At 50.8% G+C, this 134,355-nt stretch overlaps 1 protein-coding gene across 4 annotated transcripts; it reads left to right on the forward strand.

The window, feature by feature from the left end:
- The first annotated feature begins 6,672 nt into the window (after positions 1-6,672).
- Positions 6,673-104,751, forward strand: Dnmt3a (DNA methyltransferase 3 alpha). Of its 4 annotated transcripts, XM_090337343.1 has the most exons (23): positions 6,673-6,863; positions 34,364-34,613; positions 46,494-46,595; positions 61,240-61,510; positions 67,597-67,640; positions 68,090-68,236; positions 91,260-91,475; positions 91,703-91,861; positions 92,403-92,510; positions 92,723-92,879; positions 93,245-93,394; positions 93,475-93,519; positions 94,342-94,421; positions 94,796-94,908; positions 95,040-95,223; positions 95,315-95,399; positions 97,527-97,672; positions 98,317-98,407; positions 98,594-98,742; positions 99,567-99,652; positions 102,343-102,412; positions 102,989-103,107; positions 104,332-104,751. In XM_090337343.1, the coding sequence occupies exons 2-23, from the start codon at positions 34,551-34,553 to the stop codon at positions 104,471-104,473; spliced, it is 2,727 nt and encodes a 908-aa protein (XP_090193469.1). In that variant the 5' UTR covers positions 6,673-6,863; positions 34,364-34,550; the 3' UTR covers positions 104,474-104,751. The 4 variants fall into 4 exon arrangements, with proteins under 4 accessions (XP_090193469.1, XP_090193470.1, XP_090193471.1 ...); XM_090337344.1 differs by lacking the exon at positions 91,703-91,861; XM_090337345.1 differs by lacking the exons at positions 6,673-6,863; positions 34,364-34,613; positions 46,494-46,595; ... (1 more) ...; positions 67,597-67,640; positions 68,090-68,236 and adding an exon at positions 86,528-86,589.
- Positions 104,752-134,355: the final 29,604 nt, after the last annotated feature.

The following is a 134,355-nucleotide window of genomic DNA, read 5'->3' on the forward strand; positions in this document are numbered from 1 at the left end:
TAGTAAATACAATGGCAAACAGACACACAAAGAAATGCTCATCATCTTTAGTCATAAAGGAAATGCAAACCAAAAACTTCAGAAAGCTTCTATCTCACCTCGGTCAGAAGGGCAGCCATTAAGAAAGCCAACAACAAAAATGCTGGTGAGAATGGTGGAAGGGACCCCTCATACACTGTTGGTGGGAATATAAACTAGTGCAACCACTATGGAAAATCAGTATGAGGTTCCTTAAAAAAAATGTAACACAGCCTCAAACTTATGGGAACAAAAAGTTACAAATATCATTCAAAGTCTTACCTGATTCGGAAGCATTTGTGACTAAGTTATCAACATTATAGTTGCCTTCTGTTTCTGACAAACAGGGAATTGGGGGTATTTCTCCCATGTCTGATGATTAGTTGGCTAAGGTAACTGCTTCCTTTAATGTACAGAAGCTTCTTAATGTGATGCAATTCTACTTGTCAATTCTTGCACTTATATCCTGAGCCACTGGAGTCCATTTCAGAAAGTTATTGCCTGTGCTTATGCTTTCCTGTGTCTTCCTCTAAGTTCTCCTGTAGTAGCTTCAAAACGTAAGGTCTTATATTAAGGCCTTTGATCCATTTTGCAATGATTTTTTTACAAGGGAAGAGATAGAGATCTAGCTTCATAATGTGGGTTTTATAAAAAGCAAAAACAAAAAAGGTAAGTCCAAATCTCTCTCTCTCTCCCTCTCTCTCTCTCTCTCTCTCTCTCTCTCTCTCTCTCTCTCTCTCTCTCTCTCTCTCTCTCTCTCTCCCTCCCTCCCTCCCTCCCTCCCTCCCTCTTTCTCCCTCTCTCCCTCCTCCTCCCCTTTCTAGGAATGGAATCCAGGGCCTCAGGCATGTAGGCAAGCATTCTACCACTGAGCTATGCTCCCAGTCACCTCAGTTTTTCTTTGACTTTCATGACCTTGACACTTTTGAAAGGTGTGAGCCAGTTCATCTGTAGACTCTTCCTTACTTGGACTTTGTCAGTTGCCTCCTCAAAATCAGATTCAGAAGCTGAGTGTAGTGGAACATGTACGTAATCTCAACACACAGGAGGCTGAGGCAGGAGGATTTTAAGATTGAGGCTAGTCTGGGTTACAAAATGAGACCTGTCTCAAAAAACAAAAAAAAACCTACCAGAACATTATAGACAAGCTGGGAACTGGTAGCTTATGTGCCTGCAGTCCTACCTCTCAGGAGGCTGAGGTCTCAGGAATGCAATTCAAAGCCTGGGCAGGAGAGTCCATGAGATTCTTACCTCTGATTAACCAGCAAAAGGCTGGAAATGAAAAAAAAATTGAAAGTAAGAGCTGTGGCCTTGAGCACTTCACAGCCAGGAAGTGAGCCAGGTCCTGCCATGGTCCCGCTGCAGGACAGTGTTCACTCTGGGCAACCCACTTCTGTCCTCCAGGGTGGACTTGATGCTAATGTGGCTGTTTAGCATTTAACTACTACGGGTGAGAAGAAGGCACATGGGAACCTCATAGACAGGAATGGCGCCTCTCAGAGCTCCTGATCTTCGAGCTGGCTGGGAGCTGGGTCCATCTAGAGAAAGCAGACCATGGGTGCAGATGTGCTGGGGAGGACATCACAGGATTTTAGCACTATCATTTTTTTTTTTTTTTTGCAGTCATGGAGATTGAACTTGGCCTGGGAGCTGTCCCTGAGCTCTTCAGCTTAAGCCTACCACCCTGCCCTTGAGCCAAGTCCCACGTCCCATTTTCTAGAGGCTAATTGGAGATCAGAGTCTTAGGTCTTTTTGTGCCTGGGCTGGCTTTGAGCCTTGATCCTCAGATCTCAGCCTCCTGAGTAGCTAGGGTTACGGGCGTGAGCCACAGCACCCGGCAGCACTCTCCTTCTTATGGAGATGAAATCCCCAGAACACTGGCTTTTTTCACGGGGACAAGTCAGTCCCCGTGAACACTGTTGTACACTCACGTCAGGTAGGAGGACACTGGAAAGTGCGTGGTGTGAGGGGAGGTGTGTAGGGATGGGTAGGTGGCCATCTGCTGATTGTAACACATCAAGCATTCCTTGCTTTGGGGGGATCCTGCTCCTACCTCAGAAGGTGCTGGCCTGGTCCCCCTTCCCAGTGCCACCACTTTGAGGAATGGCATGTGACCCATGCCACAATCCTGGCTGAGTCTGAGATTTACCCCCCTCCAAAAAAAATGCCAGAGCAACTGAAGTAATCCTTCAGAGTGTTCTGCTAACAGTGGCCTTGACAACGAGAGGGAGTGCTGAAAAAGTCAGGGCACTTGTGGGTCTTAATTAAACCTGGAGGTCCAAGGCTGGGTGGGGATGGGGCCTTTAAGGGACTGGGAGCCTAATGGCTTCACGACTCCCTTCAGAAGTTCCCCAAGTCTCAGGGAAAGGAAGATGGTAATCTCCCACAGGACTCCCAGCTGGGAGGATTTGAACACCCAAAGCCTGCTGGTCATTATCTGTGTGGAGTTTGTTGAAAGGAGGAGGGAAGATGGCAACGGGAGCAGGAAGCAGATGGAGGGCGAGTGAGTCCATCCTCTGGAGCTGGCGCACAAATGCATCCTTAGGTTTGTGTATTCCCCATCCCCAGTCGTGACTTGTCAATTATGTAACCTCTAGAACAACCCCATTTTTGCGTGTCCTCTGGTGTTGTCTGAGATACTGTCATTTGCAGTGGAGAGACTGGGCAAATCGAATCTCACAGCTCTCCCTGCAAGCAAAATGGCCTGGGCACCATTCATTACCCGGGCGACCCTGCTATGACAGTGACCCAAGACATAGCTCTCTTGGTAGGTTTCCAAAGAAAGGACGACAAGATGAAGTGGGCCTCTTCTGGTGGGTTCACGCAGAAGGGACAGTAAGAAGACAGAGGCCGTGAGTCATTCTGGTGGTGACATCACCAAGCAAGGTGGTAGGTGAGCGAGGCCTGTAGGCCAGGGAGGAAGGGGAAGGCAAAGGTAACTGGGCTGGCTTGAGAACACAGGCCCTTCGCCACTGAGCAGTGGACAGGGACTGTGTTCTGCTGGCAGAGGAGGCCAGCGGGACGGGTGGGCAGGGTGGAAGGGCTCTCTGTGCTTTGAGATGCACGGAGAATTTCCTTCCGGGATTCCTGTCGTTGAATGGAGTGGTGTGCCTGGAGCTGGCCACTGACTGGCCGAGGTGACACCCACGGCCAAAGTGACACCCTCTGGCCCTCTTCTTCAGAGGCCAGTTCCCGGGTCAGCCAGGGTTGTTGATTATCTAATGGGCACAGTCCTCCACTGTCACTCCTCTGCAGATCTCTGAGACTCCTGATCTGACAAGGAAAGAAGCAGCATGGGTGGTTGAAATCCATTTAGCATATTTAATGTCCACTTGCACTGTATTGGTTTGCTTTTTTTTTTTTTTTTGCCAGTCCTGGGCTTGAGCTCAGAGCCTGAGCACTGTCCTTGGACTTTCTCAAGGCTAGAGCTCTACCACTTGAGCCTCAGCACCACTTCCGGCTTTTTTCTACGTATGTGGTACCGAGGAATCGAACCGGGTCTTTGTGCATGCTAGGCAAGCACGCTACCACGAGGCCAAACTCCCGGCCTCTGTTTTGCTTTATTGTGGTGAATTATACATACCAAATTTACTATTTTAACCATACAATTTAGTGTCATTAGTGCATTCACATCCATCCACCGTCTCCATCACCTATAAAACTTAAAAAAAATCTTTCCATACTTAAACTCTTAAGCCCAGTGTGTGTTCACTGCCCTGTCCTCCTCCCCCTTCCGTGCCTAAAAAGTTCATTCTATTTTGTCTCTGTGGCAATTAATTATTCTAGGTCAGTCCTCATGTAAGTAAAATCATGAAGTATTTGTCCCTTGTGACTGACTGGCTTATTTCACTTAGCATAATGACTTCAAGATCCATTCATATAGTAGCATGTGTCAAAATTTCCTTCCTTTTCAAGGTTGAGTAGTATTTCATTATAAATACTATATTTTGTTTATCCACCGGTGAACATTCAAGTTGTTTCTACCTTTGGGCTATCGTGGATAGTTCTGCTGTGAACTTTAGTATACAAATATCCACTGGAGTCTGCTTTCAAGCTTTTTGGATGCATTCATACTACGCAGCAAAATTGCTGGTCATGTAATTCTGTTTTAAGTTTTTGTTGCTCTTTTTTTGCCCATGGCAGGGCTTGAACTCAGGGTCTAGGCTCCATCCCTGAGCTTTTCTGCTCAAGGCTAGCATTCTTGCACTTTGAGCCACAGCACCACTTCTGGTTTTTCTGGTAATTAACTGGAGATAAGAGTCTCATGGACTTTCCTGCCCAGGATAGCTTTGAACTGTGATCTTCAGATCTCAGCCTCCTGAGGAGCTTCAGGATTATAGGTGTGAGCTTACAGTGCCTGACCTCTGTTAAGTTTTTGGAGGACCCATTATACAGTTTCCCAAGAAACTTGGTGGCTCTAATTCATTGAGATTTGAGGTTAATACTACAAGATAACCTAATCTATTAAGACTGAAACTGTCCCTCAGCTTAGCTCAGCCAGGAGTCCAGTGAGCCCTATTGGCATACAGCTGAGCCTGAAGGCTAAAAGGATCCCTGTGGGGAAGACTAGCCAGCAAGCACTGGTGCCCTTCCTTCTGAGACCAAAGACAGCAGAGCCTGGATCTGACCTAGTGCTATGCCTATATGATTGCTTCTTCCTGGACATAACTCCTGACACGGGCCTTCTGACCCTGACAACACGGCCCCCACTGATGTCAATCTAATAGAAGCTTACATTTGCCCTTCTCGGCCCTGCTCATTTCATGTTAAGGGCACCTGAAAGTCTAGCATCCTGACTTAAGAGTCAGCTGAACCTGACTTTGAAACCCTGTCTCTGCCACCTCCCACCTGTGTGGTTTAGTTAGTGGGACTTTTGCTTAATTAGTTTATGGTGCCTGGAACTGAACAGAAGGCTTCTCAAATATTAGGTAAGGGCTCTACTATCCCATAAATGCCCAGCCCAGGTCTCAGGTCTCAAAGGAGAACGGCCACATTCCAACCTACCACGTAGGGTGGTGAAGAAGAACAGGATGCTGCTCTCTCTCTGGCAGCTGGCACGTCGTAGAGAGTCAGTGGCTGCTCGTCTTCGAAGACGGTGTCCTACAAGCCACTGACAAAGGCAGAGGTGTCATGTCTAAACCAAGCTGGGAGCACCATTTAGAGGGGTTGTAGACGTCCATTTAGATGAAGACAGCAATGATATGGGAGGCCTGCGGTTCACATGCCATTCTACTAGAGTCCACTGAAGGCCTACGTCCTCCCAGAGACTTCAGTCTCTGGAAGTGGCCAGAAGCTGGCATCGGCAGCCACTTGAATAAGGGTGATAATGAAAGGGTCCTGGACAATTGCACAGGGAGTACCTTGGGGTCAGACGACATAGGAGTGGGATTGTGACAGGCTTCCTGAAGGTAATCGAGTTTTACACAAAAGAGCAGCTCTGCCACGCAGGAATTTGGGGTTCCTGGAACCCTCGAATGGATGAAGATGGTGGGGTGGTATGGGGAAAAGGAACAATTAGGATGAGCTTCAGCTCTGAGGGCTTTGGTGTCCCTCTCCAGGGCCCCCCTCAGGTGGGGTAGTGGGGTGGGGCTCCACTGCTCTGCAACAGCACTGAAGGGCCACCGATGCCGTGGCCTCGGGAAGGAGCCCAGCAAGGAGGCTGAGCGGCCTAGAGGAACAGAGATGGGCAGACGGTGGTCGTGCTGGTGGCATTGGCCAGAGATGCCCCTCGCTGAGAAGCTTGGAGCCCTGAAGGCCGTCTATGGAGGAGGGCAATGAGGCCCCCCGCTGCGAAGGCGTAAGGCTGAGCAGGTACGCCCTGCTGGAAGAGACCCTCAATGTCATTTGCTCAATCTCCTGCCCCGGGAGATCTGGCCGTTGGACCCCCTCCAGGTATGGGGAGCTCAGCCCACACAGGAGCTCGAGCCTCCGGGGCGGCCTAGAGGGCCCTGGCGCTCCGACCTTGGCCCTGTTGCGCGCGGCGACGCCACGGGGCGACGGCACCTGGCTGGGGGCTGCGGCGGGGCTGGCGCTGCTGTCCCCGGCCCCAGTGCTGAGGAGGCAGAGTGCAGTGGGCTCTGGTGGAGGCCGGGAGAACTGCAGGGCGAAGGCCGCCGGGGGCTCCGCGGGCTGCGGGGGGGAGGCACTTGACACCGGCCCGAGGAAAGGAGGGGCCGCTGTCCCTGCGGCCAGTGCTGGATGCGGGGACCCAGCGCAGAAGCAGCGCCAGGTAGCGGGGCGCCCCACGGGGAGGGGTGGGGAGGCTGTAGCGAGGCCCCGGGCTGGGCTTGGAACCCAGGGGCCCCAAGTGGTCGGGGAGTGTGCCCACCGTGGGGTGCCCAAGCCCCGCGGCACGGCCGGGGCGCTGCGGGGTCCGGCCCTCCGTCTGGCAGCCTGCGGGGACCTCCGCAGAGGCCGGGAAGTCGGAGCGAGGGCGCTAGGACCGGCCGCGCGCCCAGGCCGCTCCCGCCGCGTCGCCCCGGGGGCCCCCAGGCCGGAGCTGCCTCCCGGGCCGGCTCCGCAGCGCCGGGGCCCGGGCCAGCGCGGCCGCGGGGGGCGAGCGGCAGGCGGAGGCCTGCGCCCGCGGGCGGCCGGAGGGAGGGAAGGAGGAAGGCGGAGAGAAGGGGTGGGAGGGGGGGGGGACCCGGCGGAGGAGGCGGAGAGAGGGAGCGCGACAGCGAGCGGAGGGAGGGAGCGAGCGAGCGAGCGAGGCAGCAGGCGGGCCGGGAGGGAGGAGGGCGCGCGGGCGGCGGCGGCGGCGGCGGCGAGAGCAGAGGACGAGCCGGGACGCGGCGCCGCGACACCGGGACGCGAAGCCGGGCCGGCCCGACCCGACCGGCCACACGGTAATGAGCGCCAGTGCTGGCGGCCCCGGAGGCCCGGCAGGAGGCCGGCGGGCGGGAAGGAGGGAGGCCGGGCGAGGGGCACCGCGGCGGGCCATGCCCGGCTCGGGGACACGCTCCCGCACCCCTGCAACTCGGCGCCCGGCGCCCTCGGGGGGCCGAGGCTGCGGGCGAGGACGGCGGGTCGGGCTGGCTGGGGCGGCGCGGGGGACTGGAGGGTTTGTTTATGTCCCCGCGGGCTCGGCAGGCGCCCCCTCCCGTCCTGCCCGCTCCGGGCCCGGACCCCTCTCCCCGCCCCCGCCCGTCTCCGGGCTCAAGTTCAAGTCTATACAATGCCACGGGGGGCCCCCCTCCACCGCCGGCCTCCGCCGCGGTGCCCGGCTCGGCGGGGCCGCAGGGGCCCCGGCCCGGCCGCCTCCGCCTTCCGGGCTCTGCCCCCGCCTCGGGGCCCGGTCTAGGGCCTGCAGCCGGGGTGCTGGAGGGCGCGGACCCCGACCCGGAATCATCGGCCCCCGCCGTGGCCCTCGGGGCGCGGGGGAGGGGGCGGGGGCCGGGCCCCGCGCAGGCTCCGCCGCGGCGGCAGAAAATGGCAGCCTGGCACGACCCGGCCCCCCGCCCCTCCCCCGGCTCCTGGCCCTCCTTGGCCCAGTGGGGCGGGGGACCCAGGAGGCCCCCCCAGGGGCGGGCCGAGGGGGCGATCCGGGGGCCAGGCTGGGGAACGCTGCGCCGCGATCCTCCTCTGGCCACCTGTGGCTGGGGGTGCTGGATCCGCCAGCGGATCTGGGAGGGGCGGCCGGGCTGGGGAGGGTGCCCACTCGGGGAGCACCCCTTCCTCCCCGGGCTGGGCGGCGCGGGGGGGGGGGGCGCCGGGGTGGCTCCTCCCTGCCCCCGCTGCGGGCCGTGGGAGCGGGGCGGCGGTGGCGGCGGCGCCGCAGTGTGGGGGCGGGGCGGGGGCGAGCGCGGCTCCCGGGCTCGGGCCGCTGGGGGGCCGGGGAGCGCGGGGGCGGGGAGCCCCGAGACGGGGAGCACGGGGTGGGGACGCGGGGGTCGCCCCCTGCGGCAGCCCCCCCACGCACACTCACGCACGCGGACACACTCACGCACACGCACCCCCGCCGGGCCGGTGCAGACGTGTCCTTGAGAGCTTCGCATCTGCACGGTGAAGGACGAGGCCTCGTCGAAGCTGCGCACCGGGGTCTTGCGCCCCCCGGCCCCGCGCCCCCGGAGGACCCCGAGCTTCACCGCCACCGGCAGCCACGAGCCGCGTCCCGCCCTCGCCCGGACTCCCCTCCCCGTGCCGCCCTGACCTCCCTCCCCATCGGCGCGGCCCAGCCGCCTGGCGCGGGGCCCGGGCCCGCCCCTCGCCTCCCCCAGCCCCTCTTCGCCGGGGCCCGCTGCCAAAGTGCATTTCGCTTTCCTGGAGCCTGCCTTCTTGGGGGCATCCCTCTCCCTTCCTCCCCCGCCGCTGTTTTCTCCTTCCCTCCATCTCCTCAGTTCCTCTTCCCCCCCTCTCTGGTGCCAGACCAGTCAGAGGAGGTGTCCGCACCTAGGGTGGGAGTGGGGTGCCACTGCCTATCTTCCGGGCCTCCCAAGGGGAGCCCCTTGTGGCTGCACCTTGACCCAAGATGGCGTCCTGCACCCAGCTGGGCAGCTCTGGCCTGCATCCACGGGAGCTGTGGCCACAGCTGCCGCCTCTGAACCGCGCAGGGACAGGGGCCTTCTGGAGGAGCTCCCTCTACCCCGTGACCCAGCTTGCCCCTCGTTGCCCTGTCCAGAGCCTGCCATCAGCATCCCCGGGGACAGTTCAGTCTTCATGTTTCACTCTGGGCTGCCAGCAGCGGCAGAAGCTCCTGAGCCAGGGCGCAGGCCCCGCCGTGCGGGGATCCTGGGATCAGGTGCTGCTCGCCTGCGTCTCTTCCCTCCTGGGCAGATGTGACAGCTGCAGCCTGGGGAGTGATTCCCCAGCATGGAAGGGTGTTAGGACTGACCTGTGGGATTTTGGAAGCCCGGCTGGCCGGCCAGCCCTCCTTGGGCTATCCCGTCTACTGGCAGGGGCCATTTCCTGGTAGTTTGCTGAGCTACTTGCCTTTGGAGAGTGGGGTCTTGGGGATTTCTGCAGCAAGATGGCTGGCACCCTCTGTCTCTAGGTTTCATTGAGGCCCTGGTGAAACTGTTGACAGGCAAAGTGTGTGTGTGTGTGTGTGTGTGTGTGTGTGTGTGTGTGTGTGTGTGTTTATATGCTGTGGCCATGCATGGGCTCTAGGCCAACCTGTGTGGGGATTTGGGGACCTGCCGGCCCCCTTCCTGAGGCTTGCTTATCTGGCCTTGATACTCTGTCCATGATGCCATGATCAGAGTTCTGACCCTCTGTCCTAGCTCTTTGGTGATTGCTTGGCTTCAGGGCCTTATGTAATCCACCCATCCAGGCTTTCCTTGTTTCCCGCCCCCGTGCCTAGGGGGAGCCTGCCCTTAGGAAAGGTGAATCCTCTAGACTCAAGGAATAAGCATCCGTGGTTAGAGGGCTGCCCTCCAGCACTGGAGAAGCCAAGGAGACCGCCTGGTGGCCAGTGGCCATCTGTCAGGGTGTCTGCAGACAGGATTCCTCTGTGGGGTGGGGGTTGGACAGAGCTTAGAGGCCTATTCCAACTTTGAAATTCTATGGCTCTGATTCTTGGGATGGAATTTTAGACCCAGAATAAGGGTGAAGGGGTGATGTCCTATTTTTCTTCACTGGTGATGATGGGACAGGCTTGGTAGGAGAGAGGGCTGAGCCTTGGACAGCAGGGGAGCTGTGAGGGAGGGGACAAGTAGAAGAGGGTTGTCATGTCTGACTTTGCAGAGGGTCTCAAAGTACAGCTTCCAGTATTAAGCCTTCCTATGTGTGTCCTGTGAGTTTATGTGGAAATCTGTGTGTGTGTGTGTGTGTGTGTGTGTGTGTGTGTGTGTGTGTAATTTCTGATGTTTCCTTCCTGAATCCAATTTGCTGTAAGCCCCTCGATCCCTGGTGGAGATTATTTCACTATCACATTCACATCCCTGTCTGCCATTGGTCTTCTCTGAGAGCCAGCCAGGAAGGCAGGAGGAGCCCAAGATCCTCATCACCAGGGCCTGAGGGCAGGAGGAAGTGGAGTAGGCCTGCTCTCTATGCTGTTCTGGGCTGCTGCATGGGTCTGCTCCTTATCACTTTGAAAAGCCATCTTGCTTGCCTTGACCACCTCGGAATGCCCTCCCGGGCATTTAGAGGGGACTCCTTGACTATAAACTGGATGGCAGGCAAGCCTGCTTGGTGTCCCTGCTCTCCCATTAGCCCAGGAAGCAGGTTTACGGTCAATCTCCTAATGCCTGCTGCTGCTGTCCTGTATCCAGTGGCCATTGCCCACTTGTAGCCATTCCTTGGCTCACATTTCCCTGAGAGTGCACGTTCTTTCCCAGATCACCTTAAGCCTCCTGTTTGGGGGGGCCCAGGTAGAAAATAGAGTGTCAGCTGCGTGCTGGTAGCTCATGCCTGTCCTCCCAGTACTTGGGATCTGACGATCAGGGTTTGAAGCCACTCCAGGTAGGAAAGTCCATGAGACTCTTACCTCCAGTAAACTACTACAAGAACTGCAAGAGGCGCTGCTGCTGCTCAGGGGTAGAGCACCCAGCCTTGAACAAAAAAAGCTAAGGGACAGTACCCAGGCCCTGAGTCCAATCTTCAAGACACACACACACACACACACACACACACACACACACACACACACACACACACACACACACACACACACATATATATGCACGCAGTCTCAGCTGCCTTGCTGTGAAATGGGTAGTTTCAAAACAGACCATATCTCTATTCTTGGGCCTAAGATACCATCAGACTCCAGGCCTTAGATTTCAGGGTGGAAGAGACCTGTCAGACCTGAGAGCACCCGGTCTGTGTGGGCTCTGTAGGAGAGGCCAGGCCCAGTTTCCCTATGGTGACAGTGCCTCACGGAGACTGAGGCAGAAGGACCACTTGTATGCCATCACATGCTTTTGCCCCACAGCGCTTCCTGCTGCCTCCAGCTTCGCCTCTCTTCCCCCTACCCCACACATACCACTGATAACGAACTGGTCTCTGGCTTCTGGCAGTTGAGGCCAGCGAGGAATCTCTTCCACTTCCAGTTTGGTGTGTAGTACAGTTGGAGGCCTAGACTTAACCTCTTGAGGCTGGGTTTCTGCAGGGACTTTGCTGCCTCTCGATAGGGCTTTAATAATAAACCTGAGGTGCTAGATTCTTTTTCCCTTGAGACAGGATCTTGTTATGTAGCCCAGGCTGGATTTGAACTTGATCCTTCTACTTCAGCCTCACAAATGCTCAAATGACAGGCCTATACCACCATGCCCAGCTTTTATATCAATTTTGAGAGCTTTTTTTCCTGCTGAGGTTTGAACTCGGCTTCCCCTGCCCCCCTCAAGGCTAGCGCTTTACCACTTGAGCAACAGCTTCACTTCTAGTTTTTCTTTTTTGATTTTTTTTTTTTTTAGTTAATTGGACATAATGGTTTCATGGACTTTACTACCTGGGCTGGCTTCAAACAGTAGCCAGGATTAGAGGCATGCGTTATCAGGCCCAACTTTTTGAGAATTTATTATCAGTCATTTGCCTTCTTAATTGTGTGTGTGTGTGTGTGTGCGCACACGCGTGCGTAAGTGAACATATGCATGCACATGTACACATTCACTTTGGAGCTTGAACTCTGTGCCTGAGAGCTGTCCCTGAGCTTTTTTGCTCAAGGCTAGTGCCACAGCTCTACTTCTGGCTCTTTTTTTTTGGTGTTTAATTACAGACGGGAGTCTCATAGACTTTCCTGTCTGGCTGGCTTCAAACTGTGATCCTTAGATCCCAGCCTCCTGATTACAGGCAGCAGTAACTGAGCCTGACAATTTTTTTTTTTTTTAAGACAAGGTTTCACTGTGTAAAATAGTGACCAACCCTGAGGTCAAATCATCCATCTCAGCCTCCCAAATAGCTGGGACTGTGGGCACACACTACTGTACCTCTCTTCATTTCTTCATTTGTCTTTTTTTAACTATTGTGTTCCCCCCCAAATCCCCCACAAACAACAACAACAAAAACATGAGCAAATTTGAAATCCATGAAGTGCCAGCCCAAGAGTTGTGTTTGTGTCTGAGCTGCCTGCACTTGTCTAAATGTGTGGGGCAGGCTGGGTTCCGTGCCCTGTCTATATCTGTGTCTATTCGTATGTGCGTGATGTGTAGCGGAGTGTGAGTGACGGGGCTTGCTTCCATGACAGCGGGTTTCCGGCATCCAAGCTGCTACATTCTGACTGGCCAGCTGCGAGATACAGGCCACCGCTGCAAGCCTGAACCTCCTCTGTAACATGGGGATGAGTGCAGGCTCCCCTGTGTGCTGCGGAGACAGGAGGGTTCTGTGTTAGCACAGGGTCTGCTTCTGGGGGCTCTAGAATGCCTGGAGCCTTCTGCATCCTCTGCGGTGTCCTGTTTCCCAGTCACACACATGCTTGTCAACAGGTTGTGTGTCCACCTTAAATCCTTCACCCTTTGGCTCGCGCTTCCTACTCTGTCATGAGTTTTGTAATGTTTCCCACCACATTTGCCTTTGTTCGTCACAGATTCATTTGTTGAGCATTTTCTGTGAGTAAAGCCCTGTGCCGGCTATGCAGGACACTGAGTTTAGGAGACCCTAGTTCATTAACTACAAAGTAAGGGGCTCACCAGTGGAGAAGTGCTCAGAGAGTGGGATCAGAGCATACTGGGGGGATCCAGGAATGATTCTTGAAAGAGTACCTCAGCTGGGCCTTGGAGCTCAGCAGAGGGCTGAGGGAAGGGTGTCTGGTGTAGGGGAAGCACTCTGGGGCAGGCTAGGGGCCTGGCTGAGGCCCTGTAGCTGTGTGGAGATAGGGTCCCTAAACTTGGAAACTCCTGTGTGGTTCGTGGAAAAGCACTCCAAACAGCCCTGTGTGTGATGGCTGGGGGTGGAGTGGAGGAGGAGAAGAAGGGAAAGTGGATTTACAAAGGCTGGGCAGGGAGGGAGCAGGACAGAAGAAGGGGACAGAAGGGGCCAACTGAGCTCATTTGGTATAGGACCTGAGATCTTTATATTCCATAGACGAATGTTCAAATGGCACAACTCTGGGAGTTGTGGCAAAGAAGGGGTGATGGGGGCTAGGGGCAGGAGCAGAGGAAGTTCTGTTATTTATTCCAATGAGGCCTGTCACAGTGCGGTTGGGGCATATCCTCTGATGCCCACTCTCCAGGCTCACATCCCAGCATCCAGAACATTCCTGCAAGGGGCTAGGAAGGAAAATGGGGTGAAGTCAGGTTTCTGCCTCTACCTCCTGACTCCGCCCTGCCCTCCTTTCCCTTTCCTATACAGAGCTGACCAGCTGCCAACACCCTGTAGAGCTGCTGGCGGTGCCCCAGGTGTGGGCACAGTGCCTGGTGGCCCTCAGCAAGGACAGCTGGGAGAAAGGGCCTGCAAAGTCAAATCTCCCTTACTGGTCACATCACCAGCTACCAGCCTGTCTGGAATTGGGGTGAAATGCAGACGTCTGGGCTTTCCTGGCCTCATCCCAGGATTAGGTGAACTATTGTTTAGCAGCAGCAGAGGCTCTACATAGCCATCCTCTCTTAGGGGTCCTCTCTGATCCTTAAGGGCCTTATTTAGACTTCAACCAGGTTCCTGTTTTCTTGTTTCCATAGTCATCCCTATTGATCCTCCCTCTCTCTTCCTGTTTCAGATATCAAGGTCATTTTAAATTCAGAGCCATTTGTTAGCTTCCCTAATCTGAGTTCACAGGGGACTGACAGAGGACATCTTTCCCAGCCAGTGACTGGGGACCTGGGACTTAGGTCTTGAGACTTAGTCCAGTGTTCTTCTTGGTCTAGATGACAGGAGGTTAGTAGAGATGTTCCAGACCTAATTGATTATCTAGCTGCCAGGGTTCCAGCCACCCTTACCTGAAAATGGTAAAGGATGCTTGGAGTGTGGATATGGACTCGAAGGGTCGGATTAGTAGTGGTCAAGCTGTTGGTTGGATGTGGACTGTGTCATGGAGAATGTGGCCCTGGAGCATGCCTCCTCTCAACTCCCCAGAGGACCCTGGGAACTGCAGACGAGTGTGTCCTGCTCTTGTCAGGCAAGGGATGCCTTCCAGAACCCCAGAAGGCCTGTTGGAGAGGATGCTTGGTACAGGAATGGCCCTATGTGATTAATTTCACATTCCAAAGGGATAAATTAATTTGAATAAAGGGAAAGCTAAATAGATTCCCCAAAGCATTTGAAATGAAGGAATAAGGGGTCCTGTTGTGACTTGTTACGTATCTGTGGGTTGATGCTTGCTTACTCCAGCTAGTGTACATAGTGGAATCTCATTTTTGTAAAAATTCACTTAAAATATATGCAAATATTCATATTCACAGGCTAGTACATACATAGAAAAAATTGTCCTAAAATCATATCACCATCCTGTCAGCAGAGATTTTTTTTCCCTCTCATGTTCTATATTTTTATATTCTTTGAAAAAATGTAAATGAACATATTAGTTTCTTAATGAAAGCAGCAAAAAATAATGCCACAGGTATATATATACATACACACATATATATATACATATACATATATGCTTTTTGTAAAAAGCAGTAAAACCAGATCTTTTTTTTTTTTTCAGTTTTTATTATCAGATGACATAAAACCACCTGGGCACTGGTGGCTCATGCTTGTAATCCTAGCTTCTCAGGAGGCTGAGACCTGAGAATCGCAGTTCAAAGCCAGGTTGGCATGAAAGTCCAAGAAATTCTTATCTCTAACCACCAGAAGACCAGAAGTGGTGCTGGCGGCTCAATGTGGAAGAGCTCAGGGACAGCGCCCAGGCCCAGAGTTCAAGTCCCATAACCGACAAAAACAAAACAAAAACCAGATTTCATTCAGAAACTTTTATGATGAAATCTTCAGTGTAGACCTGAGCCCTGTTCTGAGCAGCCTGAGCCAGTGAGCAGCCTCAGTCTTGGCGCAGCCAGTCAGCAGACAGAAAGAAAGCTGCTAAGAGTACTTGGAGGCCAGTGGCTCACAACACGGATCTCAGCTACTTAGGAGGCTTCCACTGGAAGAACTGAAGTTCCACGGGCCGGCAGTTTGGCCTAGTGGTAGAGTGCTTGCCTCGCATCCACAAAGACCCGGGTTCGATTCCTCAGTATCACATATACATAGAAAAAGCTGGAAGTGCTGGGTGCTGTGGCTCACGCCTGTAATCCTAGCTACTCAGGAGGCTGAGATCTGAGGATCAAGGTTCAAAGCCAGCCCAGGCACAAAAGGACCTGAGAATTATCTCTGATTAACCTCTAGAAAACAGGAAGTGGGGCTTGGCTCAAGGGTTGGGTGGTAGCCTTGAGCTGAAGAGCTCAGGGACAGTGCCCAGGCCCAGGGGTAGGGTGGTGGCCTTGAGCTGAAGAGCTCAGGGACAGCACCCAGGCTGAGTTTGTGACCCACAAAAACAAAAAACAAATAAACAAACAAAAAAAGGCTGGAAGTGGTGCTGTGGCTCAAGTGTTAAGCTCTAGCCTTGAGAAAGCCCGAAGACACTGCTCAGGCCTGAGTACAAGCCCCATGACTGGCAGAAAAAAAGGGGGGTAGGGGGAAGAATTGCAGTTTCAGCCAGCCACCCCCGCAGAAGAGATTCCAAAATAACCAGCAAAAATTAACGCTGGAGGAAACGCACAGGTGGTAGAGCACCAGCCAAGCCAGCAGGTCAAGCAAGAACTTGTAGACCAAAAAAAAGTGAAGAGGAAAGTTCAGGGGCAGGAGCTTTTGGCAAAGTAGACTGATAGGATTTTTGCTGAAGGCAAGCCAGGTGACTAGACAGACACAGAATTCGATGAGCTATTGCTGGGAATCCCATTTCAAGGAAAAACCACATTTTTAGAAAGTTTGTGGATAAGAATGACATCATTCTAGGGCTGGAGGATAGATCACTGTTTTTTGTCAGTGGTCAAGCTTGGACTCAGTGCCTGGGTGCTGTCTCTGAGCTCTTTTTGCTCAAGTTGTGCTTTACCACTTTGAGACACAGCTCTGCTTCTGGTTTTTGAGGGTTTAATTGGAGATAAAAGTCTCACAAGGATTTTCCTGCCTAGGCTGGCTTTGAACTGTGATCCTCATCTCTCAGCCTCTGGCACCCAATTGTCTTTTCCTTCTTTCTTTTTCTTTTTTTTAAATAATAGATAAACAACTGCCTTAGAGACTGAGGACAAGGTTACTGGGGTAATTTTAAACATTTGCAGGGAGGTTCTTTTCTAGAAAGTTCATGGAGCAAAGACCTGGGCTAGCAGGGACTGGCTAAGAGCATGCTTGTTGCTAAGTCCCCTGGGGATGGAAAACTCAGTTCTTACCCAGGATGGGGAAGAGATCTATGAAATACTTCCAGCTGGTAGACTGTTGTGGCCCAGATGGTTCCAGCCCTGGGGTGGAGGGGGGAACCAGCCCAGCTCTACAGCGAGCACTTGCAGAGGCCACACTCAGGACAAAATGAGAATTCAGAAGGTCCACTCCAGGATGGAAGAGGAGTGTCTGGGGAATTGTTTGCTTTATTAGTTCGAGTCATGCCATCTCTGGGCTCCTGAGAAGGGAGCAGCAAATCTGATGACTTCCAGTGGTGAGGGGGAAAATGGGGAGAAATGGATTCCTCTGCAGTGGCAGCCTTGTCCTCCTTCCCAGGACCCCCCCCCCACTGGTTGCTTGGCAACAGCACCCACTTCCACCTTTCTCAATCCCTCCCTTACCTAAGCAAACATCGCCTCTTGGAGCTTGCTTCTCCTCTGAAGCTGCCTCTGTTAATAAACATAGGCCAGAAAGGGTCTTTGCTGCCGACCCCAGAATAAGGCAGGAAGAGAACCAGATAGAGCCCAGCTTGGAGACAAGTACAGAGTTGGTCCCTGGGCAGACCAACCCCTTAGCTCCAGGCTGGTGGGATGCAGGAAAGGGATTTGCCCTTCTGAGACTTAGTTGCTACCAAGCCCTCAATGGCTCTGAGCTGCAGATTTTCATCTGTAAGTCAGGCATGAGAATTGTGTCTTCATCCATGTTCCTGGAAACATCTGTCCTCACCTCAGGTGCCAGGAGGGTGCCTTTAAGTGGGGAGTCATTCCAGGACAGCCTAAGAGAGACCCCTAGGAAGGCCCTGATGTGCTGGAGGACCCTACGAAAAGGAGTTGCCCTTCTTGTTATCTTTAGGGCTAAGGGAGGAGAGAGTCACCTTGAGAATGACCTGTAAGCCCACAGTAGACTCTGAGTGTGTGGAGGGGAGCTGTCTTAGTTCTCTAGCCTTTCCATGTGATTCAGGTCCCTTTCTCTGGTACCAATAGGGAGTTTGGCTTTTCTGGACTAAAAACAAAACAGAAAGGCCATCCCCTCCCCCCCCCCCTTGGCAAAGCCAGGATTTGGCTTCTGTTCACTCAGGGTCCTCCAAGCCCTGCCCCCTCCCCCTCTAGCTGCCTGCTCATCTCCCTGGAGCTAAATATGCAGCAGCTTCTCTTCTGAGTTTTAGGCTTGCTGGCAGGGCCAGCTCTGCCTGCAGCCCAGAGCAAGGGAGGGTCTAGACCACACAGACCTGGCAGCTGGAACTGCAATGATTCCTAATGGTGTTATTATCAGCAACAGTGTGCTGCTTGATGCACATTCTTGTAGACCCTACCCTCACCAGCCGGTGGTGACCTGAGGGCCCTGTCTAGCAGTGACAGCTCAGCCGCAAAAGCCCTAGGCAGTTGCTTAGGTCCCCTGTTAACCCCCTCTTAGCCGCCTGGCATCAAAGATAGCCCCAAGGTTGGGCCTGGCAGTACTCTGGTTTTCTCTCTAGAAGTTGTGGCTCCACACCCAGAAATAATACCCATCCATTCCATAAAGCTCTCTTGGGTACCAGGCACTGGTACACAGATAGGTAGGGCATGTGGCATCTGTGAGGGCTGATCACAGCCAGGGCAGTGCCAAGGAGGATGGCGGCATGCCCAGGCATTATTGGACTCAAAGAAGGAAGCCCAACTTGGAGGAAAAAAAGTCAGAATAACTTTCAGATGGATGTGATGCTTGTCCTGAGTGACAGGGTAGGGGATGTAGGTAAGTCAACGGCACACTCTGGCCAGACGTGCCTGCACTATGGGGATGAGGGCCAGGAAGCTGGAGGCCCAGGCTGGGGAAGGCAGGGATGTCATTCACAGAGGAGAGGCTGAGCCCAGGCCCATACTTGTTTGTGAGAAAGATGATCTGAGACACGAGTGGGGAGACAGCACAGGTGAGGCCAGCAGCAGAGTGTGTAGGTAGAAGGCCAGGCAGCACCTGTCTGGGAACAAGTCTGTACACACACACACACACACACACACACACACACACACACACACGGGCTGTAGACTGATGGAATGAGGGTAATATGTGGCCACCCTCTGGTTTTTGGCTAAGCCAGCTGTCTGGGTAGGGAGAGCAGATTGGAGTTGGGGCTAGAGGAGGAGTAGGACTTCCTCAGGGGAGGTTTCCAAGGAGTCTGAGTCAGAGGCTGAGGGGGTGTCCTGTGGGTTGGATGGGGGGGGCAGCTAATGGTCCAATCGGTGGCTTGAGAGAGGCAGTGACTTGGGCATTGGTGCCATGCGCACTGCGTGTGCTGTTGTGTGGGGACCTGAGCGGGGACTTGACTCCTTCCTTGGGAAGGAGCTGCAAGGCGTAGGCCGTGTTCCTCCACACCCAGGCTGCATGTCTGTGGATCGTGACGTGTCTCCACCACCTTAAGTCAGAGAGGCAAGTTTACCGAGATGAGGTGGCAAGCTGGGGCAGCATTTTGGGTAAACAAACAGAAAAGACATAAACAGCGTTTCTCTCAAATAGAAGAGTTCTGCGTGTGTCTCTGAAGTATAAGATGAAGGCTGTTTCCAAAGAATTTCTAGAAAAATGGCATGAGCCGTGTCAACACGGCTGGACTTGGGCAGGAGTAGTGTGGCAGCGGTGCCAGGGCCACCGCAGCACTGGACAGATGGTGATTTGACCCTGGCTCCACGCGTGGTGGTGTTAGGGAGCCCACCCACCTCAGCCTCGCTCCATCTAGGAAGTAGGCATTCCCTCACAGGCTTGTGTTGCTGGGTTGTTTTTTTGTTTGTTTGTTTCAAATGTTACTTCTTGCACTTCCAGGCCAGGATGCTTTATTGCACTCATCTATTTCCAAGAATCCTTATCCAGTCGGCCTTACGGGTGCTTGAGGATTTAAATCCAACCATGTGTACTCCCAGCTTAGCCCAGAGAGGGTCTGTAGCAAACACTGCCCCCCCCTTCCCTTCCCTCCTTACATGGCCCGGGACGCCTCTGGCACTTGGCCTCCAGAGGCCCTGCTGGTCCTCAGGCAATGTTGAGTGCCACCTTCCTGCAGAGGCCTTTCTGTCAGGTTCCAGTTCTTTGCCCCAACCTGGGTCACCCTAGTATAGTCTAAGAACATCCGCTGAGGATGGAAACAACTTCCTCTTCTCCTCCACCTCTTCCTCTTCTTTCTTCTTCTGTGCTAGTACTTGGCTTTAACTCAAGGCCTGGCTGCCATATCCCATAGCTTTTGTGCTCCAGGCTAGGGCTCTACTACTCAAACCACAGCTCTACTTCTGGCTTTTTTGTTGTTGGTGGTGGTAGTTCTCTGGATGTAAGCATCTCATGGACTTTCCTGCTCAGGCTGGCTTCAAACTAGGATCCTCGGATCTCAGCCTCCTGAGCTGCAACTTACAGGCATGAGCCAGTGGCACCCAGTGAGCTTAGTCTTCTCAATAACAAGGAAGGAGAGGCTGTGGTGAGCACAGGACAAGGTCTGGAGAGGACCGTGTGCTGCTGGAAGAGAGGTGCAGACATTTGGTGAACCGAGGGAGGTGGACTTGGAGGTGACGTAGGCCTGGATGCGGGTTGGGAGAACTGGCTTACAGCCAGATCTCAGGACATGGTGGGGTCAGTGTCTTCTGTGAGGCTATTGGGCTGTGTTGTGGCCTTGCAAGCTGTGACCTTGCCCACGAGGTAAGTGTTCCTGCATTCTGGGCAGCACTGGGGGTGGGGAAGAGCTGGTTGACCCTGGCCAGAAGGCCTGGACAAGCATCACACTGTCCCTGGCCGGGAACGGAAGTGGGGACTGCCATCAATCTTAAGTACGGAGCCGTGTTTCCGGTTTATACAAACCTGGGTTAGGACCAGACCACAGCGTGGCCCTCAGGAAGCTGGACCTGTGTGAACTCAGGGCGTGGTGGTGTAATCAAACAAAATGTGCAGCATAATTAATCCACCATACCCTTAATGATATGCATAATTGTGTGGCATGGTAATTAGGTATAAATGGTAAGCAGTTCACACAAACGTTTTTGTAATTGGTATTAATTTTACAGAGGCAACCAAAGTTTATGTGGTTTTTCTTTTCTTGCTCTGTTAGTTTTCTGGTACAGGCAATTCCCAGCTTTTGGAGGAATTCTATTGCAAATGTTTGTTTACAGGGTGGTGTTTTGTATTTTCTCTCGGAACAATGTTGTGAATGGTTCTGAGGTTCCCAAGCTGGTTTCCAAATGCCACTTTGGCCCATGCAGTAGGTGGAACATGTGAGTGTGTGCATGTGTGGGGGTGGTCTACAGGCTCCCTGCTCCAGGTGCCACACACACCCCCTCACACGCCTGTGTGTCTCACTAGACTCATGTGTACCGCGTCCTCGTGCCTGTCTGTGCCTGGGCTCATGCTCACATACTTGTTTCTATGTATCTCTGTACATGTATCTCTGTGTGTTGGTTTGTGAGTACCCATGGCTGTATGTGGATTGGTGCTCATCTCTCTTTCTGTGTACATTTGTGTTTGTGCATCCATGTTGGTTGTGTCTATGTGTGCATCTGTACACGTCTCTGTCCCTGTGTGCATCTGTCCTTGTGTATATCTGACTCTGTGCACCTGTGTGTGTGTATCTGCGCTCCACAGCTGCGTGTGTAGCTGGCAGAGACTTCTGAGGCCACAGGGCAGGTGGAAAGTCGCAACCCTGGGCCAGCCAGTGTCTAGGATTGAACACCAGGTGCTCCTGGGTGGAGTCTTTTGAGTGTGTCTGGTACTGGGGGTTAAACCCAGAGCTTTGTGCATGTTAGGTAAGTGCGATACCATTTGACCCATACTCCTAGCCCATGGATAGGGTCTTAAGTCAGAGTCTGTTTCCCAAGACCCATTACTGGGCTTTTATCCTAAATCATATAATGTTTCTTTTCTTCTTCTTTCTTTTCTTTTTGTCAGTCATGGTGTTTGAACGCAGGGCTGGGGCACTGAGCTATTTTGCTCACAGCTAACGCTCTATCACTAAGCCACAGTTCCACTTCTGTTTTTCTGGTGGTTAATTGGAGATAAAAGTCTCACAGCCTTTTCTGCCAGGGCTGGCTTTGAACCACTATCATCAGATCTCAGCCTCTTGAGTGCTAGGATTACAGGCATTAGCTATCAGCACCCAGTCACATAGTATTTCCTAAGTAATATTTATTGAGTGCCTACCACATGCCAAGCTGTGTGCTAAACACTCAGTGCAGATTTCTTAAATTGTAAAACGGACTCACGAGATAGGGATTTTCATTTTCTCTAAGAATACAGATTGAGGAACTGAGGCCCCAGTCTATGCACTAGAGCCAGGGTCTGGGCAGTAGACTTGAAAAACTTGCTTGAGGGGTAAAGGGAGGATGAGCTGTAACAGGGCTGTTGGAGGAGAGGGACCAGTGGTCCTAGGACAAGCTGCCTGAATCTTCCTCCTCCTTATCATCAGGCATCAGATTTTGTTGAGGAAGCCACGCATGGACAATCTGCTAGGATGGCTCTTAAGGCCAGAGCTGGAACATGGGCTATGGGATAACCTGAAGTCAGAGTGCAACTTCCAGGAAGCAACCCCAAGCAGCAGGAGGAACAACTCCAAGTCAGGCCTGGGCCCACAGCTGCTGAGTGCAAGGGTGAGAAAACCAGAAGCCCAGAGTGTCAGAGTCCACTGGCTGTTGAGCATCCAGAAGCCCCCCTGTCTACCCCAGCCCCCCTGCTCAGCAGTGGCCTCCATACCTGGTGGTTGAGAGAGCACTTGAAGCAGTGGTGATTAGTTAGCAAGGCTCAGGATTGATCTCAAGGACCCCTGGAAAAGGCCCTTTGAGGCCAAGAGCAACTGTATTAGTCAGGGCTGTTCAGGAGAAGAAATCACATGGTGAGGTTTTTTGTGTGTGTTGGAGTTTGTTGTTTTGTTTTGTGGTGCTGTGTATTGAATCCAGGATCTGCACACTCTAGCATGCACCCTGTCATTAGATCCTCAGCCCTCATGTGGTTTTTTGAACAAGGAGGTTTAATATAAAGACTTATTAACTATAATATGATTGGAATAATGATGATTGGTTAGTAAAAAAAAAAGACCTCCAAAGATTACAGAAATAGCCGACGGGAGAACAGCTACTACCCCTGTGACTGCCACAGGATGCCCAAGGAAGAGGCCTCAGGGCTCTGAGTCAGACCTTCATGGAGAAAGGGTACAGCCCTATGCGCTCTAGGTGACAGAAATCATTGGTGAATGACTGGAAATCTACACTCTGGAACCTGCTAGAAATCCATCCTTTGGGGTCCCAACGAAAACTCATGCCAGGGAGATGTCTTGCTGGAGGCATGCTGTTCCTAAACCCCTGCAGGGGAGCACTGAGTGAGGTTCTGAACTTCGATACTGGGGACTGTCACGCATGCTCCAGCCACAGGAGCTGTCTGCACGGCAGGAGCCAGGCACTGCTGCAGCAGTTGGGCGCTGGGCACTGCATGCTTTAGGAGCTGGATGCTGGAACTGCCTCGTTCTCCCACTGTGTCTCCAGCGCACTCCACTGACAAAGTTAATCGTTGTGACAGCGAGCCAAAGGGAAGTATTTAAGAGGCCTATTTATATTTTTACAGAGCAGGCAGTGAAGGGTGAATAGATTTCTAAGAGTCCACTCCTTTGCTTAGACAGCTTCCATCCACACTCATTTGAATATCTTGATGACAACAACAAAGTAACTATATGTCTGTCCACCTTGTGCCCCAGTGAGAAGCCCCATTAATCAATGTATCAGTCTCTGGCTATATTAATAACATTTCCAATTTAGTCACAGGCCCATTGAATAATCTATTACCTAAAATTCTATTACCAAAATTTAGCTGGGAGCTGGTGGCTTACGCCTGTAATCCTAACTATTCAGGAGGCTGAGATCTGAGGATCACAGTTTGAAGCCAGCTTGGGCAGGAAAGCTCGTGAGATTTTTTTTTTTTGTCATGGGACTTGAACTTAGCACCTAGATACTGATTTTTGTTTGTTTTTGTTTTTGTTTTTTTCCACTCAAGGCTAGCACTCTACTACTTTGAGATACAGCACTACTTCCAGTTTTCTGATGGTTAATTGAAAAATAGAATCTCATGGATTTTCCTTCCTGGGCTGGTTTTGAACCATGATCCTTGGTTCTCAGCCTCCTGAGTAGCTAGGATTATAGGTATGAGCCACTGGCATCTGGCTTCTTGTTGACTACCAAAAAATGCTGGAAGTGGAGCAATGGCTCACATTATAAAGTACTAGCCTTGAGCAAGAAATCTCAGGTACAGAGTTTAGTCCCTGAGTTCAAGCCCCAGGACTGGCATTTAAAAAAAAAAGGGGGGGCCAGGGCCAGGAGTTTGGCCGAGTGGTAGAGTGCTTGCCTAGCATGCACCAAGACCCAGGTTCGATTCCTCGGTACCACATATATAGAAAAAAAGCTGGAAGTGGTGCTGAGGCTCAAGTGGTAGAGCTCTAGCCTTGAGAAAGTCCAAGGACAGTGCTCAGGCCCTGAGCTCAAGTCCAGGACTGGCAAAAAAAAAAAAAGGGCCAGGAGTTTGGCTTAGTGGTAGAGTGCTTGCCTAGCATGCACAAAGACCCAGGTTCAATTCCCCAGTACCACATACATAGAAAAGCAGGGAGTGGCACTGTGACTCAAGTGGTCAAGTGCTAGACTTGAGCATAGAGAAGCTCAGGGATAGTGCCCAGGCCTGGAGTTCAAGCCCCAGGTCCATCCAAACAAAGAAAAGAGCTAAAATTTGAAATTAACCACTTGTACAGAAAACAAGAAGAAGAAGAAGAAAAGAGATGGTAGAGATTATATATGCAAATAAGCTCATATATCAAGTGAGTAGAAAATGTGTAACTGTATTACAGTGCTTGTGCCCCTATTTGTTGTTGTTATTGTAGCTCCCCATTCACCCTAGCTTTGGCATGAAAGATCTTAAAGTCTCCTGGGTTCCACATCTAGCCTTCCTGGGCCCCGCTGTGTACCAACAATCCAATTTCTCCTGAGGAAATAGCACCATTTACTTCTCTACCAGGCACTGTGTTCAAGGTCATTCTACTTTTCTGATGATTGATTCGGAGGTCAGGGCATTCAAGGACTCCAAGCAGATAAATGTCTTACCTTCCAGTGGAACCATTTTGGAGTCGTGTGGTGGAAGCGTTCTTCCTTAGGAGGGGGGGTCACACTGCTGGTGTCCTCCGAGGGTTTCGGAGGTCAAGAGGAGACAAAGAGGTCTGGAGTTGGCATGTGTGCAGCATTGTGGAGAGCACATCGCTGTGGCGTGGACCGCCTCCTGGGGTGGGTAGGTTTAGACTTCGCTGGTGGCTGCCACAGAAGCCCACCAGGCACCACGAGGCTGGGTACCCAGGCCCCTGACTCCCAGGCCAGAGAAAGCCCCTCTGACCACCCAGGCAGGCCTCTCCTGGGTCCACCACTCGGCCATCAGTGCTCCTTCCCCGACCTCTGTGAGGCTCAGTTTGGCTGAGAACAATTTCAGCTCCAGTGACTATTTTGAGTACAAACCTTTTCTTTTTTTCTTCTCCCTTTACTTTTGAGGGTGCGTCATGGTAACTGTTAGTGTGAGCAGAGGAGTCTATGACTCAGTCTCCCCTGCCCCTGTGGCCACCATTGTGGCAGCGGGTGTGCAGTGATCACGATGCTCCCGCTTGGGGGTGTCTGGCTTGACACTGCCATGGCTGCTGGGGGTGTGTGAGAGCCACAGGTCATCACACGGTGAGTCCTGAGCTAGACAGATGGGCTCTGAAGTGGGGACAGGATGACAGGGCAGCCTGCGGCCGGTAGCTCTTGGTGTTTGTGGGCAGCTGGTGGGCTGAGTGTAAGCACTTCATCCGAAAGAACAGCAGGATGATGATAGCATCTCCCCCGGAGTGGCACTGAGACCTCGCCCACCCTCCTTCCCCAGTCTCAGTCCCGTGACCCAGGGAGATGGTGGGGAGCAGGAGAGAAGATGTCCCCTTCGGCCTTCTGCCCGCCCCAGCCTGCACCTGCAGGTGACACAGCCGGAGAAGGGCGCCAGGTGCTCGCCGCACGTGCACTTCTTCTCCAGCTCAAACAGGAAACTTGGCTGCTGGGCTGGGATCCCTCTCGTGTGCCTTCCTGTTTGCAAAGCTCTGGAGGTAGATGGCCCTCGAACTCATAATCCTGCCTGGGACTTTCTAGCTGTGCTGTCTTAAGATGTAGTCAACCTGTTCCGCTTTGGTTTTCTTCTTCTGTGAAATGGATAACAATAGACCTACTGTAAGCAGATGAATGAACAAACCCTGCACTGGGCAGAGCATTAAATACTGTGATTAGAAAGTTGCAGTGCCAGCTGGGTGCCAGCGGTTCATGCCTGTAATCCTAACAGTGCAAAGGCAGAGCAGGGTCATGGTTTGAAGCCAGCCTTAGCAGAAAAGCCTTTGAAAGTTTATTTCCCAGTTAACCAGCAAAATGCCAGTGTGGAGGTGTGGCTCAAGTGGTTAGTGCTCTATGAGCAAACAAAGCCAAGTAAGAATGAGAGGCTCTGAAAAAAAAAACAAACAAAAAAACTGATGCTTTAGTGTCCACCACCTCTTCCCCTGCCCCACTGCAGAGAGGCAAATAAGCTCATATATCAAGTGAGTAGAAAGGAAGGGTTTTGTGGCCAGTCTGTGAAGTAAGTCTGAAGCGGTCACATGCTAATTACAAGACAGACAGGATGGAGTGGAAAACCTGGCCTCTGTGTGGGACACCTTTACCAGCTGTCACCTCAGGCAGCTGTGTAACCCTCCTGCACCTCCATTTTGTCATCTGGGAAATAGGGACAAAAATAGTACCTGCATCAAAGTGTGGGTTGACTTGTGAGGATTCATGAGATGGCGACACGGTGAGGCTCGGCGCACAGGCTGGCACGTTTAGACTCTTAGCAAGTCCAAGGCCCGGGGTGAGTAACGTCCACTTGCGGCACTCCAGGGAGCCGAAGAAAGCAGAGAATCTGTGGGTGGATGAGTCACAGACTAATAATCGTTAAACTTTACTGAGTGTGTTCTCTGAGACAGGCACTCTTGTAAGCATTTTTAATAATTCTATTTTAATTCTCACCTAAGGCTAGTAGTAGCATTCCCCCATTTTACAGCTGAGAAAACTGAGGCACACTTGTGCCTCCCAGGACTTTTGACACTCAGATCAATGGCACAGGCTTTCCCAGGATGTAGTGAGGAGCATAGGGGAAGCCCTGTTGCAACCACTGCCATGTTTAATCCTCTTCTTCATGTCTCTGCTTTCAGCCGAGTACTGACCTCTGACTCTGGTCACACCTTTTCATATTATCTATTAAAATAAATTCCGGGAGGGGCTGAGAGTTTGGCCTAGTGGTAGATGCTTGCCTAGCATGCATGAAGACCTGGGTTCCATTCCTCGGTACCACATTCATAGAAAAGCCGGAAGTGGTGCTGTGGCCAGTGCTCTTGAGGAAAGTCCAGGCATGGGGCTCAGGCCCTGAGTTCAGTCCCCCCCCCCAAAAAAAAAATCAGGGGCTGGGCTGTGGTGGCTCACACCTGCAAATCTAGCTACGTAGAAGGCTGAGCTCTAAAGACTGGAGGGGTGATGTTGCCATTGTTTGGGTGACAGGGGGATTTCTTGTGGACAAGGATGGGAGGTGGGGCTGTGACAGGATAACCTAGATGACTATAGTTGGAGCAAAGGAGGAGCTGAGACTTGGGTGGTCTCCCCAGGGCCCAGAAAGCAAGGTGGGGGTGGCATTGGGGACAGTGGTGGAGAGCCAGGTCTAGGCAGGAATTTCTTAAGGCCGCAGAAGGAGTTTGGACTTGGGGGAGACTTGGCCTGAGGTAGGGCTGAGGGATCCACTGCGGCGGGGGGACTGACTGGGCTTGGAGGAAGGGTGCACTTGGAGAACTAAATGTTTCCCGAGGGGCATGGTGGCACCTTTGGAACTCAGGGTGTGAGGAGCAGATGGTGATGCTGTAGGCCTGACAGTTTCACAGAACACGGGGAATGGCTCTGGCCAAACATGGCTGCAGAGGGGTGGAAGCCTTTTTTCCCACCCCCTTCCCTCTAAGAAGTCAAAATAGCCCTAAAATTTAACAAAATGCAGTAATTGCCCCTTGTTTCTTCCTCTGCTCAGAGGCAGCCACTCTCCGTCCTCATAGCTGTTTTCTGTTTAGTAGCTTCTTACACTGCCTACCTTTTGATTGCCTGGCCATCCTCCTAAATGGTTTTGATGGTCAGCTTACGACTAAGAGCCCCCTCCAGTACTCTTTCAAGATGGTAAGGACTTAGGTAGTTGTAGCCCTCTGTACTCACCTTTAGAGTAACAGTGATTTTTATAGTTACAAAAAATTTTATTAAAGAATTTATTAACATTGGTTTTTACATCATATTTCTTTTTTTTTTTTTTTTTTTTGCCGGTCCTGGGCTTGAGCTCAGGGCCTGAGCACTGTCCTTGGACTTTCTCAAGGCTAGAGCTCTACCACTTGAGCCTCAGCACCACTTCCGACTTTTTTCTATGTATGTGGTACCGAGGAATCGAACCTGGGTCTTCATGCATGCTAGGCAAGCACTTTAACCACTAGGCCAAACTCCCGGTCCCTTTACATCATATTTCAAATGACATATTTAACAAACAAGCATTCAAGAAGGGAATCTACATTTTTCTTTTTTAATGTGGATGTAAGGTGCCCGTGGCTCAGACCTGTAATTGTAGCAACTCAGGAAGCTGAGATCTGAGGACTGTGACTTCAGGAACTCTACTCGCTAATTAGCCATCAAAAAGCTGAAGTAGAGATGTGGCTCAAGTGAAATAGTATAGCATTGAGCACAAAAGCTAAGGGATGGCGCCCAGGCCGTGGCTCATGTATTAGTGTTTGTATATGAATAAATAATAGGCAGGATAATGGCTCCTCCTTAATGGCTACATCCTAATCCCCGAAGCTGTGAATGTATTGCTTTATATGGCCAAAGGGACTTCGTAGATATGATTAGATTAAAAACTGGAGATGAGATTATCCTGGATTATCTGAGAGGACAGTGGAACCATCAGGGTCCTTAGCAGTGGAAGAGGAGAAGTAATAGAAGCTGAGAGAGAGACAGTTGATGGCTATCACTGGAGGAGGAAGAGTCCACGAGCCAAGGACAGGCAGCTTCTAGAAGCCAGAAAAGGCAAGAAATTGGAAGAATGCCACGCTAACATTCCCTTGATGTAAGCCTCGTGAGGCAAACCGCTGTGACCTCCAACTTGCCCAATTGCAAGATTACAGATCTAGGTTGCAAGTCACTGACTTCGTAGTACATGAAAAATTTTCATGTGTGTATATACACATACTTGCTTGCATACATGTATGTATATATATGAACACATATGTACACATTTACGTTCGTTATGTCACTGGCGTGTTTACACTGTCATAGCTGAATCTTCTAGTAAACTGTGGTAGTTTCTTTTCACTTTTTTTCTGAAGTTAATGATTACTTTTAGTATTCCTCTGCCTGTTTTCTCTGAATCAATTGCTAATTCCTTCTATGCCCCCCTGCCCCCCACCTTATTGCCATTTGGGACAGTCTCAGCAGGTGACAATGTTTCAGTTCCACTTTTTGAGTCATATGTTTTCCTTCACTGGGGGCCCTGCTTTCTAGGAGTGTGGCCACTTGTAAATGATGTTCTGTGAATTTGTTCTTTGTCTTTTGGTTGGATACTCTACTGTCTGGCTACTGTGTCTCTTCCTCTTAGGGGCTAAGTTCATCTCCTACTTGGAGCACATCCTGAAGACAGATGTCTGTCTGTCTTTCTTTCCTTTTTTTTTGGCTGGTCCTGGGTTTTGAACTCAGGGCCTGGCATTGTCCTTGAGCTTTACCCAAGGCTAGCATTCTACCACTTGACAATGCATGGCAATTGCTTGAGAGTTTTGAGGGTGCTGTCTTTTGTCTCTTGTCTTCTAGACTGGTGTCAAGCTGTCTGAAGCCGTCCTGATTCCCAATATTCCTGCGTCATTTTTTTTCCTCCTCTTTCAAAGCTAGAACCTTTTGTTTAAGTATTCTGAAATTTCACAGCGCTGCTCCTGGTGTGAGGTGCTGTCATTGATGGACTGAACAGTTTTTCAGTAAGGCAACTTGTATCTGTCAATTTTGGAGAGTTTTCTAGAATTGTTTTGTTGCTAATTTTTTTCCTGTCTGTTGTTTCTTTCTCTAGCTCCTATTCAGATGAGTAAGCCTATTCTTGTTATCCATCTTGTCTCCACCCATTGTCTCACCACTCTTCCAATCCCCAGATAACCACTAGTCTACTCTTTACTTCTAAGAGATTGACATTTTATATGTGAGAACATGTGCTAGTTATTTCTGTGTCTAACTTAATGTCCCCTAGGCTCTTCCATGTTACTACAAATGGCATTTCATTTAAAAAAAAATTTTTTTTTGCCAGTCCTGGGATTGAGCTCAGGGCCCGAGCACTGTCCTTGGACTTTCTCAAGGCTAGAGCTCTAACATGAGCCTCAGCACCACTTCCAGCTTTTTTTTTTTTTTTTTTTTTTTTTTTTTGCCAGTCCTGGGCTTGAGCTCAGGGCCTGAGCACTGTCCTTGGACTTTCTCAAGGCCAGCACTCTACCACTTGAGCCTCAGCACCACTTCCAGCTTTTTGCTATGTATGTGGGGTACCGAGGAATCGAACCGGGGTCTTCGTGCATGCTAGGCAAGCACTCTATCACTAGGCCAAACTCCTGGCCCCGGCATTTATTTTTATGCCTGAATAATACTCCATTGTGTGTATATATACATACATATATATATATATATAAATAAATTCATCCTTGATAGATACCCAGGTTGATTCCTTACCTTAGCTATTAAGATTAGTGCTTTAGTTAATCAACACTAATAATCTGGGAATGCAGATGTCTCTTGATAGCAAAATGTCCTTTGATAGTGAAATTTCTGAATCATAGCATAGTTCTGTTTTCAGTAGTCTACTAAGTTTGATATTTCTACTAGCGTGATTGTTATTTCTAAAAATGAGCTCGTTTTATTCTCTGACTGCTCTTGTTTAATAGCATCATATTCCTGTTTCATAGACATACTATCACCTCTGTGCATAAAGTCTGCTACCTCCTGTTCTTTTTGTTATGATTTGTTTGGGTTTGGTGTGTTTGTTCTGGTCTGTATTTTCCAAGTTAAAGGCTTTCCTTGAATGTGTGGTTGTCCCTACTTGTTCTTTTTGGGTTAAGAACATGGAACCAGGGCTGGTAGGGTTCTATGGTAGAACTCTTGCCTGGTAAGTTGAGGCCCTGAATTCAAACCTTGGTATGGGCAGGGGAAAGCCAACCAACCAACAATGAAACATCCAAAAAAACAAACAGATTAGGGGACTATCTAGGTGTGGTGGCTAAATACATGTCTGTAATCTCAGCAGCTGAGAGGTGGAAAAAGATGGGTTGAGAGATTGAGGCCAGCCTGGGCCACATAGTGAGACCCTGCCTCAAAATAACAGAAGAACGTGGAGGAAAAGCTCAGCACAAGGCGAGGCTTGTAACTTTCAGACCCATATTGGTGGACCAATCATTTTCACCCCATTTGGGTATCAGTGTAAGCGTTGGCCTTTTTAGGCCTTTTCTCTTGGACTGCTAAGATTCTCCAGGAAGGTGGCAGGTCTGGCTGTCATTGTCTTCCAGTCCAGTGGGCGGTTCTCCTCTGCTCCCAGAGGTGCCAGGACATTGCCACCTCCTTATTTTCTGCCCTCCAGGGAATAGGAACCATGGGGGAGGTAGATTTGGGGATCACTTTTTTCATCAGCATCTTGTTTTAGCACAGGCATCCTCTCCCCTAGTCTCGGAGTACCTGGTGCTATGTCAGGTGATGTCCAACCTTATGATTTACATCTTCTGAAATAATTGCTGCTGGGTTAGGAGCATAGTAAAATGTAGTGCATGGTCAATCCCAGCTCATTTCCACTACAGGTTTTGTTGTGGGGTGCTGAGGATGAAGTTGGGGCCACTGAGCGACACCCCAGCCCTCCACAGCACCTCCATAATCAATGATGGTGACCATATCGCTGATGACACGAGACATTTGTACATTGTTCTAAACGCCATGAAAAAGTATCAGGCTGGAAATAGAAGCTTACTGGTGAAGCGATTGTATAGAGAGATTCCCTTCTTGAATACTTGTTTGTTAAACATGACATTTGAAATATGATGTAAAAAAATCAATGTTAATAAAATCTTTAAAACAAAAAAAAAAACTTGGTAAGAACAATAGGGCACTTGGTGAAGATTTTTTTTTTTTTTGCCAGTCCTGGGATTGTACCAGGGTACCGAGGAATCGAACCCGGGTCTTTGTGCATGTAAGGCAAGCACTCTACCACTAGGCCAAACTCCCGGCCCCAGGTGAAGATCTTTTGTGGTGGTTTTGTGTCCTTGTCCTCGGCCTGAGTAAGAAGGGTTCTCTTTGTGTTAGGGCCAGCAGGGCCATAAGACATGGTGGCACCTGCTGCTGGGTTGAGGCAATGGTCCAGATCAGGCTTCTTCCCATGGCCTGCTCCCTGGGAGAACAATGGAACTGTCAAGGCAGGTAGGGCTGATTTGTGTCCAGGCCTGGCACCTTGGCCACAGGTGTAGACTTGAGTGGCCTCCCCTGGCTGGTTTTAGTGAATGCTGAATGATTTTGAGGGTCACTTACATGGCTAGACCATCGGGCAACACAGAGGGACTAGGATTGACCCAGGTCAGCTGTGTTCCGTAGGGACAGTGCATGCAGTGCGGATGCCCGGGGTCTGGGAGGAGGAAGAAGCATTTCCCCTTTCCCTTCCGGGGCGTTTGCCTTCGAGGTCAATGCCCTATGATGTTCTGCTACCCGTGCTAGCTTCCTGCCTCTCCCCACTGAAGACAGAGGCTCCAACAGGGCTCCCCTCACAGAACCTCAGCAGAGGAGGCGCCCCTTGGGTGTCTTTAGGCCTCCAATTCCTATTGCTTACTTTTGTGCCTGGTGTCTTCTGCCTCATTTGGGGGCCTCTGATGGAACCCGGCTTTGTCAGCTTGACATCCCCCACTGTCTGTCTGGTACCCCCGCCCCCATGCCTGTGGGCTCTCAGCAGCGTGGCAGGTCAGAGGTAGAAGATCAGAGCTAGGATATGGTGCCCAACAACTAGCTCAGCTCTCCTCATGTTCTGATGAGGAACCCGAAGGCCAGAGAAGCCCATCAGGGTCCCAGCTCGCAACTGCTGGCTTCGTGTTGAATGTTGTTTCCAACTAGTGTGCTTCTGCCTGTCAGCTTCTACCTCCAAAAGGCTTGCATTTGGGATGATTGGAGATGATTGTCTGTCTCACAAGTAGGAGCTGGGCTCTGAGGAGAAATGGCTGACCAGGGGCTGGGAGTTTGGCCTAGTGGTAGAGTGCTTATCAAGCATGCACGAAGACCCAGGTTCGATTCCTTGGTACCACATACTTAGAAAAAGCCGGAAGTGGTGCTGAGACTCAAGTGGTAGAGCTCTAGCCTTGAGAAAGTCCAAGGACAGTGCTCAGGCCCTGAGCTCAAGCCCAGGACTGGCAAAAAAAAAAAGAAAAAGAAATGGCTGACCTATAGTAGATGGAAGCCATGTAGAGTTCTGGGTGGATGGGGTCTCTGGTGGGCTCAGGAGGGTTGTTTCTGTGGGATGGTGTTAGTGGGGGGCTTAGCTTTGCAGTGAACTGAGCCCTAAAAGCTTCAGAATCAAGAGTCAAGTTCATTCCTTGGCCTTGCCCTTACCATTTGAGCTTTAGGTTCTAGCTGTAAACGAGGAAAGTAGGAGAAGCTGCCCCAGTGAGGACAGAGTGTCACATGCTCACATGGTATCTACCACAGAGCTTCTCTCACGGGTGTCCACCCTCTCAGGTACTGGGTGACCTGCCTTCATTAAGCCCAGCCTGAGGCCACGGAGAGGGGTGTGGAAAATAACACAGCATATCAGGGGCCTACAGACTCCAAGTCATCCTAGCAGAACTGGGCTTTTAACTTCTGGGGCCCTTCCCATCTTGCACCTCAGAAATGTTCCTCCCAGCAAAAGCTTCCTCTGGCTGCATCCAGTGCAGAACCAGTGCGGGCACCTGCCCCCAGGTCGGGGTGGGGGGGGGACCCTGGTTGGCTCTGGGGAGGGCCTGGCCTGTGCCGTCTCCAGGCTCCTGGTTTTCCAGGGAGCCCTGGCTGGAGGGGGAGGGGAGCAGGGAAGCAGAAAGGGGGAACTGGAAGGGGAAGGGTGTGGGTGGCCCTGATCCAGCCGCCTCCTACTTTCCTGCCTCTGCCAATCTCCTCCCAGGCAGGCTCACACTTGGGCTGGGGCTTGGCTGGGGCTTGGCGCTCTCCCTGGGGGTGGGATCTAAGGAACTGCTGGCTCCAGTGAAGGGGTTGATACAGCAAGCACCCCCCCACCCCCAGTTGTGGCTGGAGGCACAGGCTTTGTGATTTCACTGGCTTGGTCTCCACCTGGAGCAGAGAAGAAGAAAAGCCCCTAAAATTCAGCCAGGCGGTTTGGGGGGACTACTCAAGCCCAGCAGTTCTGAAGGGGAATGAAGTCATTTCTGGGGTCGGGTGAGAGAGCCAAGCTGGCCTCCTTCCTCAACATCCCTGCCCCCTTCTGCCAAGGCCCTGGAGCACAGCAAAGGGGGCTGATGCCCATAGTCACACGGGTTCCGGCCTCTGCAGGGCCCAGGCTCTAGTCCTAAACGCAAGGTGACATTCATTTCACTACATCCTGTGACTGCGTCTCACTTCCTCCACGTGGCAAGAGTGGTGGGGGTGGGGGTCGGGTGAGGACAGATTAGAAGGAAAATGTAGTCGGGCTGGGGGCCTCTGGGGGAGGCTGGGGTTTCCCAGGGGCGGGCTGGGGCGGGAGGGAGAGTGTGGGAAGTGTTCAAAGGGTAGAACAGCCGTGAATGAAGAGAAGGGAGGAGCAGGAGGAGGCTGGAAGGCCCAGAAGTGGCCCCCACTGCGCCGCCGGCCTCCACCGCAGTGCTTGGAGGCTCTGGGATGGTCATCGCCTCCAGCTGGGCTTGCCTCAGTTTCCCACTCCCTGATGGGGCTGGGAGGAGGAGAGAGGTCAGAGACAGGGTCCTCCCTGGCCAGTCTGGTCCTGGGCTGGGGACCCGGAGGGGCCTGGGTCAGGTAGGCCCTGGGTCCTGAGCGCCACTCTGCTGACCAGCTTCTCTTCCTCACAGGCGGAGCCACTGGGGAGCCCAAACCCCCACACCGACAAGGCAGCAGCGCACCCGAGGACTTCACTGGGAATCTATGTTTCAGTTTTAACTCTTACTTACCAAGACCACAATAACTCCTTCCCCGAAGCCTAGCAGCCTCTCAACCCCTCAAAGCCCCAGCCTGCCTCCCACCGCCCAGCTGCCCGCCATGCCCTCCAGCGGCCCCAGCGACACCAGCAGCTCCGCTGCCGAGCGGGAGGAGGATCGTAAGGTGAGTGGCCACCATTCTTCTCTCTGGGGACCCTCTGGTGAGTGTCTGGGGGGGGGGGTCCCACTCTTTTAGTGAGGGGAAGGCTGGCACATTACTCAGCCCGCACACCAAGTGGTAGGACACCTCTGGGCCTACCAATTGGGGGAAATAGAGATGGGACATTTGGGTGGTGAAATAGGGATCTGGACCAAGGGGTCCAGCTCCAGGACCCCGACTTTCAAACCACCTTGGTGTTTGTTGGCACAGGCTGGAACCTGGGTTTGTGTAGCTGAGAGGGGTTGGCCTTCATCCTGCTGTCCCTTAGCTTCCTGGGGTGCTGTGGGCATGTAGTGAACCGCCCACCACACACACATGCAGGCACGCAGCTACCTGCTGTGTTGGGTGCTTAGGCCAGGCCACGGGCATTGGTGGCCCTTGGAGAGGGTGACACTCCACCCTCACTCCGGGCTCCCAGGGACCTCATTGTGTCATCTTGGATGCACCCGTGTGAGGGATGAGCTCTTCACCCTTCAGCCAAACCACTGATTGGCTTAAGTCCCTGAAAGGGGATTTTTATCAGATGGTGGGAAGCCCTTCGGGTCCCTAAATGCTGTCTGGGGACCTTCCAAGCCAGGGCCTCCCATGGGGAGAGCTGCCACCAACTGCAGCACTTGGGCTCTGTGTCACTGTGAAGGAGGAGTCAGTGGTCACCTCTCAGGGAAGCTGTGACAGGCAGGGTGGGCTTTGCAGTCCCAGTCTCCTCAACCTAGCCTCTGGAGGGGTGAGATTCTGCCCCATCTAGGAGAGCAGGGCCTGTTCAGGAGACCAGGGTGTTCAGCAGACACCAGGGGCGGGGCCCTGAGTGCTCTGCTATCCCCCACTCTACAGGAGTCTGCTCTGCCACTGGCCTTCTGACCTGGTCCTTAGGTCCCCTCCCACACGCTCCGCTTCTTCCCCAGCCCACTCCTTCTTGAAGCAGCCTCTGTGTTCTAGGTACCTTCCACCCATGGTTCCATTTGTCCTTGGGAACATCCTGGGACAAATGGAGTAAGACAGATGGCCCTGGATTTCCGCAGGGGATTCGAACACAGCCACACAGTGGTAGGTCCAGACGAGAGTCTAGCCCCTCTCCTCCTGGGTCTGAGCCCTTCCCCAGGCCCTGTGTGGAGTCCTGCTCTGAACATCCACCTGGCACAGAGCTGCCTGGGCCCCTCCACAGTGCCACAGCGGGAGGTGAGGAGCGGACATAGTCAGGCAGAACGTGTTGGGAACCCTGTGGCCAGGCCCTGGCCAGGATGCCTAGGGCTCAAAGTCTGCCCCCTTCTTTCTGTCCAGATTAGCCCACAGGCTCTCTGGGCTACACTTGGCTCAGAACTTGAGCAGGCCCCAAACCTAGGGCCACCATGTCCAGGACACCTGCAGCTTCTTGTGCACCTGGTGATAGCAGTGGCCGTAGTGATTTCCCTTTACCCCTCGAATCTGGCTTTGTTTCTCTGTATGACTGGGTTTCTCTGGGTCTTCCCTACCTAGAGTCCCACATAGCCCTGGTAGACCAGGGCTATCCACCATCACCTTGTCACGCTAGCAGTTACTAGTTGGCTACTCCCACAGCTGGGACAAACTCCCCTCTCCCATGCCTGGACTATGTCACCCCCCCTCCCCCCCCTAGAGAAGGAATATTGTTCAAGCTAGGCAGAAGACCCAGGCCCCACGCCCAAGGAAACTTCTTCCTGGAGATGTAACTTCAGGCTATCTGGGCTTGTGTTTGTTCAGCTGGAAAATGGGAAGAGTAACTCGAGCCTTGCCTGTGGTACAGGGTGGCAGTGCAAGTCAGATGAGGTCACAGGCCTGGACTCATGGGCATAGAAGTGCCCTGCAGACAACAAAGTCTGGTCCAATTATGAGGGATTACGATTGCTATTATTATCTACCCATAGTAACTGCTCTGGCTCAAGTGGCAACAAACATACACCCAGCCCAGATCCCAGAACTGATAGGGAGTGCATACTCATGTTGGCAGAGGTGATGATGCCAAAAGACGGAGCGATCTGGACCAGGGCCGGGGCCAGCCAGGCCTCCTCCTCAGCCACCTACACCCACAGTGTGCATGTTGGCTTACCTATTACACCTCTAGCACCCTGGTCTGTCTCCAGCAGAGCCAGGAGCTGCCTGAGAAAGGTGAACACGGACACCAACAAAGCTAGGCCTAGGGCAGGGACACCGCCTAGCTACTGACAGGACAGAGCGCTTTAGTGCAGCCCAGGAAGCTACAGAGGGGCCTGGCACAAAGGAGCTGTCTGATGCGCCCCAGGGAAGGGCCGTAGCTACCTGCTAGCTACACTGGCTAGCCTTATCTGCTCTTCCAGCCTTGCCCTGTAGCCTCTAGGCCTCAGTTGAGGCCTTCCTGGGTTTCCAGGCTTTTGTTTATGCCTGTGGTGGCCCTTGCCCTGACTTCTCTGGGAAGGATCTTGGGATTACAGCTTGCAGTAGATCAGTGGTGGTTAAGCATGAGCCTCAGCCCAGCCATGCCAGCATGTGACATCACGCCCTGCTAGAGTCATACCTTAAGCAGCTTCCAGAGGATTCTGTCACCCATTAATATTCGAGAACTCACTGGTATCCCCAGATATAGCTGGCAGGCAGACTTATCCCCTTTCCTTGGTGTAGACCCCCAGAGCTCAGGAAGTATTATGTATAGAGAGGAAAATAGCTCTGGCCCTGCACAGAGCCAGGGTCAGAAAGGCGGGGTGCAGAGATCAGAGCGGTAGGTGGAGGTGATCTATGGGTGAGAGTGCCCTAGCAACAGCCCCTCCATTCTGCCATCCACGGAGCAGCCAGGATGGCGCTGCTTGGAGGAGGCTGAGTCGCAGGGCTGTGGTTGGACCAGGCAGTTGGTACATATGGCCATGGCAGAGGAAGGGTATGCATGGGGGAGGTAAACACTTACAGAGACCATGAGCATCTGGGGTCTCAGATCTCTCCTCCGTGACCCCTCTCCTCTGACCTTGGAAACAATGATCAAGATGCATTCATTGAGCAATATCTGTTGGATTATGTACATATTATTTTATGATCTGTTCAAATTGCCCATTTAGGTCCTGGTGTTTTTCATTGTTCTTTCTTAGTAAGGACTAAAGCGAGCTCAGAGAAATTAAGGTACTTGCCTGAAGTCACACAGCTAGTAAGTGTTGAGCCCTAAGCAGCCTGTACTGTTGGCTTCCGTGTTCTTCAGGCTGCCTCCCTGAGGGAGAGGGATGGAGTAGAGAGCTCTTCCCGTACAATGCTCTGTGGACCGGCTCGTGTTTCCCTGGCTGCAGGTTTACAGGTGTTTATTTAGACTAAAGCTGAGGCGGTCAGAGAGAGTCTCCTCTTCTGTAACAGTGTTCTTGCTCTAGGGTGAATGGTGAGGACACTTCACCCAGCATGACCCCGTGCAGGTGCACACACACACACACACACACACACACACTCCAGACAAATCTCTTCAGTAAAGACACTGCTGTGGACATGGCTTCTTGCCCTTCTTTCCTCTTTTTTGGACACACTGCTTGTTTATTCTTCTCTTCCTCCCTCCATTCCTCTCTCCTTTTTTTCAGATTTAAATGCCTTTCCATGCACACGACACATGGTAGAGCTCCACACGTCTGCTGGGGGAGCTGAGTGATGTTCCTGGGACATCTAGTAGAGGATAGTGATGAGATACAGAACTGGCCATGGCCACCAGGGCTCTGGAGCAGGGGAAGGGGAGGGGCTTTCACACAGTCCTGTGCTTCCGCAGAGAAACTTGTGCTGGCCATGTGTATATGTGCAAGTGTGTGTCTGTACTTGTATATACTGTGCCTCTGGCCAGGCTTGGACCCCTTTCTTTCCTTCCTTTCCCTACCCTTCTCCCTCCAAGCCCAGCCCAGGGCCTGGCACGTGCTGATTTCCCTTGGGCTCTGAGCACTTCCTCTGCACTGGCCCATCAGCTCAAGAGCATCCTTGTGTGTGTGTGGTGGGGGGGGGGGAGGTGTCCTCACAGACCATTCCAGGGAGCACTCTGCCTACTGCACTTAGATGTCTCGCATAGTCACAGCACTGGCTATCACTGTAGAGTCATTTAAAGAGAATCCTTTAAAGGACATTTGAGAAGCTCCAGCAGAAGGGCTTCCCCTGGGAGCACAGTGCAGCGCAGTGCCAGGGGAGCTGGTGGGCGCTCAGACACGCTCAGCCCACCCAAGCGGACCCAGACAGTTGGCATTGGGCTTCAGATTGTTGGAAATTCTCTTCTGTTAATCACCATTAGATGTCAAGTGCAGTTAGCCATGCAGTCAGTATGGTCTTGGGTGCGGTCAGCTGGGCTCTGGAGACAGACCTGCCTTTGAGCCTGCACTCCAGTGACTCAGCAGCATGAGTGCCCAGCACAGAATGGCCCCCGATGGGCCTGAGATGTTTAAAAGAGATGGTGCTTGTTAGAACTCACGGACCTGGTATGTAAGAAGTTAACTATGTGCTTTATTTCAATAACTGTCAATCACTTACATATCTATCTGCTGCCCACCTCTCTGCCCAAGTGGGGGTATGGGGCCACTGTAGTCCTTCATATTTCAGGACTTAGTGAAGCCTAGAGAGGATGGCCTGGTGTGTTTAGAAGAAGCTTCTCTCTTCAAGTCCTCAGACCCAAGAGGTCTGAGGTCCCTGTGCCTGTTGAACAGGGGCCTACCTTCTTCTCCAGGCAGGCGTCATGGGTACTTCCAAAGGTCTGCATGAGAGACTAGGGCTGAGACCATGAATCTTGCTCTGAATGGCTGGGAGAGATTTGAGCCTGGCCCAATGGAGAAGACTGGGTCTCCTGGAACCAAGATGTCGGGTAATGTGGTATGGGAAGCTGGACTCAGCTGTGCAGAAAGGAGCTGGAGCTGGAGTAGTGTCCTAGACAGTTAGCAACCAGGCCTTTCCTCTCTGGCGAACCTTAGCTGGGCCCAGGAAGCCAGGTCCTGCCCCGTAGCTACCTCTGCAAAGAGCTAGAAGGCAATGAGCAGTATTGCCTGTCACCATCCACCTTCACATGTGCAGAGCAGAAGGGCTTGCATAGCAAAATGCTCAACAAAGGAAGCGACTGCTAACATTATTCCCACTTTACAGATGAAAAACAGGGGATAAGAGAAGTTATGATCCTGACTAGAGTTACATGGCTACAAAGAATGTTACCTGGACTCTTCTTCTCTGTTAAGCCATCAGTGTAGTCAGGGCGGGCTGCTGGAGCAGACAAGACTGGGCTTGGTGCCCAGGTAGCCTGCTTCCAGCAGGGCAGTGGGCATATTCCATGCTGGCTTTGCGCATGGCATCAGCTATAGCCTTGTCTGCATGTCTCTCCCTCTAGACTGAATTTTGTTTGCTTACCTCCATGTCCACTACACAGTAGGCACTCAGATGGTTTTTTATGCATGCCCCTGAGCTTGACTGGCAGTGGGGATGAGAATCGGCCCGCTGTGCCCTAGTCTTCCTTTTAGCAATGGGTAAGGGCTTATAAAAAGGTAGACGGTTCAGCTGGTGAAGGCAGGACTGATTTTTTGCAGGAGGACCCAACCATTTTCAGTCACTTAGCACTTGTGAAGCATCTGCTGTATGCAAGTATCCAATGTTGTGAGGAACTCAGAGGGACCACTAAGAAATAGCATTCCCCCTCCCAAAGGGAAGTGTCTACCACGGATGGTGTGAAATCAGCGAGTGTTTGTTGAATATTGAATTATTGAAATGAGCAGTTCATAAGCTTGGATGGGTGAGGCCAGAAAAGTAGGGGGCTTTCTCAGTGAGTCCTAGAACTCCCACTCTTCAGCCTCTGGCCCTGCCTCTCCAGAGCCCCCTCTATGGGAAGGGCCTGGATATGCACGTGACTATGTCTGCATGTGCCATGCGTGCTTTGTGTGGGTCTGCAGTCTGGTGCTCAGGCTGCCCAGGTCAGGGCTCTGCTTGCTACAGAAGCCAATTCAGTTCACAGAATTCCACAACCACAGACAGTCCATGGGAGGCCAGCCAGCCAGCTGGCAAAAGCTGTACATGCTTCCGGTCCCTGGGGGCCCAGGCAAGTGGCTGGCTAGATCCGGCAAGTTCATCCCCTCAACTCACACACCAACTTGAGACATCTGCTCAGCGGATGCCAGGTCAGTAGCATCCGGTTTAAGAACTGAAAGGAGCACGTATGCGTTTCTGGATATCTCTGGGTGAGAGCTTTCCAGGAGGAGGGGCAAGGTTGTATCTAGGCAAAGCAAGGCAGGGGTGTGCATCTGTGTGCGTGTGAATGTTAGTGGGTGCCCTTACCAGGCATGGCCTGCCTGTGGTCATGTGTGTGTGTGCTCTGGTGTAGAGCGTGGCATAGGCTATTATGGTGACCTATGGCAGGTTGCAATGGAAAGACTCATGGGCTTAAAAGATTGAAATTTTGGCTCTGTAGCTTTTCTTCCTGACTGTGACTCTGTGAGTCAGATAACCTCTCTGAATACCAGATTTCCCACCTGTGTAATGGAAAAATAAAATTATAGCAGCTCTGCTTTCTGTAAAGTATAAGAATAAAATGGAATAACATATGTAGAAAGGCTTTGTTAATTACCCTGCACTCTACAAATGTGAGAGATTATTATCATCATAGGCAGCTCATCCGAATGAGAAACTGTGTGTAGCTTAAAATTACCCATCCAATGAGCTACACCACAATGTAGGTCAAATCCTCAGTAGTTTAGAGGGAGGCCGATGGGAACCACTTAATCCTATTGGCCAAAGTGAAGGTTCTTTGAAAGCCACAAAGACTTACATAAACATAATTGACAATTATGTTTAAGCTTAAAAAGTTACATTGTAGGTTTGGCATGGTGATTCATAACCTGTAATCTCAGCATTCAAGAGACTGAGGAAGGATTATCTCAAAGTGTAGGTCAGGGAGACCATGACAAAAATGAATGAATGGATGAATGAATAGTAGTATGTCTTAGTTTTCCTGTTAACAGAGACCTAAAGATACAAATAGAAGCCTGGTGGCTTCTGGTGACTTACGCCTGTAATCCTCAGGAGGCTGAGTCCTGGAGGATATCAGTTCAAAGCCAACCTGAGCCTAGTGATAGAGTGCTTGCCTAGCATGCATAAAGACCCAGGTTCTATTCCTCAGTCCCACATACTCAGAAAAAGCCAGAAATGGCACTGTGGCTCAAGTGGCAGAGCGCTAGCCTTGAGCAGAAAGTGTCCAAGGACAGTGCCCAAGCCTGGAGTTAAAGTCCTAGGACTGGCAAAAAAGGAAGGAAGGAAGGAAGGAAGGAAGGAAGGAAGGAAGGAAGGAAGGAAGGAAGAAAGAAAGAAAGAAAAAAAAGAAAGAAAGAAAGAAAGAAAGGAAGGAAGGAAGGAAGGAAGGAAGGAAATAAGGAAAAAAAAAAGCCAACCTGAGCAGAAAAGTCTGTGAAACTCTATCTCCAGTTAGCCTGCAAACAAAGCTGGACTAGAAAATGTGGCTCAGTGGTAGAGCAGCAACTATGGTTGAAAATTCTGAGGCTCTTGAGTTTAAGTCCTAGTACCAGCACACGCATGTGCATGTACACACACACACACACACACACATACATACACACACACACATACATACACACACACACACACACTGACGTGTCCAATTGACCCAGAAGCCTAAATGTTCCTAGCTTGTGGATTTGTATGTGTATGGATTCAGCTGTGGACTCAGGATATGAAAGTCACTTTTCCAAGTGTTGTTTAGCTGACTCTATCAGCCTAGACATTGTAAATGCCATCGAAAAAGTCTCTGCTCACTGGGCATGATGGTGTATGCCTGCAATTTCAGTACCTAGGTAGAGATAGGAAGGTCGTATGTTTGAGACCAGCCTGAGCTATGTAGACAGACCGTAAAAGCCTGTCATTTCCCTCTCAGAGTCCATGGTCTGACCAGCACAATGCTAAAATTGGAATGCTGGGTAGTGGGTGTTATGGAAGGAGTCTGTCAGGTCAGTCTAGACAGGGGATGGGAGAAGAGCCCAGTAAAGGGGGCCCTAGGAATCAAGGCTGGAAAAGGGAGTCTGCTGAAAGGCTGATGGGAAGGTGGGCCAACTGTCTATGCAGCTGCTTTTACACCTGCTGCATGCAGTGCTGGCCCCCCGTGCAGAGAGGAGACACAGGCAATCCAGCCAGACCCTGGGAGTGTCTTGCACCAGGGTTAAGGAGCTGATTTCTATCTTCTTGCAGGTCCCCACAATCCCTTTGGGGAAGGGTTTAGCTCCACAGAGTGACATCATCAACCTTGCATTTTGGAGAGATTAGGGAGTCCCAGGGTCCCACATACCGTACCACCGAGGCACCAGCCAGATGGTGGGATCTGTCTGCGCCCTGAGTGATAGCTGCACATGTAGGAAGCAAGCTGGGATTTATACAAGGCAAAGAGAGGTCCTGGGAGGAGGGGTGGGCTTGCCAAGCTTCTGTGAAATGCTCTAGTCAGGATGTATGGAGCCAGGAGGAAGTGAGCAATCCACCAGTGACTGTCACATGTCACCTTTCAACCTATTACTTCACCTAATTCTTACACCACTGCTGTGGAGTAGATGTTATTGTCCCCATTTTATAGATGAGGAAAAGCAAGACTCGGATAGGTAATAGGTTGAAGTGAGTAGCAAGTCTAGATAAGAGCAGAAATCCCAATCAAACTTCCCCTTGCCAAACCCCTATATCTAAGTTCTGCCTCTCTGAAGGTCTGGATCATTCAGTTCCTTCCTTGACAGATGAGGAAACCATTCTGGACTCAAATCTGTTCCAGCTGCTCAGGTTACTGTGGATCCGATTCTTCTATTTCAGAGTATTAGGGATGCCTCCTTGCAGATTTGATCAGCATATTTTACATTCTTCCCCTCAGCCCATCAGCAAAGATACTGAGTAAAACAGGCCTCATGACAGATGCAAGAATGAAACACTTGACATGCCTCTTAGAGCAGCTGAGGGCACAGCCTGGGCCATCTGCTCACCCTGGTGGGCTGATAAGCCCCACACGAGCAGCAGAAACTGCAGGCTGGTCCATAGCAGAGCATCACCACCCACTTTGCCCTACACTTGTGCACCATCTTGGAAGAGCAAAACATTGGCAGAAGATAACCTGCTTCTGGGACATGTGGAAAGGGCAGGGGCCAATCCTGGGTGTGGATCTGATCTGGTCTTTCATAGAGACTAGGAGGCCTAGACTTACTTTACCTTGTGCTGGGAACAAGACCAAGGCCTGACACCTAGCCGTGAGGTGCCCCCCACATGCTTGGAAACTGGCATCAGGAGGTCTGTCTGGGTGATCCAGAATTGAACCCTATGAGGAAGAAAGTAAGTGCCTAGAGCACCCCTGGACGGCATGTACAAGGGCAGGAAAGGAGCTAATGGCTACCTTTGTGAAATGGAGCCGCCTGTCAGAGACCCCGGAGGCCTTTTCAACAAGCCTATGGGAGCCTGGCTTTGTCTGTCCTGAAATGTCAAGTGCCTTTGTTTTCAGGTCATTGCCTTATAGTGGGTCTGGGTTTTGTTGTTGTTTGTGCTGCTAGTCCTGAGACTTGAACTGAAGGCCTGGAAACTGCCCCTTTTTTATTCAAGGCTAGTGCTCTACCATTTGAGCCACAGCTTTACTTCTAGATTTTTGCTGGTTTAATGGAAATAAGAATCTTACAGACTTTGCTGCCCAGGCTGGTTTCGAATTATAATCCTCAGATCTCAGATCTCAGCCACTAGTCGCCTGGCTGTGACTTGTCGTTTCTTTTTGCTGACTAGAGGACCTGAGTGTTCTTCCCATGTCTGGTGAATAAAAGCTAGGAAATCAAATAAACCATTTATTATAGATGTCTTTAGAATAAATGAAGTTTGTCAAGTAATTCAAATCCCAGAATTGTGGAGCAGATAGATTCTTCCAGAATCTACCTGAAGCTCTGGTGAATCATCTGTAAACAAAACAGCTGAAGGGACCAACCATTTGTCACCTGAGAGATCTGAGAAGCAGGCAGAATGGACAACTCTCTAATGCACTATGACCCTTTTAGAAGCCCACCTGGTCCCTACAGTACCCAGTTAGCAGTGGCAGAATCTGGCCTAAAGCACCCCCCCCCCCCATCCTAAGATTCACTCGTCTTTACTGGTCCTATTGCAACTTTCCCACGCTGAACTGCCCTGGCACTGTTTCTCCTCCATGTGATGCAAATGAGCTCCCCCCCACCCCGTGGGGTGTCTGTGGGATCTCTGATCTCTGGAGAGCTCAAGCCAGTAGTCTGGCCTCCCGGTCACCCAAAGCTGGGTCTTCTAGTCCCCAGGGTGCTCTTCTGACTTGCCTGCTGTCCTGAGGCCTTTCGGTCCTCACTGAGCTTCTGCTGTGCTTTCCTGGTTGAAATGAGTCTCCAGGATCTCTGGCCCCAGGGCCAGCCTCCACCACAGACAGCACAGAGCTCCCCGACCCCTGGCTTCCTTTTTGGCGGGCCTCCTAAAGGGGTCCTCTCCAGACCTCCTCTAGCCCTTCCCAAAGGCACTCATGATGACACTTGGCCAGATCTCTGTCCTGGACCTCATTGTATCCAGATGACTTTGGACTGTTGGGTAGAAGCTCTCTCCTTCTGCCTCTCACAGTAACCTCTTCCATGCTTCTGACTGGTCTTGTATCCTTTGTCAGCATTGTCTTCTTCAGCATGGCCACCACTGCCACTGGGTGCCAAGACTCTGCCCCTCTGTTATCTTCACCTTACCTCTCTTGAGGCATCTAGTGCTTGAGTTGCCATTGCCTCCTCACAGACACACCTTAAATGGGTGGAAGCATGAGTAGACAGTGATGCTCTTCTTGCTCTGACATCTTCTATTGGTCACATTCACTTTCATTTGTGTGTCCCCCCCATCACCTGACAATTAGTGTGGCAAACCACAAGCTATTTTGAAATCACAGAAAATGAAAGTTGAGTGGGCTGTGGAGGGCCATCTCAGCTGAATCTCCAGGAAGCCTGATCGCTCTCCCCTTCTCCAGCCATGGTGCCAGCATCTCTTGGTCCCTCTCTCTGGGAGAGCCATGAAGCCATGTTCTGCTCCTGACATCATAGAGAACATGACACGTGACGCAGCTTGCTGTCCTTCTGTTGGTTCAAGGCTCCTCTCTCCTTCCCCAGCTTGGTTTCTGCCAGTAATTAGTCATGCTGAAGCCTGCTGAGTCAGAAGGGCCTTGTGAGTGGTTTGTGGCCAGATTGGAGTGGTGAGGCAGGACTTTCTAGGCATATATCTCTGGGCCCCAGGAGACAAGCCCAGAGGACCAGACCCTGCACATGTTCTGGTCCAGAGCTCAGTGAGTGAGAAGGACCAGAAGGGAACAGGGTGTGGTCCCTGAGCTGCTCCTGTGGGGCATTGGCGTGTGCAGTGCCACACAGCCCAGGCTGCAGCCCAGGGATGTTTACAGGAGAGTCCTGCATTTTGTACAATAGTCTCCATTTCAAATATTGCATGTGTTTTAAGCAGGCATCATGAAATCCAACATTTCTTTTCATGTGATCTTATTATGTTCAATAAAAAAATTATTAAATAGCTTGCTCATTGGATGTACTCGGGTATGATGTTTTTATGTAAATGAACTCAGAAACAAATCCTTCATCAGAGCCAGTGTTATGCTCTCGAAGTTGAAAACAAACATAATCACCAGGGGGGCTTGACACCTTCTGCTGGGGCAGTAGGGGCTCCCCAAAGCCCTCCAGGCTGTATTTAGATGGGGCTCTGGGAGGTGGCTCCAGCTGTGCCAACCAGGAAGGGAGTGACAATCCTCCTGGGGGAGGGGACAGTGCTGGAAGTAAGGCTGTCATGGAGGTAGACCGGGAGGAGGCCTGGAACCAGGTGCCTCTTGGGTCAGCTCTGGCTCACAGGCTGTGTCTGTGCCCACAGGAAGAAGAGCAGGAGGAACCGCGCGGCAAAGAGGAACGCCAGGAGCCCAGCGCCACGGCCCGGAAGGTGGGGAGGCCTGGCCGGAAGCGCAAGCACCCACCGGTGAGTGTCCTGCCTCTCACGTACCCCACAAATCCGCGTGACTTCACATGACAAAAGTGATATCACAGGATCCGGGGAGACAATAACACGAGCTGCCAAGCTCACTCCAGCTCCTCTGTCTGAACTACACACTTTTCCCCTGTTTTCCACATTAAGAACTCTGGCCCTCTGGGCCAGGAGACTTGGCAGATGGGTACTGTAGCTGAGATTTCAACCAGGCCTCTGACTCTCAGCCTCCTTTTAGAGGGGTCAGCAAGAGTGCCTGCCAGACTGCCCAGACTGGGCTAAGAGCACACTCTTCCCTCCCACAAACATACCACCTCTTGTAGAACCACACACCTGCCCTGGGCCTCAGCTCCCTGAGGCTGGGACACCTGCTCACAGAGGTGTCCCACTTGTAGAGGGCCAGGTGTTGGTGAAGTCCTGCAGGGGTGGCCAGCCCACAAGCTGGGGACTCCTGGGTCGACGCTGCTGAGCTCTAGGGTGAGCTCAGGGACAAGGCCGTAGGCCTCCTTGCTCCTGAACCTTGGAGACAGCTGGATCCTTTCTTTTAGCCCCTTCCAGCTGAGAATGGTAAACTTGGAATTAGAAGGTGAGGGGGAGCCAGTTGTAATTCAGTCCTCCAAGGAAATGTTCTCAGCGGGGCAGGGAGGCAAGGCTTTCTGCAGCAGAGGTAGGGCGGTGGGCTACAGGGGGGCTGGTATGCGCAGCTGCCCCTTCTGCCTGAAACCGTGGAGTCAGGAGTCCAAGTTAGACAACTTAACTGGTAAGAAATGTGAAACATTTTCAGATTAAAGCGAGCACAGATATTTCATGGCCTGGAATGAAAAATTCACAAGACAATGAACGGGACTTCAAAAGAATCTCTGGTCTGCAGCAGGCTACTCTGGCAGGAGATGGTAGGCAAGGGAGCCAAACTGGAGAGGAGAGGGACCCACATCGGACTCCATGTGCGCCCTCACCCTCCTAAGGCTGTGTAGCCCGGGCTCTGCAGAGCCAGCTCCCTTTCCCCTGATTTTGTTGCTGGGGACCAGAGCCACCACCTGTAGCAAATAAAGACTCGCTGACCCTTTGACACCAATTTGTAAGTCTCTTGAGTCAGAGGGAAGGCACTGCACTATGGGGGTGGGGAGAGAAGGTCTGTAGTCAGAGGAAAAGGGAAATGGCCAGCAGATGGCCAGTGAGAGAGAAGGAGGGCAAACACACCAAGAAGGGTGTGTTGGGGAGTGCAGCAGACCTGGGTGAGAATTTCAGCTCTGCAACTCACGGCTAACATGTGCTTGAGAAAAGCACAGCCTGAGCCTTTGGCTCCCTTTCTGCATCCTTAGAGGTAAGATGGATGCTGTATGGTTACAGTGAGATGGGTTCAGTCTCCACCACTGGGCCTACACCCGGTTACATTTTTCTTCTTAAGGAAGCATGGCAAACACAGTTTGGCAGAAGAAACACTGCCTGCCAGCTATGTGTCCTTGAGCCAGTTACTTAACATCTTGGATTCACTTCTTCATTGGTGAAAGAGGCCTGCTAGTATTACCTGCCTGCCTACCTCCTAGGGTGCTTTGCAAACTGGAAAATGCAGGACTGGCTAGCTAACGAACCCCGGCCTTTGTAGGGGTCCGGGCCACAGTCTGGGATTCAGGTGTTAGGGGTGAAGCCCAGCAGCAGCCTCTGGAAGCTCTGACAGGAGACACTGTATTCTGTGCAAGTTACACTCTGCGTGTGGTCTAAGGCCTTGTCCTCAGTGATGCCTACGGTTGCCTGGACTCTCAGGAGCACCCTGGGTAAAGAGTGCCTGGTATTAGGGAGGAAAGGGCCTGACAAAGATGGTGTCAGGGACACCCTACATGCTGCAAGGATGGAGAGGTGGCTCAGAGGAAGACAGCCAGCACAGCCCTTGATGGAACTCCTGCTGCATCTAAGGGCGGTCCATGGCCCCAGCCTGGGGTATCAATGGTGTCTGGCTGGACCCCGGCACTTGTAGGGCCAGCACTGGCCCTGCCCTCCCCTGTAAGAGCTCAGCTTGCTGGCAGGCACCCTCGGGGCTTGCTACAGCTGTGGCCCTGGGAACAGATGTACTGGGCAGCATTAACACAGCTGAATGCCATCCGGCAAAGATGGAGAGGGCAGAGAGCTTTGCCTCCATTCTAACAGGTATATCAGGAGGAGCACAGGGGAAGTGACACTGGCAGGAGGCAGTACTTCCCTTGTGCAAATGACATGGTTGACATTGGACAGAAGGGCCAAGGTACACCACCTGTTCCTACTGGCTCCAAAGCCACGAAATCTTTGGTTCCCTCCTCCCCTTTCCCAAGCCTGTCCTTGCCTTCCTCAGGTGTTTGCCCAGGGGTACTGCCCCACTGCCTCTGGTGCACCCTCCCTGAAACCAGGCTCCACCAGCTACCACCCAGAGGTCCAAGCATATGTGCTCACTAGAAGTCCCCATCTCTTTCTTTCCTTCCCTGAGGGGCAGCAGAAACTTCCAGTCTGGCGTGCCAGAGAGAAGAGGCCACTCGGTCTCACTAATTACCTGGCGTACCTCTGTCTATCTAAGAACTCCCTTTCTTAGGAGACAGTATCCAGAACATTCTATCTGGCATTACCATCTGATCTCTCCATTCTCCATACCAATTCCCAGTATCACCTCTGAGTTATAAAACTCTATCTCTTCATGGTCCTGAACATGCCAAGCTCCTCTCATCTGCTGCCTTCCCTGCCCTCTACTTGCCCCAGAGCCATGACACTTCAAAGCATCTTGAAAATAAAGACCTGTTCAGGATCACCCATTTGGCCTCTCCCTAATCTGTTTGTAGAATCAATATAATTGAATTACTGAAGAATCAAAGACAAGTAACAAGCCTAGACCACAAGCATTAAAAAAATAGTGACGGTAACTAACTAGTCTGCATAGAACTTGAGAATTCATGTATTTCTTTGGTGTTGGGGATGAAACCTTGAGCTTAGGTCATGCTCAGCAAGCACTCCACCTTCAGTCTTAGGAGTTTATCAATTGGATATTTTCCCACATCCATAATGGTTTTGATTTTCATCTCACTGTATAGAGAAATGTATTTTATTGTGTGTGTGTGTGTGTGTGTGTGTGTGTGTGTGTGTGTGTGTGTGCGCACTCACCAGCCCAGTACTGGGGTTTAAACTTGGCCTGGGCAAGACACACTCTTCACATTTTTTTTTCTTTTAACCACTGAGCCATGCCTCCACTTCTTGCTTTATGCTGGATAACTTTGAAGAAAACAAAACAAAACAAAACAAAAACATCTTAAGGACTTTCCTACCCAGGCCAGATTCAAACCTTGATCCTCAGATCTCACCCTCCTGAGTAGGGTTACAAGTGTGAGCCACTGGCATCTGGCTGGAGAGAGAATTTTAAAATCCAGGGGTTGGGAACGTGGCTTAGTAGTATAGTGCATGCCTAGCAAAGCTGAAAGTGGCACTGTGGCTCAAGTGGTAGAGCTTAGGAACAGTGCCCAGGCCCCGAATTTAAGCCCCAGGACTGGTGCACACACACACACACACACACACACACACACACACACTCCAAAATCAAAACCTGGCCTTGCATCCCAGTTTGCAAAGCAGGCGTAAGAAGCATCCTGTCTGTTCACTCCTTTTGACTCTTGATACCATTCTTTTTGCATAACCACTGCAGGGAGTCACTTGCCCACCCCCCCCCACACACACACTGAGACCTGAATAGAGGTTATTTGTGTGGTGTTATTGCTCTTGGAGATCTGTTACAAACAGACATGAAGCTGGTAGATAGATCTTCAGTCTGACCATTTCCACAATCAGAGGAAGAAGAAACTCCAAGGCTCAGAGTGAATTCAACTTTGAAGCCATGGTGCTCTCTCCTCCTTACCAGGCAGCCACCTGCTCTGGCTGACCTGGTACTCAAAGACTCTTAGAAGGCAGGACGGTTTGAAAAAGTGTATAAACCATTCCAAAAAACATTCAAAGAAATAGAACTGAGGGAGGCTGTTGACCCCACACAGCAGAGAGCCCAAGTGGGAAGGGCTGTGTAGCCTGAGGACCGGGGGGAGAGGGGGGTGGGCCTGCTTAATACCAGGCAATGACCTGTTTTTACTGCACCACTGGCTAGAACCAGGATGCGGCCAGCAACAGGAAACAGGAAGCCAGCTGCAGAGCTGGGCGGGACTTCGAAGGGTGGCCAGTGCCTGTGGAGAGAGCAGGGGACCAGCGCGGGAGGCTGAGCCTGTCTGTGTGTTAGAGGGGAAAACAGGTCATCTTCCTGTTCCCCAGGTCCTGAGGATGGTGCAGGGTGACAAATGAGGCTGTCTGAGACTGGTTCCTGCTGGTCACAAGCCCAGACAGCTTGGCAAAGGCTTTTGTCCTTTGTGGGTGGGTCCAGCTGGGACATTTAGGAGAGGGAGTCTGCCTTTGCCCACCAGGACAGGGGGACTGGGTGGGTGGGGGAGTCGTGACCTGTCTTGTAGGATCCCTTATCATGTTTACTAACCATTCACATTTATTCATTGAGGGTTTATACCCACCAACTTCCTCCAGGGTTATTTTTGCTTAGTGGGAGCATTCTGAGGTCACCTCTTGCTAAGAATAACCCAGAAAGGGCGGGAGGAGGAGGAAGGGGCTGGAGCTGGCACTGAGCTCAGTTCATCCACGCCGGGGCTCCCTGCTGCACAGCTGTGCTCTTGCACTGCCAGAGAATGGGACAGGGCACAACTGCTTCACTTAGGGCAAAGGGTATACACTGAGGGACCCAGGCACCCCATAGGAGGCCACTGAGCCCCAATAATCAGCGGGTATACTTTATCTCCACCACTAGGTTTTTGTATTGTGGATTTTCTGGCCTAAAGAATCACTTGATGCATCTCCAAGTTCGGGGTGCTTAGAGCCCTTGTCTCCAGATCAGAACGCTCCTGCACCAGCCTGCCGAACCATAACTGAGTGCACTCTTGACTTCCAGTGCAGAACTTTCTGAGACAAGTTCTCCCATTCCAGTGCTTCAGCCCCTGGTCCCCTGTGGTGGCTTGCCTTCCTGTGAGCCTGTGCTGGAACCCCGGTGGTGCTCTGCTGTGGGAAGGTGTGAGGAAAAATAGGATGCTGTTTTGTGATGCTACTCTTGTGGTTCTGGTCTCTGGGCTCTCTTAGCTTTTGCCTGTAGTTCCCCAGCTGGAGCCATCAAGTCAGTACCAGGGGTGTCCACTGTGGAAGGCCCTGCTCAGTGGTATGGACTTGAAGAGCTGTGGATTTCCTAGAGAAGACATGTGGGTGGATGTGGAGCTTGACTCTGAAGAAGGAGTAGCCCTGGGGAAAGTGAGCAGCAGGAGGAGAAGGATGCAGCTGGGGCAAGAATGTTTGGAGGGGGTAGGGAAGGCAGGGCCTGTGAGCAGAGGCCTGGCTGCCATGTGGAGTAAGTACACTTTCATTTTTAAATGGGGCCCAATCTGGATTAGAGAGGTAGCTTGCAGATAGCCGGAGGAATCTTCCTATTTATTTATTTTAAGACAGTCTTGCTGTGTAGTCCAGGCTGGCCTTGAACTCACAATCCTTCTGCTTTGGCTTCCCAAATTGCTTGGATTACAGGTGTGTACAGGATGCCTGGCAGCTTTGGTGCTTTATCTTTTGGAGTTGTGTGTTTATCTAGAAGATGTGATAGTGTGGAGGGGTGGTAGTGCCCCGTGGGGAACTTACAGACTTTCACCCTGGGGTGTGAGCCAGTGCCTGGAGATGGGCTGGAAGGAAGGAAAGTAGATAGGTCCAGAAACCAGCCCCAAGGCCTTGAGGGAGTCATTGTGAGACGAGAGAAATGGCAGGGCTGGCTGCTGTCCCCTGGTGATTAGGAAAGGAAGGGATAAAAGGATATGCCACAGGCCCCAGTGTGAAAACAGGGATGTGACACAACGGGGATGCATCAGTACAATTTTCAGAGGCTGAGGCTTCTGAAGAGAGCAGACAGAGGTCACTGTGGATGGCTGACTTTAGGGCTGGGTCAGAGGTGGCTCCATGGTAGAGTGCTGCCAAGTGTGGAACTTGAGTTCCATCTCCACGGCTGCCAAACTGCAAATTATATCACTGGTTTCTTTTTCCTTCCTTCCCTCCTTCCTTCTCTCCCTCCTTCCTTCCCTCCCCCCTTCCTTCTCCTTTCTTTCTTTCTTTCTTTCTTTCTTTCTTTCTTTCTTTCTTTCTTTCCTTCCTTCCTTCCTTCCTTCTTTCCTTTCCTTTTTTTCTTTTTTTTTTTTTGCCAGTCCTGGGCTTGGGCTCAGGGCCTGAGCACTGTCCTTGGACTTTCTCAAGGCTAGAACTCTACCACCTGAGCCTCAGCACCACTTCCAGCTTTTTTCTATGTATGTGGTACCGAGGAATCGAACCCGGGTCTTCATGCATGCTAGGCAAGCATTCTACCACTAGGCCAAACTCCCGGCCCTCCTTTTTTTCTTTTTTAGCAGAGTCTTACTATGAAGCCTAAACTGTTCTGAAACTTTCTTCCTGCCTCAACTTCTGGAGTGCTGGCATTACAGGTGTGTGACACCAGCTCTAGCTAGCTAGTCATACCGGGCAGCATTCAAGTGAAATCTCAGAGTCACCATTTTGTTTTTCAGAAAACAAAATGCCTATCTGTGCCCCTCTCTGACTTTCACCTGCGTCACATACCCACAAGTCCCTGCCACCTTGACCTCCCATAGGCTCAGTGGCACCTGCCTCTCCTGCTGAGCAGGCTCTGGCCAGCCCACACGTTCAGCGAGCATCATTGACCCTTGGTTTCCTTTCCTCAGCCAACCTGGAGAGTCGTGTGCATTTCAGCTCTCCTGCCCCAGGAAAGACATCAGTGAGCTGGAAAAGCTCCAGAGAAGGGCAGCTAACCTGATCAAGGGGAAGGCCAGGCTGCCAAATGAGGGCAGACTAAAGAGATTATGTCTCTCCCGTCTGCAGGGACAGAGCTGAATGAGCTCAGCCAGGATGTGATGGAGGCCTTGAAATCCCACTGGGTGGGGCAGGATAAGAAACTACTGAGGGATGGAAGGACAGCCCTTAGACACAGAGAAGAAAGCGCCGTTTTCCATGGGGCAGTTCCCTTCTTCCCAAACCTGTCACCCTCCCATGGTGGAGATGGGAAATTGAAATGGCTTCAAAAGCCAAGCACCGATGTCTCACACCTGTAATCCTAGCTACAAAAAAGGCTGAGATATGAACATCTCATTTTGAACCAGCCTAGGCAGAAAAGTCCATGTGACTCTTTATCACCAATAAACTGCTCAGGAAAAGCTAGAAGTGGCTGGGAATGTGGCTTAGTGGTGGTACTTACCTAGCATGCATGAAGCCCTGGGTTTGATTCCTCAGTACCACATAAACAGAAAAAGCTGGAAGTGACCTTGTGGTTCAGGTGGTAGAGTGCTAGCCTTGAGCAGAAGAAGCTCAAGGACAGAGCCCAGGCCCTGAGTTCAAGCCTCAGGCCCAACACCATTCCCCCCCCCCAAAAAAAAAAAAAGCTTCAAAAGAGACTTAGAGACTTGGATCTCCTGTGTAAGTGGCTTTCAAATAGAGCCTCTGGCTTGCCTTGGAACCCTTTGAGGTTGACTTCAAAGAGCACAGCCAGGCCTTCTTCCAGGTGGACAGGTGTCCCCACGGGAGATGATCAGCAGTGGGTCGGCCACTCACTGGGCATGTTTGTTCTTGCCTCCTTTGCCTGGCTGGGACTTGGCTGAGCCTGAAGGATTTCCCTCCCTCCCCCATGGTAGAGAAAGAATTCTCTAGAGAAGAGGAGGAAGGTAGCTCCATAATGAAGACAGTAGGGAGTGTGGAGGGAGAGGGGATCAGGGGTACCCAGGGTTCTGGAGTGGCCTTTGGTCGCTGGTCCCACTGTCCTTGACCCAACTGCTGGCCCTTTTAGCTCTCCCTCTGGGGAAAAGGAAACAGGAAGATCCTTGTCAGCGTCTTAGTTGCAAAGCCTTGGAAGGTTGACTCCATTTGCTCCAGGAAGGCTAGGCGGAGGACCTTGGGGGACCTGTCTTAGGGGCGGGCATGGAGCCGGCTGCTCTGGCTCTCCCTGCTGCCACAAGCTACTTCCTGCTCTCTGGCAGAGAGTTGCCAGGGGAAGGGGGCTGCAGGAAGGGCTGGGGACCGGCAGTCATGGCCCAGTGCCAGGACTTTGGGGGCAGGGCTGCCCTGCTAGTGCTCGGACATTTTGGCTGTTTCCTGAAACTAGAGGCAACCTGGAAAAATCCAGACTGGGTGGGGGGTGAGGGGCCTGCAGGATGAGAGACCTGAGAGAGTGAGGAGCGGCAGGGGGAGCAGAGGGCAACTTGGTATATTTTTATTTCCGTTGCTCCTGGCATCCATGCGAACCTTTGCCCCCACTGAGGCAGTTGGTGTGTGTTTGCCAGGCTGGGGTGAACCCCTTGTGTGTCTGTGCATGTGTGACTGTGTCAAGGGCCCATGCTGGCTAGATGCCAGGGTTCCCGGATGGCTGAACCCTGCCAAGGCCTTAAAGGCACAATAACAGGCCTAGAGAAGGCAGGAGGAGCTCCTGTGGCCCCAGGCAGCGGAGGAGGGGGAGAGGCACTGTGGGCCTCCCCTCCCCCTTGGGCCCTGCCTGAGTGAGCACTGAGCCCCAGGCACCTGGGCCCCACCTCCCTTACCACAGAGCCTCACATCTTGTGTGCCTGGTTTTGGGCTTTTGTGTGTAAACATAACAGCAATAGAGGAACTCAAAATCACACACACACACACACACACACACACACACACACACACGCACACACACACACACGCTGCTCCCACTGCCAGGGTGAACCCTTTGTCCTGCCTTGGAGGGTGGGCTCCTGAGTTTTGCTGGGAGACTGAGATGTGGAGCCGGGGGCTGGCTTGGCAGAAGGCTCCTTCTGTGGCTTTTTCTTGGGTGGGAAGCTGCCCTCTTGTGCACACAGTGCCTGCTTTCCTTCTGGGAAGGATGGGGTTTGCTAGGGCTCTCCTACCTCACCCTAGAAAGAGGGTTGGGTGTCACATGCCCTCCAGTGCCCTGGTCAGCTCGAAGCTTGGCTGAGGAGGACATGAGCTAAGACTAGCCTTCGGGCCTGTGTCCTCAGAAGAGTGAGAACAACACGCCGCCTCAGGTTGTTGGGATAATTCAGTTTATTTATTTTATAAGCATATGGATGCCAGGTCTTGTGCCTGGTTCTAGAGAGCCATACATGGACAAAAAGAAAGAGATAAATAAGGCAGAGCTTGCAGTCTAGGAGGGAGAGAGCCAATAAGCGCAAATAATTAGGTTCAGTGTGGTGAGCTGAGGTAATAAGACAGGGTGAGAAGTGCTGTAAACAAGTGTGGTGTGCTGTGGCTTCTATGGAAGACTAGCCCATCCTTCAGGGCCAGGCCAGGCCAGCCAGCAGCTGTCCACACCTGCTAGTTCCATGCTAGGGGCTGAGGGAGGGAAGGCCCTGGTAGGTGTGTGTGTGTGAACGCACACACGCACCAATAACTGGAGCTTAAATTCAAGGTTTTGACAATACCCCTGAGTTTTTCTGCTCAAGGCTGGAGTGCCACTTTTTAATGGGTTAATTAGAGATAAGAGTCTCACAGAGGCTTGGGCTGGGAGTTTGGCCTAGTGGTGGAGTGCTTGCCTAGCATGCATGAAGACCTGGGTTCGATTCTTCAGTACCACATACATAGAAAAAGCCAGAAGTGGTGCTGTGGCTCAATTGATAGAGCCCTAGCCTTGAGAAAGCCCAAGGACAGTGCTCAGGCCCTGAGTTAAACCCTAGAACTGGCAAAAAAAAAAAAAGCAGTCCCTGGCCATATCCTAGTCTCGGCTCAGGGTTGTGTGCAGGTTTCCTGTAACTCTAGGGTGTATGGTAGGCTGTACAACAGTGTTCTTGGCCTCAAGCCACTAGATACCAGTGGCATTGCCTGATTAACAAACAAAAATGTCTCCAGACATATAGCCAAATGTCCTGGGGGGGGGATGACAAGGTGTCCCCACCCAGGACCCCCTAGTGTGCTGTGCTCAGGATGTGCTGCTCACAGGAGATGCTGAGGAGGAAGAGGAATGGTGGGCAGGGCGGGAGCAGCGGGCAGCTGTCCTGGAGCAGAAATGAGGAAGGCAGAAGGCAGTGACCTGTGAGGAAGCCTGAAGCTGGTAGGTGGAATTCAAAGACCTGGAATGAGGCTTGCAGGTGGCAGCAGGGCCTGGCTTCATGACCTCCTGTGGCCCCACACAGCCCAGCGGAAGGAGAAGAGATGGCACTGGCTGCTGCTGTTCTCTTTCTCAAGCTTCTATCTCCAGCTGTTGCCAGCACCTTCTGAGGTGGCCAGAGGTGAAAGGAGGAATGTGTGTGTCTCAGGAGTGTGTGTTTACTTCCATGGCACTGTCAAAATAAAAGAAAACAAAAACAGCTGGTCCAACACACTCATCCCACATGGCAGCATGGCGGAAGCTTGCTCTGAGCTGTGAGCAGAGCGTTCACACATTTAACCTCGTCCTTCCCGAGAATGAACTCCCTGGGAACATCTATTTTTCTGCAGTGCCATGGATGGAATCCAGGACCTCGTGTATACTGTTCAAAGTACCACTGAGCCATCGCCCCCATTCTGGATCGAGAATATTTATTGAATACTGCCATATGCCCTGTTTCAGTGCTGAATTACATGGGATCAAGCAAGTCTCTGTGCTCTAGGAGTGACAAACTATCAGAATGATATAGAGCGGGGAGCTGCAGGGCAGCCAGGACAGCCACTAGGCCGGTGCAGAAGACTAAGTGTGAAACCCAGGATCTTCCCTCAGCTCCTCCCCAGAGATGGGACTATTGCTTTACCCCGTTGCCCTTCGACCTTGCTCCCCTCCCTCCTTCCTTCCCCCCCCTTCCTTCTCTGTTTTTTCTTGTAGGTAGATTTGTCCTGCTCAGTTACCTGGTGATCCTGGTGAACCCCAGGGAGGGAGGACCACTTACTAGAGGGGGTCTTTTTTTTGCCAGTCCTGGGGCTTGAACTCAGAGCCTGAGCACTGCCCTTGGGCTTTCCTCAAGGCTAGCACTCTGTCACTTGAGCCACAGCGCCACTTTGGCTTTTCTATGTTTGTGGTACCCAGGAATGGAACCTGGGTCTTCATGTATGCTAGGCAAGCACTCTACCACTAGGCCAAACCTCCTACCTCCTTTTTAATTTTTGGCAGTGCTAGGATTTGAATCCAGTTGTGCACTTGCTGAGTGGATGTTCTGCTTTACCTATGTTTTTGCTCTTTTTTTTTTTATTGTTGTTTTGTTTCCTCCAGTCCTGGGGCTTGAACTCAGGGCCTGGGCACTGTCCTTGAACATATTTTGCACAAGGCTAATGCTCTGCCACTTGAGCCACAGCACCACTTCCGGCCTTTTCTATGTATGTGGTACCTAGGAATCAAACCCAGGGCTTCGTGCATCTAATCAAGCACTCTACCACTAGGCCGCACACCGGGCCCCTGCTCTGGTTGTTTTTGAGATAGGGTCTCACTTTTTTGTTTCAGGCTCGCTTCCCCATCCTCATGTCTATGCTTCCCACTGCCCTGGTGTGACAAGCTGGAGCCACCACATCTAGCTTTGGGGGACGACCGTGGCAGGAATCATCATCTCCTCCTAATCCCTGAACTGTGGCTGATAGGGCTTGGCAGAGCCAGAGGTGGGCAGTGGAGGATGGAGATGGTTGGAGAGAGAGCTCGGTGTGGACCAGGGGGCATTCATCTGCAGAATGAACACGTGGGGCTTTCCCCATCCACCTCTCATCCACCCAGCATTCTGGCCTCCTCCTCTGAGAATGGTGTGTCCGAGATGAGACCTGAGTTCTAGTATGGCTTGGGTAGGAGCTTACTCAGTGGATAAAAGTGGTGGGGCCAGCTTCTGTCATGGCTGAGTCTCAGCACTGGAAAGCTGGCATTACCGAATCTCTATTCTTTGGAGCAGGCAATGAACAGGAAGCTGAGTCTAGGGTAAAAGGAAATGAGGGGGTCCCCAGATAGGAAGTGTCAGGGGACCCCAGCAGTTCTACAGGGAAGCAGGTGGCTAAAGGAAGACACAGTCACAGGGAGAGATTTCTTCTGACCATTCCCACCTCCCTGTAGTGTCATCTGCAGGACCTTGTGCCAGCTCAGGTGGCTACTGAGCAGCAGTGCACACCTCTCTCTCCCACAGAAGCAAGCCTTGTGGGGTGATGGATTCACACCAGTGAGGTACATTCTAGATCCCCAGATGGGCCATAGGGCTGAGGCTGAGGCAACAGCTGGTGAGCTTTGTGTCCCATTTTCATTTTCTATATCTGGTTGCTTTGGCCCACTGGTCTCCTTCCACCAGGCACTCCCTTTCTTGCCACTGCCCTTGAGCCCCACCTCTGAGGAGCGCAGGGGTGCGGCTTCCCTGGGAAAGCTGCTCTGCAAGGCTGCTCAGGTGGGAAGCCCTGCTAGGAGAGAAGAGGATCTGGAAGGATTTTCCAAGGTCCTTTGTCCTGTTCGCCATCCCTGATCTTCCTCACCAGATAGCAGTGGGCTCAGACTTCCAGTCCTGGACCTGCAGCGCACATGCAGCCTTGACAGTGTGGCTGTGCAAGGGGTTGGGGTGCCTCAGGCTGTGCTTGCAGTGCTGTCCAGTTCTCCCCATGCTCCCACCAGCAGGCCCTCAACCCCACCAGTGCATCCCAGGACTCTTGCCTTCTAGAGACCCACTGGTGTCAGGATCCGCACACGCCACAGTACTCGCTGCAGCAGCAAGAAAGTTGGCCCACATTCCCCATTGTCCAAATGAATCATGGGCATCACTTGGCAGGAGGCAGAGCCAGATGCAATAGTGTGAGGGATGCCCGCTCTGCTTGTTAGGGGAGAAGAAAAGAAAGTTGCAGAAGCTATGAGTAGCCTGCGATCCTTTTATAAAACACAATGTAGATATGGTGTGTGTGTGTGTGTGTGTGTGTGTGTGTGTGTGTGTGTATCTGTGTGGATGAACATGCCATATATGACTACAAAAAAGAAAGTCCAAAACAAACACTTGACAAACAGATATTAGTGATTTTTGGAGTAGTGTGTGATTTTGGAGTCAAGGGGTTGAAATAGCATTTTAATATTTGGTTGTGCAGTTTGAATTTTTAGAATATACCTAACTTTTTTCCCCATGGGGCTTTGAACTCTGAGACTGGGCACTGTCTTTGAGCTCTTTAGCTCAAGGCTAATGCTCTACCACTTTGAACCACAGCACCATTTTTGGTTTTTGGATAGTTAATTGGAGATAAGGATCTCCTGGACTTTTGTGCCTTGCTGGCTTTGAACTGTGATTCTCAGATCTCAGCCTCCTGAACAGCTAGGATTATAGCCATGAGCCACTGGTACCTGGCTCAAGTCTGACTTTCTGTTACTAATTGTTTATTTTAGCTAATACATAAAGACAAAATTGTATATATCAGTAGTTTACCACATGATGTTTGGGTATATGTAGACTATCCGATTAAACATATCTAGTATCTTTAAAAATTATCATTTTATGGTGAAAACATTCAAAATCCTTGCAGCTTTTTGAGCTATTCCATCCATCGTGATTACGTATACATAGCTGTGCTGTACCACAGAAGAACCCCTCCCTCATCCAACTTTTGTGGTAAGGAGAAGAGTGAGAGAAGGTCACCTCACCTTACAGACGGGATATCTTTTGTGAGCAGTGCCTCAGCTGGGCTTGCTCAGCTGGGTCTGCCCCTCGCTGTTGCCTTCTTGGCCCCAGGCGTTTAACAGAGGGAGCATTAACTAAGTGCAGTGTGGTGCCCCTGAGGGTTGGCACAGTGCTAAGTGCAGGAACCCTGCCGTTTCCAGCCCCAAGTGAGCATCTCCACTCCTCCCAGCATGTCCCGGCCCCGGGTCTCCAAGGTGGCTCACAGCACAGTGGGCACTGGCCCTCCTGCCCTTGCTCTGTTCTTACAAAGCAGGTGGCCTTGAGCAATGTCTCCTAGAGCCTCAGCTGCTTTACCTGCTTTCCTGGGAAGCTGAGAGATGGTGCAGCCAGGTGATTCTTTACTTCTTAGCAGGCTCAGTCCTCAGGCCCCCAGGGGAGAAAGTGACAGGTGTCAAGGGCATGTGGAGTCACGTGTTTAGGACTCACTACAGAGGGTAAGGGCTGTTTGGGGGTCTGAGCTACAGGGCAGGCAGCTAGGTCGGGTTGGGCCTTCTTTGACCCTCTTGTCTTGAGAAACCAGCAGGAAAGCTGGAGGGCTCTGATCACCAAAGTGAGGCCAGCTGCCCCCCCCCCCGACCCCAGACCCCCAAACTGATCTGGTAGCCTCTTCTGAGGAGAGGTCCCGGTTTGAATGAGGGATTATGTGAAGAACATTTGTTTAGAAGTGGGGCTGCAGATTAGGCTTAGAAGTCAGAGAGCCTTGGTGAGTTGAGGATCTGATGGGTGGCCCTGGAGAAATACGACCAGGTTGACCAACCTCCTCAGCTTCTTATTCTGTGTCTTCTGCTGGAGTCCATAGAGTGCTTAACTACCCATGGCAGACCCTGTTGAAAGCAAGTGTATCTGCTCACAGTGTGAGAGAACACAGGTTCTTGGAAAGAGGATGCAGAACTTCCGCCAGATCTTGGAGGGTCTTTGACCTAAAACAGGTGAAGACCACAGGTCTAATCTTCCCTGGGTCTCTTTCTTCCTTTTTCCAGGTGGAAAGCAATGACACATCCAAGGATCCTGCCGTGCCCTCCAAATCCCCATCCACGGCCCAGGACTCAGGCACCTCAGAGTTGTTACCTAATGGGGACTTGGAGAAGCGGAGTGAGCCCCAGCCAGAGGAGGGGAGCCCTGCTGGGGGCCAGAAGGGAGGGGCCCCAGCTGAGGGAGAAGGTGCAGCTGAGACCCCATCTGAAGCCTCCAGAGCAGTGGAGAATGGCTGTTGTGCACCCAAAGAGGGCCGAGGAGCCCCTGCGGAAGAGGGTAAGTCTACGCAGGAGGGTGAGCTGGGGTGAGAACTGGGCTATGGCCTGGAAGCAGCTTGGTAAATACAGCCCCTACACATTTATTTGGCCCACATAATGCTTTAGACATTTAAAAAGAATCATTGCCAGTATTTTAAAATCGGGAATTTTTACATGAAAATCTGGAGTTTTGGCTTTTCATGGAGAGGGGGAAAAGTCTGGTCTGGCAGTAGTGGGTTCGCATAATGCCAGGGATTGCTAGACTAGAACAAGCACGTTCCTCCCTTCCTTTTTGTCTGGTGTGTGCCTCAGTTTCCCCAGGCCTCCCCTCTGGCCTCAGTCTTCGGATGCCCGTTTGCTTCCTCCAGTGCAGAGGGCTGCCGCTGGTTCACTGCTCTGGAAATGTGGTTGTGACAATGAGGCTGAGGGAGGGCCAACCCAGGCCTCTCCATCTGGGGACTTTTTGGCCTCAGAATCCTGGAAAGTTGCCCGCTTTTCTCTTTCAGGTTAAGCCAGAGATTTCAGGGCCAACTAAGCTGTAAACAAGTTAGTAATGAGGACAACTAGCATTTGTACAGGGCTTCACAGTTTACACAGCACTTCCTCATACATTATCACATTTGATCCTCCAGGGCCCTGCCAGGTTGTTTTGCATATGTGCATTTTAATTTCAAAAAGTCTTCCTTCCAAGTATGTATGATGGCATGAGTAAATTGATTAATTGGCATCCTTGTTTTGCATGGATCCAAAACTAATATTTATGCAGAAGGGAACATTTCCAGAAAAGAGATTTCCAAACTTATTTAAAGATATCTTTCATTCATTATTCAACAAACATTTATGATGCTCGACTCTGTGCAAAGCATTTTTTAAGGCAATGTGTATTTGTTTTATTTACTCCAAACAATCCAATTGAAGAAGTATTATTATCCCCACCTTAAGGCGATAAGAATAAAGTTCTGGCTTATAAGATGGCTTGCCACAGCCCCATAAGTGGCAGAGCCAGGAATCACTTAATCTTGCTCCTGTGTCTCTCCTTCTCCTCTGCTATTCTGGAGTGGGGCTTGTCCTCCTTGTGGCCGCTACACTTGACGGGCATGTTTCTGTTAGAGGAAAGAGAAAGACAGCTTCCCTGTGGTTGCTAATAGCAGATGTGCAGAAGAGCCAGGAGCTCATTGTCTTTCCCAGACAGACATGCTAGGCTGGGTTCTAGTGGCTTGCCCCTCTAATCCTAGCTACTCAAGAAGCTGAGATATGAGGATTGCAGTTTAAAGCCAGTCCAGGCAGGAAAGTCTGTGAGACTCTTATCTCCAGTTAACCAGCAAAAAGCCAGAGTGGAATTGTGGCTCAAGTGGTAGAACCTAAATCTTAAGTGGAAATGCCTAAGAGCAAGAGGTAGAGTTCAAGCCCCAATACCAGTGTGTGTATGTGTATGTGCATGTGTGTGTTACATGCGTGCGCACACGCACACACACACACACACACTTCCAGCCTGACTTGATGCTCCCCTAAGGCAAGTGTAGTTGACTTCCAGAGTTCTGGGGTCCTGCTAGCATGGGGAGCAAGCTGTTGCCCTGTCCAGGTGAGTCTCCCCTCATTCTAACTCCAAAGCTCCAGGGCTGCTCTTTGGTCTTGAGGGTTCATTTGCAGTTTGGAATGTCCATGTTTGCATTTCTGGTTGTTCTCAGGAGCTCCTGCCATCAGCCAGTAGATATTCATTAAACACAGTGTAGTCTGTGCCAGGACCCCTGCCCATCTAGGGAAACAGAACCTGGTTCTAGTCTTCCAAAACCTCACTAGGAACACCAAATACTTCAAAATGTGTGATTCTGGGGGCTAGGAGTTTGGCCTAATGGTAGAGTGCTTGCCTAGCATGCACAAAGCCCTGGGTCCGATTCCTTGGCACCACATCCATAGAAATAAGCTGGAAGTAGTGCTGTGAGAAAGTTCAAGGATAGTGTCCAGGCCTTGAGTTCAAGCCCAGGACTGGCCAAAAAGAAAAAAAAAAGTGATTCTGCCTAGTGATCAGTGCTCTAAAGATGCTCTCTCCAAGGTGAAAGCAGGGTACACTGGGATGTGATAGAAGCCCCGAGATGAGAATAGAGAGTAGGCAGCGTGTGAATGGCAGTGGGTGGTAGGTGGCCCAGGCAGGCTTTCATGGCTGCCTTCCCAGGGGTGGTCCAACAGGCCCCTTACTGAAAAGATCACCTTGTGGTATGGATCCCAGATGGACTGGAAGGCTGGGGAGTGGGGAGCCGCTGCAGGCAGTAGGAAAGGCATGGTACTCTGACTGAAAAAGGGGAGGGACACATGCCATAGATACACGAGATTATGAAATCAAGAATGGTTCCTGGGCCAGGCAAGGTAGCACATACCTGTAAACCTAGCTACTCAGGAGGCTGAAAACTAAGGATCTCGGTTCAAAGTCAGCCTGGGGGGATTGGGATGTAGCTCAGTAGCAAAGCCCTTGCCTAGCAAGTGCAACGTCCTGGGTTTGATCCCCAGTACCAAAAAAAAAAAGCCAGCCTGGGCACTAAAGTCCATGAGACTCATATCTCTAACTAACTATCAGAAAACCAGAAGAGGTACTGTGGCTCAAGGGGTAGTGTGGTAGCCTTGAGCTGAAGAGCTCAGGGACAGTGCCCAGGCCCAGAGTCCAAGTCCCACAACCAACAAAAAAAAAAAATGGGGGCCGGGAGTTTGGCCTAGTGGTAGAGTGCTTGCCTAGCATGCACAAAGACCCGGGTTCGATTCCTCAGTACCACATACATAGAAAAAAGCTAGAAATGGTGCTGTGGCTCAAGTGGTAGAGCTCTAGGCTTGAGAAAGGTCCAAGGGCAGTGCCTAGGCCCTGAGCTCAAGGCCCAGGACTGGCACAAATGCTCTTGACCTCAGGAGTCAGAGCAGCTGGAGTGGCTGGGATGCTAGAGTTGTTGAGGTGTTAGCTAAAGAAGTGGGAAGAAGTTCTGAGAGGTGCTGGGGTGTAGAGATCAACCACCACTCCAGCAGCCAGCTGACCCAGAGTCAGCCAGCCAAAACTGCAAGGTTCCAATGAGGAAGGAAACTAAGATGCTGAGGAGGAAGTGACTTGGCTATGGTCTCCTTTCAATTCTTCTCCTTCTGGAGCTCTTTCCAGGGCTGTTCATCCATCCCTCCTGGAATCCCTCTCATTAGTTCCTATATAGCAAAAATGAAGGCCATTAAGAAGTATCATCTGGAGGCCTAGATGTGCTCCAGGAACCCCAGATCCGAAGAGTATGGCTGAGAGGAAGGATCAGAAAGAGGAGATGGAGATGAGCAAAAAGCCAGAAGCCAGCACTTGGATAGGGAGGCCATGTTGAGGGTGGCACCTGCATGTCTAGTCTTGACACATGGTGATCATAGAGACCGGGAGCATAGACTGGCTTTCACTGAGAATTGACAGTGTGTGGAGCTGCGGGAAGGAGAGCCTCGTGAGGTCTGAGAATCCTTACTCTCCGAGGTCATCCTCATGATTTCCATTTTTTAGATGGGGACACTAAGGGTTCAGAAAGGTTAGATAACTTTCCAAAGGTTATACAGCTAGTGAAGAACAAGAAGGTCAGCACAAAGCTCCCCTCTGCTCATACTGGGGCCAGGTACTGGACTAGTGCTGCCCTCTGAGGATACCTGGCCTCCACCCAGTCACAGCCTGCTCTTCAAGGCAAGCTGGGGTGGCTCCTGCTGGAATATACTTTCAGACCAACAGGTAAGCGCTTTACCTCCTTTTTCCTCAGGACCTGAGATGACGCTAGGGGTCATGTTCCAGCCAGGGCCACCCTGGAGGGTATACAGCCACCTGGCCCTACCTGGGACTCTGGGTCAGGAACAGGTGGACTGTAGAGGAACACAGAGAGCAGCTGACTGATTTTATAGGGTTGTGTGGCAGCCTGTTTGTGGTTTACTGGACCAGGCTGCAAGGGGACAGAGGGAGGAAAGACAGAGGGGGAGTGTGTGTGTGTGTGTGTGTGTGTGTGTGTGTGTGTGAGAGAGAGAGAGAGAGAGAGAGAGAGAGAGAGAGAGAGAGAGAGAGAGAGAGAGAGAGAGAGAGAGAGAAAGAGAGCGCGCGAGAGAGCGAGCGAGAGCGCTCACTCAAGTGGGCATGCACCCAGTCAGGGAAAATTGTGGAAAGAAACCTGTTAGAAATTGCATAAGGAAAAGTCAGTCTGTTTGGGGGAGCTTGACGGGGGAATGGGGCACATTAGAGGATGACGCTGGGGAAACCTTGGACTGGGACCCGGCTCGTGAGTCAGAAGCCCTGCCAGCCCCCCAGCTCCTCTTGTAAATCATTCCACTCCCCCAGCCTCAGTTTCCTCCTCTGAAAAACGTGGGGGCTGGACAAGTGCTCAGCCATTACTTCTTTTCTGCGCTGATTTTCTTCCCTCCTAATGAATAAATGGCTGCCCGTAACTGTCATCACGTCGTGGGGGTCCCAGAGGCTGAGGGTCCCGTCCCCACCTGCAGGCCCCCCAGCGGGCCGCAGCCCGATCCAGGGCAGGCGCCCCCTCCTGGCAGCCCAGGCCTGGCCCGGCCCAGCGCCCGTGATCCACAGGGAAGGGGCCGGGCCGGAGAGGCCAGAGGGGGGGCCCCGAGAAATGTGGGGGAGCCGGCGGCGGTAGGCGAGCGGAGGTAGAGGAAGGAGGGGGAGGGAAGAGAGACGTGGGCACAGCGTACCTCACCGGGCGGGTCACGTAGGCTGCGCTGGCCAGTGCGTGGCTCTCCCACCCACACGCTGCGTGACAGACACCGCGCTCGACACGCCCCCTCGGTGGACACGCCCCCTCTCCGGACACGCCCCCTCTCCGGACACGCCCCCTCCCCGGGCCCACGGGGCGGCCCGCAGGGGCTCGGCCTTCCAGCCTGCCGCGCTGCTGCTGTCACCCAGGCCGGGGAGCCCCCCGGGGTGGCAGGGCCACCCAGGCCAGGTCTGCCAAGCCGGACGGAAGCACCCCCGCCACACCCACCTCAGCTGAGGATTGGAAGCCATAAATGCTGCGGTGGTTTCCGCCCCAGAGCTGGGAGAGGAGCAGGGGCTGTTTTTTCCGTTTGGGGTTCTTTGTCTACCCCCCCACGCGCACCCCTCAGAGCCAGCCCCACTAACCTTCTTTGGGCCCAAGCTTCGTACTTGGCTTCAGAGGGAGGAATGTGGGGGGGCCTGCACAAAGAAGGGGTTCGGCCCTCCCCTGCCCGGGAAGGGGAGGCCATCCACCAAGCCCTCAGCCAGCAGCCACACGCGTGCGGCTGTGTTGGCCCCCAGAGGGTCTCGGCGGGACTGCGGGGGGCGCGGCAGCCCTGAAGCCCAGGGCTAGGGCTGGTGCTGCGGGCACTCGTGCCCCCAGGCCTGGCGCTCCTACCTGACACAAAGCTGTGCAGGAACTTGGGACACACGAGGCACAGAGGAGCGGGAAATGCCATGTGTCAGGGAATCTCGGGGAAGGAGAGCATCACCGACGTGTACAGACGGTTAGTGTGTGAGCAGCCCTGCTCTGCACACTGACTGCTTACCCGTCCCAGGGATTTTAGAACATTTATCCACCTTGTTTCTGTGAGGAAACAGGAGAGGTCAGGGAGGTCACAGTGAAATGGGAACACAGGCCTTCAGGATTCCACGCTGAGCTCAGGAATGGAGGGCAGGGAGGGGACCGTGCTGTTGAGCATTGCAGGGGGACTTTGTAAACATGATGTTGCTTAGCTAGACTCTTGTTCTGGTGTACCTTTCTTACCACATAAAGAAGCAAAGGCTCCAGGGGCAGAGGAGAAAGCACCTTCTTGAGGATCTGAGATGATGGACCAGAGACCATAGTCCAGATTTGTCCCAGCATCGGAACCAGAACCCCAGTGTGTGTGTGTCTGTCTCTCTCTGTCTCTCTCTCTCTTTCTGTCTCTGCTCCAGGCCTTGTACTTGAGTCCTTGGGGCCAGCACAGTGCCTGTCTCGCATGTGGCATGTCAACATGCATGACACATAAACAACCAAGTGCTGGGAGGATCCTGTTCCCCACGCATAGCAGGGCCCCTGCTTCAGTGCGGCCTCTTTGTTAGCTACCTACAACCCTGCCAAAAGTACTCTTTTTCTTCCCTCTCCACAGGCAAAGAACAGAAGGAGACCAACATCGAAACCATGAAAATGGAGGCAAGTGTTTTCCTCACCCTCTGGGGCTCTGTGGATCCTGATTCTAGAAGAAAGCCACCTCTGACGGCCTGTGGCGAGTGTGTGTGAGGGGGGCCGGAGGGTGGGTCCCCACCCTTTCTTTGATATCCCTCTGTGAAAGGAGAGGAAGTGGGGGTGGAGGCTGGAAGTCCCCCAGTCAGGCAGCCAGCTCATCCTCCAGAGATCACACCCCTCCCCTCACAGCTGTGTCCACATGCCCCTACCAGCCGCACATCCCTCAGTTATTTGGTCCAGACAGGGCCTGCCTGCCCCAGTGCTTCCTGGCCAACCTCTTTTGGCCAGGAGCCACAATTCCCATTTTGTTGGAGGTGACTGGCGCCTCATGTACCCCTCCAGGAGGTGGCAAACCTGAAAAAGCATCAGTACCCACCTTAATGCCTGTCTGTGTCTCTGCCATCTCTCTGCCCTAGGGTTCCCGGGGCCGGCTGCGGGGTGGCCTAGGCTGGGAGTCCAGCCTCCGCCAGCGGCCCATGCCGAGGCTCACCTTCCAGGCAGGGGACCCCTACTACATCAGCAAGCGCAAACGGGACGAGTGGCTGGCTCGCTGGAAAAGGGAGGTGAGGTGCCTTCTGCCCTGGGCCCCAGCTTATCCTACAGAACCGGAAAACTAAAAGGCAGCTCCAGCCACACTCTGGCACTGTTGACAGGCTCTGGCTCAGCTGTGTTTCCCCCCTGACTCTATCATTTCCAGAGACCTACTTGATGATCCCTAAGCAGTGGCTGCTGCATTTGTTTTTTTCACCTAATAGTTACAGAGCACTTACTGTATTCCAGGCAGTGTGCCCAATTCCTGTTCACATTGGGTCAATATTCTGATGGGAGAAATGGGATAGAACACAGATAAGGGGAACCAAAGGGCCCACTCTAGGCTAGGCCAGGTGGTTGAGAGGCCTCTAGGAGGAGATAGCATTTCAATTAAGATCTAAAGGAGCCAAAGAGCTGGCTCTGAGAATGGGTGGGATGGCAGAGGTGACTACATAAGCAAAGTACTGACTTGCTTGGCAGATCTATGTCTGGTGAGAAGGGAGAAAGTGGAGTCAGGCAAGGCTGGGAGACAGCAGAGGTCCTCCAGGGCCCAGGGTCCTGGCCAAAGCTGGTTCCTAACTATCTTGGGTAGCAATGGTGGCATCTGTGCCACCATGGAATGGGTCTTTCAATGCAGCAGTGGAAACAGAACAACTTCAGGCTGTGTCTTGGAGGTGGAATCTTCAGCACTTGCTGATGGATGGGAAGGACAGAGAACCCCAGGGCATAATGGTTGAACCATCTATTTCCATTGTAGGAGAAGGGAGGAAAAGGGTTGGGTGATGGGAATTCCTGGTGTGAGGTGCTTGGGCCTGGAGGCTGGGTTGGGCAAGAGCAGAATCTAGCATTTCAACCCCCCAGAAGCCTGGGAGCTCACCTAGCAGAGAGAATTCTAGAATCCTGCCTGGGAGGGGACTGGCAGAGCTGGGAGTATATCCTAGCAGCTTTCTGAGGGAAGCTGGGCTGCGGACAGGCCTGGGCACTGGGCAAGCATGTGGGAGTTAGTGCTTTTCTTAAGAGAAACTTGTGTGTGCTGGAAGCCTGGTAGAAACAGCTCATGGGGAGATGGGAGGGTGGCAGCAAAGGAAAGAGGGGAGAAAACTAGACCAGACAGGAGGAATCCCTTCTCCAAGCACAAGGGTAGGAAGAGAGCTGAGAGTGCTGCAGCAGGGAAAGATATTTCACCCTAGCTCTCCCTCAAGTGTGAGAGCTGGCTCTTAGGAAAAGTTCCAAACCTGTGAAGGGGAGGGGGAGGTGCTCATTTCTGAGGCCTTGATTGTTCCCTTCTGGATCCAGGAAGATGGAAGTTACTTCTGGAAGAGCCTGGGAAAAGGGCAGCTTGTCCAAGGTCTGAGAGCGGGGAGCCCCAGCCTGGGTGCTGAGCACTGCCCATTCAGTGGACTTTAAGAAAGTGGGCTCTGCTCTCCATTTCCCTTCCAAAAGCCAGAGGGAGGGGCTTTGCATCTTACCCCCTGTTCTTTATGATCTTGAGGACCCCCTGAGAAACACTGGTAGCTTTCAAGGTGTGCTTGTCCCCTGAGACCAAAGAGCAGTGCCTGTTGCTGAGTAAGCAGTGTAATGGGGCTACTCAGCTCAGCTCAGCTTAGCTCAGCTCTTTGACCTTTGGCCTTTTCAGAAACAGCCTCTCTTCAGTTTTCTGATGTCTCTTCAGAGCCACGACTGAAGCCTCCATGTCTGTGTGCTGAATCAGATAGGGCACTCACTAGAAGCCGAGCTTGAGGGTGCAAGTCACTGCTGAGTATCAGTGGCTCACATCTGTAATCCTAGCTACTCAGGGGTCTGAGATCTGAGAATTGGGGTTCACAGCTAACCTGCAGGAAAGCCTTTTTTTCCCCTTGAACTCAGGGCCTGAGCACTGTCCTTGGGCAATCTCAAGGCTAGAGGTCTAGCAGTTAGCCCACAGTACCAGTTCCAGCTTTTTTTATGCATATGGTACCAAGGAATCTATCCCAGGTCTTTATGCATGCTAGGCAAGCACTAAGCCAAACTCCCGGCCCAGGAAAGCCCTTTTTTAAAAAAATTATTATTTGTGTGTAGGGAGCGGTCATGGAGCTTGAGCTTGGCCTGGGTGCTGTCCTTGAGTTCTGCAGCTCAAGGCTACCGCCCTACCCTTGAGCCAAGCCCCACTTTCAGTTTTCTGGAAGTTAATTAGAGAAGATTCTCAGGTCTCTTTGTGCCTGGCTGGAAAGCCTTTTTTTAACCAGCAAAAAAGCCAGACGTAGAGCTGTGACTTAAGTGGTAGAGTGTCACTTGAGCAAAAAAGATAAGTGACAGTGTCCAGGCTCTGAGTTCAAGCTGCAGTACCAGCACACACACATGCACGAAGTTATTACCCTCCGCAGGAACTGAAGCTACTTCACTTGGGACCAAGTTTGGCTTAGTGGTAGAGTGTTCGCCTAGCATGCATGAAGCTCTGGGTTTGATTCCTTGTTATCAACATACACAGAAAAAGCCAGAAGTGGCACTGTGGCTCAAGTGGGAGAGCACTAGCCTTGAGCAAAAATTGTCCAAGGACAATGTCCAGGCCCTGAGTTGAAGCCCCAGGACTGGCAAAAACAAATCCAAACCCTCAGACTTCTCTTGGTGTTCATTATGCATCTGCAAGATGAACTGAACTGAAATTTGAGGAAGTGGGGGGAGGCATTTCTATAGCATGCACAAGGTCCTGAGGCACAAACCAAACCAGCTGACCTATTCAGGAAAGGAAGTTTGTTGTGGTAGGGCTCAGTGGATGCAGACAGGGAGCATAGGAAGAAAACTGGAAAGGCAGAAAGCCAGGTGAGCCTGCGGGGCTGTGTTCTGTGTTCTGTTTCCACTAGACCTCACTCTATGCCTGCCCCTGGTCCTAGTGGACACAACTGACTTACCAGAGGAGTCTTCTTTACTCAGAATGCCCTTCCTCCCAGACCCCTTTCCTCTTCCCTCGACCAGCTTGTCAGTCAAACCATAGTTACTGAGCAAAGACTACTCTTTACTTTTCCATTTAACTAAAATGACGTACCTCCTTAGGCTTTCCCCCACCCTCCCCATCCCCAACTCAGAGTAAAAGGAAGACTTAGAACGCCACTGACTGGGAAGGAATTTCAAGTGGGTGGGTGAGGAAAGTAGGACACTTCCTTTCCCTGAGGCTGACCTGGGAATTCCTGCTGGAGCGGGGAGCTGTTCTCTCTTACCTCCTGTTCTCTCTGCCTCTTCACCAACACTGCTGCAGAACCTGCAGGGCTTGGCCTTGTCCTACCTCATGTCAGATAGCCTCTGGATGTTTCTCCAAGCTTCAGCTCAACCAGCACAGAGATTTTAGGACTGAATTATAGCCCTTGAATCTTATGCCTCATTCATGTCTTTACCTGATCAGACTCTAAGCTACCACCAGCAGGGGCACCATCTTAGTGTTCCAGGATCTAGTCTTTTTCCTGGCTCCCACCTTCAAGGTGGGGAGCCCAGACTTAGGCATTAGGCACTCAGAACTCGATAGTGAGGATTATGAATAATCTCTCTCACCCGAGAATCCTCCCTTCCTGCCTTTGTTATAATTCTGTCCTCACTGGCAGTTTCCCCAAGATGCAAAACCTTGGTATTCCTGACCAGCAGGGGGTGCTGTTCCCCATTACCTTTGGCGGCACTTTGGATGCTGACTCCAGTAAGTCCTGCCTCCTGGATGGAGACTTTAGCATCACTTAACCTCCCCTTGAACTGAGGGTCCCCTCTGTTGGTAGACTTGGTTGTGCCCCACTCTGGCTAGTTCATTTTCTGTCTCTATCCAACCTAAGTGGAGGTTCTAGGGACACGTCTGTCCCCAGAGCTGACCCTGCAGAGGCTGGCAGAGGCAGTAAAGGTGTATTGAAGAAATAATCCTAGGGCTGGAGGTGAAGCTCAGCAACGGCCCAGCAAGCACAAGGGCAGGTTCAAACCCTAGTACCACCAAAATAAAAAAAAAAATGATCCTCTGCCAGGCGCGGTGGCTCACGCCTGTAATCATAGCTATTCAGGAGGCTGAGATCTGAGGATCAAGGCTCAAAGCCAGCCTGGGCACAAAAGGACCTGAGACTTTTATCTCCAATTAACTTCTAGAAAATGGGAAGAGGGGCTTGGCTCAGGGCAGGGTGGTAGCCTTGAGCTGAAGAGCTCAGGGAAAGGGCCCAGACAAGGCCAAGTTCAAGTCCCATGGCCTCCCCCTCCACCCCCCCCAAAAAAAGAAGAAAGAAAAAGCCAGAAGTGGTGCTGTGGCTAAAGTGATAGAATGTTAGCCTTCAGAAAGCCCAGGGACAGTGTTCAGGCCCTGAGTTCAAGTCCTAGGACTGGCAAAAAAAAATCATGTAAATACTTCTCAAATACAAATACGTCCATATTATTAAAAACAAAAACAGAAAAGAAAAAAAAAAAACGTAGGCTGTGAGTGTGGCTTGAGTACACCTGTCTGGCACACATGAGGGCCTGAGTTCAAACTTGATCAGTACCATAAAAAAAAGTCTGCCCTTACAATTTTAACTCATTCAAAATACTTTAGAGGTATCTGATGCTACCAGATTATACATACAAGTTTTTTCCTATGTGCCTGTGTGTAAATAAACAGTTTGGCTTCACCTTTTTAACTTTTCCACAAATGGACTCTAGTTTCATTTTTTTTTTTTTTAACAATACACCTGGCCCATTTAGCGACATAATTACTATTTTATTCTACCATTTGGATTAGCTATGGTTTCATCTCACCAGCGAGTGGTGAGTGGACATTATGTTATTGATTATGCTTTGCTCTGTGGGCATGAAGGAAGCCACCATGCTCGTTCGTGCTTTCTGTGACACACACACGTCAGTACATAAGGAAGTAGGGATGGGGTGAAAATCCACAGAGTTCAGTCACAGTTGGGCCCTCCTGACCATTGCTGCTGTCTTTGTTTTAGGTGCTAGAGAAGATGTTAACCTTGAGATGATTCTTGTCAGGTGACAGGCAGGTCCTGATGAAGCTCTGTAGCTTCTCAAGAGTAGCTTTGGTCCCTTGTGGGATGTTACTGAGATCAGCCCTTCCTAGAAGACAAGGTAACTGTACAGAGAATGGCTTACTGCAAAGACAGATGCAAAATGGAGGTGGGAATGGAGGCTTTGCTTCTGCTGCTTAACTCATAGGCCCAGCAAATGCAACATCTAAGCACCTCTCACAAGAGCAGCCTCCCATCACTTTTTTAGTAGTTAAAAAAAAAAAATCTGGGGCCCGGAGCTTGGCCTAGTTGTAGAGTGCTTGCCTAGCATGCATGAAGACCCAGGTTTGACTCCTCGGTACCACATACATAGAAAAATGTAGGTGCTGTGGCTCGAGTGGTAGAGCTCTAGCCTTGAGAAAGTCCAAGGACAGCGCTCAGAGCCCTAAGTTCAGTCTCCAGGACTGGCAAAACCAAAACCAAAACCAGTGAATGTGGGGGCAGTCCTGTAACAGTTCAGCCTGGGGTGCTGCCGAGCTAGAGGAGGGGCTGCACTTGTACTAAGCTCCTACTTGCCTGGCACCAGGCTGAGAGCATTCACTTTATCACAATCCTATCACAGGTTCTCGCATTTATCGTTATTACTATGTACTTGTCTTTAGTGCTAGAGGCACAAAGTTCTACCACTGACCTATATACTCAGCTTCGCTAAGAAATACTGTAGAAAATAACATGCTGGCGACTCACACCTATAACCCTAGCTACTCCGGAGGCTCAGATTTGAGGATCAAGCAGCAAAGTGTCTGAGGCTCTTATCTCCAGTTAACTACTCCTCAGAAGAAGCTGGAAGTGACACCATGGCTCAAGTGGTACAGCATTAGCCTTTACCAAAAGACACTCAGGAGTAATGTCCAGGCACTGAGTTCAACCACTAGGAAACCTCCGCCCCCATACACACACACATACAAAAGAAGTATTGTAGAAAAGTAACCTGACTCTGGTTCTCGGACTGTTCAGTTTTGCAGCCAGGGGTGCACTGGGTAAAATAGATGGATAAAGAGCAAGGCTAAGCCAAGCGCAGTGGCTCACACCTGTAATCCTAGCTACTCAGAAGGCTGAGATCGGAGGATTGTGGTTCAAAGCCAGCCTGGGCCCAAAAGACCATGAGACTCTTATCTCCAGTTAACCAATAGAAAACCAGGGGCCAGGAGCTTGGCCTAGTGGTAATGTGCTTGCCTAGCATGAATGAAGCACTGGGTTTGATTCCCCAGACCAAATACACAGAAAAAGCCAGAAGTGGCGCTGTGGCTCAAGTGGCAGAGTGCTAGCCTTGAGCAAAAAGTGTCCAAGGACAGTGCCCAGGCCCTGAGTTCAAGCCCCAGGACTGGGGAGAGGGGAAAGAAAAGAAAAGAAAGAGAAAAGGAGAAGTGGGGCTGTGGTTGGAGGGTGGAGTTGAAGAGCTCAGGGACAACGCCCAGGCCCAGGGGTAGGGTGGTAGCCTTGAGCTGAAGAGCTCAGGGACAGTGCCTTGGACCAGAGTTCAACCCCATGATCCAAAAAAAAAAAAAAGAGCAAGGCTAAATAAGGTAATTGAGCAGGTCTGCATTCATTTACCACACCCGAATTTCTGCAGGGGGCCTCAAAACTGGTTTTCCTGCTTTCTCTTAGTGGGCTTGGAAGAGCGACACTGCCGCAGACCTTCCTTCACTGGTTCCTGGGCAGCCATTGTCCAGGCTAACCCTCTTCTTTCTTTCTTTCTTTCTTTCTTTCTTTCTTTCTTTCTTTCTTTCTTTCTTTCTTTCTTTCTTTCTTCTTCTTCTTCTTCTTCTTCTTCTTCTTCTTCTTCTTCTTCTTCGTCTTCTTCTTCTTCTTCCTCCTCCTCCTCCTCCTCCTTCTCCTCCTTCTTCTTTTGCCTGCCTGCCGTCCCTTCCTTCCTTCCTTCCTTCCTTCCTTCCTCCCTCCCTCCCTCCCTCCCTCCCTCCCTCCCTCCTTCCCTTCCCTTCCCTCCCTCCCTCCCTCCCTCCCTCCCTCCCTCCCTCCCTCCCTTCCTCCCTCCCTCCCTTCCTTCCTTCCTTCCTTCCTTCCTTCCTTCCTTCCTTCCTTCCTTCCTTCCTTCCTTTCTCTAGAGTTAAGGACCAAACTAAGGGCCTTGTTGAGCTACCTCGCCAACCCCAGGTTGACCATCTTGCCCAACTTCCTAGGGCTCCTTTTAAACGCCCTGCTCTATCCTCCTGGCTCCATGCTCCTGTCTCTGCCCTGCCCTTGACTTGCTGTTTTCTTGAGACTATATGTCTCACTGTGTGAAACTGGATTAAGAGAATGCTGGAATGAGAATCATGAGGTACGGCTTCCGGTCTCAGCTTCTGCCTGATTAATTAATTTAAGGAGTTCTTTCTTCTCTCTGCACTTCAGTTTCCTGGTTTATAATGTGACAGAAATAGACTAGATGTCTACAGAAATTCTAAAATCTTTCGAAGAGGGGACCAGAACCATGATCTGTAGCTTGTTTTGTCACCAGTACTACTACATAAATCCTAAGTTAAATGTGTAAGTCAATTCCCAGCCTTCAAAGGGCTCAAGTGGTAGAGCAGCAGTGATGAAGAAAAAAGCTGAATGAAGCCAGGCATGCTCACACCTGTAATTCTAGCTACGCCAGAGGCTGAGATCTGAGGATTGCAGTTTGAAGCTAGCCTTCAGCAGAAAAGCTCTGGGACAGGACCCAAGCCCTGATTTCAAATCCATGAAAGAGAAAAGTTAAAGGAAGGTGATCACTGGGGCTTTCTGCCTTCATGAGAAATGAAAGCTTGAGGACTTGCAGCCAGGAGCAGGAGTGTGAGAGAACCTGGTAGCATCTGGAGGAAGCTCATTCTGGCCACATGGTAGGGGGTTCAGAGAGCAGATGCAGACTTGGGGGAACAGCTGGAACTTGTCTAGGTTGGAGGGTGAGGAGGAGAAAACTGCCCCGTATTTGCAGGTCTAGCTAGGAAACACTGGAGGAAGAACAGGTTCAGAGCAGGAGGTGGAGATGAACTTGTTGAGCAGTGCTTTTCATTTTAGGAAAATCCAATTCAACCATCTTTCCCTTGTTTTCCTTTGATTCCTGAGGCTTGTTTCTAAGAATTCTCTGCCTTCCTCAAAGCCATGGAGATTTTCTTTTCTTTCTTTCTTTCTTTCTTTTTTTTTTTTTTTTTTGGTGGGTCATGGGGCTTGAACTCTGGGCCTGGGCATTGTCTCTGAGCTCTTCAGCTCAAGGCTACCATCCTACCCCTGAGCCACAGCCCCACTTCCCATTTTTTAGTGATTAATTGGAGATAAGAGTCATTCTCTAGTGCCTGGGCTGGCTTTGAACCGTGATCCTCAGATCTCAGCCTCCTGAGTAGCTAAGATTACAGGCTTGAGCCACTGGACTGCTGCCATGGAGATTTCCTGTTAGGAAGGCAGGGCTTCAGTTAGGTTTTAGATCTGCTGCCTTTTTTTATTATTATTATTATCGGTCATGGGGCTTGAACTCTGGGCCTGGGTATTGTCTCTGAGCTCTTCAGCTCGAGGCTATGGCCTTACCCCTTGAGCCACAGCCCTGTTTCCCATTTCCTAGAGATTAATTGGAGATAAGTGCCTGGGCTGGCTTTGAACTGCCATCCTCAGATCACAGCTTCCTGAGTAGCTAGGATTACTGGCGTGAGCCTGGCTCTAGATCTGCAGCTTTAAATCCAGTCTGGACTGTGGTGTCAACAGGGAGAGGTTCATAGGAAGTTCTACATGGAAATCAACACTCAGATTCTCCATGTGGAGAGAAAGGCACAGGAAGTAGGCCAGGACCAGGAAGGACAGGCACATGGGCTTCTGGGACCAGGTCATCTTGTAGGCCTTTCTGGCCACTTCTCCTATGCCTCTGAGCCCTCATCATTTCCATCCCTGCCCCTATCAACTGTGCACATGTGCTTGTGCTTTTTTTGCCACTAGCATTTCAAGATGCCAGATGACTGTTCCTTTCCCTCTTCCTCTTCATCAGTGAATTGTGTGTGCTAACCACTTCCAGCTCAGCTGATTTGCACCAAAATAAGCATGACAGGGGCTGGGAATGTGGCTTAGTGGTAGAGTGCTTGTCTAGCATGCATGAGGTCCTGGGTTTGATTCCTCAGTACCACATAAGCAGAAAAGGCCAGAAGTGGAGCTGTGGCCCAGGTGGTAGAGTGCTAGCTTTAAGAAAAAGAAGCTCAAGAAAAGAAGCTGAGGGACAGCACATTCCTAGACCCAGTTCAAAGCCACTGAAGCTGGGCCCAGGGCCATGGACTAGCCCTCCTATAGTTCTGGGTTTACTAAAGTTTGAGGACTATCAAGCTTCATCTGATTAGATGTAAAGCAAACCTAGCAGAGAAGACATTCCTCCCAATAGTTTGTTTAAACATCAGGGCCAGGACTGAATTAATCACTTGGGGAATTCAGTGAAAGTACACAGCTTAGCTAAAGGTCTCAAACTGAATCAATATAAGGTACTGGCCAGATTGTAGCTTTCAGTTTCAGAGCCTGCGGGGTGGGAAGACCGGAAAGGATTCTGGGCAGGAATTTAAATTTTCCCTTTTGGATGGAGATGGCTGGCTATCTGTTCTGGTCTGCGGAGCTCCTCCCACTCTTCTTCACTGCCTGAAACTTGAGAGGGTCTGCATGCCTGAATCTGAATGGTGATCCTTTCCCATCCGCCCGCCCCCCCAGTTTTGATTCATGGAACCTGGCAGGGGTAGAGGGGGGTGGGAGGGGGGAGGGAGGTCGTGACAATTAAGGTAAACTGGGTTCCTTTCCATTTGCTTCCTACATACACACTTTTTGGTGGGACTTAAGGCTTGAACTCAAGGCCTGAGTGCTGGGTGCTATCCCTAAGCTACTTTTGCCCAAGGCTAGCACTGTACCACTTGAACCAGAGTTCTAGTTCTGGCTTTTTGCTAGCTAATTGGAGATAAGAGTCTCATTCATAGACTTTCTGTCCAGGCTGGCTTTAAAATACAATCCTCAAATCTCAGCCTCTGGAGTAGCTAGAATTACAGTTGTGTGCAGCTAGTTCTTCCTCTTTATAGAGCTCTTTCTCTCTAGGACATGGTCTCTACAACTAAGTATCCTAAGGTTCTTTTTACCATCAAGTGCCACCCTCACCTCCCCTGGTCTTACCTTTAATATTTAGTGGTAGCTTGTTTGCCTAGCATGCACAAAAACCCGGGTTCGATTCCTTGGTACCACATACATAGAAAAAGCCAGAAGTGGTGCTGTGGGTCAAATGGTAGAATGCTTGCTTTGAACAAAGCCTAAGGAGAGTGTTCAGGCCCAGAATTCATGCCCAAGGACTAGCAAAAAAAAAAAAATAATAATAATAATATTTTAGAGCCGGGCACAGTAGCTTGTGCCTGTAATCCTAGCTACTCAAGAGGCTGAGATCAGAAAATCGTGGTTCAAAGCCAGCCCAGGCACTAAAGACTGTGGGACTCTTATCTTCAATTAATCACTAGAAAATGGGAAGTGGGGCTGTGGCTCAAGGGATAGGGTGAAGAGCTCAGAGACAGTGCCCAGGCCCAGAGTTCAAGCCCCATGACCCGCCCCACAAAATAATAATATTATTATTATTTGTTGTAGTAGTAGTAATAGTAGCAGTAGATCCCTGTTGTCCCATTAGGCTGGTTAGAAAACAAGATCTAAAAAGCTATGTAGTTATTTAAGGTCTTGTCTTCTCTATAACACCTTGCCCAGTCTAATATCTTGACAGGGGCAAGTCAATGCAGCACAGCTGCACCCCCCTACAGTGTCATCTGTCCCCCCTGCCTAGGCCTGGCCGCCCCCACCCCCCACCCCCTGGTGGAGCAGTTCTGAGTTGACACATGAGGTGCTGGCGGAGCTGCAGGGAAGGAAGGCCAGTTTCCCTATAGGCAGGTGTGAGGGGTGACTCAGAGAGGATACAGAAGCCAGGGAGGGCTAGGGGCTGCTGGGAGAGGGGTGAGGCCTGTGGGGAGGACTGGCTTTTCAGTAGGCGTCCAAAGCCCCTCCTCTGAGGGGCTACAGCAGGCCCCATGCTGCAGCTGACATAATGGCTGTGCTGCTGCTCATTCTTCCCTCCCTCAGTCACCAGGAAGGGCAGGCTATTGTGACTGCCAGGTCTGGTCCTTTCTGCCCGAAAAGCCTGGAGCCTGTGCTCAGTCCTCGGATCAGAAGGTTGGAGTCTTCCCTCAAATCGTCCTGTCTTTGCTGATCCCAGGCACCCGTGATTTCCCTCGGCACATGTAGGAAGCATCCCTACCGCATAATTTACCATCTAATTACATGCTGTCTTGAGTGAGGGCTGTGGTTTATGTGTGGTGGGTCCTTGGTACACAATTAGACTGTGAGTAACAGAAACACCGAGGCTCCTCTCTTCCACCGAGTCCTCCTCCCTCCTTCTGAGTCTTCCCCCAGCCTGTCCCTACCTAGCCTGTCCATTGCAGCCGGTCAGTACTCTCAGATTCTAAGGCATAGGGATGCTTCAGACGGGCTCACAGGCTGGTTCCACACACACTGATCTGGGTGGTGGGGGTGGGATCCCTCAGGCCCTCAGCAGCTGCTCACATGCTGTGTCTCTCCAAGCTCAGGCAGGAGGCAGCTCTGCTGCGACCGGGCCCAGGTTTGCGCTGGTGATGTACAGTAGACCAGGCCAGCACCTCGCAGTTGCCATGGTGACTTCTGCTTTTCTTGAGAAGAAGATAGATTTCTCTTTCAGCCTGAATCATCTGCCTGGGCTGCCATCATTCTGTCTTCCCTGGGACCCAGACTTCCCAGCCCCCTACCCTCTGCTTTCTGCCACTAGGGACAGCTTGTCCAGGGCTTCAGTTTCAAATCAGGATCTGATATCAGACAACAGCATGTTCTGACATGAAAGGGGACCAGGAGGGAAAACCCCCGAGGTGGGTGGCTCCCCAGAGACTTCCACACGGAGGTGAAGTCTCCTTCCTCTCTCTATATCACTTGTACCTTGGTATGGGACCATAGCCCCAACTCTTCCCATGGTGGGCGGGCACAGCCCTCCATAGGTCTCACTTCCTTCACACAGCTGGGCTCTCTGATATACCAGGCTCGTATCAGAATTACCCAAGAATTTATTTATTTATTTATCCAGTCCTGGGGCTTGAACTCAGGGCCTGGGAACTGTCCTTAAGCTTTCTCAAGGCTAGTGTGCTACCACTTGAACCACAGCACCACTTCCAGATTCTTCTGTTTATGTTGTACTGAATGAAACCAGGGCTCCATTCATGCTAGGCAAGCACTCTACCACTAGGCAACACTTCTAATCCTCAAGGATGTTTTTTGTTTTGTTTTGTTTTGCCAGTCCTGGGCTTGAGCTCAGGGCCTGAGCACTGTTCTTGGACTTTCTCAAGGCTAGAGCTCTACCACTTGAGCCTCAGCACCATGTCCGGCTTTTTTCTATATATGTGGTACCGAGGAATTGAACCCGGGTCTTAGTGCATGCTAGGCAAGCACTCTACCACTAGGCCAAACTCCCAGCTCCCCTCAAGGATGTTTTAAGAGAGTCCCGTGTCCCACCTAAGGCCCTTGATCTACCGAGGTAGGTCCCCAAAATCTAAGTTTACAAAAAAATCATCCTAGCTTCCACCTCTCCCTCAGGAGAAGCCAGGAGAGAGAATGACAGGAAGGGGGGATGTTGCCATAACAACCAGTTCCAGGCAGAGGCCTCCTTTCCAGAAGCTGGTACTTTACCCCAGTCATGGTGGTTTCCATGGAGATGAGGTACTGAGGGATAAGAGGAATATTTGCCCCACTTAGAACATTAGTCAGGAGCTGCCAGAAGGCAGCACATCTCTAGGTGGAAGCCTTGGACCCTGTCAACTTAGAGTCCCCCAGCATGGCCTCTCCCTGTACACGTCTGACACCTTCCCCTGCTTAGTTGCTCTCTCATGTGGCTGTCTCCTTAGCAACAAGTTCTGCTAACTCCATGCTGTTGGCTCCATAGCTATTTTTAGCTTCACCGCCAGCAGCCCAGTCTGGTCATTTGCTTGCAACCTCCAATATGGATTGCAGGGGAACAGGAAAATGAAGATGCATAGCCAGTTCAGGGACCCTTAGATCCAAACCTCCTAGCAACCATTAGCATTCCTACTACAGAAAGTATCTGTCACCTAGCCTGGAGCCTGGGAGTAGGTCTGGGTGAGGCTCCTGCAGCCGTGCTGCCTTCATTTTGACTAACAGTGTTTTAGTCCTCCATTATGTGCAAGATGCTCTGTCTACACCACTTCCCTAAGAAGTTGCATAAGGTCCGGTCCCAGCCTTCCAGGAATTTATAAGCTTGTGGAGAAGATGGCTGCAGAGTTGCCTTCCTACAAGGCAAAGCCTGGCAGATCTAAGAGAGGCTTTATACAGTGCCAAGGAGGGGAAGAGAAGAGAGGGAAGATAGGGGAGATGAGATCAGGAGGAGACGAGCCCAAAGTGCTTTCCATGATAATGACGCTTCTGCAATCTGTGAGATCCAATAGAGTAGCTTTTGGACACTTAGATTGCAGCTGATTCAACTGAGGAACTGACTTTTAATTTGTTTTTAGTTTTATTTGACTTAAATAGCCACATGGAGCGGGCAGCTACCTCTATGGGCAGCAAGGGCTAGAGACGCCTTCTGGGAGAAGGAACTAGTAAGTAGATGGTAAGATCTAGGCTGGTGGAAGTTGAAGAGTAAGACATTGTGGGAAGAAGGAACAGCGTGAGGAATGGTGAGTGGGTGGCAGAGTGTAGGCTGTAGGCTCGATCACGGAGGCCTCCAGGTTTGTGGGGGATTGAATATCGTGCAGGGTGTTGACTGCTTGACACAGAGGTTTTGGAACTGTAGGCAGGAGAGCAGGTTTAGAACAGACATCCATCCCAATCCTTCTGTCTAAATAAGCTCTCCTGGTCCTAGGACTGGTGGGGTTAGATCCGTGGCAGAAAAGATGCATGACTTCTGGGTAAGTTGCTTTGCAGATGGCTTTCTAGGAGTATGGCTTCTCTGATTTTGAGTGACTGTCCTATGTGTGATGGCAGCAACATGATCCATTCTTTCTTCCAGCGTGGCATTTTTTTTTTTTTCTTTTTCAGGGCCTGGGCACTGTCCCTGAGTTTCTTTTGTTCAAGGCTAGCACTCTACCACTTGAGCCACAGTGCCACTTCCTGCTTTTTCTGTGTATGTGACAAGCATTCTTCCACTAAACCACATTCTTAGATACTTTCATGACAAAGCATGCTATGGAAAGCTGAGCATTCATTTCAAGTCAGTAAGCAGAAATGGCTGTGCCACTTGGATCTTGAGCTGGATACCCATCTGGCCAGGGGTCTGATTTCAGCTGTGAAACTAGAAAATCACTGCTTATCATATTCTTCAAAGATCTATGACAGTGACATACACTAGCCTGATGAATTTGCTGATTTCTAACAAGATATGTCCTTGCCATACAGATAATACTTGTCCTGCTGTTTTCTGGCAACTTAGTGAGATGAGTGTCCCCAGAAAATGCAATTAAGGGGGCTAGGAGTTTGGCCTAGTGGTAGAGTGCTTGCCTAGCCTGCACGAAGACCTGGGTTTGATTCCTCGGTATCACATAAATTAAAAAAAAAAAAAAAGCCAGAAGTGATGCTGTGGCTCAAGTGGTAGAGCTTTAGCCTTGAGAAAACCCAAGGACAGTGCTCAGGCCCTGAGCCAAAATCCAGGACTGGCAAAAAAAAGAAAATGTAGTTAAGTTTGCTTGATGAATACAGGGTCAGAGCCAAGAATCAGGTATCCTTAACAGGTGTTTTCATCAGTTTGGGTGGCCTGTTGAGTCACTGCTGTCTTCCCACTGGTCAGGAAATGCACTCTGTCTTTGAGAGTGCCCTTTCTAACTGTCAGACTGTGCCAAATCCTGCCTTTCCAGCATCTCTTTTAAGCTCTTGACAATCCATATCTCCTTTTCATCCTGGAATTGCTTCCTTCAACCTTTGATATTAGTTTTGATACTTTGATAGCAATACCCCAAACAGGGCTTGTTTTATAGGTTGCTACTATTTTTGTTTGACTATCTTTGTATCACTCAAAAGACTTATCCCAAGAACTATCCAGGGAGGGTTTCTTTAGAAGGTCAAAAGCATATGTGACCTGAATATCCTAGAAGATGGCTTGGATTTTTGTACCCAACCTCCTACCCCTTACTGATCCTAGATCTTTAGGGTCTCATTCTGTCTGTGGACCATAAAGACACAACTGTTTATGTGACCCACAGTCCATGAAAGGGAAGGTGGTAGAGGGAGGTGGAAGATGCCCTATCTCAGGATAAATCTCTGGGTATAAGCTTCCTTTTACGTAAGCTGGGAAGTTGTGTGTGTAGAAGAGCTGAGACGACTTGGTTTTAGAGGATGAAGATAAGGAAGTTTGAAAGCTGGGGAGAGAGGCTACTTTGCATGTGGACCAAAAGAAAGGGAACATTTTTGGGATGTTCTGGCTGCAGGCAAAGGTGCCATCACTGCCTGAAGATCATTACTGTCTAGGACCACAGTCTTAAGGTGGTTCGCCACATTATAAGGGAAAGAGCAGCCAAGCCCAAATTAGCAGCTTCCTTTTGAGTAGAGACCTGAGGTAAGGTCCAAGGTGTCTTGGATGCTGAGCTGGCAGCAATTAGGCAAACAGCTTAGCAAGTCATTCGATCCTCTCAAAAGCCAGGGCAGGCTAAAAGTAAGAATTCAGGGTCTTAAAAGATTTTTTTTGCATGCTAAGCACATACCATACAATTTAGCTACATGTTGGGGAAGTTCCTGAAAAGCTGTCTCAGATACTTTGACTTGTTGGGCGCAGAAGAGGGCCTCTAGTTTTTTGTTTTTGTGCTTGTCCTGAGGCTTGAACTTGGGGTTGTGGTGTTGTCCCTGACTTTTCTTGTTGAAGGCCAGCTCTATATACCACTTGAGCTGCAGCTGTACTTCCTGCTTTTTGGTGGTTAATTGGAGATAGGAGACTTTCCTGTTCTGGGCTGGCTTCAGATCTCAGACTCCAGAGTACCTAGGATTACAGGCATGAGCCACTGCTGCCTAGCTATAATTTTCATTTGTTAAAGAAGTTTAATCCTCAGATCTCAAACTAGGATTACAGACATAAGCCACTAGCTCCCAACATTGTTTTATTTTTGTGTTTTTGGGGGGCAGGGGAAGAAGAGATTGTGGGGCTTGAACTCAAGGCCTATGTGCTGTCCCTGAGCCTCTTTTGCACAAGGCTAATCCTCTACCACTTGTGCCACAGTTCCACTTCCAGTTTTCTGGTAAATAATTGGAGCTAAGAGTCTTCACAGACTTTCCTGCACCAGCTGGCTTTAAACCTCAATCCTCAGAACCTAGCCTCCCGAGTAGCTAGGATTACAAGCATGAGCACTAATGCCCAGTTTTGTTTTTGTAATGGCTCCTTTACCTTATATGTGGATTCTAGGATGAGATTTCCTCCCCATTTTATATGAAGAAAACCATTTCCAACCCTTGCTTGGTCTGATGGCCTCAGAAAAAGTGAGCTGAGCCCCAGGATAGATGCTGGACTCATTTTATAAGCACATCTCTTCATCTCATTAACTTATACCTGTGTTCCAGCTGGTACAGCCCAGCTGCAGTAGCACCTGGAGAGGTACCTCACTGTCCTTGGGATGTCCTTCACTCCAGCTTCGCAGAGTAGAAAGCAGATTTCTTGGGGGTTAAGTGGCTTATGTCAAGGTCATGTTGGAATCCCAACTCAAGTTCAGATCTAGGCACAAGGGAACTAGCCAAATACACATCTCCTGCTGAGAGCATTCACCTTCCGGTCTTTGTTCTTTTTTTTTTTTGACTCATCCAGTAAATGGAAATCAAGTTAATCGTTCTAAATTACCCATTCATCTTGTCTTGTCCAGAAAACTGACCTTTATTCTTCTCCCTTTAGGAGCCTACTGTCTTCGTGGCTGACTCCCTCTTTGCAAACCATACCTTTTAACTTTAGTTCAGTTGTGGGGCTGGACGGGATCCAGGACTACCTTGCCCTTGCCAAGGCCTAATCTTATCTATGTATTCCAAATTTCAATCATTCTGCCCTCTTTAACCTCATTTATCACTCCAGACACCCACTCAGCTGGGCCCCCAAACCAGCTGCTAGATCTTTCAGTTTATCTCCCCTAGTCCAGAGGAATCTGCCTAATCCCTTAGGGAAGGCCAGCAAGCAGTGTCTTAACACTGCCTTTCACCTAAATGCCTGCGGTGATGGAGCCTGTGGGCCCATCTGCCTCAGTTCTCTCCCTAAGTGCTAGCTTGAATGGCGGAAGCCGCCCCTGGAGGCTAAGGGAAAGTGTTTCCAGATAGATGTCTTGGCTGGGAAAGAAGACACTGCTGAACCTTGGAAGGAATGTCCTTACCCACAACGTTGCACACAGGAAAATGAGAGAAATGAGGAAAGACCCCAAAATGAAATGTGAGGAGCGGGGAGAGGGCAGCAAGGAAGAGTTCTTCAGCTGTGCCTGTGTGCTCGCCCCCGCCCGCGCGCTGGTCTGGGCTTGAACTCGGCCTGTTGCCGTCCCCGCGCTCGATCCGCAGCTCCACGTCTGGCTTTTTGCTGGTTCACTGGAGGTAAACGTTTTCCGGACGTTCCTGCCCTGGCTGGCTTGCAGTCGCGATCCTCAGATCTCAGCCTTCCGAGTAGGTAGGATACTGGCGCGCGCCATTGGCGCCCGGCCAACCACGCTCTGTACGGCGATCCACCTGTAGCACCAAGCGGGGGCCCCAGCAGCGGCTCTTGTCCCAAAGCGCCCCCAGTTTCCTGCGGTGCGTGCAGTCTCCCCCGCTCTCCCTGCGCTCCCGGGCCTCGACTATCTGCAAGCATTTTTTTCTTTTTCAAACATGCTTCCTTGAAACTCACTTTCACCAACTTTCTCTCGACTCTCGCGGGCCGCGCGAAAGCTACGCCCGCGTCCCGCCGAGTCTCCCCGGCGCCCCCCCACCCCCCACCCGGGGCCCGAGCCCCCACCCCGCGCCCGGCCCCGCAGGCGTCGCCCCCCGCCCCGCAGCGCACTCCTGCGGAGTAGAGAGAGGGCAGAGCGGGCCGCACGGAGGGGCGCTCCCTCCCCACCGGCCGCGGGGGCGGGGCCCTGGGAACGGGCGTGGGCCGGCCGGGGCCCCCCGGCCCCCAGCGCCCCTCGGACCGGGTAGAGGGGTTGGCCCACCGCCAGCGTCGGCGGCCGGCCCCCCTCCCCCGGCCCGCTCGCAGCCAACCAGGCCCTCCAGCGGGGCCCACGTGACCTGGAGTTCTAGACAAAGAAAATGTTCCCTCCCCCGCCCCCTCCCCCTTTCTCTGGCCCCCTCCGCCCCCAGCCCCATCGCCCCCAGCCCCTCCCCCCAGACGGGCAGCTACTTAGAGCGGCGGGGCTGGGGGCTCACACCTGAGCGGGACCGCAGAGGGGCTGCACCTGGCCTTATGGGTAGGTTCCTGGACGGAGCCCAGGGGAAGCTGGGGAGGGGGGAGGCGGCCGGGCCGGTGGGAGGGTCCCCGCAGCCCTGCGCGCTGGAGGAAGAGTCAAGTATGCCTCCCTGGCCCGCCGCCGCCGCGACCCCGGCCGCCGGAGTTCTGGAGATGCGACTTCACTGTCCCACCCGCTCGTGCCCAGGAGCCCCGAAGCCCCACTCCTCACCGGGCTCCAGTGGCACCTGGCACGCACGGGGCCGAGGTCACTGCAGGCTGGGGAGCAGGCGGCCCGGCCCAGGGCAGCTGGCGATCAGAAGTTAGGTTGGATGGAAGCAGCCTCAGCCTGGGTTGAGCTGCTGGCAGTTGGGGACCTGGCCTTCCTGGTGACTGCTGTGCCGGCCCGGGGCCGCGCCGCCCCGGGGGCCCTGCCAGGTCATGGCTTCTTGCAGGGAGACAGCTTTCTCCCTGGCTCCGGGAGCCACCGCGCAGGCGGCCCCCAGGATGTGGGGGGAGCAGGGGCCCGTGCCACCTTGACGTCCTGTGACACTGTGATGTCCCCAAGGCCGCATGGGCCCGGGGACAAGGGTCGCTCCGTCGTCTGACCTTTGGCGTGGGAGTCGCCGGGAAGGCGGGGGCTCAGCAGCCGGAGAAGGACGTGGACGGGGAGTTGGCGGAGTTGCGCTCCACGCCGAGGGGCTAACGGGAGTCACTCGTGGTGGGTGGTGTGGTGGCCTTTTTGGACCCTGCCCGGCGTCCTCCGGGGAAGAGGAGCCGTGAGCCTCCCAAGCACGGAGCCTGTTAACCCTTCCCTTGCCTATTGTTTGCCGGGAGCAGGGCAAAGGTAGTGAAAGTGCAAAGGAGGACGAGCCGTCCATTCTAATGGGCCCCTCCCCCGCCGCCCCTCGCCGCGGCTCCGGCTCCCGCTGCGCACCCCTCCCCGCCGCGGGGCCTGGCGGAGGCCCCCTCCTCTGCCAGCCAGCGCCGACCCGGCGCGTGCTCTGCAGCGAGTGGGTTGGAGATGCTGAGCAGCTATCAGCAGCAGCATCTGACAAGCTGGGGGAAGTTGTGGGAGCAGAAGAATTTTCAGGAACTGCTGTTGAGGGGTGAGAGAGACAAAGGGGCTGTGGGGGAGTGATGAGAGTGGTGGCGGGCACGACTCCTTCCTACACCCGGGAGCCCCGGGAGGAACCCTCACCTGCCCCCCGCTGCGTGCTGTGGTTGCGGCGGCGGCCCTTCCTTCCTTCCCTGCCTGTCCTGCCACCAGCACGCACCACGATCTAGGACATCTTGGGCAGAAGTCTCGGCTAGGTCCTGCCTTCCGCTCCTCAAGTTAGTTCCAGAGGCCTGATGGAAGGTGGGCGCCGCAGCCAGGCCCAGGCCTCTCTGGGGGTGTTACTACTGCGGTCGATCCGGGCGCTGGAGGGGCTTCCGGGGAAAGGGAAGGCTACTCTCCTCCCCCACCGGGAGCCCCCTAAGCACAGCCAGGCCCAGGCCCAGGCCCAGCCTGTAGAACTTTTTGGAAGGGAGGAGTAGATAGCTAATAGAAAAGCTGAGAGCAAAGTCCTAGCCAGGTGAGGGTGGGGCGGGGAGGTTTGCTCAATTCCTCTCCATTCTGTCCTCCTCCCCCAACCTTTTCCAGCTGTTGGTGGGCTGGGGGCAGGGCTGCCTTATTCCATTTGAGAAGTTTTTAGGATGCACTGAGTCAAGGAGAGAGAACTAAGTTTAATGTGAAGTGTTGGGGGATTGCTTCCGTGGAAAAAGGTTTGGTCTGTTTCCAGAAGTCCAGGACTAAAGACTGAGTGAAATAAAATGAACCTTCCAGTCAGTACAGTAGGTCACTGACCACAAAGGCTTTTTTAATCTGGGATGTTAAGGCATGGGTCTGTTGGCAAGCTTTAGGGGGGGTCCTTGGAAATTCTCTATAATATATGTCAGATTCTTAAACAAGCCAGGAAAACTGACCAGAGATCTTGTAATTTCCCTAGTGCTAGAGCGCTAGACTTGCACACAAAAGGTCAGGGACAGCTCCCAGGCCCTGTGTCCAAGCCCTAGGACCGACACACCACACACACACACAAAAGTAAATCTTGCAGCTGGAATGCCCTTTTAGATCCAAACAATTGCAGAGAAGAAATGTTTGTACTATCAAGTTACCACCAAAGACTGGAATATCCATATTCTGACTTCTAGTTTAGACTTTACAATGTCACATTGGTTTCTGATCACTTTTTAAATTTTGCCGGTCCAAGGGCTTGAACTCACATCGTGGGAACTGTCCTTAGGTATTCCCAAGGCTGTTGCTCTACCTCTTGAGCCACAGTACCACTTCTGGCTTTTGCTTTTTTGTGGTACCAAGGAATGGAGCCCAGGACTTTGTACATGCTAGTGAAGCACTCCACCAGTAGGCCATACTCCCAGACCTCTGATCATTTTTTTTTTTTTTTTTGCCAGTCTTGGGGCTTGAACTCAGGGCATGAGCATTGTCCTTGGTCTTTTTCTTGAGGCTAGAGCTCTACCACGTGAGCCAGAGCACCACGGCCAGCTTTTTTTCTATGTATGTGGTACCGAGGAGTTGAACCCTGGTCTTCGTGCATGCTAGGCAACAACTCTACATCTAGGCCAAACTCCTGGCCCTGTTCTGAGCACTTTTTAAACCTTCAAGATGGGTTTGCATTCACAGATATAAGCTCTTGGTGAAAGTTATATATTGAAAGACATGTTGAAAATGGGATAAGGGCTGGGATGTAGCTCAGTGGTAAAGCACTTGCCGAGTAAGTGCAACATCCTGTGTCCGATCCCCAAAAAAAGAAAAGACAAAAAAAAGATAGTTTAAAATGGGATGAAGTTCTAGATTTCTGCTCAAAGGTAGAGCTTGTGCTAGCATCCATAGGGCTGTGGGTTCAATTCCCCAGCACCAAAAATGGTGGGGTTTTTCTCTGAATCTGGTATGATAAAAATGGGTATAGAATCTTGAAGTTGTAGTGTGTGGGTTCTAGATTTGGTATAGGGGATGGGTTAGATGAAGTAGAATGGTCCTCAGAGTTTAGTATCAAGGATGCCATTCTCATAGTGTCCCTGGAGCAGGTTTTGAGAAGGCATGAGTGCATGGATCATAGCCTTAGAGGCAATATGATAGGGTGAAAGGATGTCTGGGGTCTGTGCAGTGGGAGAATAACTGGGGTTTGACTCATGTCTTTGTTGATGGGATAGCAGAGAAAGCACTTGATTGTGTACTCAGCAAGTAATTGAGTGCAAGCTGCTTCTAGAAGGTAACAGTACAGAACCTTGGCTGTAACTCACAAGGACTTGAGAGTGGTGTCTGAGTGTGAGGCCAAGCAGGTCCTGCACAGATTCCCACGGTGGAGCAGGGGCTGTGTGCTCTCGAGGTCACCTGGAGACATCACAGAACTAGAATCGTGGTCTGGATAGGCTGCCTGAGGAAATTGTGAAGAAAGACGTGAAAGCTGCGGGGCGCGGTGTCTCACACCTGTATCCCTAGTTACTGAGATATGAGGATGGCAGTACAAAGCTAGCCAGGGCACTAAAGACTCTTAATTGACCACTAGAAAACCGAAAGTGGAGCTGTGGCTCAAGGGGTAGGGCCTTGAGCTGAGAGCTAATCGACAATGCCCGGACCCAGAGTTCAAGCCCTCCCCCACTCTTTTTTTTTTTTTTTTTCTTTTTGGTGATACTGGGCTTTGGATACTGGCTCTTTTTAGGTCGGGGCTTAGTGGTTTTTTTGCCTGGGCTGCTTTTCAACAAATCCTCCTGATCTCTACGTCCAAATAGTTGGGATTACAGGCATGCACTGCTATACCAATCTGAGAGCTCCCTTTAATTATGAAGTAAAATGCAAGAGACTAGAGCCATTAGAACCATTATCTGTGCCTGAACAATGATGTGCTATTATTAATTTTTGAGTAGAATTGTACTTTCCCAATCAAAGGATGGACAGCTGATGAGCCAACCAAAGATGATGAAGATTAGGCCAGGGAAGAAGCTCCTCCCAGGCTACATGTCTGAAATGGAGCCACCGTGTGTGAATTAATCTCCTACATTCCATGGTGAGCCAGTTGGGTTGGTGAGTGAGGGAAGAGCCTTTGACCTTCTAATCACTTAGGCTGAAGAAAGAGCCTCTTGAGTTTCACATGGCCTTGTGAACTCCAGGAGTCAAAAGCTGGTTTTTCCGTGTGCACGCACAAGTACATACATCGGTACCACAGTGCCAGGGTTTAAGCTTGGTGTAGCACCCCTCACTTGGCTATCTTGCTTGGTTTGTGTGCTACCATTTTAGCCACTCCTCTAGTACAGGTCTCTTTTTTTTTTTTTTTTTGGTGGGTCATGGGGCTTATACTCTGGCCTGGGTGCTGTCCTTGAGCTCTTCAGCTTAATGCTACCCTGGCGCCAAGCCCCACTTCCCATTTTCTAGAGGTTAATTGGAGATAAGAGTCTAAGGTCCTTTTGTGCCTAGGCTGGCTTTGAACCTTGATCCTCAGATCTCAGCCTCCTGAGTAGCTAGGATTACAGGAATGAGTCACCTCACCTGGCTAATCCAGTATTTTGTTGGCTATTTGGAAACTGCTTGTGCTGGCTTTAAATCTAGGTGTCATCTTCCTGAGTAGCTAGAATTATAGGTGTGACCACCTACGCCCCACCTCAAGTCGACTTCTTATTCCCATTTCACAGGCTGAGAAGAAAGCCAAGGTAATTGCAGTGATGAATGCTGTGGAAGAAAACCAGGGATCCGGGGAGTCTCAGAAGGTGGAGGAAGCCAGCCCACCGGCTGTGCAGCAGCCCACGGATCCGGCATCCCCCACTGTGGCCACCACACCTGAGCCTGTGGGGGCCGATGCTGGGGACAAGAATGCCACCAAAGCAGCTGATGATGAGCCAGAATATGAGGTGAGCAGATCATAGTACCCTCTGCCAGCTTCGACCATTTTGCCCTCATCATTCACTGGCCACTGACCCCATCCTCTTCCTTTCCCCAGTTTTGCTGCTTCCCTCCATTCACATGGATCCCTCTCCTGGTGGTCCTGCTCTAGCTGGACAGGGGCTTACGTAGGATGTCTTGGGGAGGATTTGAGTTGTGACCACTGTGTAACAGTTTGTACTCTTTGGGGCTCCAGGACGGCCGGGGCTTTGGCATCGGGGAGCTGGTGTGGGGGAAACTTCGGGGCTTCTCCTGGTGGCCGGGCCGCATTGTGTCCTGGTGGATGACTGGCCGGAGCCGAGCAGCTGAAGGCACCCGCTGGGTCATGTGGTTCGGAGACGGCAAGTTCTCAGTGGTGAGTTCTGCAGTTGCCTGAGCGCTAGAGAGATCCTGGTCCCTTGGCTGTGGTTTTAGCTAGGGGAAGTCTGGAGTTGGGGAGATCCAAGAGACCTTTAACCATAATTAGTTGGAGTACGGGCTCACCTGGTCTTTTTGACTCTTTTCTCCCCCCTTCCTTTTTTTTTTCTTTTTCTTTTTTAAAATGCCAGTCCTAGGGTTTGAATTCAGGGCCTGGACACTGTTCTTGGGTTTTTCTCAAGGCTAGAGCTTTACCACTTGAGCCACAGCACCACTTCTGGCTTTTTTTTTTTTTTTTTTTTTTTTTTTAATGTATGTGGTGCCCAAGGACATGAGCCCAGGGCTTCATGCATGCTAGACAAGCACTCTACCACTAGACCATGCTCCCGGCCCCAGACCCCTCGTTTGCCTGGGCACTTAGTCAGTGCCTCCAGACCTCTGAGGGTCACACTGACTTTTGGGCTCCATATCCTGGCCAGTAGTGAGCCATGGGGTTCGTTGGGAGTGGAAGAAGCAGTCAAGGCTCTGTCATTCCCCAGGTGTGTGTGGAGAAGTTGATGCCGTTGAGCTCCTTCTGCAGTGCGTTCCACCAGGCCACCTACAACAAGCAGCCCATGTACCGCAAAGCCATCTACGAAGTCCTGCAGGTGAGTAGTCTCTGCAGACGGCTGAGGAGGCAAAGGTCACCAGAAAGTTTGGGAGTTTGATCTTGGTTATCTTGGTCTGAGTCCAGGCCCTTAGGCAGTGACTTTCTCCACCTCACTCCTTTCTGCATCTGTCACATGGTCTGCCACTTTGTGCACTGCCCTGCCATCTAGCCTGACCTGACTCCTGCCTACCTCCACTTGTTGTCCTCCAGGTGGCCAGCAGCCGGGCAGGGAAACTGTTTCCAGCCTGCCACGACAATGACGAGAGCGACACTGCCAAGGCCGTGGAGGTGCAGAACAAGCAAATGATCGAATGGGCCCTGGCGGGGTTCCAGCCCTCGGGCCCCAAGGGCCTGGAGCCACCAGAAGGTAAACTTGGATGTCCAGTGCCGCCGTCTGAGGAAGCCGTGCCTTCATTCCTCTGGGGTCCAGTGTGCGCTCATTGGCTCACCAGAGGCCAAGCTGTACCCTATCTATGCATAGCAGGAGGAACTTTTTTTTTTGTTTGTTTGTTTCTGGGACTTAAACTTGGGGCCTAAGCACCATCCTTGAGCACTGTTGCTTAAGGCTAGCACTCTGCCACTTGAGCCACAACACTACTTCTGGCTTTTTTCTGTGTGTATGTAGTACCCAGGCTTCATGCATGCACTCTACCCACTAGACTACACTTACAGCTCCGAACTGGGCTTCTTTATCAGCCTGTAAGTGACTGGTCTCCTGCTTTTCTGCTACAGAGGAGAAGAATCCCTACAAGGAGGTTTACACTGACATGTGGGTGGAGCCTGAGGCAGCCGCCTACGCACCACCACCCCCAACCAAAAAGCCCCGCAAGAGCACCACCGAGAAGCCCAAGGTCAAGGAGATCATTGATGAGCGCACAAGAGGTAGGACCTTCCTCTGGGATGGGTCTGCTCAAGGCCGGTGTCCCACATCCTCTTCTGAGGCAAGCTTTCCTTCTCTGCAGAACGGCTGGTGTACGAGGTGCGGCAGAAGTGCAGGAACATTGAGGGTGAGTGTTGCCTGGGAGCTGGGTGCACAGGTGGGAGAACCTGGCTGTCAGTGTGGCATAGGCATGGAGTGGCATTGGCATAGGTTCTTTGAAAGACTCTGTGATCTCAGTCAGTGCTCAGGGCCAGGTACTTGTATGTTGCCTTCACACCTGCAGCTAGCATCACACACCATGTGTCTGCTGCTTGTATTAGTTGCTTTCCTGTCAAATGGAATGAGAGTTGGAACACTGTACCAGTAGATCAGAAAGGGTGGATTTGGTTGAACTTGCCTGAGCATGGTGGATCATCCTTCCTTTTGTCTCTTATGTCTGTCTCTGAGTGGTGGTGGTAGATGCCTTGACTCTGGAAGAATCGGGGCAGGACTTGAGAGCAGGGCCCTGTGCTTACACATGGGTTTCTTCAGTCCCCATATTACCTGTACCTGGATGCTGTTTACTCTTTGACTTTTTTTTGGAGGGGGGGCCGGTTGTGGGGCTTGAACTCTGGGCCTGGGCGCTGTCCCTGAGCTCAAGGCTACCACCCTATCCCTTCAGCCACAGTGCCACTCCTGGTGGTTAATTGGAGATGAGTCTCATGGACTTTAGTGCCCAGGCTGACTTTGAACTGCAATCCTCAGATCTCAGCCCCTGAGTAGCTAGGCTTATAGGCATGAGCCACCGCACCCAGCAAGACCCATTGACTTCTGATAGGACACCCTCCCAGGCTCCTTTTGCCATTTGAGCTGCTGCTCTGGCACCCCCTTTGACAGAGCTTGCATGAGGCTGAGTTTTGGCCTCGGCAGGGGGCTCTCTGATGCTTACGGCATGTACGCGGTTTTGCAGACATTTGCATCTCATGCGGGAGCCTCAACGTCACTCTGGAGCACCCTCTATTCATTGGTGGAATGTGCCAGAACTGCAAGGTAGGGATGCCTACCCCTTCTCATCTATTGGGCCCAGAGGCACCAGCATCTGGTGTGACTCCAGGAGCCCTTAGGCTTCCAGGTTTGGCCTTGTTCTTGTTAATGCCCTGAAAGGCCCCGGTGTGGGCAAGGGTGGGTTGACGGTAACAGGCGGATCTCCACACTTTCAAGACAAGCTGCTGGATGGAACAAGGCGGTGAGCGGCTCCCTCGTCGGCCTTGGTCAATGTCGTTTGGTTCATCCCCTTCAGGCCTGGATTGTGGCCTGGCTCCGGGTGGCTGAGTCCTATCTGTGGGTCAAGTCAAGTTTCTAAAAGTTCAGGCTCTCAGGCCCGCCGTGCCCTGGTGCCTGGTGACGGTGCATACTCTCCCTAGAACTGCTTCCTGGAATGCGCGTACCAGTACGATGACGACGGCTATCAGTCCTACTGCACCATCTGCTGTGGGGGGCGAGAGGTGCTCATGTGTGGGAACAACAACTGCTGCAGGTGCGGAGGCAGGGGGAGGGCATCGGCAGACCCTTCCCTGTGCTCGGTGCCTTGCCCACCATTCCAGCTAGCCCACCCATCTCCCTACATGGTGACTGAGAGACCCCCCTGCTCATGGGGCTTCCTTACAGGTGCTTTTGTGTGGAGTGCGTGGATCTCTTGGTGGGGCCGGGGGCTGCCCAAGCTGCAATTAAGGAAGACCCCTGGAACTGCTACATGTGTGGGCACAAGGGCACCTACGGGCTTCTGCGGCGCCGGGATGACTGGCCTTCTCGGCTCCAGATGTTCTTTGCCAATAACCACGACCAGGAATTTGTGAGTGCTGGGCCATGCGTGGGCGGGGGTCCAGCTGTCAGTGGCTGGAGGCCCAGCGTGGCTCTCTTACCTGACTGTGCTTACGGCTTAGGACCCTCCGAAGGTTTACCCACCTGTCCCGGCTGAGAAGAGGAAGCCTATCCGAGTTCTGTCTCTCTTTGATGGAATTGCTACAGGTGAGTGGCACAGGTCCCAGGAGGCACTGGCCTCTTCGTGTTTACACGGGATAAGAAACAGACGGACGGCATCTCTGTATGTCTGTGTGTCTATGGACATGGAGTTTGATCAAAATGAAAAAGCAAAACAAGTGTTAAGCTAGCCTGTGTCTGGTGTGTGTGTGTGTGTGTGTGTGTGTGTGTGTGTGTGTACCTTCCTTAGAGAAGGAGATTCTGCATAACCTTCAAAGGACAGACATGGTGACCAAAATATACACAGTTCTGCTATGTCTTGATTATGAACAAGACAGTCTAAAACTATGAACCTATTAACATTTGAGACTGTTTTGTTTTGCCAGTCTTGGGGCTTCAACTGAGGGCCTTAGCACTGTCCTTGGGCTATGTATGTGGTACCGAGGAATCGAATCTGCAACCTGGGTCTTCATGCATGCCAAGCGTGCACTCATCACTAGGCTAAACTCCTGGCCCCAAGACTGTGTTGTGTATGTGTGTGGGGGGGTAGTTGTATAATCAAATATACAGATTTAAAAAAAACTGTAGTAAATGTTTATAACCTATTTTTGTCATTTATTATGTGACTGCTTTTTCATGCCAACCAATATAGAGCTATGTTAGATTATTGTTTTTTTCACTATTGTTGGCAGTCCTGTAGAGGCATCCTTACAAATACATCTTTATTGCCACATGATGGTCATGTTCTTAGGAATAACTCAGGAGATGCTGGGTCATTGTGTACGCATGATTTTTTTTTCTTTTTCCAGATCACTCTGCCACAATTTTTTGGTGCTAGTCCTGAGATAGGAACTTGGGACCTAGACACTGTCCCTGAGCTTCCTTTACTCAAGGACTAGCAGTGCCACAGCTAGCCCTTGAGCCACAGCTTCACTTCCAGCTTTTAGCAGGTAGTTTATTGGAGATAAGAATCTTATGGACTTCCCTGTCCAGATTGGCTTTGAACTAGGATCTTTAGATCTCAGCCTCCTCAGTAGCTAGGATTACAGATGTGAAGTACCAGTATCTGGCCAGAGTTCTGATGTGTATATGGCCACCCCTCTGACAAGTCAGGTTGAGAGACTGTTTTAGGGACAGAATTTCTCTCCTTAACCTGTATTTTCATGTAACAAGTGGGAGGTACAGGTAGTCTAAGCCTGGGAACCTTGGCCACAGCACAAGGTAGGGGTGGCATCTCAGCCAGATATTTGCCTTCTGTTCTCAGCCCGGGCCCTATAAAGCTGGATATGCATGTGCATGATTTCTCAGGTTAGACCCTTCAAGGCCTTCTGAAATCTTGTCATGACATATAACCTCCTTGGTGGGAGACTTTGAGCAGTAGAGATGATGCCACACTCACCCTCTTGTCATTGTTTCTTTGCCTCAGTCTGCAGTCTTGATTGGGGAAAAGGGGTGTCTAGTCAGCTCAGGAGAAGTACAAGACATTATCTTAATGATATTTGCAATCTAAGAGTCTCTGAATTAGGAAAATAAACTGCTATAGTAATCATCCTGATTCCTAGAGGCTAGTGGAGTTGAATTTTTAGGGAGAGCACCTGGAGGATGAAGAAAGATCAAGACGTAGACATACAATTTGCGTGTGTGTGTGTGTGTGTGTGTGTGTGTGTGTGTGTGTGTGCATAGACCTGCACAGGTGCATTTGTGTTTGTGTGTTCATGTGCATGGGTACTTCTACCACTTGATCTCTACTTCTGGGCCTTTTTTTTTTTCTGGGTAATTCTAAGTCTCTCACACTTTCCTTTTTGTGCTGGCTTTGAACATAGTACTTCTGGGATTACAGGTGTGAACCAGTTGGCTCTTAGCTATGGAAATTAAGGCCTCCCTTACCCTTCAAGTTAATATCACTTCTCTGAATCTTCAAACTATCTGCTGTCTGGCCAGTCTTCTCTGGCACTGGCATCATCTTCCAGGTGGGGCAAACTAGGCATGAAACAGACCCACCATCTCCTGCTTGTTCACGTTGTAATGTGAAAGGGTTCTGGGAAAGCTTCACTGTCAGGGAAGGGCATGGACCTGCACTTGATCCTTTCATGTGCCCATTGGCCAGGGGCTCCCTTGCCTAAGGTGCGAGGACAGCAGCCCCCAGTGACAGCCCTCTCCCCTTGGCTGGCACAGGGCTCCTGGTGCTGAAGGACCTGGGCATCCAGGTGGACCGGTACATTGCCTCGGAGGTGTGTGAGGACTCCATCACGGTGGGCATGGTGCGGCACCAGGGGAAGATCATGTACGTCGGGGACGTCCGCAGCGTCACGCAGAAGCATGTACGTTGGTGCCAAGATGCAGCCTGCCTCTCCTCCCCAGAGGCAGCCTCATCTTTTCTCCCCTTTTTATCTGGTCTTCTGTTTTCTTTTTGACTTACTAGGGTGGTGGGTAGATTCACAAGGGGGAATTAGGGTACCAGGGATGCAGCTCGGCAGCAGAGCTCTTGCCTCGCATGCATGCATGTGGCCTGGAGCTGGAGCCTTAGGAGGAAGAAATTAGGAGCTTGCCGTGCCTGCCCCATCCTTGTGGTGGAGGGCTTTGGGTGGGGAGAGAGGATCCGATCTTCCCCACACTTGCTGTAGTTCTTCCAGCCTCCACTTGGGGGAAGAAGGCTCTCATAGGACTTGCTTAAAGGTCCTCTGCCCTACTAGCATTCTGGGGTTTACCTCTGTCATCCTGGGGGGTCTTCACATGGCCTCACGTGCGCAGAGCATGGTACTTTTCCATCTCGGTGGAAGGTTGCTTTGGGCTTAGCATCCTGGGTTCCCAACCTCTTAGGTTTGGGAATGGTCCAGATGGGTGTGTTTTTGTTTGCTGTCCAAAAGCTGAGCCCAGAAAGCTTCTGTGGCTCTCAGGTCATTTGTCTTCCCCTCTGCCTCTGTTTCTGGACAGCAGACCCATCATGTTACCTTTGTCCTCCCAGATCCAGGAGTGGGGCCCGTTTGATCTGGTGATTGGAGGCAGTCCCTGCAATGATCTCTCCATTGTCAACCCAGCCCGCAAGGGACTTTATGGTAGGTGCTATTCTCAGCCTCTCCTCTAAGCTGGTGCTTCTGCACTGAGGTTTGCTCCTTGGCCATTTCTGCCCTGGGCCAGCTCCTCCAGTGACCCTATCTCCCCTTGTCCTCCCCACGCCCGAGCCACACCACTGTCTGGACACAGACAGTCTAAGCTGATGGCTTTCTCTTCCGACCTCTCAGAGGGCACTGGCCGGCTCTTCTTTGAGTTCTACCGCCTCCTGCATGATGCGCGGCCCAAGGAGGGAGATGATCGCCCCTTCTTCTGGCTCTTTGAGAATGTGGTGGCCATGGGCGTTAGTGACAAGAGGGACATCTCGCGATTTCTAGAGGTATAGCCAGCAACCTTGGTTTGGCCAGCTCACTAATGGCTTCTACCTTGGACTGCTACTTCATCCCTGTCTCGCTGCATTGTGGAGCTGGGGACTGGTGCCATGCGCTTTGCAAGGAAGCTCTGGGCTTCCCAAGCTGAAGGGAGGAAGCAGGGGTAGAGGCCCACTCAGAACACGTGCTCTTGCTCTTTCTTAAGAGGTTGCTGTGGAAGTGGGCCTCTGGGGGGTGAGGGCAGACTTCTGGGGTTGAGAATTCTGTGCTCTTTCCCTGGGGGAACCTTTGAGGTATCATTGGGTTGTTTTTTTTTGTTTTGTTTTTGTTTTTTTTTTTTGTCCTGTTCTCACTCACTGGCACCATAATGGATGCTTTTGTCAGACTTTATTTCCTACAATATAAGCTCTAGTTCACTTCCTACAATGTAAGCACTAGTTCATAATAACTCCCACCAGGGAAGCTTGAGCACTTACTCCCAAGTCTTAGGGTCAGTGACACCTCAAGTGGGTATTGTGACTTGAAGTGGGAGCTGGCATCTATTTGGACAGGACATACACAATGGACACATACCCTGCTCCCTGGAACTTGCTTTCTCAATCAGCCATGTATGACTGTTCACATGAACAGGACCGCAACCACTGCAGTGAACAGTTTAGGATAGGGGATAGTTTGTCATTGCAGAACATTCAGTTGGACTAGTAGTCTAGAATGTCCCAGTTTTTTGGCTATCTCAGTAAGTGGCCTCCCCAAGGGAGAAGAGGCTCTTGTCACTGTAAGGTTGTCGGCCAGCACAGTTGCGGGGCTGTTAAATATTCCTCCTGTTTTACAGTCCAACCCTGTGATGATTGATGCCAAAGAAGTGTCAGCTGCACATAGGGCCCGCTACTTCTGGGGTAACCTGCCCGGTATGAACAGGTTGGTAAGAGCTTCTAGATTCGGGATCTGTGGGTATTGGTGTGTTGGCGATGTGGGTATGTCAGCAGAAGGGACAGCTTAAGGTGAGGCTGCAGAGTGGCCTTCCTGCTGGCCTCTGCTGAAAGCTTGCTGTTGTAAAACAAAGAGGAATGAGTGCAAGAAAATGCTTGCCTTAACCAGGCACTGTGGCTCACGCCTATAATTCTAGCTACTCAGGAGGATGAGATCTAGATGTAAAGCCTGCACAAGCAGTCTCCAATTAACCAACAAAATACTGGATTAGCCAGGTGAGGTGACTCACTCCTGTAATCCTAGTTACTCAGGAGGCTGAGATTTTAAGATCAAGGTTCAAAGCCAGCCCGGGCACAAAAGAACCTGAAATTCTTATCTCCAGTTAACCTCTAGAAAATGGGAAGTGGGGCTTGGCTCCAGGGTAGGGCAGTAGCCTTGAGCTGAAGAACTCGGGGACAGTGCCCAGGCCCAGCTCAAGCTCCATGACCCACAAAAAAAAGGAAGAAAATGCTTGCCTTCAGTAACCAATGGTAGTCTCACTAGGACCTTGAGAACTGCATTCTTTACACAGAAGGAGAGTACTGTGTGCTGCACGGTTTTAGTTGCTACACTGATGTCTAGAGCCAGCTGGCCATTAGGTTCTGCAAAAAGCTGTGGAGGATGGAGAGCCATTCAAATGTAAGGTTTCAGATTGTTTCTCACTCAGTGTTGACTGTTCATTCAAATCACATGAATATAAGTTTTAATATCCAAGAATGAGTAAAATGTGATAACTAGTTTTAATGATTTCATGGGAAAACCTTTGAAGAAGTTACAGCAAGCTGGGCACCAGGGGTTCATACCTGTAATCTTAGCTACTCAGGAGTCTGAGATCTGAGGATCAAGATTTGAAGCTAGCTGGGGCAGGAAAATCCATGAGACTTTTTTGGCCAATCCTAGATGCTGTCCTTGAGCCTATTTGTACTCAAGGGTAGCACTCTACTGCTTGAGCCACACCACCACATCTGGCCCTACATGGCTTTGAACTGTGATTCCCTGAATCTCAGCTACCTGAGTAGTTAGGATTTTCAGGCGCATACTGACACTTGGTTCCATGAGACATTTTTTTGTGCGTCATGGAGCTTGAACTGGGCCTGGGCACTGTCCTGATCTCTTCAGCTCAAGGCTATAACCCTACCCTAGAGCCAAGCCCCACTTCTCGTTTTCTAGGAGTTAATTGGAGATAAGAGGCTCAGGTCCTTCTGTGCCTGGGCTGGCTTTGAACCATGATCCTCAGATCTCAGCCTCCTGAGTAGCTAGGATTACAGATGTGAGCCACAATGGCGGCTCCCTTGGGACTCTTCTCTCTCCAAAAAGCCAGAAGTGATCCAGCATGCTTGTACTCAGGGCTGACAACCAAGGATTTTGGCTCAAAGTCAGCCTAGCAGGAAAGTCCATGAGACTGATATCCAATTAACCACTAGGAAAAGCAAAGTGCTAACCTTGAGCAAAAGAGCTCAGGGACAGTACCCAGACCCAGAGTTCAAGCACCATAACTACCCCCGTCCCCACCAACAAAATCCCAGAAGTGGAGCTGTGTCTTTAGTAGAGTGCTAACATTGAGCCAAAGAAGTTCCAAGTCAGGACCCAGGCCCTGGGTTCAAGCCCCACCCAGCCACATCACAAAAAGAAAAACAGTTTGCAGCAGTCATAGCAGACCACCTGATCTCAAGATTCATGATGAGGGGCTATAGTTCGAAGAATGTTTAAATCATAGGTTTTAAATCCCTTAGTACATTTGTAAATGGCTTAGTGGTAGAGTGCCAAACATGTGTGAAGACCTGGGTTCAATTCCTTGGTACCACATAAACAAAAAAAAAAGGCAGTGGTGCTGTGGCTCAAGAGGTAGAGCATTAGCTTTGAGCACAGAGAGGCTCAAGGACAAAGCCTGAGTTTAAGCCCCAGAACACTGTGTCCCTGTGTGCCATTTACCTCAGGCTGTAGCTCCTTCCCAGGCTCTTCTGCCAAACTGCTGTCTTTTGCAAGTCTGGTTAATAGGAAGGAGTCCTGCCCAGTGAATCTCATCCAGTGAATTACCATGTGATGATAACCTCAAATCCAGACACAGAATATTCCACTATCCCCAAAACTTGTTCTCATGTTGAGACACTTAAAAGTCAGCATATGTAAGAATGAGACAGAGGGCCGGGAGTATGGCCTAGTGGTTAAAGTGCTTGCCTAGCATGCATGAAGACCGGGGTTCGATTCCTCGGTACCACATACATAGAAAAAAGCCGGAAGTGGTGCTGAGGCTCAAGTGGTAGAGCTCTAGCCTTGAGAAAGTCCAAGGACAGTGCTCAGGCCCTGAGCTCAAGCCCAGAACTGGCAAAAAAAAAAAAAAAAAAAAAAAAAAGAATGAGACAGAATAATTGCTTTTATTTCCTCCATTCTGAGTAGTTATTACCTGCCAATTGGTCATTGAGGCTATTAAGTTTGCCTGTGAAGGATGAGGGCGTGTCTGTGAATGGTCATGGTGTGCATTGATTTGAAGAGGGCTGTGATGTATGTGTGTGATTGAGTTTGAAGAGGGCTGTGATGATTGTGTATGATTCTTGAGTGGCTGCCTAGGGTCAGCCTTGCTGGGGACTTACCACTATCTAGGTGCGTTATGGACCATTTTCCTTTCTTCTACCTCCTAGGCCATTGGCATCCACTGTGAATGATAAGCTGGAGCTGCAGGAGTGTCTGGAACATGGCAGAATAGCCAAGGTCAGCCCTGACACTGGGGGGGGGGGGCAGAGGGGCAGAGGGCAGGGCAAGGCTTTGTCCTGTTGGACCCCTCCAGATGGCAAAGGGTCATCTAGTCTGTCAGGCAGGGGATGATCCAGGGTCACTGGCCTTTAACCCTTCAGCCTAGGAAGTGAGCTCTTAAGGATTCTGAGGCTAATTGTAGCCTGTGTAATGTGCCTTCTTTTTCTTCTTTTGGCTGTGACCTATTGTAAGAGCTTTTAGAGCAGAGAACAATCTCCAGACACCCAGGTTTATCTCTGTAGAAATGTCATGAGTACTAGGGTCTTAGCATCTGTACATCTTTGGGCCTCTGTGTCATTCAGTGCCTTTTGCCTTGCAAGTTACCACACCTCTGAAAGAGCCAGCTCTTTGCAAGATTTTCAAATGGTGGTTGGAGCTGCTGCCTCTAGTCTGACTAGTAAGATTAGACTAAGAATGGCCAAGGTGGTGGCCAGGTAGAAATAGAAGCAGGCTGTAGGCGTGGCGGCTCATGTCTTGGCAGTGATTAGAGTCGTGGACATGTGCTCATTCCTTTTTTTGATCTTCAACATCTAGTTCAGCAAAGTGAGGACCATCACTACTCGGTCTAACTCCATAAAGCAGGGCAAGGACCAGCATTTCCCTGTCTTCATGAATGAGAAAGAGGACATCCTGTGGTGCACTGAAATGGAGAGGTCGGTACTGTGAACTGCACTCCACCGGGATATACTAGTGTGCTTGAGGGAGGGCCGTCTACTATGCTGTTATCCAGGTTTCATTGCGTGAATGGGTTTGACCAAGTGTCTATCTTCAACATGCCAGGCCCAGGAGGAGATAGGACGCCTGGCCATCCAAGCCCCTATGCATTTTGTGTGTGTGTGTGTGTGTGCGTGCACGCGCGCACGCACGTGTGTGCGGGTTATGCGACTTGAACTGCCTGGGCACTGTCCCTGAGCTCTTCAGCTCAAGGCTACCACCCTGCCCTTGAGCCAAGTCCCACCTCCCATTTTCTAGAGGTTAATTGGAGATAAGAGTCTCATGTCCAGGGCCGGGAGTTTGGCCTAGTGGTTAAAGTACTTGCCTAGCATGCATGAAGACCCGGGTTCGATTCCTCGGTACCACATACACAGAAAAAAGCCGGAAGTGGTGCTGAGGCTCAAGTAGTAGAGCTCTAGCCTTGAGAAAGTCCAAGGACAGTGCTCAGGCCCTGAACTCAAGCCCAGGACTGGCAAAAAAAAAAAAAAAAAAAAAAAAAAGTCTCATGTCCTTTTGTGCCTGGGCTGGCTTTGATCGTCAGCCTGCTGAGTAGCTAGGAATCCAGGCCTGAGCCACTGCGCCTGGCTTGCCTCTGCATTTTTATGTCTGGTCCCAAAACAAGGGTTCTGGATTTGCAGAAGACCTTCTAGGAAGGCTGAAGCTCCTGGGGCTTTTTCACTCATACCATAGGCCTTCCTTTTGTAAAGCTGTGTGGGACAGGGAAGGCCTCACAGCCCCTGCAGTGGATGAGATGGCCTGAATTCTCAGAGCTCTTCCTCTGGGTATGTCTAGAATTTAGCCAGAGGCCTATAGGAAACCCTGGAACTGCTGGGGGATGCTTGTAGGGGCGCACACCTGGTCCAGAAGGTGTTTTGAAAACGTTCTGTGTGCAGACTTATGTTTGTTTCTGGTTAACTGGAAATCTGGAGGAGAGATTGCTTTGACTACGTATAGAAACTAGCACCATGTCAGCACATATCCAGCTGTGTGTCTTGAGGTCAAGCTGGAGTGGGCTGGTGGCTGGGTACGCAGCAAGTGTAGAGCACACAGTGCTTCCCAGCTGCTGCCCACTGGCCTGCCCCTGGTGGCTGGCATACGGCCTCCAGGCAGCCTGGCCTCCGCCAAGTCCCTGTTCACCCGGCCCTCTGCCTTCTTACCTACAGGGTGTTTGGCTTCCCAGTTCACTACACCGATGTCTCCAACATGAGCCGCTTGGCGAGGCAGAGACTGCTGGGCCGGTCGTGGAGTGTGCCAGTCATCCGCCACCTCTTCGCTCCACTGAAGGAATATTTTGCTTGTGTGTAAGGGACATGGGGGCAAAATGAGGTAGTGACACAAAGTTAAACAAACAAACAAAAACATAAAACACCAAGAACGTGAGGATGGAGAGAAGTATCAGCACCCAGAAGAGAAAAAGGAACTTAAACAAAAACCACAAGAGGTGGAAATACCAGAGGGTTTTGCGTTGCGAAAAGGGTTGGACATCATCTCTTGATTTTTTTCAATGTTAATCTTCAGTCCTATTTAAAAAGCAACACCAAGTCCCCTCCCCTCCCCTCCTCCCCACCTTCCTTTTTTTTTTTTTTTTTGGGTCAACCCTTTTGTTCTCTACTCTTTTCAGAGGGGCTTTCTGTTTGTTTGGGTTTTTGTTTCTTGCTGTGACTGAAATAAGAGGGTTTATTGCAGCAAAAATCAATAACAAAGAAATAGTAACTACTTTGCAGAGGAAAGGCAGGAGAAAGGAAGAAAAGGAAATTCTATAGAAATCTATATATTGGGTATTTTTTGTTTTGTTTTTACTATATATCTTTTTGTTGTCTCTAGCCTGATCAGATAGGAGCACAAGTGGGGACAGAAAATAGAGACCCGTGGGCGGGCGCCGCTTTCCCTCCCGCCCTGCAGTCTCTCCAGCACCATTCCTGGTCGTGCAAAACAACCCAAATAGCAGCAGGGGATGAGGACACCACACAAGACACTTTTCTACAGTATTTCAGGTGCCTACCACACAGGAAACCTTGAAGAAAACCAGTTTCTAGAAGCCGCTGTTACCTCTTGTTTACAGTTTATATATATATGATAGATATGAGATATATATATAAAAGGTACTGTTAACTACTGTACAACCTGACTTCATAATGGTGCTTTAAAAACAGCGAGATGAGTAAAAACATCAGCTTCCACCTGGCCTTATGTGCAAAGGGTTAACCACAGATGGGGAAAGGGGTTCAAGCTCAGAGAGGGCTTCTTGTCTGCTGGGGTTTCTTTCCCCCTCTTGGTTTCTAACCAACTGAAGGAGGAGAATTGGGGAGCAGTGTTGTGCTGCTTTTCCCTGCCAAAAAAGGGGGGAGGTCAGCTGAGATGGTGGGGACCTGGGAGCTGAGCGTAGAGTTCATCGAGACTCATGCAATAACCATTCTAGAAGACTCCCTGGACAAAGTGGCAGGCTGAGGAGTCTTCATCCCGATTTCTCAGATTAGCCAAGTCCACGCTCCTTGTGGTGGGATGGGAAGTCATCCAGTGTGGACAGTGAGGCAAAACCCCACCTGGAGCGAATAAAAAAACATACAAAACGTACTGGTGCTTTCCTGTCTAAGTCGCCTTTTGTGTGTTCTTTTATGACGCCCCCACCATCCTCCTGTGCACACGGCGGCCCCGGCCCCGGAATGTGATGTTTTTGGTCATCTCCAAAGGCTGCAGTTTTATACTGGGAGGCTGACGACACCTTTTATTATAATTATTCTTATGGTTCTGGTTATAATTATGTTTGTTTTGAGATTTTTTTTTTTTTTCCAGAAAACAAAAACCCAACACCCTTCCCTTTAGGTTTCAAACCAAGGTGCGGGGAGCAGGTGCTTCTAAGCATGGTGGCTCTGGTGCCCTGGCCCCCACCCCTCGGGCCAGGTGGGCCACTGGGCAGCATGGTGACAAGCTGGGCGGCCAAGGAGTCCTTGAGGCCTGCCCTCCGGGCTGGTCACTCTTCTCTTCTACTTCCCCTCCTCGTGAGTCCGGTGTGTCAGGGCCGGAGGGAGGCCCGGGCAGCCTCTCTCCTCGTGTGTGTGGTTGGAGTGGTGTGTGTTTCTTTTCTAGTGTTTGGTCTGATGATAGCTGTGCTCTTACCTCGAGTTAGCAGCCCCTGGGGCCCACGTGCTCGCACTTTGTTCTACTTCCTGCCACGGCAGGCAGCCTGGCGTTAGTGGTGGGAAGGGGCTCCGGGGTGAGGGCCCAGCGGGCAGAGCTTGCCTGGGTGGATGGGGTGTAGATATGTGGCATATAGAGATATATATTTTATAATGGGAGGGGGGGCAGCACCTCCTGGGCCTGGCAGAACTGGGAGGTGCGCCTTCAAGCACATGGTCCTGAGACCCCGTCCCTAGGAAGATGGGGCGGATGGTGATAGACGCTATATAAATACATAGATAGGGTCATATCTAAGAAATATTATGTAGTGGGGAGGGGGGCAGGCTCACTGCTGAGCCGGAGTCCCTGCCACAGACAGGCCCCACACCAGTCAGTCAGTCTCACACACAGAATCCATTTCAATTTGGACTCACACGCCAGGGGCCACCCAGCGCTTCCGGGAGGCCCGCCAAGCCGCCCTGAGGTTGCTGGTAGACCTGACTCCAGAAGTGGCTATGTGCTGAAGGCAGGGAGAGGAGGAGGTGCTTCCTCTGTCTAGCAGGTCTTGTTCTGTCCCTTTGCCCCTGGTGATGTCAAAGACTCTTCTGTTAGTTACCTGTGATACTGACCTGCAGCTCCAACTCCAGGCACCGGAGTGAGTCAGCCTCACTCCCCCTACCTATTCTCCACCCAAATCAAATTGACGTCCACTGTCTGTCTTGTAGGGCTTCCACTAGAAAAAGGAAAACAAAAGTTGAAAATGGGACTGTGAATCTCACCTTTGAGTAAGGCAAAATCCTGTGAGTGACTATACAGACAAGGCTTTGGACTCGTTGCTCATCGCTCAGGAGTAGACTCGCAGCTGGGGCCTGCCCTCGGTGGGGCATGAAGCAGAAGGATGAGATTCCCAGATGCTCTGTGCCACTTCCCTGACAGGGCAGGTGGGGACGGACCCCGTGGATCTAGAGTGGCTAGGAGTGGGGGACACTCGCGCCTCCTGCACTGAGGTCCCTGTGCTCAACGTGTTTGCCCATCCCCTCCTCTCTCCAGCAGGGCTCCATTCTGGCCTGGAGTCCACCAGCACCATTCTGGAGGGCTGGGGGAGGGGGGCTGCCCGAGGCAGTCCAAGGTGCTCCCTCCCCCACCGGCCACTGCCAAGGTCTTCCCAGCACCCGTGCCAGGACAGCCTTCGTGGGCTTCCTCTTCAGCGCTGAGGGCCTGCCCAGCCTTGACCACTGCGGATGTGAAGGCTTAGCCTTTCCCGATGGCCCCCGCTCCAGCCAAGCTGGGCCTGGTGCTCCCCATGGAGGACTGGCGTGGGGAATCAGTGCTGGGATGTGGTATGCCCAAGTAATTGGGGTGGTTGGGGCAGCTTGCTGTGAAGCGCGAGCTGTGCACAGAGGTTTTCCTCTGGCACCTTTTTTTTTTTTTTTTTAGCACCACTTTAGTGACCTGACAAGGCCCCAGAATGGACCACAGGCCAAGGGTCGGGAGCCCCCTGGGCTTTCTTCCAGCCCAGCCTGGGCTTGGTTTCCCAGGAGAACTTAGTAGCGAATAGGGGATTTTTGCCAAGCTGAAATGCCCTTCTTCCTCTTCCACCCCTGTGAGAGACTTGGACAACAGGCGTTAGGGGCCCCCGCGGGAGCCTGGGCCCATCTGCCAGAGGTGTGTGTGCTTGCTGTGGAGGAGGCCGAGGGCAGAGAAACCCAGAGGGCTTGGGGAAGTTCCAGGGATTGTCCACTGCAGACCTTCCTTCCCAAACAGCAGGCTCCTTTCCCCCATGGAAACCCGGGTGCTGGGGACAGAGGGTGATCGCTTCCCCCCTGGAGGAGCCACGTAGAGCATGGTGCCAAAGAGATCGTGGCTCCTGCCTGGGGGGCAGCAGCGGGGTGCTAGTGCCAGGGTCTTGAGCCTTGGCCTCCTGCCTGAGGACCCGGCAGGACCTCACGCAGGCTGGTGCTAACCCTGTCCCAAGGGGCCGACAGGAAGCCGGGGAGTCAGCGGGAGAAGGTTAGGGGGTTCTTGGCGTTGGCAGCCTGTTGTCTTCTCAGGCCTCCAGGGCCTCCTTGCGGTGGACAAGTTAGAAAGCAGACTCCCCCGATATGTGCCCGATTGGCCGCTGGAAATGGTGCGGGTGTGGACTGGACAGGTGGAAGAGCAGGAGGAAAGGTTGAGAGGGCAAGTCTGATGAAGGGCGGGGCCGCTCCTGTGCTGGGCCAGGCTCTGAGGGAATCCCTGCCATCTCCAGCCATGAATCCGCAGTGGACACAGGGAAGAAATGCTTGTGTGAATCGGAGAGAGATCCTTGCAGGACACTTGTGATGGCGGTTTTGATTTGGATTACCTGAGCATGTGGAAGTGGTTGAGCTTGGTGCAGAGTTGCTGTGGCACTAGTGTTCTTTGAGATTGTCACTATGGGATCCATGAGCTAGCCCTGAAGGCAGCTTGCTTGCTTCAGCCTGGGGAACAGCAGAGCTGAAGTTCCAGCCAGGCCTAGGTCTTGATCCTGGAGCTGAATCTATCCAAGTTGTCATCTCTCATTTCTGGTCTGCTGTTTCCAGTCCTTGTGCCACCATGCTGGCCCCTGTGGCCTGGAGCCACCTCCACCAATGCAAAGGGTGACTGTGAAGAAAGATTGGTGCTAGGTGCCCTTCTAGCCACTCCTTGCCCACTTAGCTAGAAGGAGTAGAGACTACCTTGGCCCCCCCCCCCCCCCCCCCCGCTGTGGCCAGAGGGTCAGGGAGGAAAGCCGTGGTTCTCATTGTTGTCTCACATTCTGGTAAAGGAAGGCTGGGGTCTTCGGACCTCATGCTTGTGGACTTCTCAGATCTGTCTCTGTAGGCAGTGGAGTTTTGGCTCACAGGTTGATAGCAAAGAGCTTTCCATTCTTTTTCTAACTTCTCCCAGAGGACTTTGGATCCCCACAATCCCAGTGTGTGGAAAGCTCTGGGATCTGCTCCACTTGAGGGCACAGAGGGTGGCTCCCCAAACCCCAGCAGAGCAGCCTCCAGTCTGAGCCTGAGGACATGAGCAGAGAGCAGCCTAAACCGCAGTGCAGTCCTTTTCACGTCCCAGTCCGATTCGGCTCACAGCCCTAGAATTCAACAGACAACAACAATAACAACAGAAAATGCTGAAATTCTTTAGAATATGCAGAGGGAGGAGGTGACTCAACAAGGTGCTAAAACATTTTATTAAAAATATATATTGTTAAATTAAGTCTGCTGTCTGGACAATGACTGTTTGTTTTGTTTTCTTGTAGTGGAGTTTAAAAGAGACTATTATTTTACTCTGATATATTATTATTAAAAAGGCATTTTAACTTTGTACTTGAAAACTAAGTGAGCGATTTCACGTGTTTTAGCTGAGGCATTGAAGTAGCGGGTGCTTACTTATTTGTGGGAAATCATGTATTCATACTGAAGAATAAACTCTGTAGCTGATTTGGTAATAACTTTTACTGTTACAGACGATTTCGCTTTGACCCCGGTGGCAGAGCACGTTTATTCCACATTCCACGCAGATAAATGCAGGACCTTCCAGACTCTTCCCTTCCAACCCTGTTTCTTTTCTCTTGTTTATCTTTTCCCTTATTTTTTGTTTTTGTTTTTGATTGTTTTTTTTCCTGGTTCCAGCTTCCTTCACCACTGTATTTTTTTAGGGTTTTGCTTCTCTATTTATTGACAATAATAATGTACATTTCACAGTCTGGTTCTGGGACAGCCAGGAGGGGCTCCAGGGGCCCGCATGGCCCCGCCCTGCTGCCTGGCGTTCTATTGTATCTCTGTGTCCGTGATGCTCGTGACATAGCTGTTTATGAAATAATTAAAGAGGTCAATGCGTACAGCAGATGTAGAAAGTCTGTCAGTTCCGCTTTCACCACATTTTTTTTTGTGCCCAGAAGAATATAATAAAGCTCCTTTCTAATGTACTTGTGCTGGAGAACACTTGAATAAATGGACTGTTTTTGTGCAAAAAGAAAAAATGGAAAAATCACCGTAATAATGTCCTTTTGTCCTGCGCCTCCTTTTCTGTGACACGACTGCTCACAGCCCCGCTCCCAAGAGTTGACACCTGAAGGGAGAGGAGCCGCATGGGGGACAGGCAGGGTTTGGCCCTTGGCTTTCAAGACTGTGCAGGGCAGAGCTTGACCTGAGCTCTCAGATTAGTGACACCAGGTGGCTGGAAAGCCATACTGGTCCCAGAGGGAGTAACAGGTGCTTTGATGGCAGGTCAAGGAGACAGGGTGTGGGTCAGGTGTTGGAGGACTCAATCAGGTGCCCAGGTTTGCTGACACCTACATCTAGAGAAGTGGGCCTAGACAGTCTGACTTGGAGAGGGACCCTGCAAGGAACAGTTCTTGAAGAAGTCACACTGGTGAATGTTCTGGACAGAGTGGGATGACAGGGAAGGAGGCCAGTTTCAGCTCTGGATTAGGCCAGCTGGTCCTTTTATGGCCCTCACAGCGCAAGGGATGCCACATGAGGACAATCCTAGCCAGGGCAAAAGACTTCACAGCTATTGGGGGCCAGGGCAGTGCACGACCTTCCTGGCGGCCTGGCCCACCTCAGTTGTGTTTTGCAAGTGGCCAGTGCCTTCTGCCCTGTAGAGCTTCCCCATGCTGGGCTCCGCCATGTTTAAGGTTACCAGCCCTCACCTGGCTAAAGTGACAATAGAAATACATAAAAGAGCCGGGACAATTTCAGCGCCCTTCAGTCTCAGGACCTGTGGTGCTCTGCCGAGGCCTCATCTCTTGGGAAAGGGCTTCTCCAGGACTTCCATCCCTCAGCCTGTGGGGTTAGGACAGGATAACCACGGAGCAATGCTGGTGACAGAGCTCATATGGGGAAATAGAAAAAGAGGAAAACTCATCTAGACTCATGGGCATTTTCATGGCACTTTTTCTTTCCTTTTTTTCCCCTTTCTTTTTTATCCTATAGTTGTTAAGTGTATATTTTACTTTAACCCTACTGTTTTCTCGGTATTTTTCAGTGTTGATGTAGAAGCTTTTTTTTTTTTTCTACCAATGACTGCATGGCATTTTCTTGTTAAATGTTTGTTAATATACATATATATTTTACTTTTAGCTACAAATAGAGCTTCAATAAACACCTTTATGTCTTGGCTTTCCCCAATATTTTGTAAAAATAAATGAATAAATAAATTAAACTTTTTCTTGCCCTTTAAAGTAGATTTCCAGAAATGAGACGACTTCTGTCTCATTTCTAAGAGCAAAAATAGATGGACAATTTGGTTGGTTTCTGACATGTGCCTGATTTCCAAGAGGTGGGAAGGCAGTGTGATTCTGCTCTGAGATTATCCAGAAAGAAACAAGCCTGGCAACTGGGTGCTGGTGGCTCATGCCTATAATCCTAGCTATTCAGGAGGCTGAGATCTGAGGATCTCATTTCAAAGCCAGCCTGGGTATGGAAGTCCGAGAGACTTTCTCTCCAATTAACTACCAGAAAGCCAGAAGTACTGCTGTGGCTCAAGGGGGAGGGCAGTAGCCCTGCGCTGAAGAGCTCAGGGACAGTGCCCAGACCCAGAGTTCAAGCCCTATGACCAACTAAAACAAGAAGAAAAGGAGGAGGACAGAAAGAAATAAGCCTGAGCCTTCGTTTGATCAATTGAGGGGGAAAAGAGTGGTGATCTAGCTTGATTTTTGATATAGCAGAACCCTTGAGACTGAATAACTTAGAAAGTAGTTTCATTAATTCATGGTTCTAGAACCTAGAAGACCAAGATGACAGTGGCTCATTTGAAGAGGGCCTTGTGCTGTTATAAAAGTGGCCATAGCAGGAGGGGCTGCTCACTCCACAACAAGAACCCACTCCAAGCAGAAAAGCATGACTATGACCCACCTTGATGGTGGGGACTGCACACTCCAGGGATTCAGCAGTTAACTGGTAAGTCTGGGGAGGAGCAGAGGAGGGAAAGCATCAAAGGATTTCCAAGAGTGGGCAGGAGGGAGGCCAAGTTCACGTGAATCAGTGCAGAAGCACTTAGTAGGGGCACTGTGGAATTCTGGGAAGATATGGGTTATTGGAAGAGGGATTATATGAGGATCAGAAAGTGTACATTGCAGCCCCGCACTTGTAATCCTAGCTACTTAGGAGGCTGAGCTCTGAGAATCATGGTTCAAAGCCAGCCTTGGTAGGAAAGTCTGTGAGACTCTCCAGAAGTGGCACAGGGGCTCAAAGTGGTAGAGTGCTAGCTTTGAGCAAAAGAGTTCAGGGACAGCACCTAGGCCCTGAGTTCAAGCCTCACGACTGACCCAGAAAAAAGTGCACATTCAGGCAGGCAGCCACTTAAGGGGGCTTGGCCCCCAGCGTCATTCCCAAAGCTGCCTTTCTCCTTGGCAGCAGTGCTGGAAGGATGCAGGTCTTGTGCTGCCTGTCCCTTCTTGGTGAGACCCTAAGGGCTGGGGCAGCTGGCATGGGAGTGAAGTGGAAACCTGGGGGGGAGGGGGCTGTGGAAGGCTTCTGAGGGAGGGAACAGAACAGCCATTTTTTTTTTTTTTTTTTTTTTTTTTTGCCAGCCCTGGGCTTGAGCTCAGGGCCTGAGCACTGTCCTTGGACTTTCTCAAGGCTAGAGCTCTACCACTTGAGCCTCAGCACCACTTCCAGCTTTTTTGTATGTATGTGGTACCAAGGAATCGAACCCGGGTCTTTGTGCATGCTAGGCAAGCACTTTAACTACTAGGCCAAACTCCCAGCCCAGAACAGCCATTTTTTATACCCCCTGCCCCTCAGAGTTGCCACTCTTACCACTTGAAAGAAAGAATTCATCAAGCATCTCTGTGATTCACACCTGCAATTCTAGCTACTTAGGGGCTGAGATCTAAAGATCACAATTTGAAGCCAGCCCAAGCAGGACAGTTCTTCAGTCTCTTATCTGAGGTTAATTAGCAAAAAGCCAGAAGGGGAGCCATGGCTCAAGTTGTAGAGTATGAGTCTTGACTGAAAGGAGTTGAAGCCCTAGAATACACACACACACACACACACACACACACAGAAAAATTCCAAATCAGGGTCATGACCATCTTTTTTCTGTGTCTACATCTTCCTATTTTCACTGGTTTCTGTGCCTGTCTAGGTCCCTATTTCCCTTTTTTTTTTTTTTTTGGCCAATCCTGGGCTTGAGCTCAGGGCCTGACCACTGTCCTTGGGTTCTTTTCCTCAAGGCTAACTTTCTACCACTTGAGCCTCAGCACCATTTCTGGCTTTTTCTATATATGTGGTACCGAGGAATTGAACCTGGGTCTTTGTGCATGCTAGGCAAGCACTCTACCACTAGGCCAAACTCCTGGCCCTCTTCCCTCTCTTTTAAAGGACTCTATCGTAAGCCAGGTGCCGGCGGCTCACACCTATAACGCATGCTACTCAGGAGGCTGAGATCTGAGAATCATGGTTTGAAGCCAGCCCAGGCAGGAAAGTCTGTGAGATTCTTAGACTTCTCAGAAAAAGCTAGAAGTGGTGCTGTGGCTCAAGTGGTAGAATGCTAGCCTTGAGCACAAAGAGGCTCAGAGACAGTGCCCAGGCCCTGAATTCAAGCCCAGAGGGTGGGGGTGGGGGACAAAAACAAAAACAAACAAACAAAACTATCATGCTATCTCAGGGCCTACTGCATTTGCCTCATCTTAACTCCATTAGATATACAGAGACTTTCTTTCCAGGCAGAGTCAAATTCGCAAATTCATAGGACCAGGCTTCCTAGGCCTGTGTGTGCCTGCCCAGTGACCTCCTGTACCCTGACCTGGATGTCCCCTGGTGAGAAATCTTTAGTCAGATTCTCCAGGCCACAGAGGGAGGCGCAGCAGACACGGTCTCACAGTTCCTTTCCTGTCAGACTGCCTTTCCTGCCAGTTCTTCCTCAGCACTCATATTTTTTTTTTTTTAGCTTGATAATCTGGTTCTAGAGACCAGCCTGGAGTAGCTGGCAATGAGAGGAAGGCCTCTCATTCTGTCTTGTCCCTCATTCAAATTGTCCTTTTTGGTGCAGCCAGGTTTTTGTTTTGTTTGTTGGTCATGGGGCTTGAACTCAGGAACGGGGCACTGTCTCTGAGCTCTTTCCTGTGTGAGCCACAGGCCTTCTTCCTGTTTCTGATCCCTCCTCTTAAGTGATTGCAACATTGGAGAGAATATTTACAAGCAAAGCGCTCTATTTCTATATGTGCCTGTGTGTTCTTTAAAAAACAATTCTGAGCCGGGTGCGGTGGCTCATGCCTGTAATCCCGGCTACTCAGGGAAGGATCTGCCTCTTCCCTCTAGGCCCAATCTTTTTATGTATCTAAAGATGGAATATGAAGGATTGAGTCCTGCCTTATTCCCCAGGGTCAAGCAAAGCCCCGGGTGCTTGTCCGCAGGCAACCTTGGTCCTCTGGGGACAATGGCCCCCACACCCAAGGTGGAGCGTTCCACTGTGGGCCTGGCCAAAGACACCACCCTGGGCCCCAGGAGACCAGACCCATTTTTGTTTTTATTTTTTGCTTCCTAATTAAACCCTATGTAAGCTTACCCCAAATCCAGTCCCTAGCACAACCTCCACGCCCACCAGAAGGTCTGTGCCCTCGACGTTCTCGCCTGCTGAGGATCCAGCCTGGCCTATTTCTTTGCCATTCACCTCCATTTCCCCTACTCTCAGGAGGCTGAGATCTTGTGCTCACGGGTTGAAGCCAGCCTAGGCATTAAAAATCCATGAGACTTTTTTTTTTTTTTTGCCAGTCCTGGGGCTTGAACTGAGGGCCTGGGCAATCAATGCCCCTGGACACTTTTTGCTCAAGGCTAGCATACTGCCACTTGAGCCACAGTGCTGCTCCTGGCCTTTTCTGTGTATGTGGTTCCAGGTAATCGAACCCAGGGCTTTGTGAATGCTAGGTGAGCACTCTACCTGTAGGCCACGCTCCCGGCTCTCCATAAGACTCTTATCTCCAATTAACCACCAGAAAACCAAAAGTGGCACTGTGGCTCAGGAGGTAGGGCAGTAGACTTGAGCTGAAGAGCTCAGGGACAGTGCCCAGGCCCAGAGTTTAAGTCCCATGACAGACCAAAAAAAAAAATTCTGATGGCTAGGTGTGGTGGCATGTGCTTGTCACTCCAGTTACTGGGAACAGCTCAGCTGCAGGAGGATCTAAGCTGTAGGAACATCTGGCCAAATTATTTGAAACCTCACCAAAAATAAATAAATAAATAAATAAAAATCATGGGGACTAGGGTATATCACTAGTGTTACAGTGTTTGCTTAGCCAGAGCAGGACCCTGAGTTCAAGCCCCAGCCCCCCCAGACCTCACACACACACATACAAGCTGGGGGGAAAAAATCAGCGAGTTGGGCTGATGGTCTCACTGCTGATATCCAGGCTGAGATTTGGGGCTAGACTTCCCAGGATGTCATCACTGCATGCTAAGTAGAGGTAAAAATATTCTGTATTAATTTATAACTGCAGGTGAACTTATAATGACCTAAATAAAATTTGCAATTAAAAGGAAAAGCAATTAAGAAGAGTTGTGATTCTGAGCTTATGCCATGTCGTTGAAAGCTATTTTCCACAAAGATGATTTGACAGACATTGCCGCTTGACTCTAATGCGACACTCAGTGGCTACACAGCCTGGCCCCTGTGGTGTGTAGTGGTTTGCCTAACCATTCCCGCTCCAGAGTGATTTAGTCTTGAGCTGCTGACACTAACGGTGGGGAAACATGATTAGGCACATAGTACTTAACATTTTTTCCTTTCTTATTTAATTTTAAATTTTTGTACTGGTACTAGGGTTTAAAACTCATGGCCTCATGTTCTTCCTTAGCCTTTTTTTTTTTTTTTTTCAGTCCTGGGGCTTGAACTCAGGGCCTAGGCACTGTCCTTGGACACTTTTTGTTCCAGGTTAGTGCTCTGCCACTTCAGCCACAGCACCACTTCCGGCTTTTTCTGAGTATGTGGTACCAAGGAATTGAACCCAGGGCTTCGTGCATGCTAGGCGAGCACTCTGCTACTAGGCCATGTTCCCAGCCCAACTTCCAGCTTTTCTGTGAGTAACTGGAGATAAACAATATCATGAACTCTCCTGTCTGGGCTGGCTTCCGACTGAGATAAGATCTCAGTCTCCTGAGTAGCTGGAATTATAAATGCTAGGGTTATAAGCCACCATGCCCAGCTCCCCTTTAGCTTTTTTTTTTTTTTTTTACTCAAGGCTGGCACTCTACCACTTGAGCCATATCTCCATTTCCAGATTTGTGCTGCTTAATTGGAGATAGAGTCTCTTGGATTTGTCTGTCCAGACTGACTTTGAACCATGATCCTCACATCTGAACTTCTTGAGTAGCTAGGGTTACAAGTGTGAAACACAAGTTCCTGCATCTTGTGAAGTCTTTCACTAGGATAAATTGTCGGGAAGTGGGAACACTGGCATGAAATTTGAACCTTTCTGTGCTTCTGTATTTTCCACTATTCATCTCAGGAAAGCTGTCTTTATGATGGCCTTCTTAGTGTACAAATTGGCTTCTCCCCAAGTGATCCAACGTTCACTTCAGTATCTTTCAGTATTCAGATGAGTAGGCAAGATAAAAGACACCACCTGTTTCTTTCTCCCCTCTGTGTGTTGCATCTGGGACTTAAGTAGCAGAATGACAGAATGACAAAGGCAGCCGGAGGAGCTGTCCTGGCTATCACTCTTCCAGGGCCTCCGGGAGCACAGTTCTTCAAGCGTGCTATCCTGACATCCTCCAGGCAGGCAGAGCAACTGGGACGATGAGGGATGAGCAGCCAGGATGCTGCAGAAGCTATCAGGTTCTAAGAGGGGAGTGGGGAGACAGGCCTGACTTCTCATTAGTGATCCCCCCACCCCCTGCCTCAACCACCAGGAGGCACAGCCAGGCAAGCCCTGGGGCCTCAGGTCTCCAGAGCTGCTTGGGGCCTCTTGTCTAGATTCCAGGATGGGCGTTGTGTGCACCAGGACACAGGGACACTGACTCTGTGATCCATCCCTACTCCCCTCTCCTCCCTCTTCCCTCTTCCTCCCCCTCCATGAACATTTGCTAAGCACCCCAGGCTGATCCAAGCACTCAGGGTGCACGGAGGCCACAGCCCTTCCTTGTGGAGCTTAGAGTCCAGCAGAGAAGACAGACACCCACGCAGATGGACCCTGCAGCCTGTGTGAGTGACAGCTCGGGGAGGAAGTGCCACAGCACATGGGGGCAGCAGGCCTCTCCTCTGGGGAGAGGGGGCTCTGAGGTGACCCTTGTCACCTGTGACTGGAACTCCAGCCTGGAGCCTCATCACGTCCCCCAGATTATTTCACATGGCTGCTTCTCCGCCAGCCCAGCAGAGACCTCAGTCCCTCGGAGATGCTGGCTAGGCCCTGCTTGCTTCTGTCCAGCCCTCCAGTTCCCCTTTCTTTGGGGAAATTCATTGTCCCTCGGGTTTCAAGGCCCCACACAAATGGCTGTCTCCTCTGAGAAGCCACCCGGACTCCACTGGCTCTCAGGCATATGAGTGGCTCCTGCTCTTTGGATGTGAGACCTGCGGGGGCTGAGAGCTGGAGGAGGAGCGCTCCGAGGCTGAGCAGAGAGAACAAGGCTATGGACAAGAGAAGGTGTGAGGCCAGGGTCAGGGAGGTGTAGGGGGAGTGAGTCGCCTCCCTGGAACTCCTGGGCCCAGTCAGTGTTTTCTGCTGAGCAGGGGAGTGGGGGGTGCAGGGGCGAGTGGGTGCTGGCCATACTTGTTGGGGAGCCCTGTCCCCTCCCATCTGGATTTGGAGAGTGACAGATACGCATTTCCACTGAAATACTCACCCAGCAAGAAGAGGAAGGCTTCTCCCTGCCTGAGTATGGGGGGGGGGGGGGGGGAAGCAGAGCTGGCCCAAGCCCTGTCATCATGTCTGACATGTCCCACGCTCTGTCACCTTGCTTCAGCATGACAGGAGACTCTGCTCTGAGGCATGACATGACATTTGTCATGGGCAGAAAGGGGGATGGGCTGCAGCTGCTGCTGTTCTGGCTCCTTCCTGTTTCTTTTGTAAAGAACTCTGGAATGTTCTTTCCTTTCCAGGCACCACTGCCACCCTCTTGGATGGCCATACACCTATCCACTAACAGTCCCATGGGTCAGGCCACACCAGCGCAGCCTCAGGGATGCAGAATGCACACAGCCGCCGAGAGGCACTGGTTTAAGTTTAGGCACTGTTTCAAGTCAACATTCTCCCATTCAAAGCAGGGATGAGTCCATTCCCAGCTCCAGAACGCCCTCCATTTTACTCAAAGCATATAAATGTGTATATGTGAGCTGGGCACGGTGGCTCACACCTGTAATCTTAGCTACGCAAGAGGCTGAGATCTGAGAATCATGGTTCAAAGCCAGCTTGGACAATAAAGTCCATGAGACTCTTATCTCCAGTTAACGACTAGAAAAATGTATGTGTGTGTGTGTGTGTGATTGCATATGGATGTGTAATTATGTGTGTGCACATACCTTTATGTTAGGTCAGCCTGGGAGAATAGCTCCTCCCCTTTCTTCTTTACTTGCCTGAAGCCAATAATCATCTGTCAATCACCTGATTGTGAGTCAGGCTCTGAGGTCACTTCCTGAATAGCCCTGGTCACACCTACCTCATACTGTGAAAGGTCCCCCAGAATCTGAGATCACTTCCACGTGTGCTGTGATCCGGTCTCCCACCTTTCCCTGTATAATCCAGTTCATCCTCAACCTCTTTTCTCTTTTTCCTTCCCCTCTGTTTTTGTACTTCCATGGTGGCCACAGTTTGCTCCCCTCCCCCCCAAGTAAACTCCTCTCTTTCTGAACCATGCGGTCGTTTCCTCTTGACAAACTTTACACTTTTTTTTTTTTTTTTTTTTTTTTTTGCCAGTCCTGGGCTTGAGTTCAGGGCCTGAGCACTGTCCTTGGACTTTCTCAAGGCTAGAGCTCTACCACTTGAGCCTCAGCACCACTTCCGGCTTTTTTCTATGTATGTGGTACCGAGGAATCGAACCTGGGTCTTCATGTATGCTAGGCAAGCACTTTAACCACTAGGCCAAACTCCCGGCCCCCAAACCTTACACTTTAAAAAACCCAGCTCGGCCTTCTGCACTTGTGTCTGTCTTCAGCAGGCTCATGCTGGAGCTTTTTCCAAATCATGGCTATTTCTTTGTTTCCAAGGCTACAGGAAATCAATCCTCAGAAGTGGCATGACGGGCTTGACCTGGCACATGCAATTAACCTGTGGATGGCCTTTGCCAAGTTGCCTCTCTCAGTGGCGATGCAAGCCCCAGTCCCTCGGGAATCTTCTTGCCCCTTCCTGGCACCGCCTTGGTTCTGTCAATCATTCACATCTTCCATTCCTAAGTGAAAAGTGGTGTCTTGTTTCCATTTGCAGTTGATGTCAAGCAAAGACGAGTTTTAAATGTGACGAATCCACACAGATCCTTGTCTACTCTGGGTTGTCATGTTCGTTCTTTATCCAGGTTCTTTATGGCTTGTAGATTTCTATAAGCCACATCACGCTCAGCTTTTTAGTAGACATTTGAAGGTGAGGGTCACATGGACTTTTCTGCTCTGGCTAGCTTCCCGGCACACTACATTTTTTAATCCACCTACACTTTATTCTAATGGTAAAAAGGAACGTTGGAGCCAGGCATGGTGGCTCACACCTATAATCCTAGCTACTCAGAAGGCTGAGATCTGAGGATCCCTGATCAAAGCCAGCCTGGGCACAGTGAGCACAAAAGAACAGGAGACTCTTATCTCTAGTTAACCTTTAGAAAACCAAAAGTGGGACCGTGACTCCAGGGGTAGGGCAGTAGTTTTGAGCTGAAGATCTTAGGGATAGCGCCCAGGCCCAGAGTTCAAACCCTATGACTGACCAAAATTTAAAAAAATGTTGGGCTTCTCACCCACTTTTTTTTTTTTTTTTTGCCAGTCCTGGGCTGGGGTCAGGGCCTGAGCCCTGTCCTTGGACTTTCTCAAGGCTAGAGCTCTACCACTTGAGCCTCAGCACCACTTCCGGCTTTTTTCTATATGTAGTACCAAGGAATCGAACCCGGGTCTTCGTGCATGCTAGGCAAGCACTTTACCACTAGGCCAAACTCCCGGCCCCCCACTTTTTTTCTTAATGGTGCCTTTCCCCACCCTTTCCTGGATGACCCCATTTCCCGCTGACTCACTGTCGCTTTGGCAGATTCCCAATTTCCACATGTGTTTCTGGTCTACCCATTGTATTGTATTGATCTTTCTGCCTATCATATTGGTACCAAACAGTCCCATTTGCTCCACTTTTATATTACTATTTAGTAAGATTACTTTTTAGAGATTGGCTGGCTCTTTTCTCTTGGATACTTTTTTTTTTTTTGGTCAGCCATGGGGCTTGAACTCAAGGCCTGGGTGCTGTCTCTGAGCACTTTGAGCCACTGTGCTACTTCCAGTCTTCTGGTGGCTAATTGGAGATAAGAGCCTCACAGACTTTCCTGCCTGGGCTAGCTTTGAATCATGACTCTCAGATCTCAGCTTCCAGGTAGGTAGGATTACAACCATGAGCCACAGTGTCTGGTTCTTAGATATTTTATTTATTATTTATTTATTTTGTTGGTCGTTGGACTTGAACTCTGGGTCAGGACCCTGTCCCTGAGCTCTTCAGCTCAAGGCCACCACCCTACCCCTTGAGCCATAGCACTACTTCTGGTTTTCTGGTGATTATTTGGCGATAAGAGTCTCAAGGACTTTAGTGCCCAGGCTGGCTTTTAACCCAGATCCTCAGATCTCAGGTAGGATGGCAGGTGTGGGTAGCTAGGATTACAGGTATGAGCCACTGTGCTTGGTTTCTTAGATACTTTTTAAGCAACTTTTAGTTTTTTATCAACCTAGTATGAAGGAAGCATGAAATAAATTTCATTACAAAAAAAATCAAATCATATGCCAGGCACGGTGGCTCCCACCTGTAATCCTAGCTAGTCAGGAGGCTGAGATCCGAGGATCCAGGTTCAAAGCCAGCTCGGGCACTAAAGAAGTGAACTCTTATCTACAATTAATCTCTAGAAAATGTGAAGTGGGCTGTGGCTCCAGGGATAGGGCAGTAGCCTTAAATTGAAGGGCTCAGGGACAGCGCCTAGGCCCAGAGTTCAAGCTCCATGACCACCCCCCCAAAAAATCAAATCATATTGTCACGTGTGCAGTGGAGAGATTTCTTTCTCTCTCTCTCTCTCTCTCTCTCTCTCTCTCTCTCTCTCTCTCTCTCTCTCTCTCTCTCTTTCTTTCTTCCTTCTTTCCTTCCTTCCTTCGCCAGTCCCAGGGCTTGAACTCAGGGCCTGAGCACTGTCCTTAGGCTTTCTCAAAGCTAGAGCTCTACCACTTGAGCCACAGCACCACTTCTGGCTTTTTCTTTTTTTGCCAGTCCTGGGGCTTGAACTCAGGGCCTGGGCACTGTCCTTGGACATGTTTTGCCCAAGGTTAGTGCTCTGCCCCTTGAGTCACAGCACTACTTCTGGCTTTTTCTGCGTATATGGTACAAATGAATTGAACCCAGGGCTTCATACATGCTGGACAAGCACTCTACCACTAGGCTATGCTCCTGGCCCCATCCACTATTGGTCAGCCATTTTTTTTTGGCCAGTTCTGGGCTTGAGTTCAGGGCCTGAGCACTGTCCTTGGACTTTCTCAAGGCTAGAGCTCTACCACTTGAGCTTCAGCACCACTTCTGGCTTTTTCTAAGTATGTGGTACCAAGGAATTGAACCTGGGTCTTCATACATGCTAGGCAAGCACTTTAACCACTAGGCCAAACTCCCGGCCCACTCAAGAAATTTTTGTTTAGGGAAGTATTACGTATTTCTGGATCAGTGAATTTCTATATAGTTGTTCTTTGTGTTACTCTTATACACCAACTCTTCTAGTATTTTTTTCTATTGTTTGGTTTTGTGCTGGTACTGGTGCTGATTTCAGTGCTCGGGCTCGGTCCCTTAGCTATTCTTCACTCCTTGCTGGTGCTTTACCATTAAGACACAGCTCCACATTTGGAGATATAGTGAGGTTTGTCTTTCTAGATTGGCGTTGAACCAGAATTTCTCAGATTTCAACCTCCTGGTAGCTAGGATTACAGGTGTGAGCCACTGGCACCTGCTTTCCAAGGCGTTTGTTTGTTTGTTTGTTTGTTTTGCCAGTCCTGGGCTTGAACTCAGGCTTGAGCACTGTCCTTGGACTTTCTCAAGGCTAGAGCTCTACCACTTGAGCCTCAGCACCACTTCTGGCTTTTTTCTATATATGTGGTGCCGAGGAATTGAACCCGGGTCTTTGTGCATGCTAGGCAAAGCACTCTACCACTAGGCCAAATTCCCAGCCCCGTTCTAAGGCTTTTTTAACTGGTGATATTCCTTACAAGGGATCTTTATACACAGTGGCTTCCCGGAGTGCCTAGTCCTTGCTGATCTGTGATACTGGCAGCCGATTCCTTCCTTCTTCTCCCTTTTGCGTGGTGACAGATGCCTCCTCCAGTTCTTAGCTTCCAGGAGACATCCTTAGACACTTTCTGTGTGACGACTTCATGCTTGACCCTGTGATAATTCTTTTGTGATGCTTTCTGCCACCTCTGCACTAGACTGTACTCCAGGAGGGCGCAGGGCTCTGCCTGGCATCTGTGCTCCATTCTTAGCCCCTAGAATGGTAGGTGCCTGGCAGGAAATTTGGGTGCCTTGACTTCCAATCTAGAGCTTTCAGGCAGCAATAATTGAGGGCATTGAATAGTGAACATTCTCCAGATGGCATGTTGAGGCCACACAGCTATCTGCAGCCCCCTCTTGCACAGAGACTGAAAGCCAAGTTGAAAAAGAGAGAAGATGGCTTGGGATATTCCTATGTGGGTATCAACACTGATTTTTCTGCAGTATCTCTGGCTATGTTGGGATGACTTAGAATGAAGATTTAAGGCCAAAGAACAGAACCAGCAAAGCCAGAACCTAGGTTGCATAAATGATTTTGTTTTGTTTTTTTAGCTGGCACTGAGGCCATGATAGGATACTGTATAAATGCTTCATTAAGTCAAGGAACCAGGTATAAAGCCGATCAGAAGCTCCAGTAGCATCAGTATCAAGGAGATACGACTATGTGATATGTGATTATGCCTTCCCAGATATCTCTAGGGAAATTAGTTAACTTGCAGAATGAAAAACGTTTTCCTTGTTGGTGCTGTGGTGGCACTGCCTTGTATGGCCACTAGAGGGCAGGGCTGTCCTACTGTTGGGATGGTAACTATGAGACCCGGTTCTAAACAGACCTTTCCAGCAATGGGGAGTTCCTTCCAGGTCATTGCTTCCACATTCCAAGCTCACCAACGCAAACTGGAGAGCTGAGCATCTCTCACTCTCTCCTCCTGTGTGACCAACACAACTGTCTCCTGAGTCCTGCACCTCATCTGGACCACTCGTTTCTCCAGCCCTGCCCTCCCACAGCTTGTCCCTGGGACTCGCTGGCCTCCAAAAAGAAATATACTCTTAGCTAGGCACTAATGCCTCTTGTCTGTAATCCTAGCTACTCAGGAGGCTGAGATTTGAAGCTTGAGCTTGGAAGCCAGCCCTGGTAGAAAAGTTTCTGTGAGACTCATATTTCCAATTACCCAAAAACTGAAATGGGGTTACAACTCAAAGTGTTAGAGCACTAGCCTTGAGTAAAATTGCTCAGGGACAGTGCCCAGGTCCTGAGTTCAAGATCCACAACTGATGAAAAAAAATGTATTCTTCACTTGATTTAGATAACTGTAACCTCTCTGTATATCATCTTTATAAATATCAATAAAGGGCCGGGAGTTTGGCCTAGCGGTTAAAGTCCTTGCCTAGCATGCATGAAGACGCGGGTTTGATTCCTCGGTACCACATATAGAAAAAAAAGCTGGAAGTGGTGCTGAGGCTCAAGTGGTAGAGCTCTAGCCTTGAGAAAAGTCCAAGGACAGTGCTCAGGCCCTGAGCTAAAGCCCAGGACTGGCAAATAAATAAATAAATATCAATAAAAAAAGTGTAAGGGCTGGGAATGTGGCTTAGTGGTAGAGTGCTTGCCTAGCATGCATGAAGCCCCGGATTTGATTCCTCAGTACCACACAAACAGAACAAGCTGTAAGTGGCACTGTGGCTCAAGTGGTAGAATGCTAGCCTTGAGCAAAAGAAGCTCAGGGACGGTGCTTAGGCCCTCAGTTCAAGCTCCAGGACTGGAAAGAAAAACATTTTCTTTACAGGTGTAGTATGAATGAGGGAATGAACAAATGCACAAATGAAAAATAACAGTGTTACTAAATAGCATGCTAATGCTATGTTTTGTTTTGTCTTGTTTTGTTTGCCAGTCCAGGGGCTTGAATTCTGGGCCTGGGCACAGTCTTGGACACTTTTTGCTCAAGGCTAGTGGTCTGCCACTTGAGTCACGGCACCACTTCTGTCTTTTTCTGTTTCTGTGCTACAAGGAACCCAACCCAGGGCTTCGTGCATGCTAGGTGAGCACTCTACCACTAGGCCATACTCCTGGCCCTCCTGATGATTTTTTTTAATTTTCCATTTTATTCATTTAATTTTAATTAACTTTTTTTTTGATACCAGTCCTAGGGCTTCAACTCAGGGCCTGGGCACTGTCCCTGAGCTTTTGTGCTCAAGGCTAGTGCTCTACCACTTGAGCCACTGCTCCACTTTTGACTCTTTTTTGGTGGTTAATTGAAGATAAGAGTCTCATGGACTTTACCTCCTGGGTTGCCTTTCAACTGCAATCCTCACATTTCAGCCTTGTGAGTTACAGGCAGGAGCCACTGATGCCCGGCTTCATTTGTCCATTTATTTTGAGCTCAGGGCCTGAGCACTGTCCTTGGACTTTCTCAAGGCTAGAGCTCTACCGCTTGAGTCACAGCACCCCTTCCTGCTTTTTCTGTGTATGTGGTACCTAGGAATGGAACCTGGTGCATGCTAGGCAAGCGCTCTACCACTGGGCCAGACTCCTGGCCCTCCATGCTTATTCCTTGAAGAAAGTGTGGAAGCGCTTAGGGCCATCAACAGGTGACTAGTTGGACAAATTGGGACCTATATTTCGAGTGAAATAGTATTCAGTAAGTCTAGAAACTGAGTAGCATGGTGAAGCACGTCTGTAATCTCAGCTACTCTGGAGCTGAGCACAGGAAGGTTGAGGTTTTAAGCGAGTAGGGAAAGGTAGTGAGACTCTATCTCAAAACCCAAACTCATCTTTGTAGAACTACTTAAAAAAGAGGAGAGCTGGGCGCAGGCCTCACTAGCAAAGGAGAATCCCTGGCTTCAGTCTCCAGCTTTGGAGGAAAGAAAAAGAGAAAGTACCAAGTCTAAGTACTCCCTCTTGATCACTTGCTGTGCGAATTCACCACAGCTGTGTGGTAATCAAGGCCTTCTGCTCAGGAATTCATTTCCACATTATTGTCCTTAAAGAGGACAATAGGTGGAGAGCCAGGCACAGTGGCTCTCTCCTATAATCCTAGCTACTCAGGAGGCTGAGATGGGCGATTGCAGTTCAAAGCCAGCCCAGGTAAGAAAGATCGTGGGACTCTTACCTCCAGTAACCACCACAAAAAGGAAGTGGGGCTGATGCTCAGGGCTAGGGTGGTAGCCTTGAGCAGAAGAGCACAGGGACATTGCCCAGGCCCAGAGTTCAAGCCCCATGACCCACACACAAATCAAAGTATTCATATATGTGCATATATATATATATATATATATATATATACACATAGTTAGTTGGTCATGGTGGTTAATTGGTAGTTTTTGGTTAATTTTGTGTTTTTTGGTGGTTAATTGGGGACAAGAGTCTCATGGACTTTCCAGGGCTGGCTTTGAACCCTGATCCCCAGATCTCAGCCTCCTGAGTCGTTAGGTATAAGCCTCCAGAGACCTTCTGAGGAAGAATTTGGGGGGTACTTGTTGGTAGCCTCTTCTTATTCCTGTGCCAGCTGTGGGTGTACTGGGCCTGCCCTCCCCTCTGCAGGTGCTGTACAAGGCTGGCCCTGCGAAGCTCCTCTGGGCCAGCTGCTCTGGCCAGCCTCAGGGACTCTGGCCCCTTTCCTGCCCCTTTCCTCACCCCTGCCAGCGAGGACTGAGCACTGGCCCCATGGGCTCTGAGTGAGCAGTATGGGGGACTAGGCCCCCTGAGAATTTCTGGAAGGCTTCCCACTGCAGCCTCTCCTTCCCTTCCTCCCCTCACCCATGCCTTCCATCCATTACCCTGCTCTGGCCGTCATTAGTGTCTAGAACATCTGAAGGACCTGGAGTTGCGGGGCTCCAGGGCCATTGTTCCGTCCACTTCTGTAGGAGCACAGCAGCTGAAGGCCACAGCACAATGGCAAATGGCTCTGCTGCCTGCGATGCACCCCTCAGAGCTCGGCCCCTCCCGGTGGGGCAGCTTCCCACCAGCCCCGGGAGAGGCTGCCTCCTCAGCCAGGCTCAGCAGAGCACTTGCCAGCACAGACCCTTGAGCTTTTTGAAAGCAGAGAGCAGATGGAGATGTGACTGTCCCTTTTGTTTGGCCCTCTTTCTCTCCCTTTTGGTGGACCTGCAGGCCTGGGCTTTGTTGGGGAAATGGAGGGCCTGACCCACCTCCACTGGTGGGTCCAGAGGCAAGGCCACCCACTGCTTTGGGGACCAGGGCAGAGTGAAAGGTGGCAGGTGGGGAGCTTCATCCTGCAAAGAATGAGATCCATTCAAACTCTCCAGGGAAAATGTCAACTGCTTTCTTACAAATACACTAATTTACGTATGGTGGATTGTACATGTGCTAAGTATGTGGTTTTGTTGTTATTGCTGTTTTTTTTAAATATGAGACCTGGACTTGAACTTAGTACCTAATGATTTTACTCATTAGCTAGCAGTCTACCAACTGAGCCATGCCTCCAGCCCCTGGCTTTTGTCTTTTTTTGTTTCTTTGCCAGTCGTGGGGTGCAAATTCAAAGCTTGAGCACTGTCCTTGGATTTTTCAAGGCTAGAGCTCCACCACTTGACCCACAGCTCCACTTCTGGCTTTTTCTGTATATGCGGTACTGAGGAATCATGTCTTTTTTTTTTTTTTTTTTTTTTTGCCAGTCCTGGGGCTTGAACTCACAGCCTGGACTCTGTCCTTGAGCTTTCTTAAGGCTTGAGTTTTACCACTTGATCCACAGCACCACTTCTGGCTTTTTCTGTGTATGTGGTACTGAGAAATCAAACCTAGTGATTTGTGCATGCTCGGCAAGCACTCTACCACTAGGCCACACTTCTGGCCCCTGGCTTTTGTCTTTCTGAGTAACCCATACTCCTATTATAATATAGAATACGCATGTTGGTATTGGGGCTTGATCTTAGGGACCTGAACTCTTTCTTGCTTGCTTGCTTACTTGCTTGCTTCTTTCTTTTTGCCCATCTTGAACTCTGGGCCTGGGTGATGTCCTTGAACTCCTCAGCTCAAGGCTAGTGCTCTACCACTTGAGCCACAGCACTACTTCTGGTTTTCTGGTGGTTAATTGGAGACAAGAGTGTCACAGTCTTTCATGCTCAGGCTGGCTTTGAACTTCGATCCTTAGATCTCAGCCTCTTGTTTAGCTGGGATTATAGGAGTGGGTCACCGGTGCCCATCTGCACTATCACTTCCTTGCTCACAGCTAGTGCTCTGCCACTGTGGGGACCAGCCACATCCACTGCCTGTCTGAAGATGAACTTGGTGGCCTCAGGGACTTCTATGTCCCTGATTTGGAGAAAGGAGGGCCAGCTGGGGCAAACACAGCCCTCAGGCCAGTGCCACACAGGAGCTTTCAGTGGAAAGATGCTCACGGCAAATACTGCAAACTAAAGAACATCAGGCAGGAGCTGGTGGCTCTCATTTGTAATCCTAGCTACTCAGGAGGCTGAGATCTGAGGATCGCAGTTTGAAGCGAGCAGCAGAGTCTATAAACTGCTCAGGAAAATCAAGAAGTGGCGCTGTGGCTCAAGTGCTGGAGTGCTAGCCTTGAGCAAATGAAGTTCAGAGACAGCACCGAGGCCCTGAGTTCAACACCCAGGACTGGTGGGAGAGAGAGAGAGAGAGAGAGAGAGAGAGAGAGAGAGAGAGAGAGAGAGAGAGAGAGCGCGCAAGAGCGCACCAGGCAGCAAAACAGTACATTAATTCAGAGAGAATAATGGCTCATTGTAGAAGGCCCACAGCATAGTCCAGCATGTCTGAAGTCTTCTCATCAGGGACTCCTTTTCACGTGCTCCATGGATTGCACCGCCCAGGGACGTCTGCACTTCCCTAGTGTCTGTGAGTACGCATCGTGGCGTTTACACACAGGTTAGTTCAGTGAAGGACGCATCGCTTTGGATTTATCTGCGTCTGGAAGTGATGTGGAAGCAGAAACGGCACGCGTATTCGCTGTTGCTCCAATGTAGAAACAAGGATGTGCTTCCGTCGATGGCTAGAGCCGCTGAGCACGTGCAGACGCTGGAGCACCACTCAAATGAAGATGAAGGCGTTTTGAGTCACAGACGGGGAAAGATCAGAGCATAATGGTGGAGTGGAAGCAGTCTCGGGAGAAGATGACACACTGCATGGCGTTCTGGGGAAGGCGGAACTGTGGAGACAGCAGTGGTCAGCTATGGGAAATGGACAAGAGTGGGAAGAAGAATGAAATCAATTCAAATCAACTACAACATCAATTTTCTCTGTGGCCAAGTCAAATGGTAAAGAACTGCACAAAACATCACAGTAAAAAGTAGAAGAAGGGGCCTGGACAAAGGATTCTATCCCCAAACAAAATACAAACAAAAAGCTGGAGGTGTGGCTCAAATGATAGGACACTGGTCTGGCACTTGTAAGTTCCTGTATTCCATTCCCAATACCACACACACACACACACACACACACACACACACACACACACACACACACACACAGAGTTGGAAAGGCTGGACAGGACACTGGTGGCTCAGACTTGTAATCCTAGCTATCCAAGAGGCTGAGAGCTAAGGGTCCCAGTTCATAACCAACTTGGGCAAAGAAGTCCCTGAGATTCTTATCTCTAATTAGCCATGAAAAAGCCAGAAGTGGAGATGTACCTCTCCAACTTTGAGTAAAACAACAAGCAGGGCTGGGAGTTTGGCCTAGTGGTTAGAGTGCTTGCCCAGCATGCATGAAGACCCGGGTTCGATTCCTCGGTACCACATACATACAAAAAAGCCGGAAGTGGTGCTGAGGCTCAAGTGGTAGAGCTCTACCCTTGAGAAAGTCCAAGGACAGTGCTCAGGCCCTGAGCTCAAGCCCAGGACTGGCAAAAAAATAAAATAAAAAAATAAAAATAAATAAAAAAAAACAACAAGCAGGAGGCTGAGGCCTTAAGTTCTAGCCCCACCACTAGAAGACACACAAAGAAGATGATGAAGAGAGCACAGGAAGAGATATGGAGAAAAATAGATATGGAAAGTTCTGTCACTACAAAGGGGAGCTATGTCAGGAACATAAGACCCTCTTAGATCTTGGTCCAGAATCTTTAATGGGTAACCACAGCATTGGCCCTCTCAATTTGTCAGGGGTCTGATTAGGTAAATTAAAGTTAATGGCTGAGTAAAATCAGACTGAAGGTATGAATGGGACCCAGCTCATGACAGTTTTAAACATGGCTGTGAATTCTGTGATGTTCTTCCCATCAAGAGCTAGCTATGAATTTTTGTTTTCCTTTTGCCAGGCCTGGGTCTTGAACTCAGGGTCTGAGCACTGTTCCTGAGCTTCTCTGTGCTCAAGTCTAGCACTACCGTCTGAGCCACGCCACCGCTTCTGGCTTTTTCAGTTGATGTGGTACTGAGGGATAGAATCCAGGGTTTCCTATGCCAGGCGAGCACGCTACACTAAGCCACCTTCCCAGGCCAGCTGTGAATTCTTTAAGGGCCTTGTCTTTGAGAGCTGGGGCTTCACATCCCTTCTTGGAATCTCAGAGACTTACAACTGCTTCCCAATACATATGGCAGAAATGGTGCTGCACGACTCTGACCACATCATTGACAAGTCATGGAATTTTCCTAGCTTGTTGGATCACCTGTTCTTAGAGCCCTTGGGGCTTCTGTGTAATAAGTCCAGTACCGGAGACCGCCAAGCTGTGAGGAAGCTCAAGCCATCTGGAGAGCATGCGTAAGTGCTCACATACCTGAGCATTCCTGCCCAGGCCTCAGTGGAAATCACAACGCTCAGAAATTCCAGTTAGTCCCAGTCATTCTAGCACAGTAGGTATAGATGAGACCCCAGGAACTGTGAAACAAAGACACACCAACCCTTTCTGTATTGTCTGAATTTCTCATAGCCATAAATGTCACACTGTCAACTGGCTCTTGTTTTCAGTAACTAAGTTTGGGTGGTTTGTTAAACAATAAATTGAGCTGGGCACAGGTGACTCAAGCTTGTAATCCTAGCTACTCAGGATGCTGAGGAGATCTGAGGATCACAGTTCAAAACCAGCCCTGGCAAGAAAGTCCATGAGAGTCTTATCCCAATAAACTACTCAGAAAAAAATGGAAATGGAGCTGTGGTTCAAATGGTAGAGCACTAGCCTTGAGCAAAAGAAGCTCAGAGACAGTGTCCAGCCCCAGAGTTCAAGACCCAGACCTGGCCAAAAAAAAAGCTAAAGACTTAAAGGAAACTTTTATTCGAATTCACTAAATATCTATCAAAATCCAAATAAGTGGGCATGGTCTCTGCATTCAGAAGCCCTCACAGACACACTGAAATAGCAGTCATTAAAATGTCAGAGGATATGGTATGCTCTGTGAGTCAGAAAGATTATTCCAATATAATACAGATGACTAAGTATTTGGCTTTTGTAGACAAGGACCTTCCCTTGCTGAAAAGAGCTGTACTATGGGGATGACTGATTTTTACCTATTAATTTGTGGGGGGGGGGAAGCTAATTCTTTTTAGATGGAGTTCAAAATAGTTTTCAGAAATGGCTCAAAGAGCAATGAATAATATACTTGAAAAAAAAAAAAACAATGTATACCCTTGAACTGGTGGCTCATGCCTATAATCTTAGCTATTCGGGAATTTGAGATCTGAGGACCACAATTCAAAGCCAGCCTGAGCTGGAAGTCTGTGAGACTCTTATCTCTAAGTTGCTATCAGGAAACCAGAAGTGGTGCTATGGCTCAAAGTAGTAGAGCACTAGCCTTGAGTTGAAGAGTTCAGCATCCAGGTCCAGAGTTCAAGCCTCATGACCCCCCCAAATTATTTTTGACTAGATGGATTTGATGTGAAACTTCTATGCCTATCCATATAGCAAATGAGGTAACATAAGGCCTTTCCTTCCCAATGAACATGACTGGAAAAAAAAGCCTAATAAAATATAAAGAGTTGAGGCAAGGGGCCAGGAGTTTGGCCTAGTGGTAGAGTGTTTGTATGCATGAAGACCCGGGTTTGATTCCTTGGTACCACATACATAGAAAAAGCCAGAAGTGGTGCTGTGTTCAAGTGGTAGAGTTCTAGCCTTGAGAAAACCCAAGGACAGTGCTCAGGCCCTGAGTTCAGGCCCCACGACTGGAAGAAAAAAAATGAGTTAAGGCAAGACCATGGCTCAGTTGATAAAATGCCTGCTTAGCAAATGAGAGGCTCTGGATTCAAATCCTAGTATGGCCAAAAAGTAAAACACACATAAACATGTTATAAAATAGGGGACCATGGCAAGTGTGTGATTGGGGTCCAGTGTTCCCTGAGGGCAGTGCCTCTCGCTTGGCCATTATTGCAGAATTAGGGACAAAAAAAGAGGCAATCTGATGGCCTATCAGATGTTATTTTTCTTTTTCAAAAATTCCCTGGCTATATAAAAATATTTATAAGTGGGCACCAGTGGCTCATACCTATATCCCTAGCTACTCAGAAGGCTGAGGTCTGAGGACCAAGGTTTGAAACTAACCCAAGCCAAAATGTTCAAAAGACGCTAATCTTTTTTTTTTTTTTTTTTTTTTTTTTTGCCAGTCCTGGGCTTGAGCTTAGGGCCTGAGCACTGTCCTTGGACTTTCTCAAGGCTAGAGCTCTACCACTTGAGCCTCAGCACCACTTCCGGCTTTTTTCTATGTATGTGGTACCGAGGAATCGAACCCGGGTCTTCATGCATGCTAGGCAAGCACTCTACCACTAGGCCAAACTCCTGGCCCCGAGAGACGCTAATCTTCATTTAACCAGTAAAAGGCTAGATGTGGAGATGTGACAGGTGGAAGAGTACCAGACTTGAGTGAAAAAGCCAAGAAAGAGCATTAAGCCCTGAGTTCAAGCGTAACATGCTTTGAGCTTCATTCATGACACTTTGTTACTTTCCACTAATATAAGAAGTTCTATGAATATAATCCTATTTGTTTATTCCTTTCCTCCTGAAATTTGTTTCTTTTTTGTTTTGTTTTCTCCCTGAGATGGTCTCACTACATGGGGTGACCTGAAATGCACCATCTTCCTGTACCAGCCTCTCAACTGCTGGGTTTCCAAATGATTACCACCAGGCCTGGCCTGATTTACTGTACTGAAATGAAGTGTGTCGTTAATCGAGCCTTCTCCTACACGCGACGAGTAGAACAAAACTGATAGAAAGACTGGACTATAATATCAATGGAAAATAAAAAGAAGACAACTGATACAACAAAAAGAAAACAGAAGGTGCCAGGCGCAATGGCTTATGCCTGTCATCCAACCAACTCAGGAGGCTGAGATCTGAGGATCGCAGTTCAAAGCCAGCCTGGGCACAAAAAGAAAACAGAAGGAGCCAGGCACAATGGCTTACGCCTGTCATCCAACCTACTCAGAAGGCTGAGATCTGAGGATAGCAGTTCAAAGCCAGCCTGGGCACAAAAAGAAAACAGAAGGAGCCAGGCGCAATGGCTTACGCCTGTCATCCAACCTACTCAGAAGGCTGAGATCTGAGGATAGCAGTTCAAAGCCAGCCTGGGCACTAAAGACCATGAGACTCTTAGCTCCAATTAACCACTAAAAAATGGGAGGCAGAGCTGTGGCTCAAGGGTAGGGCGATAGCCGTGAGCTGAAGAGCTCAGGAACAGCGCCCAGGCCCAGAGTTCAAGTCCCACGACTGACCAAAAAGAAAAAAGAAGGTAACTTTGAAGTGTCATCTGCCTGCTCAGGTGGGGTGCCGGTGTGACCTCAGAGGGGTCAGCCAGCAGCTTGGGCCCTGGTTCCGCACGACACCTACAACAGTTGCCAGGAAACATTTGGAGCAAATTGTCAAGTTTGCCGAACACACACAGACTAGCAGAGTCACGGGCTCTTAGAGTCTCTGCAGAGAGGTCACCCTGTTCCCCCCATTCCCCAGGCTGGTGTCACTCTCTGGGGACCACAGGACTGAGGCACACTGGCTGCTCTGCAGGCATGAGGCAGGCTGCCCAGCTCAGGCTGTTCTGTTCCTTTGAGTAGCAGATAGAAAGCGGACACCCGTGGGCAGGGGCGAGATTGAAGAGGCTCCTTGAGGCCCCATTGTCGGGCTTGGGGGAGGTACTGAATGACTTTCCCCGGGGACACTAATGGATGTGACCCGCTGGCGTCCTTCCTGGCCACTATGTCACCCTCCTTACCTCAGGCTGGAGAAGTCTACATTCCTCTGCCAGAACAGGGACCCAACAAAGCCCCCCCCCCCCCCCGCCCCGACTCCAGAGCCACTGTCTTCACCACTGAGTCAGCATGTCTGGAACGAGTGGTGCAGGGACAGCGTGCAAGCCAGCGTGGCGCGACTGTAATGCCCACAGCGTGTTCAGTAAAGAGCCCGCCTCAGGGATGGCCATCCGGATTGCCCAGGAACAAAGCCTCCATCTGAAAGAAGGGTCTGGGCTAAGGCTGGGCCTAGGAGTGAGGGCTGGTGCTGACGCTGAGCCAGATGCCTGGACTCAGGTCACAGATTCTGCCTCGTGCCATGGCAGTGAAATGGGAGCTGTGCCCCAGGTTGCCATCTCTAAACAGCCTGGCACCTGGAGGTGGCTGTCTGTGTGGCAAAGGATGGTGATGAATCAAGAGACCCACTGGCTTGCCTGGAATTGCACTGATCACCACAGAAAACTTGAGACTCCTGTGAGGAGACTGTAACAGGTCCTTGACAGATGGTAAAAGACATGGATTCCTCATTTG

This window comes from Megascapheus bottae, chromosome 7, assembly GCF_031878675.1.
Source record: "Megascapheus bottae isolate mThoBot1 chromosome 7, mThoBot2.hap1, whole genome shotgun sequence".
NCBI classification, from domain to species: Eukaryota; Metazoa; Chordata; class Mammalia; order Rodentia; family Geomyidae; genus Megascapheus; species Megascapheus bottae.

Bases quoted from the DNA above. Each gene is read 5' to 3' on its own strand.
- Dnmt3a (XM_090337343.1), top strand. From the start codon at position 34,551: ATGCCCTCCAGCGGCCCCAGCGACACCAGCAGCTCCGCTGCCGAGCGG. The intron at 68,237-91,259 runs GTGAGGTGCCTT...CCCATTTCACAG, and splicing joins TGGCTCGCTGGAAAAGGGAG to GCTGAGAAGAAAGCCAAGGT. The intron at 95,224-95,314 runs GTGAGTGCTGGG...CTTACGGCTTAG, and splicing joins ATAACCACGACCAGGAATTT to GACCCTCCGAAGGTTTACCC.